Raw genomic sequence first — 144,179 nt, 5'->3', positions numbered from 1 at the left:
AGCTTCTGACATGCCTAATATGTGCCCAGAGCTTGAGCTTTCTAGGGAGATCAATAGGAGCATACACACTAGTAACAAGAATCATCTCTCCAAATTCTAGAGAGGATGCAACCATTGAGAAATCCAAGAGGCAAGAGACCCAGTAAAGTGGCATAACTTTCCTAGGATCCCAACAAATGGCAAGACCACCAGGGCTCCCCAAAGCACCAACACACTGACATTGGCCCAAAAACCAAATTTTAGGAGCACATCTAAATATGAAGTCCACTGAAAGCTTGGTCTCCTAGATACAAAGGATATTTGGAGAATGATTAGCCACTAGCTTGTGAATAGCTTTTTGTCTATGGATACTATTCAACCCCTTCACATTCCATGAGATAATAATCATTGAGTAGAGTGGGGAAAATGTTTATCCAAGGTCCTGACAACCCCAAACTCTACTAGTAAATGTCCTATAAGTTTAATTTTTCCTGATCCTACTTTCACCCAACTCTTGAGGGAGTAGCAAAAGAGACTTTCTTAAATGTTCTTTGCATTAGGCCCAAAGCAAGAGAAGATCCCTTTCCTTTACTAGAGGTAAACACATCTTTAACCAAATTTTCCATAAGAACATCCCTTTCTTGTGGAGCAGGAGAAACCACAAGGGCACTAGTCTCAGGGTCAATAGAGGTATCTAGCTTCTGTTGAACTACAACATCCTGGTTGCCACTAAGAATAGAACTTGTCCCCTCTAAGCCAGTACACCCACACTAAAGCTCTACAAAAATTCCTTCTTCTATGACCATGTTGTCAAGAACCTCAAAATGATTGAACCTTGAGTCCACTTGCTGATCTAAATGAGATTGCTTTTGACCCCTCCCCTTAGCACAGTTTTGAGTCAAGATAAAACCATCCTTATTAGGACCGGTAGTACTAGATGGCCCTTGCCCCTGACCTGAAGTGTTCATTTGAGCTTTCCCTTTACTAGCACTATTAGTCTAAACATTCCCTTTTCTAGTACGAACAATTTAACCATTCACCTTACCATCATTGGCCATCCTTGGGCCAGAGAACCTTCCAAGGGTACCATTGTCTTTGGAGGCTTGAGGGAAATGGTTCTATAAATGACTATACACATGAAAAATTTGGCAATGGAAGGGAATAGATTCATAGTCTAGCTATTGGATCCAAGAAGAAGAGCCTAGGAAAATTTCCAAAGAATCTAGCAAAGGATTAGTTAAATCAATTTCAACACAAATATGGGCATAAGAAATAACCTTTTTATCCAGTGATTGGTGTGCTATAGCAGTCGACTTACCAAGAATAGTAGAAATCTATCATAGCATATCCTTGCACCAGAACTCCAAAGGAAGCCATGGCAAGTAGACCCAAATATGAACCCTCGAAGGAAAATCCTCAGCGCAATTGAACCCCATATGCTAGGGTTTGACAAAAAGACCTACACAGTCAAAAAAATATGGGCCTACCTCAAAGACCTGGTTCTGATCTAACATACAAGAAAAAGACACCAAAAAGTAGCTATTACCAGCCAAAATAATATCCATATCACCTTCCACCTGCCATAAACAGTGAATCCAAGATTCCAGAGCCGACAGGGAAATCCAGATACAAAGAAACTTGCATATCAACGCATGTGTGGCCAAATAGTCCAGATCTTCCATTACTGCTTCTAGAGGGGTAACTAGCACAAGCTGATCCTGACTATGTAGAAGGCAGCCATTAACTTTATTTAACTTTGAGCCCTTGCTAACATAAAATGAATCCTTCTCCACCCCGAGAGAAGATCCATCACAACTGGAGGCTCCAGTAAGAATGAGACTCTTGGAGACCCCACTCATGGCCATAAAAGCCCAGCAAACAAATTTTGAACTAGGATCAAAGCAATCTCAATTTTTTGCCAAAAAAAAAGTCATAAACCATGCCCTAGTTTTTACTAGTATTATCTGCTCTTCCTAATCACTAGTACAGAAATTTTCTCGATTCATCCAATTCAAAGAGAAAGTAAGATTGAAATAAGGTATTGATTTACTTTTTTTAAAGGAGTGAATAATTAAAGATATTTTTTGAGAAATTTGATTAAAATTTTAAAGAACAATATATTTTGTTAATATTAAAATATACAATTTTAAGTTAGAAATAGGAAAGTTAATATAAAACATAAAATGTTAGATATAATTTTAATAATTATATTATTTAATTGAATAGAATATTAGAATTTAAAAATAATCAAATATAAAATATAAAATACAAATTCTATCTAAATTTAGCATTGCAAAATTTAATACATCATACAAAACACAAATAGGCTTTGTAAAATAAAAAAAATATCTTTAAATATTTTTTTTGAAATAATAAAAAATTAAAAGATGTATAGAATTTTTAAAATAGAATATTTAAAATAATAATGACAAAATTGTAATAAGAAATTATGCTTGAGTAAACTCAAATTCAAGACCTCCCAAATAACATGCTTGCAACTTACCATTGTCTTGTAGTCTCTTTATATAATTTTCTTTTAAAATGTCTATATTAACAAAAAGCTAACTTAAATTTAATGCCATTTAAGAATTCAATTTGACAATCTCATGATAATATTTAACAAAACTATTTTAAACTAAATGTCACAAAAAGTGTACAATAATTCATATTTAATGAAATGAAAAATATATAACATATAAAACCTTTGGCAATATTAAAATTTAATTGATACATAAAATGAATTATATGTTTATACTAATTTTAAAGTTTAAATTAAATAACTATAATGCTTTTATACAACCGAACAACTATTAGCATAGTAGATGATTTTTTACTAAACTTTTCATTTGTAGTGAAAGAATTGAAGGGTGAGGTTTGAATGGTGAATGAAAAAATGGTTGGAGATTCAAATAAATTGAAGAAACAAGCTAGAGATTGAAGTAGTTCTAAGCTAGATTCAATGAGATCTGTCATGGGCGTTGGGGAAATCTATGGAATTTGATGGCACCAAAGCTACGACAGCAGCAACAACTCTATCAAACAACAATAATCAGCAATCCAGTCATAATCATGGGACTAGAATTTGTTTTGTATTGGTGGTAACATATGGTTCTTTTTTGAATATGCATGGCTCTTTTTTGAACATGCATGGTTCCTTTCCAAGCATGCATGCAATGGAAACTGATTCATTTTATGTGGGGGAGAGCTCCAAGCTTTAAAAAGTTAATGGTTGTCTTCCACAAAGCCAAGATTGTCATATTTTGGTTATTCCTCAGGAAGTAGTGATGGAGGACATTGAGTACTAGACTAAGCATGCTCTGATATATAAATTTCTTGGTATTCGGATATCCTTATTGGCTCTTGAGGCATGTATTCAACGTTTATAGTAGGTGCAAGGAGATATGGAGATCATTTTGGCTAGGAATAGTTATTTCTTTGTTGTTTTCTCTTGCATTTCTAATCAGTATTTTGTTTTTGAAGGGGTCCTTGTTTTTAAAACCACATGGGGTTATTTTTTAAAACTTCACATTCAAGATTTCAATATGTTGATGATCTCACCTCAAATGAGTCACTGTGGGTTTTCTTGCCATGCCTTCGTCTTGAGTTTTGCTGAGAACACATTCTTCATCAAATTGTTTCTTTTCTTGGAAAGCTGAATGTGATTCTATATCAATCCCTCAATAAAAAGGTTTTCTCTTATGCCAAAATCTATGTTGAAATTGATTTGAATAACCCATTACCAGATTCTATGGAAATTTGTCTTGGTCCTTCTTCTTGGGTGCCACAATTGGATTATGAATCCCTTCTTTTTGATGTTGGATATGTCATGAATATGGTCATTTGCAGTGTCAATGCCCTCGGGTCTTTCCTTCTAAAGGGATAGATGGCTTTGCTACTACCAATGTAGTGGTCAAATGAACACTACAAGAAAGTGTAAAGCTCAGATGGATAACATATCTAAGGAGTATGTACAAGAAAATAATGTAGGAAAAGGGAAGACTCAACTGAATGATATTGGCCTGGACAAGGATGGCTTTATTCTTGCTCGCCCATGAGCTAAGGGGCATAGATCGAAAAAGGTTCCTCAAAGATTGACAATCAAATTCTAGTTTTAATTGATTTGAGGTGCTAGAAAGTATGGTTTTAGAGGAGGGTATTACTCCTAGTATCTCAGTTGATTTGGTTTGCAATGGGGATGCTCCACCTCATGATTCTTGTGAATCATCTCAAGTTTTAGTTTTTGACAGACAAATGAACTCCCTATTACTCCTAAGTCTAGAGCTTTGGTAAATTCCATGGTGCTTTAAGATAATGATGGTGTTCTGGTGGACTTGGTTAAGGATGTGTTAGTATTTGGTAAAGGTTGGGGTCTCCCATCCCTTTGGTTTTGTTGCAAAGACCTTTTAAAGGGGTTTCATTTACTCCTCCTCTAAAGAGTGGGTGTAAAAAGAGGAACCTCAAATTTGCAGGAAATATGTTGATAGAGTCTGGGGTTGTGAAACCCTTGGATGCTCATATCCCCAATTCTACTGAGTGATGATCATCCTATCATGGAACTTTAGGGGGTTGAATAGAATCCCTAGACAAAAGGATATTTGATGATTGATCATTCTCTAGAATTTTTTTGTGTCTAGGATACTAAGCTTTCAGTGGATTCTATGGTTTGATTTGCCTCTAATATTTGGCCTTGTGGACAATTAGAGTGTGTTGAGGCTATGGGGACTTCTAGTGGTCTGGCTATCTTTCAAGACCCTTAGAAAATTTCTCCCCTTGGTTGGTTTTCTTCTCACTTAGCTCTTTCTATGGTGGCTCCTACGGTGTCATGGAAAACTTGTGGTGAAGATGACACGTGTAACTATTGGGTTGTAATGGAAAACTTGTGATGAATATGACACATACAACTACTAGTCCTTCGTGGAGAATTTGTGATAAAGATGACAACTGTAAATATAGGACTATCATGGAAAAATTTTGATGAAGATAGCACCTACCACTATTGGACTGTCATGGAAAACCTGTGATGAAGGTGATACCTACAACTACTAGACTATCATGGAGAACTTGTAATGAATATGACACCTACAACTACTAGAGTGTCATGAAAAATGTGTGATGAAGATGGCACCTCCAAAAACTAGAAACTATAAGGGTCATTATTCAAATGGTTGTATAAAATGCATTTTGCATCATCCCTCCACCACACTTTTGCTGTGGGAGGATTTGGACAGTCTTTAGCAATTCACATGTTTTATTTCAATATTTTTTCCTAATTACTCTAACAATATTCTCAACCAGACGATGAAGTAATTGAAAAATGTGATTTTTATAATGTGTCCCATGCACGACTCATTCAAACATGAAAATTAAGATTTAGAATTATTTTTATAGTGCCTTAGTTGATCCAATCATTTATTTGATGAAATTAATTCATTTTTAGGTAGTTGCTTGAGTATGTGGGCCCAATTAAGCCTATTAGGCCTTTGAATAATTGACTATTCTTTTACATAGATATAACGCAATCATGTTATGTCTAAAAAAGTCATAATAGACATAACATGATCACATTATATCTAGTATGGTCACTTTAGACATAACGCAACTATGTTATGTCTAGTATGATAGTTTAGTCATACAAAGCATTACACTGTCATGTTTTGTTAATAAAAGAACACGATTGTGTTTAGGCTTGGTAATAGGTTTATTTAACTACCCAAAGGTTTGGGTTGATGTTTTTCCTCCATTTTTCATTGCTTTAGACATTTTTTCACCTTTTAAGATCAAGTCTCATCTTTGACTTCATTAGGTTTGCAAATGGTGAAGTGGGTATGTCTAAAACTGCAACCATAATCTCACATGTTTTCTTACCTTTCTAACCATTTTTTTTTAAATTATTTTTTGGACAAGATTAGCATTGAGAAGTTGATTTTTCTATATCAATGTCTTGGTGGTCATCTCAAACATATGTCTACCATTTTTTGAGTAACGTTTGACCTACTTAACCAAATGGAAAATAAATTACATAATATTGTTCTATAATTGATAGTATACACTTGTTAAAAAGAAGAGTTGATTTTATATTATTTTGATGCAAGTGGTTCCCACCACATGAAGAGGTACCAAAGTTTTGGGATGGAGCCAATTCAAAAAATCATAGAAAAAAAACTACCTATTAGAAAATTATGAAAACAATACACAACTTCTAGACCTCACTCTTACCTACCATCCTACCAAAGGGTTTTTCAAAATACTAAATGTAGCTATATTTTTTGTTGAACACACATATATAGCTATGTTATGTTTTCAACAAAAAAATGGAATAGTTTTTCTTGTGCATAGGATTTGACCCTCTTAATTGTATCCATCTTTTACAAACCTTAGTATTCTAGAAGCTAGATTCAAAGTACTAAAAAAACAAATTTTACACATTTTCTCATTTTGAGTGTATGACCCTCAAATGGGTCTTCCAAGATTAGGTTTACCTTATTTCAAAAAAAAAGTGTCAACTTATACCCCCCTTTTAGCACACCATCTTGGTGTACATACCCAATTCTCTTGTAAAATCATTGAACATGAGAAGCACATCACTAGCAGCAATAGGTAAAATCATCCTTTGATCCTTATGCCTAAACTCCCCTATAGAAACTCCAAACTAACATTTACTAGTATTGAAGGGTTGGAGTCCTCCAATAGAGAAGGAGAAGTGATGAAGCTCATAGATTACTCACATCACACAAATAATTGTGCCCATAATTATGAATTGGTTGTGAGCATGTTTAATGTTTACTTTCTCCAATCTACACATGAAGAAAACAGTGCCAAATATACCAAAAAAAATGGGAACTTAACAAAATGATATGGCACAAGACTAAAAAAGTAAAATGAGATTGGAATTTCTAACCCAAAACCCATGTCATGAAAAAAATGATTGCAAACAACAAGTTTCTAGAGTAGTTGAAAATTCACAAGATGTTTTACTCAAGCCTGTTAACAACATTGCTTGATATACTAAAATAGTGAAACCCTTCAATGGCAACCCAAAACACAAATCAACACAAAAAATGAAACGAAAATATTTTGGTCCAATCATCAAGTAAATCTCATCTTGAATAAACTCATACTTAGAGAGAAACCAAGAGACTTTCTTCAAAAAAAAAAAATATCCATGCCAATGTGATATCACTTATGGCTATTGCAAACAATATCATACTTTCACCACTAATATAAAGATAGTTAAACTAAGTATTATCTGATATATTTATTACAAAATGGTGCAATTACTAATAGTTACCTTTATGAATTCACCAAATGGTGTAACTTCTCATATGAAGGGGGTAGCTCTCTATGACTTTTGAAGAGGAGATGTATAGACATGGAAAGTAGTGTTTAGAAATAGTGGTCAATGTGTTGATTACAGATTCAATAAGATCATTACTATAGAGTTCACATTTTGGATATTTCTTCAATTGATTAGGGGTTTTTGTAATGCCTACGAGTAAAAGCACAAACTTGTGTCACCTTTTATAAAGGAAAGTGATATCAGAATTTAAATTCTTCAACTTTAATGACATAAAAGTGGCATTTGTGTTTAGAATTTGAAGATGATGTAAACTAATGAAATGTGTAAAATTGGATGAAGTTTATCTCTGTAATTTATTTATTTTTAAATTGACTGAAAATTTTATTTATTTTTTAATTTTTAAAGTCAATTTTTTAATTTTTTAAAAATGTTGAAAATATAGAATTTTTTTTCCATCAAACAAATATATGCAAATGATCATATTTTGGTCTGATTATGGAATTTATTAGTGTTGACATGTATACCTAGTGCACCACAAAAGAAAAACTGAAATTTGGCTAATTTTTTCAAGTTATAATTGGTCAAAGTCAAAGTTATCAGAAATTGATAGTTTTTTCCTCCTGTCAAACTTTTTCCGTCAAATCGACACATTTTTTTAAAACAAATTACATATTCTTGAAGAAGACTCTCTCCTCTAGTGCAGCATTAAAAAATAATAATTTTTGAACGTGATTTACTATTTTTTTCTATTTTTGAATAGACATCTTCATGAATCTTAAAATACCTACTTGTAATATTTTCAAATTATAACATATTATCCATAATCAAAATTTTAAAAAAAATAATATGATCATAATATTGACTCTGAGACCTACAGAAGTATATTTTTAGTCTTTAAAATAACTTCATTTTAGTAGGTCAAATTGGCCTTTGAAGTGAGATGTTTTGCAGAAGTTCTTATTTTTGCTTGTGTGGCTGCCACTTAGGATGCCATATAGATAGTTATGGCTAAAACCCTTATGGTCGGAACTCTTTCGGCTGGAAGGGTTTTGGCCATAACCCCCTTCGGCCTATCAAACCACTAGCGGTTAATTTGGTTGTTTCATATAAAATAAATTTTATTTTTTCCTTCTTTTAATAAATATAGAAAAAAATGAAAAATAAAAGAGCATTTTCAGAAGACAACTTTTGAAGCCATTTTAGCAATTATTTTGTGGATTTAATCACAACTGCAAAGGATCAAATATTTTTAAGGTGTTTTTTTCCCATCTACTTATTTTTATGTATTTTATATTAAAGCATTAGCTGGTATTTAGTAAAATCTAAATTAGTTTTTTTCTTCTATAGATTAAAGTATTCAATGGGAATTGCAAGGAAAAGATCAAAGAAATATGATAGAATAAGAGATGACAAAATGAAAGGTCATACAAAAGGTAACCAAAACCAACCTATTGAAATTCCTAAAGAGGATGAGATTCATGAAGAGGATGAAAGTAATGAAGAGGAAGAAATTGGTAGTTCTAATAATAGAAACAAATTAAAAAGCATAACAAATTTGATGGATTTGGATGAGGAACTACTTTTTAACCAAATTCCATCTAAATATATGATAAATGATAACACTGTTAGAAAGAATTGTCAAAACATGTGGGATGAATATTTCAAAGATAAAAGTATATTTGGACGAGCACAATTATTTGTCAAGTTATTTAGGAGAAGAGATATGAGACCTGTTTTGGAGTTGTTGGGTGTTGATAACAAGAAAAACCATGCACATTATATTAATAAAACAATAGTAGAAAACTTGTGAAATGTTTATAACAAAATTGACAACACAACTCGAGGAGGTGATTTGAGTAATGCACATAGAGCATTGATGAATACTATATCTGGTAGAAAATTAAAATATAGAAAATAAGTACGTGCAATTTTTGATGTACTAAATATATTTAGAAGAACTTTTTAAAGATACAATAAGAGGAGAAATATGCTAGATGATAACATTGAGAATAACTGAGTGAATATTTGTAGAGTTCCTTGAAAAGACAAAATTTTTGAAGATGTAAAAAGACAAGTTATTGAATTTTGGACTACACATTTTTGTGTTTCTTCCAACAGATGTGATACTATACAAATTAAAGATCAAGAGGCAGGGGCTAAAATTGAACATCCAAAACATTTCATAGATGTAACTCAAAGTGAATTATTTCAAACATTCAAGCAAGAATTTTCAAATGTCAAAATATGTCAGAGAATGTTTGAGTTTGTGTCCTTCCTTTGTATGCATAAATAAGATACGTGAAACTTGTTGTTGTCGAAATCATGTTGAATTTAGTCTACACTTACAATCATATAAAAAAGTTATGGCAGTACTTGATCCTAATTTGGTCATCCCTAGTAGTACAACAAAATTTGTGAAGTCCATATTATGTGATAAATTAGGATATTCAGATGAGTTCAAAGTGCAATGCATCAAAAATTAGTGTGAAGATTGTGGAGATTTATTTATATTTTCAATGCAAATTAAGAATATTAATGAATCAACACCAGTTTCATGGATGAAATATTAATATGAGACACACCAAAATAAGACAAGAGATTAATCCAAAAAAATTGTATTGAAGGAGAGTGAATTGCATTATGATATGTTTATGATCAAGTTTCATCCATCAATATATCCACATATCCAACATTTTCATGGTGCACGATGGTAAGCTAAATAGTTTTGTGATTCAAAAAAAAAAATTCAACCTAATTGTATAGTTTTAGATGTAGATTTTTTTGAGAATTATACATTTGCACCTCAAACAGAGCTTCAAGGACAATATTTTCATTATGAACAAGTTGCAATATTTGTGCAAGTGACCTATAGACATGCACAATTTGAGGTGGATGAGATAGAAAGGTTGGATGAAAATGAATGCATCATCATCAAAGAGGTTCATTTCTATATTAGTGATGATAGAGTTTATGATAGGAGTTATGTGGCTCGTTGTTTTGCAATGTTCTCTGAAAATCTTAGAAATCATGGAATAAATGTTTCAGAGCACTGGATTTGGTCTGATGGTTGTGCAGGTTAGTATACATGAACTTACACATTTGTTTAACTTTATTTTAACTTATATTTATTTGTGCATGCCTATTTCGATTTGATACATGTACACAAATAATTGTTTCTACTTATCATTTCATGTTCACAAGACAATTCAAATCTGCAAAAGCATTTAATTGGTTAGCAATGCAACATGCTAGAACCAATGTTAGGTTTTTATGAAATTTCCTTGAAAGTGGACATGGAAAAGGGGAGCATGATGGAGTAGGAGCATGTATAAAGTGTGTGCTTCGACAACATGAACTTGCAGTTAAATATGCATTTAATGTGCATGTTATATATATATATATATATATATATATATATATATATATATATAGAGAGAGAGAGAGAGAGAGAGAGCAAATCAAATTGTTGAATGGTGCAAAGTTCATTTTGCTACTCAAGATACTGAATACAATAAGCGTTACTTTTGGGAAGTGAAAGGTGAAATTTATATTTATTTTTAATGTATTTTTCAAATTCAAATTTTTTATTAAATATTTATTCTGAAATATGACAATTACTTTTTGTATTTGTAATAGATATAGATCGATCTAATTCTTACAATTGTCAAATGATTCCTGGTATTAGAAGTTTACATCAAGTGATCACTACAAGAAACCATAAACCTCCAATAGTTAAAGTAAGAGAGAAGACATGTTTTTGTGATGACTGTATTAAGGACAATCTAGTGAGTGTATGTGAAAATATTGCGAATGGATATATTTCACATTGGATTTTGAAGGAGATAGTTAGAAAGCCTCCTTTTGAAGATGCTAACATTGACATTAACATTCATGATCCTATATATTCAGCTGATTATGAGTGCATTTCTAATTTAGTTATGGCAGGTTTGTGTGCATATATATATGTATGTATGTATGTATGTATGTATATTCATTTTAAAATTAATTTATATTTATCTATTTTTATATACATGCAAGAGATATTTTTGCAGTTCAAGCCTTACCAGATAATGCAGAAAATGTGGACTATTATCTTTTAAGATGCACAAAAATAAAACACTAGTTGATAGAAGGAACTATAGATGTTGATGAACAATCATATCTAATTGGATCAGTTGTTATTGAAGGAACATATTATCAACGAAAAAGGGTAACTGATAGTGGTATTGAATTTATTAAATACAAGCCTAGAGGAAAAGTTTTATATTACAGTAACCATGTTATAGCAACAAGGTTACAATTTGAAGCAATACAAAGAAGAGGACATCATGGAAATCAAAAGTGGAAACTGTCTATTTAAGAACATGAAAAACTTCTAGAGATAATAAAAATTAGAGAGGATCCTAACAATACAATGTTTGTGGAGCTATTGTTTACCTATGTACTTATTGTGGAGCTCTAGTTCAACTATGTCTATATAGCTCTTATACTTTCACATTTAATGTTGACAGGATATTTGTATTATAATTTTGTATACATTAGATCATTTATCTTAGATATGTGAAATTAGACATGTTTTGTTATTTTAAATTAGACATGGATATCTCATTTAAGACAACATATTAGGACCTACCCTTAAGACAACTTCTTAAGACTTCCTCTTAGGACCACCTGTTACCTAACCTCCCCTTAAGACCACCTATTACCTGACCTCCCCTTAAGACCACCTATTAGGGCATCCCCTTAGTAACACCTTTTAGGACCTCTCCTTAAGACAACCCTTTAGTATTTGTATGTATTTATATACATTGTTTATGTTTTCTTATAATTGTTAATTCTCTTATGTATTTATGTGTATAATCTTTATGTTCTTATATGCATTAACTTTTATTAATTAAATGTTGTAACATGTATTCTTTAGGTCATACTCATTATATGTTCTTATGTGCATGTATATGTTATGTTCTTACTTGTGCATTAATCTACATTCTTATATATGTATAATTTAGGATCTCCCCTTTTAAGACATGTCATTAAATATAGTTAATTATACTTAGATTAAGGAATTAAAAATAATAACATATACATAAACATGAATATTGAAAACATACATGTAACATGAAAATATTTACATACATCTATGAAATAAAATATACATTAATCTACATTCTTATGTATAATTTAGGATCTCCTCTGAAGACATGTCATTAAATATAGTTAATTACACTTAGATAAAGACATTAAGATAAATAAAATATACATAAAAATGTGAATATTGAAAACATACATTTCTACTTTTAACATGAACATATATACATACATCTATGAAATAAAAAAATACATTTTAATCTACATTCTTATGTATAATTTAGGATCTCCCCTTAAGACATGTCATTTAATTACACTTAGATTAAGGCATTAAGATGAATAACATATACATAAACATGAATGTTGAAAACATACATGTCTACATTTAACATGAACATATATACATATATCTATGAAATATAATATGTACATTTTAATCTACATTCTTATGTATAATTTAGGATCTCCCCTTAAGACATGTCATTAAATATAGTTAATTACACTTAGATTAAGGAATTAAGATGAATAACATATACATAAACATGAATATTGAAAACATAAATAAGACATTTAGATGAATAACATATGTACAGAAACATGAATAACACATACATAAACATGTATAAAAGATTAATCTTGACATTAAAAAATCAATAACATGTACATAAACATTAATAAAAATATGAATATTGAAAACATGCATGCACATTCAACATGAACATATGTACATATACATCTATGAAATAACATCTAAGACATGTACATATATATAATAAAATATATCTGGAAAATAATGTACCCATATCAAATGTATAAAAATATCATGTACCAAATGTCTCAAAATATCATATCAAGCATGTATCTAGATAAATATGTATTCAAATATCCTATAAAAAATCAAAGTCTCCATATAAACATATGTCCAAATAACATATATAAAACATCAAAGTCTCCATATAAACATGTATCCAAATAACATATAAAACATCAAAGTGTCCATATAAACATGTACATCCAAAATGAAAGTACTATATCAAATGTCTCCAAAATAACATATAAAATAAGGTCATCTAATCAGCTACATCCCCCTCCTGATCCATGTCCCCAAAAGGGTCTATTAGTTGCGTCTGAACCCTATGTCAAATGATAGTGTCAAATTATGTACAGACAAATTATATCATACATATAAATCAAATATATATTTAAATTGTAACATACTTGAGAATCATGATGTGTAGGATCTGTCGATGTCTACAGATCACCAAAATGTAACATACTATCACTCAGACCATATAACGTACATACACAAACACACATATATACATATATATGTACACACAAGTTAGATTGTATCAATAATATATGTTCCTATATCTTTAAGTGTAAATTTTACCATAATTAAAATAAATTTAAACATATAGACATATTTAATGTAGCATCATGTAGTGCTCTGCCGATCTGACTGAATCATGTAATGATAAAGCATCATCAGCATGCAAGTCGATAATGTCATCTGAAAGCATAGAGGTAAATAGACCAAGGTATCTAGTAGTGGAATCCTAAGTAGGGGGGTGTTGTAGGGTCCTTAGTAGCTGAGGATGGTGCTATAGGGTCTTGGGTAGCTAGGGCTAGTGTTGTAGGGGCCTATGTAGCAACAAGTGCAGTAGAAGGTGCAAGAATATCCTCCTACCTCTGTGAACCCTATGATCCTATTGTACATGATAGAATATGACTGATCTCAGTGTCGATGTCACAAAGAGGAATCCCTGTGACTATATATAATGCTCGATATGAATCCAAAAGATCAAATGCTAAAGAGGATCTCAAATGATGTAATTATTCCACATCTAAAACTCCAAAAACCTCTAGTGGAGAAGGTATGTCTGCTACCCAATATGCATCATTAACACTTGTGCTAGATGATGTAGCTATGGGAACGGTACCTTGAGACCATAACATACATCTACCACACCGATTAGAAGAAATCTCCTGCAACTGTGTAGCAATGGTGGAAATGCTCAAATAAATTTGTGTCCTAAGTGTGTCATCAGGAACACTTAGGCCTACATAGACCATCTCTAGACCTCTCAACATAACCAAAAGGTTTGGATGCACCATTGCCCGTTTATTGATGGGTGCAAGAGTGTCCATAGGTCTGAATCTCTCTAAAAGTCTACCTAGACCTTATCCAACATGACTTGGATAATCTGTGTAATCAACATCGTGTTGTAAATGAAATTCTATAAACAATTGTTTGCAGAAATACAAAGGGAACTCATCCTTCTATGACCATCTATGATAGTAGCCAACCAGCGAGGATATATAAATGGTGCGACAAGCTCATCATTACACTTCGTCATAGAGTAGCCTCAAACTCTAGCTCTATCTGTATAAAATGGAAAAATGGACTTCACCATGGCAATGAAGACCTCAATGTCAACATGTCTATACTTCACAGTGCCAGTGACACTGCGAGATAGAGAAGAATAAAATGTCTCAATACTAATATAATCAAAAGGGTTGTATGATTCAATAGTATGAATAATATGAAATAACTCCTCTCGCATCACCATAATCTTCTCCCTATTAGGGAGGGTGGTAGAAGAGGAAAGCAAGGAGTCTAGAACCTATATAGCACAAGATAATCTGGCAAGTGTATCTCTAAATAATTGTTGTCTATCCTTAGTGGAGGATGTGGATGTGCATGTTGTGCCAAACTCAACACTCTAACCCCCTCTATGGACACTAGCATCCCCTAAGCTAAACCAGATGCCATAATGTCTATATGTATATAATGTATGAGGATATGAGTGTGAAGCTACAAGAGACAAAATTTGATAAATATCTATAGATCTACACATGCATATATATACACATATAAACATACAAGTGTATAAATTAAAATAATTAAAAGTTTAATTTAATTTGAAATACTTGTATATAAATACACAACATTAAATGTATGGTGCTACTTAATCATGTACATGTATTTTAAAACAAATTATCTTAGAGACCATATCTAATGTATTTTAACTTGCTCATGCAAATGTGAAAAATAAATGTTCGTACATGTACATGTATATGTGATAAAAAAAAAAATTTCTTGATTAAATTATAACTAAGTATATACATGTAACTTAAGCTTTTAACTAAATTAGATTTTGATTTAGCTATAGGGTTAAACAATTTTTCCAAGTTTCATATAAATGTACTGGTGTTGTATAATTTTTTAGAAATTAATGATAGATTTTAATTTCAAATTTGAATATAACAAAGTTAATTTTGTTTATTTTTACCAAATCTTTGACTACATTCTTGCTTGTATTTTAAATAATTTACTAACAAATCTAAAAAACAATTTAAATATATTAAAAATTTAACAAATCTAAATAATTCACTAATAAAACACGTAAAAAATAATTAAATTGACTACCAATAACATTTATTAATCAAAAAACACTTTTAAAAAAAATGAAAATAAAATAAAACTGCTAACTTGGTACGACCGAAACACCTAAACCGCTCTCCAAGAATCTCGTAACCGCTGCAGTAAAAATAATAGTCGAAAAGTGATTTTCGGTAGTTATATAAAGTGGTAGGGTTACGATTGAAACCCTTTCGGCTGAAAGGTTTTCAGTTGTAATGGTATAGGCCATGTCAACAGGGAAATCTGCCATGTACGTACAGTCGTAAACATTTCAACCGTAACCCTACGAGATATCACAATGGGTAACACAGGTTTGTGCTTCTACCCCTACCATTAGTTGACTTTTCAGTTGTATTGTCAGATTCTTCTAGGCCAGTTTTATGATTATGTTTGATGATTATCAATAGTTAGTTACCAGATTTGATTAAATGTTATTTCATACTCGGTTGATTATGTGATGAGTTACTTAGTTATTCTATGTGTTCATGATTATTTCGATGATGATGTTTGTATGTTCATTTAGTGATCTCAATTATCTCATGATGATTTTAAATACTTTTAAATTACCATTAGGTGTATAGAATTGACATGATTTTAAATACTTTTATTTGATAATTTTAATGTGTGTGTGTGTGTGTGTGTGTGTGTGTGTGTGTGTGTGTGTGTGTGTTAATAAAATTACCATAGTAAATGATTTTACTATGATAATTTTATCACATATTCTTAAAAATTTGAAATTGAAATTGAATGGTGGGCAACGAAATTGTTTTGTTTTATTAAACAAAAAATATATTTTTTAAATTGTGAGTGGGAGGTGGGCCACCACACCTCACCTCCCATCCTCTCCTCCACACTAACAGTTTGTTGATGTGCATCCAACAGAACTACTGCAGCAGCAACAAGCATTGCCACTAACACAATAGTTCTTCGTTGTAGCCGTAGCAAGCTAATATGATGACCTTTTAAGGCAGGTTGGTGGGCCCTTAAAAACATTTTTTAAATTACTTATTTTATTAAAGTTTTTTTTCTAAGTTTTTATTAATATATTAATTTTTTATAATTTATTAAATATTTAAATTTAGTGTTAGATTAATGATAATTAATTTAATTAATATTATTTTTAAGTTATTGTTAATTATTAAAATAATATTAAATATTATTTAATAAAATTAAATAAATTTTTATTATATTTTTATATAACGCTTATGGTTATTAATAATCATGTATTATTTTATTAGTAATTTGATCATTATAATTTAAATACTTTAATAATTATTTTTTAAAATTATTTTATAGTATTTAATAGAGGTATTACTATTTTCTGAGTTAGTGTTAATTATGTGTTCATATTTAAAAAGGAAAATGTGTTTAGTTATATGGGAAAATTGTAAACTTTATAAAGTCAAAAATATAACGTAATTGTAACTTGAACCCTACTATTCAATCGAATTGCATGTTTTCAAAATTTAAAAAAAACTATGAAACTACCTTGTTAATTGTATGATTTCTTTTGTGTTGGGTTTGGGGTTGACTTAGAGTGTTGACCAATTTTGGATGTCTACCAGAGGCTGAGAGTTATTAATTTGGTGTTGTCATGTGATGTCATGATGATGTTTTGTATACAATCTTTTATACTTGACCATGGTGATATGTCATGTCTTTTCTATGATGAGATTTGATCTGTTGTTTGTTAATTCTTTTTTGTTTCTTGTATAGAATTGAGGTGAATGGTGTGAATTTTTTTAGTGTAACTGATGGGAACACAACCCAAGAACAAAATGGACACAACAGAAAGAGAAAATTATATTAACTGAGAAAATAAGCTAGTACAAATAGTACAGAGAAAATAAACTTCAAAACATGCCCTAAGGGCTTACAATAGCATAAATCTGGAGATAATTTCTCCTTTCAGTACCTCCTCTCAAACTCCACTCTGAAGTGCCTTTTACAATGCTAGAAATATCCTTAAATAGAACCCGGAGGGTTAAGGACTAGGAGTACATTCTAGAAAGTGCTAGTAGGCATCCACCGACCAAATAGAAGGTTCCAGAAGCTGCATTAGAAGTCGGTGCAAATCTAGAAGAATCCAAAAACAGTAACCGAACTTCTAGGAGGTATAACTTTTGAACCGTAGCTCCGATTGACGAACCATTTACATTTTCGAAAAGCTCTCAAAGCGCTCTATAGCCCTATGGACCAGCTTCACTCGTTCCCCATTTTTTGGCCCTTTTCAAGGTCATTTAATGCCCCTAACTTGACTTTGAAGCATTCTTAGGAGGTCTCCAAAACTCGAAAAACTGCAATAACTTTCAAACCGTGGGGCCTTTTGACCTGATTCTTTTTTTGGAATGCCCTAAATCACAATTACATTTATCTGGCCAATTCATACCTTCTAGGTCACCAAAATGATGGCCAAATTGCATGCTCCTATTTTTTTGGGATTTTCTAGCACACTGATAGTTGAACTGTGAGAGTTGGAACCTTTATTTGACCCAAATGGGTGTCCAAAAATGAAAACACATGAAACAGAAACTAAGTCTAAGTACATTTTTTTGGGTGACACAAGATTGCCCTTATACCTATGGATGCTCCTGCATCAGACACACAGGGTAGATTGAAAAGTGACCCTGTCACTTTATGAATGGTAAAGGAAATCCCAAATGGGAAACCTCAGCTGCTGAAATCCAAGTTGAGTCCTCGATCGATCGTACTTTCCACTTCACCAAATACTCTTCATACTGCCTATTTCTGGTACTTCTACCCACACGATGATCTAGAATGTCTTCTATCTCCTCCTTCTTAGAAGCAGGAATCAGACATGGCTATAACACCAGCTCCTCATCTGCACCATCATCATGATACTCTGTTAAATCTACAATGTTGAAAATGGGAGAAATGTGAATACCATCTGGAAGCTCCACTTCATATGCATTTCCTGAGTCATGTTTCTTCAAAATTTTGCAGGGGCCAAATTTCTTCATTTTCAGCTTGTTGTAAGTACCGGCTGCAAATCTTTCTTTTCGTAAGTGCACCATGACTAGATCCCCTACTTGGAATTCCTTATGTCTTCTCCTTTGATCAGCCCTAGCTTTATACTCTTGATTCATCTTGGTAATGTGTGCCTGAACCTCCTCATGTAGACGCTTGATATGTTCAGCAAATTCCTCAGCTTCAGCACTTGTCCTCTCCCCTTGTTCTATCTTCCTCAGCTCTGGTGCAGTCCTTGGGCTATTCTCATATACAATTTGGAATGGTGATTTTCTAGTACTCCTATTTATAGAGTTATTGTAAGCAAACTTTTCTTGTGGTAGAATCAAATCCCATCCCTTGGGCTTATCCCCAACTAAACATCTCAGCAAATTGCCTAGACTTCTATTTACCACTTCTGTTTGGCCGTCAGTTTGTGGGTGATGCGTGGAACTAAATTTCAAGTCGGTTCTTAACTTTTTCCACAATGTACTCCAGAAATACCCCACAAATTTAGTATCTCTATCAAAAACTATGCTCCTTGGAAGACCATGTAGTCTTACCACCTCTTCGAAAAACAAGTCTGCAATATATGGACAACATCATGAGTTTTGCGGCATGGAATGAAATGTGCCATTTTGGAGAACCTATCAACCACCACGAATACTAAGTCATTACTCCTTTGTGTCCTTGGCAATCCAAGAACAAAATCCATACTTATGTCCTCCCATGGCCTTGATGTAACAGGCAATGGCTGATATAGGCCAGTATTGTGACTAAACCCCTTGGCAACTTGAAAAACCTAGCAACTCTGTACAAACTTCTTCACATCCTGTGAAATTTGAGGCCAAAAATAATGTTCTCTAAGAATGGCAATGGTCTTATCTCGACCAAAATTTCTTGCCATCCCTCCACTATGTTTCTCCTTAATCAGATTTTCACTCATGGAACTCCTTGGTATGCACAATTGACTACCCTTGAACAACATGCCATCCTAAATCAAATAGTCTAACCACTTGGTTCTATCTACAGCAACAGGTTCTTTACAAGCTTTCCATGCTTCAGCAAAATCAGGATCCTCAAGGTACAAATTCTTGAGTTCATCAAACCCAACTACTCCAACCTGCATTACTTGGCTATTTAGGTATTGTAATGCCTAATGATCAGTATACAAAAAAAATTCCTTTGGCAATAAATAATGCCTCCATTTTTTTAAGGCCTTCTTGGCTTAATACAGCCCCAATAGCGCTGCCACTGGCATCACAATCTACCTGGAAAACTTTTCTAAAATTTGGAAGTGCCAACACAGGCTATTCTGTTACCTTCTTCTTCAACAATTCAAAACTTCTCGCAGCTGCTACAGTCCATTTGAACTCTTTTCTATCCCCTCTTATTGTATCATTTAGGGGTGCACATATGCCACTGAAATTCTTAATAAACTTCCTGTAAAAACTAACCAGACCATGAAATGATCTTACCTCAGTAGCAGAACTTGGAGTAGGCCATTCCAAGATGGCTTTTACCTTCTCTGGATCCATTTCGAGACCTTTAGGTGATATAACAAACCCCAAATAGACTAACTCCCTTTTTGCAAAGATACAGATTAATTAACAGTTTCTCTTCCCTTAGCCTTTCAAGGACACTACGAATATGCAGCAAATGTCCATCCAAAATCTTGCTGAAAATTAAAATATCATCCAAATAAACAATAACAAATTTTTCCAAGAACTTCTTAAGTACCTCATTCATGAGCCGCATGAAGGTGCTTGGGGCGTTCGTCAATCCAAAGGGCATGACTAACCACTCATAAAGACCCTCCCTGGTCTTGAAGGTTATTTTCCACTCATCTCCTTCTCGAATCTGTATCTGATGATAACCACTCTTCAGATCTATCTTTGTGAAGTATTGAGCTCCACTCAAGCAGTCCATAAGGTCATCCATCCTTGGCAAAGGAAACTGGTACTTGATGGTTATCCTATTTATAGCTCAAGAATCTATACACATCCTCCACTCTCCATCCTTCTTTGGTGCAAGTACTGCAGGTACTACACATGGACTCAGGCTCTCTCGAATCAAGCCCTTCCTCAACAGCACTTGAACCTGTCTATTTAGCTCCTCTGTTTCAGTAGGAGTCATTCTGTGAGCAGTCTTGTTAGGCAAACTAGCTCCTGGAATCAGATCTATCTGATGACTGATTTTCCTTATTGGTGGCAATCCGTCTAGAACATTATCAGAGATAATATCTCCAAACTCCCCTAGTAAATCTAAAACTTCAAGTGGTATTTCACTACTACCTTCTTTATCTTTCCTAGGAATCAAAGCATAGCACATGTGCTGATGTTTCATGCCATCTAAAAACTTCCTTCAATCAACAAGACAAATCCTAGCACTGCTACATACCTTTTCACCTTCCTTTTTCATGGGCTTCAATTTCTGGCGAACTCCATCCTTTGTTAGAGAGTATGTGTTTGCATGTCCATCATGCACTGCATGTCTATCAAACTGTCATGGTCTACCCAACAATAGATGGCAAACATCCATCGAAATAACATCACAGAGAACTTCATCATGGTAACTCCCAATTTTGAATTTTACTAAACATTGTTCACTTACCAAGACCTTATGATCATCTTTTACCCAAGCAATCCGATAGGGCTAGGGATGTTTCTCCCTCTTGAGCTTCAGCTTAGAGACCATCTCTTCTGATACCAAGTTATCAGTGCTACCACCATCAATGATCACATCACAACATTTATCCTCACACTTGCATCTGGTACGGAACAAACTCCTCCATTGTCCTGGTTCAATCTCACCACTTAGTAGGACTCTTTCATTTACCAAGGTCTCTCCTCTTTTTGCATCTTCTGAATGTGATGATTGTGCATCCTCATCCACATGAGCAACCCTAGCTTGGCCCTCAGCTCTCCTATCTATCCTTCCTTATCGTTGAGGGCATTCAAAGGCACGATGACCTTCTTCATTGCAATGGAAACAGGTACCACGGAAGCCTCCTCTTCCTTGTCCACGTCCTCTACCTCTTCCTCTCTTATTTCCAAAGTCTTGGTCACGGGAGCGGTTGAAACCCTCATTCCTCTGGTTCCTGCTAGTACCCTCATCTTCATTTTTCTTTTGGATTTCATTGTGGCCTCCAGATGACCTACCACTTCCCCTTCCTCCTTGACCGTGCCCTCTTTGTCTTCCTTCAAACCTTTTATTTAGCTTATCTTCAACTCGTAGGGAAAGCTAGTATGCCTCTTCAACGCTGGTCATTCTTACCAGACTTAATTCCTCCTGGATGCTAGGTCGCAACCCACTGATATAATGAGCAACCTTCTCCTTATTCGCTTCTGCATGCCCCGCTCTAATCAAGAGTTGGTAAAATTCCTCTGTATATTCTTGGACTGATCTTCCTACTTGCTTTAACCCATGCATCTTCTTAAAAAAATCAAGCTCGTAGTCCACAGGAATGAACTGCTTCTTCAATTTGTCCACCATGCGATCCCATCTTGTGATCTTCTCCTTTCCTCTTCTGTTTCTTTCCAATTGAACCTCTTGCCACCAGATTTTGGCATGGCCTTTCAGTTTGGCTTTTGCAAACTTAACCCTATCTGGGTCCCTGATATCCTCATACTCAAAGTATTCTTCCAGTTCATTGATCCAATCGATCAACTCATCCAGTTTCAGATTTCCTGAAAATACACCCACTTCAATTGTAGGTATTTTCCCAAACTTAGTAATGGCCCCAAAAAGCCTTTCCTCTGCATGATTCAAAACTTCCCCGTCAAATTCCCCTTCTGGTCCCATAACTTCTTCTTCATTGTCATCCTCACTGTCGTCACCAGCGACAACATTTTCTCCTCTACGGAGCTGCTCTTGCAATGCTTGTACCTGCCTTTGGAGGGCTCTAACCTCCTCAAGATTAATAGCTCTGGCCCTTTCACCATGCTCTCTTCATGGAGGCATCTTCTAACTCAAACACACAACCACACAGTCCTGGTGCAAACTGCCTCATAGTCGGCACTCTGTCTACACACTCAGGAAAACCAGCTCTGATACCACTTGATGGGAACACAACCCAAGAAAAAAATGGACACAACAGAAAGGGAAAATTATATTAACTGAGAAAATAAGCTAGTACAAATAGTACAGAGAAAATAAACTTCAAAACATGCCCTAAGGGCTTACAATAGCATAAATCTGGAGATAATTTCTCCTTTCAGTACCTCCTCTCAAACTCCACTCCGAACTGCCTTTTACAATGCCAGAAATCTCCTTAAATAGACCCCGGAGGGTTAAGGACTAGGAGTACATTCAAGAAAGTGCTAGTAGGCATCCACCGACTAAATAGAAGGTTCTAGAAGCTGTGTTAGAAGTCGATGCAAATCTAGAAGAATCCAGAAACGGTAACCGAACTTCCGAAAGGCATAACTTTTGAACCGTAGGTCTGATTGATGAACCGTTTACATTTTCGAAAAGCTCTCGAAGCGCTCTATAGCCCTATGGACCAGCTTTTCTTGTCCCCAATTTTTTAGCCCTTTTTGAGGTCATTTAATGCCCATAACCTAACTTTGAAGCATTCTTAGGAGGTCTCCAAAACTCGAAAAACTGTAATAACTTTCAAACCGTGGGGCCTTTTGACCTAATTCTTTTTCTGGAATGCTCTAAATCACAATTACATTTATCTGGCCAATTCACACCTTCTAGGTCACCAAAATGATGGCCAAATTACATGCTCCTATTTTTCAAGATTTTCTAGCACACTGATAGTTGAACTGTGAGAGTTGGAACCTTTATTTGACCCAAATGGGTGTCCAAAAATGAAAACACATGAAACAAAAACTAAGTCTAAGTACATTTTTTTTGGGTGACACAGGATTTTCCTTATACCTCTAGATGCTCCTGCATTAGTAACATTTGATTCTTCAATCAATCATCTTTTGATGCTTTCCAGTTACTTGTATAAGATTGAGGTGATTATTGTTTTTTATCTTTTGGTGTTTTCTAGTTGCTTGTATAGGACTAAGGTGATATTGAGATTAGTTTTTAGGTGCTTTTCAGTTGCTTGTAAAGGAATGAGGCAATTATTATCTTTTATCTATAGGTGCTTTCAAGTCACTTGGAAAGGGCTGAGGTGAAAATTGTGATTTTATGAGTTGTACTTTTTTATGAGCCTAAGGTAGGTAATCTATGTATACGTTGGCAAGTGGCTTGCAATGGAGACTGGAGCCCTAAGTGGCTGACTAGGTAACAAATTGTAAGTTCTTTTAGTAAGTGATAACATTTTATTAAATGAGATTAAAATGAATTAGTAAGAGTTGTTGTTTTTCCTTGCCCATGTCTTGAGTGCTAGTACAGACTAGGATGGGAGTAGAGAGGATGCTTGGTTGCAACCTTGCTTCGTTAGTATGACTTGTCTATACAAAAGGATACTAGTAATGCATAGAGTCACTAGGGGGTTAGAGTCTAGTGAGGTTGCCAAAGTAACCTTAGAGTTGACTCATGCGATGACACTTGCCCACTTACATAGTAGATTTCCTATGTGTCATTGTTGCCTCTGGGTTTAGATGTCATTTGTGTCTTGGTACCTTGAGTTAAATTGCTTTCAAGTTCTCCTTGATGTAGATGTTGGATTTGAATTTTTGGATTGATATCTATATGGGACTTGAGGTTATCTCCTCAGCATGGTGGGAGTGGGCCATTTAAGTTACCATGATGTCGAGTGGTACTACTTTTTTACTTTTACCATTGATATCTGACAATTCAATGTCATTTTTGGAGTTCCTTTTTTTGTATTACCTTTCATCTTTTTCTTGTCTACTATGATGGATGGTTATACTTTATTGTATTGTATTTGATTTCATATATCTTACGAGATGATGTAATCTATTTTATGATGTATATTCTTTCATCCTTTCATACCTTGTGACTTGTACAATGGATGATTGTGCATTCTAATCATTGGAAAGTGGCATCATGTAATTGTATATTATTTAAATAGATTCATACGTGTAGTTATCCTTTGATGTGGATTTGTTATTTATTGGATTTAGTATTAATTAAACATAAATGTGATTCAATGTCATGGGACCTTAAGAGATGTAATATGTTTATGTGTTGCTTATGTATGTGTGTATGTTATTGCTTCTACTATATTATATCTGTTGTTGCTAAGTTATTATTTTTCAAAAAAAAATGTTTGGCAAACTTAGTGAAACTTTAGGGTAATTTATTTTAGGTTCCCTAGTGGGATGTTACATCTAGTTTCAAAGCTCGAGTTTACACATTGGGACCTCTGGGTATATTGGAACGTCAATAGTTGACAAACTAGTTAACTTAAACAAAACTTAAACTATATATGTATCTAAAATAACTTGAACACTTGAAACTTTAGACTCAATTTTTTGAAACCTAGCAAAAGGAAAAAACTTGGATTAGTCTTGAGATTGGATTTTAGACATATTTTTCTTGTGATTATTCTTTACAATAGTATGTTCTTATGAATATTATAGCATCTCATTGTACTTGCATATTATTATAGGATTATATCTAGGATGAGATATTCAGTGAGAGGTCATAGATCATGTCATAGTATAGGCCATGGGTGAGGCAGGGATATCAGTGTGCATGAGTTTGCCCATGAAGGTCCTGTTCAAGAGGAGAATAGGGAAGAGCATCATAGTAATCATCGGGTCGCTTCAGAGGAGGTCAACCTAAGGCAAATGATGAGGACCATTATAGAGCAGCTACCTCCTCCTCAAGGTGCAAATGATGAGGGGTTACACCATGTAGGGAATGAGTAGAGGCATAGGTCTAGGAGTCCTCAAAGAAACCATCATGATGATAGATAGAGGTCAGTTCATGCTACTCAAATGAAGGACCTTGAGGGGTCCAAGATCAAAAATTTCAATGGGTTGGGATCAGGATATGTGGTCAAGCAGTGGCTAATTGCTCTAGATAGGTGTTTTACTATATAGAAATTTGACTCTAATGTCAAAGTGAGATTGTCATCACCCACTTGGAACTCTTTTGGGCCACATCGTGGAACATTGAAGAGAAGAAGCTAGGAGTAGATATAATTACTATCACATGAGAGTTATTTCTAGAGAATTTTTGTGAGTGTTTCTTACCAGAGGAATGGCAGCCATAGATGAATTTCACAACCTCAAACAGTATACTATGACCGTAGCAGAGTATTAGCAAAAATTCTATGAACTTCTACCTTATGCGAGGATCAGTGATAGCTCACCACCGATGGCACAACCTTTTATTTGGGGCCTTAGTAAACATCTCATTGGGGATCTTAAGGTATTTTAGCCTAAAACCCTCAAGCAAGAGGTACATTGGGCTATACCTGTAGAGAAGAGTATCACCTTAGAACATGGTGGATTTGTGGGAGCACTTGCAGCATCAAGGACCAAAGGTAATCAAGAAGTAGGTAGTAGTAGGAAGCATCCTTCTTCTGGAGGCAATCAACAACAACAATAGGGAGGATCTTATCCTCTAGCACAGAGTGGTGGTGGTGGTTCACACTCTAGGGATTCTCAGTACCTATAGTGTAATAAGCACAACCAGTTTGACCAGTCATCATAGAGTATGCATTTTTATGCTGGTGGAGGTAGTTTCCAGTAGGCTAGTGCACCTAGAGTGCAGAGGAGTTTTGATGGAGACCATTTTTCATGTGGACAATGCGGACACAAGTCGTCCAATTGTCCTTAATGAAACTCGTAGCTCTCAAACCAGAGACCTATAAAGCTTCTGAACCTACAGTTGGAGATTTGGGTAGATCATAGAGAGTGTTTTTAGTGGACTCTTATCCTTCTATAGTGGAAAAGGGTCCAATGGGTCCCGCATAGTGAGTGCTTGGTTTAATCTTTTTTGTAGGCTTTCAGGAGTAAGCCTAAGTATAGGGGGTGGATATAATGCCTACCCCTAGTTGAATTTTATGTACCAAATTTGATTAAATGTTATTTCATACTCAGTTGATTTATTTTATGAGTTACTTAGATATTCCATGTGTTCATGATTATTTTGATGATAATATGTTTTTGTTCATTTAGTGATTTCATTTATCTCATGAAGATTAGGTAGATGATTATTTATATGCAGTTTCTATGGATACTTACCCCATACTTGCATGTGTATGGTCTACTTGTATGTTTTAATTTATGATTGACATTCTTAATGTGGTTAGTGGAAGGAGTCAGTCACTTGCTAGTCGGGATCTATGTGATGCACCACTCCCCATCATTGCATGTTTAGTTTAGAATATATGTGTATGCACATGTGTGGATTTTATGCATATTATAGGTACTTGGCATTCACTTTTCTAAATGTCCAGGATGAGCATGCCCTATCATAGTATCTCAATGGTATAAGTGGGGAGATAATTATTGAGTCCAAACCCTAACCTAAGTCAATTGTCCTAGAAAGTAGGACAAGTATCTAAGTATTTTACCTCTTTGAATTCGTCAAGTGACGTGAATTCATGATTTTGACCCTGGAGTTTGATTATGTTCTTTGTCTTCAATTGAGTTCATGGAATTGGTCTTGTGGGTCTGTTGTGATTTTTAGTTATAATTAAATCATGTTAAAAGATAATTTAATAAAAAAATTATAAGAAAAAATTAAATATTTATTTATATTTAATTAATTGAGAAATTAATTAAATAAAAGGATTACTTTAAAAGATTTTTTTAAGGTTCTAATTTTGGTGTATTTACATTTATTTAATTTAATAATAATTTATTTAGGAGTTTCATTTAAAATAATAAACTTTAAATTATTTTATTTTATTTTTATCAATAAACGGTTGTAGCCATGATTAACTTTATTAATTTAAAATTATAATTACAAATAGATCCCCCGTTCTGACGGGCACTGGTAGGAAAGAACGAGTAAAGAAAACCTCCAGTCTAGCCTAGGACTTCAGTCCTATATTATACATTAGTAAAAGGGGCATACCCCAGTGATAGCTTCATTGTAATATCTAATATATTAAATCTGCCTTTGCGTCGAAGCTCCAAATTAGAGAAGATGTAATCAAAATCTGTCTTTAGTCACCATAATCATCAAAATGTTAAGGGTTAACAAAAAACCAACATTATCATACCTCATTATGCAACCAGGAGGGCCCATATTAAATAGTAACTGAAAATAAAGTCAAATAAGGGAACAGATTAAAATTAGATAGCAAATTCGGTTATGTTTATTTAAATGATTTACTTATAACTTCAATTAATTAATATATAGTTTTGTAATGATTAATGATTAAAGTTTGGGTTTTGAAATTATCTAAATTAAACATGAGTGATATTCATGGATGTTATAACAATTGATTATTCATTAAAGCTAGGTTAGATAGTTCCAACCGAATCTAGAGGGGCAAGCCAAAATGATCGAAAGAGATTGTAGAAGGGGACCCAATCTCTGAAAATTATGGCTCCAAAATTTATGCATGTATGAAAGACCAGGAGATGGAAGACTAAATTAAACAAGAATAGATTGGAAGCTTAACCAGTGGATCCAAAATGATAACAAAATTATGATAAAACCGAATCCAAATATCAAAGCAAAATTATATCTAACAACCATTTCATTACTATAGATATATATGTATAGCAACATAAGTATTCCTGAAAAGTTTGATATGGACACTTTTTTTAAAATGTGCCATGCAAACTGTTTTGACCGAATAACAGCTAGATCTGCTAACTACAAAACAACCCATAACTAAAATATCACTAAAATCCAAAATTTGGGTCAGAGTATTACACAAAATGACCAAATATCATCTTACTATCATTCTATCTTGAAAACCATAATGATTTCTGTAGCTTCATGCAGATTGGTGGCTTTGGATCCTAGCAGGAACTCGAATGTTGACCTTCCCCTACTAGTTCTGTCATAGTTCAGCAAGCAGAATTCCACAGTCTCCAGATTATTAAAGTCAACATCTAGATGGATATATTCGTCATACATCCGTAGGTAATTAGTTAACCAGTCCCTTTCATGGTCTACAACAATTCCCCTCCATCTTAATAGAAAGTTGATACTCGCCTCCATTAATGGCCATTCTCTAAAAAATTGGACATTGTCTCTAACTACCATGCAAGGGCGTCTAGGACTCCTTCCACTTTTGGGACTATTCACGTCAAATTCCATGTAATCTTCTGGAAGAGGGATCCGAAGTCGGGCATCAATGTTTGCGACAACAATTTCCAACCCAACTAACCAACAGGGTTCGAAAATATTATGGGTAATCTTGATGATATCCCATTTTTCTACCCTGGCCCTAGCCAAACAACCTACCCAGAGCCCAACAATGTCACTATTGGTCCTCCATGAGTATTCATAATTGAAAACTCCCTCTCCTAAAACATGACAAATTGCTACACAACTCATATCATCTATGGGCCTTAACAAATGATTCCAACGCTCTTGTGCAATTAGCCCATAGAAGGCCATGGTGCAGTTTTCAAATGCATGATAAAGACTTATATTGGAATCCATAACACCCAAACCAGACTGTTATCTATCAATTGGAAGGACCAAACGCAATCTAAGGTGAAAGGCAAGGTAGCCCCTGTTCCTTAAATAAGTAGGTGAAATCAAACTTTCTGGATGCCTCATAATGGTGATGACATCCGAATGAATAAAGTAGTTCCTTGCTAATTCATCATTTAGAAAGGATGCAAATACTTAAGTGAGAGATTTTGTGATCTTGGTACTGTGCCCCAAAACGTGTGGAATTACTACATGCACAGTAGCTTGAAGGAAAATGATTATATCGCTATCAAAAATGGTTTAAAGTTATGATTAAAAGTTAGTGCATCAAAGCCATCTGTGCCTAAATTGGCTAATATATCTGCCTCCTTATTGCCTTCTCTATAAATATGTACATATCTTATTTCTTCAAATGCTAAAAGAGATTTGTTAATAGCTTCTAGTTTGGAATTTAACACCCAGTTTGGGGTATTTCCTTTCTTGAGAGCATTAATGATGATTTGGGAATCCCCTTCTATAATAAGTTTCTTAATATTAAGTTTAATGCATAGGTTAATTCCTTCTTCTACTACTTCAAGTTCGGCAATATTATTTGATACCATGTTGAGAGACTTGGATCTTTTGACAATCCAATCACTTGATTCATCCCTAATAATACATCCAATTCTTGCTTTTCTTGGGTTTCCTCTTGATGCCCCATCAAAATTCAGCTTCATCCATCCTAGTGGGGGAGGTTCCCATTTACACTCAAGTCTAGCTAGATCATTCTTCTTTTTGTAGTAGAGGGGAGGATTAATAAGTAAAGGCCATAGTTTTTTTATTTCTGCGTCCCATTCAGAAAAAGATCCTTCTTCTCTAGGTCGCTTTCTAAGATCACTGTTCATTACTTCGAAAATTGCTACTTCTATTTTTGTAAATAGGTCTTGTTTTGATAGACATTGATCTAGAAAAATTCAACAATTACGTTCTTTTCAAATTTCCCAAAGAATAATAGCCGAAGAAATTTTCCAAAGTTTGCCATAGGTTTTCTTTGGATCGTCTTTAGGCCACCCCAATAAGTGATCTACCCATCTACTTGCTAACGGAGAGGACCAATTAAATTTACTTTGAAGCCACCTCCAACATTCTTGAGAAAATTTGCATGTGTATAAGACGTGTTCTGCATTTTCTTCATCCTCTTTACATAGAATACATCTAGATGGCCCTTCAAATCCCATTTTCTAAATTCTATCTATTGTTAGTATTCTCTTTTGCATGGCTTCCCATAGAAATGTACCTAGTTTAGGAAGACTAGTTGTGCCCTAGCATAGGTTCAAGGAAAGAGTAGTGATTTCCCATTTCTTTGAATTTGTGATCATTTTGTATGCTTCTTTAACTTTGTATGTCCCATCTTTTGAGGCAGTCCATATTAGCTTGTCCTCCCTATTTTTAAGTATAATGGTTTTATTTTTTAGTATGTTTTCCAATTTCTCTTTATCTTCCTAGTTAATATCACAATTTGATAATGGTTTCCATTTCCATATTTTACCCATGTCTGAGTCAATTTCCTCTAAATAATCTTTCACTTTTGTTCCCCATAAGGTTTTAAGGGTAGATATTACTTCTTGAGAGAATTCTGCCCCTATCAAAAGGGGGTTACCACTCCATGAATCTTCCCAAAACAATGCTTCGTCTCCATTCCCTATATCCCAAGTGAGGTATTTGGAGATCAACCTACGATTATGCATAAGAAAATTCCAACCTGCAGAACCCTTGGGGGAGGCTTTGATTTTGAATAATGAAGTTTTATCTAAGGGATTAAGATATTTGTTAAATAATATTTTAGCCCATTTCCTATCTCTTTCTTAGTAGAGTCTCCAAACTTGTTTGGCTCCTAGTGCTTCGTTCCGCCATTCCAAATTTTTTATTCCTAATCCACCAAATTCTTTTGGTTTACATATTTTATTCCAACTAATTAAGGCTACTTTTTTATTGTCCTCTAATCTTTTCCAAAAGAAGTTTCATAGTTTACTTTACAATTTAGCATTGATATTTTTGGGCAAATGTGAACATGAAAGTTGGTAGGATGAAGTAGCTACTAAGACTGCTTTGATCTTTGTTATCCTCCCTGCCTTAGTTAACCATCTTCCTTTCCAAGATTCAGTATGGTTATCAATTTTCCTAAGAATGTGTTCCCATCCCTGATTTGAAAGCGTACTCTTGTCAAGGTAGATCCCTAGATATTTGAATGGTAAATTTCTTTTTTTGAATCCTAATTTCTGACAAATTTGATTTTCAACTTCTGTCTTTGTATTTAGGAAAAAGATTTTTGATTTCTCAGCATTGATCATTTGTCCTGATGCTTTGGTATATGTTTCCAAGATTATTTGAATTTGATCTGCCTCTTGTAAAGTGCTAGTTCCAGCAAGTATAGGGTCGTTAGCAAATTGTTGATGGGTGGTGTTGTCAACATCGCTTGTGACTTTCACTCCTTTGATTTTACTTTTCTCTTGTGCTGCCTTCATTGCCCTTCCAAATGCTTATGCCATTATGATAAACAGGAATGAGGATATTGGGTCTCCTTGTCTGATACCCCTTGAGATATTAAAAAAACCTTCCAGAGTTCCATTAATGAGGATCAAAATTTTAGGAGTTGATATACATTGAAAAACAATGTTGATCCATTGTCTAGAAAAGTTGAAAGCCTCTAAGGTTTTACAGAGGAATCTCCAATCTACCTTATCATATGCTTTTTGGATATCTAGTTTAAGCAACATGCAAGGTTCCTTATTTTTAATAGTTGAATGGATAGTTTCCAGTATAATTGATATGCCATCTAATATGGATCTGTCAGGGACAAATCCAGTTTGTCTTTCCGAAATGAGTTTAGGAAGGAAGCTTTTGAGACGAATAGCTAGGATTTTTTAAAATACTTTATATATAGTGTTACATAAAATAATAGGTCTGAAATCCCCAAGCACTACACTTTCATTCTTTTTAGGAATAAGCATTAGAAACATATGATTGATTTTTGTTAAAATTGCTCCTCCCTTACGTGTGGCTTCTAAAGCTTTCCACAACTCTTCTCCTAGAATATCCCAGCACTGTTGAAAAAAGAAGGCTTGGAATCTATCTAGACCCGAAAATTTATCCGGATTCATAATGAAGAGTGCAGATTTCACCTCTTGGAGGGTAAAGGGCTTGTTAAGAAATTTGTTATCCTCTTTTAATATCATTTTAGGGATGTGTTTTAACAACTCTTCTTGAGCTGATTTTTCTAATGATTCAAAATTGTTGAGAGTATCATAGAAATACTTGGTGATTATTTCAACAATTTCCTCTAGATTCTCAGTTTGCTTCCCCTCTGGATTCCTGATTTAGAAATGGTTTTATAGTTTATGTTATTAATAGTGCTATTATGAAAAAAATTTGTATTCCGATCTCCTTCTAGGAGCCATTTTTCTCTAGATTTTTGCCTTCATAATATTTCTTCTTTAGCTAGAATTTCTTCATGTTTAATGAGGTATTCTTTTTCTAATTGATAAGATTCATTATTCATACCTTTCATTAGAATCTCTTCATTTAATTTACTCATTTTTTCTTCTAATTCAAGTTTCTCTTTGAAGATGTTTTTAAAATGTAATTTATTCCATTTTAAAAAAAAATGTTTTATACTTTTAAGTTTGGAGACCAAGCAAAACATTTTTGAACCCTCAAACTGTTCCTCTTGCCACCAATCTCTAATCTGATCCATAAAAGCTTTATCCATAAAACACATTTTTTCACATTTAAAGGGGTTTCTGTTAGGTTTAAACTGCTCTTCGATTTCCATTTTCATAGGGAAATGATCTGAACCGGCCATGGGTAGAACTTTTGCATTGATCAAATTATTTGTGCTAAGATCTCCTTTTAGAAGAAATTTGTCCAGTCTTTCTGCTATATAAGAATATCCTTTTCTTCTATTGTTCCAAGTATATATGTCATTCTTTGTTTTTATATCCATAAGAGAGTCTTTCTGAATCCATTCTTTAAAATCTTCCATAGCTTTGTTTATTTGATTACTACCTCCCTATTTTTCTTCCTTACTTAATACCGCATTGAAGTCTCCTCCTATTATGACTATTTCTAGGGGTAAAGAGTTGATGAAGGTGATGATCACTTTCTAGACTGCAAGTTTGTCTTCTGTAGGTGTTGGTCCATAAACATTGATTATTATTGTTTGTAAGTTAGATTTTGTACTAACAACTCTAGCTCCCATCCAATTTGTTTGTGAGGAGAATATTTTGATATTGATTAGCCTGGGATTCCATATTATACCCATTCCTCCTAAGGCCCCCTTTGTCTGCTGAAATTCTAATTTCCATTTTCCTTATTTCTGACTCAGCTTTATTCCTCCTGCTTTATTTAATTTAGTCTCTTGCAATAATGCAATATTTGAATCAAATAAGGTAAGATTACGCTTTAATAAGCATTTTTTTCTACAGGCATTAAGGCCCCTAGCATTCTAAGTTGTGATTTTCATTGCTCCTTGGGAAGGAACTTCCCCTTCCCATTGTGAAGAACATCAAAAATCTTTGTCTAATCCTTTACTTACCCTGCAGCCTCTCTGAGTTCTTTTAGTGATTTTCTGCCATGTTTTTGTTTTAGTTTTCCACAAATTGGTGTTTTCATTCCTTCCTAATTCATAGCTATACCAATTTTTTCAAGATTTTGCTCTTCTAATACCTTTTCTATGATATTAGAAACCTCATCCTCCTGAATGTCTTCCATGATCATTTCTTTAATTATCTTTTTGTTGATTTGTTGTTCCTTGTCCTCTAATACCTCATCCTCTTTATAGCAATCTTTTTTTCTTGGACTCTCTAATAGCCCGCTCTCCTAATTTTGATCTAATTCTGTTGAAAATACTGATTCTTTTAAGGTTGTTCTAGTGTTCTCTGTTTCTATAGAAAACATATCTTTCCCATCATTAGGTGTTTTCCAGAACTTATAACTCTTCTTTTTCCCTTTCTTCCTAATGGTAATGTTTCCTAATTGGGCAGAGTCTTCTGGTGGGATGATGACCGCCTGCTTTGCTACTTCTTCATGGGGAGCCTTTCCTAGTAGTTTTCCTGATTCTTGTTCTTTCCTTCTATCTGATCTTTACTCTGTTTGTATTGGTTTATTATTCCGGATGTGATATATGTCAGTCTCCTAATTCTGTTCCTTATTCTGACTTCCAAAAATTCCTGATGTCTCCCCTATTTCTATGTTTTGAATCATTTTCCCTTTATGTTCCTTATGTATTTCTTCTGCTAATATACTTTGATCAATTAAGTCATTTTGAATCAAGAGTGTTTCTTATAGGAGCTTGTTTAATTTGAAGATATTCAAGTCCATTTCTTTAATGACTTCTTTTTCCAACTAGCAGTCCTTACATCTCTTGAAATTATTAAGTGAATGCTGGTAGCTTATATTCTCCTTCCCTTCTATTTCCTTTGTTCCCTCCAGTTCCTTCTCATTATTTATTGGTTCTGATCTGTAATCTGTATCTCCTTTCTCAGGAGATTTTTCTTTTATTTCTTCATTCTAAGCTTCTTTTTGTTTTGGGGAATTTTTAATATTCTCATCCTTTCTTTCTTCTTTTTTGCCTGGTCTCCTTTTAATGGTAATTAGGTCTTTGATATTATTTTTGATACCAGATTTTGTGAAGTCTGCATCTACAATTTTTAGTATTTCTCCTGAATATTCATTGAAAGTTAAATTGTATATGGATCTGTTTGTGATGATCTTCTTGTTGACTGAGTTGTTTTGATTAGTTTTAAACAAAACCTTGATTTTATTGGTTTTATTTCAATTTTCTTCAAATCCAATTACAGTACCTAACGAGTTACTGATTCTTTTAATAGTAGTCTCGTCCATTAATTCTGATGGGATTTCTATGCTCTCCATCCATTTGATAGTTTCAATATTTTTAATGAGGCTTTTGTTAAAGTTTGGTTTCCAGTCTAGAAATTTAATATGGTACCCTTTATAAAATAGAAGATCAATTTTCAAAATTTCCTCTTTGTCCTATGCATTTTGACATAAAATAAATCAAAATTTATCTGTAAATGAGTTAAGAGTACTTACCTTGTTGCCCCAAATCTTAGATATAATGCGTACCAGCCTGGAAATTTTCCTTGACGGACCATTCCAATATGTGTAGATGCCCTTATCCTTGCATTCCATCCATCTTCTTTCACTGTGCGAATTGTTGATGATTACTTCATCACATTTTGTGCTTTTATCTGGAAAACTTTGCTGAGACCTTTCTAATATTCTTCCTTGGAATGTTGTTTGACCTGTTTTCTGGTGCAGCAAGATATAAAGTGATTTTCCTTTAGTGGAGTTATTAATTTGCAGTTTCCTGTCTAGTGCGTGCCTTGGTGGAGCCTTCATTTTTTTAGAAAACTTTTCCAAGGCCTTGCCCTAAAGGGATGGCATTAACTTTAGAGATCCATCGTGGCCTTTTTGGCTATTCCTTTTGGATGCTAATTTTTTCTGGCTTCGCTTTAGGATTATCCACAGATTTTGGCGCATATTTGGTTTGATAATAAAAGGATTTTTGCTTCTAAATTTTTTCTTCCAATTCTTTTTGTTCCTGCCTGATTTGGGGTCTCTTTCTTCTCCTATGCACCGAATGCGAACCATCTTCTTTTTTGAGGGTTTGAATATTGTGAGTTTCCAAATTATGCCTGGTGTGTTGTTTGACAATAGATTCGAAATTCTTTTGGTCTGTATTGGGGATTTCTTTTTTATCCAAATTTCACTGTGAAAGGGCTACAAATTATTTTTGATCTCTAGGGGATGCTGTGGATAGGGCTTCTGCTTGAAGGTGGCAAATCTCGAAATAAGGCGACTGAGTTTTGTTTGAAACTTCATTTTTTTCGTCATTGTAGCAGAAATTAATTGAATGTGATTATTCAATTAATTGAAATATTCATTTTAAACTTTAAATAATATTATTTAAATTAATAAATATTTTATTAAAAACCTCTTGTAAATTATTTAAAGAGAAAAAGAAATTGATTTAATAAAGATTATTTTAATTAAAGTGCAAAAGTTGGTGCATGAAATTAAATATAATAAAGTAATTAAGAAAAAGGGTTTTGGATGATTGTACAATTGAAGCCCTAATTTGGGAGAAAACTCTTTATTAAGAAATTAGAGTTCATTTCTCTGTAGTGGGATTTGGAGGAGCAATTTTTGAGAAGGTTCTCAAATGAAGGGAAAATTGCTTGCGAGCTCCATGCATTCATGTTTTTATCATTAGATCTAGGTAGGATCTTGTGGGTTTTGTGCAATAGGTTATGTTCTTTGATCTCTTTGTCTTCTTCATGTCTAGATGAATTTGATTTCAGAAATTTCGATATGGTTAAAACTCTTGTTGTAAATTTCATTCTTCATTGTTTCAAGATCATCTATATATGAGTTGTGAATTAGAAACCCTCATTTGTAAAAAATTAGAGAACCATATTCCAATATGAATAGGGTTTGCAAAAGATATAAATATTGTTTTATATAGATTCAATTGTTTTCTCATAATTCCCCTATCGATTTAGTTGGGAAAATTCTATATATATATATATATGTATGTATGTATGTATGTATGTATGTATGTATGTATGTGTGTGTATATATATATATATATATATATATATATATATATATATATATATATATATATATATATATATATATATATATATATATATATATATATATATATATATATATATATATTGTAGTGCCTACCTTCGTTCATATATTTTCTGGACATATTGTTGTTATTATCAAACTATGATGGACTAGTTTTATGTTGATGGAATTAGTGGTATTGTTTTGACACTATCAGACATTATGTTATGGATTCAGTGTTTATATGGTGAGATCATTTAGACTTTACATTTCATGCATACATGATGATCATTACATTGCTTTCAGTTATTGTTGATGATTAGTTAGATGGTTTATTATCTCATGTGTTTTATTATGGATACTTACCCCATACTTGCATGTGTATGGTGTGCGTGTTTTCTTATTGTATGGCGTTTCTAATGTGGTTAAGGAAGGGATTCGTAGTCACCTACTTAGTCGAGATCTACACGATGCATGACTTCATACCATTGTCTGTTTAGCTTAGCATTATATATATTGTATGTACATACATAGTTTTTCTGCAGGTTGCAGGTACCGAGTATCGACTTACCTGAATTGCCAAGATGAGTGTACCCTATTATACTATCTCAATGATAAGAGAAGGGAGATAAATTCTCAAGTCCAAATCCCAAACCTTTAAGCCAATTGTCCTAGTGAGTTAGGACAAGTATCTGGATATTCTACCCATTGAATGTGTCGGATGACATAATTCATGATTTTTAACCCTTTAGACTGATTTTGTGTGATTTGCTCTATGATGGGTTTTCATATTTTATCTTATCATTTGAGGTTCATTGAGACATCGTGGCTGATGTGTCCTTCATGATGGTGGATATGTATCCTTTCATTGATGATTAGCATATGTTAGATGATGTTATCTTATGATTTTACTTGCATGTTAGATTACTTTCTACATATGATGTTGTATGTATTAGGAGTGACATTCCTACTATGTTAGTACCGATGATCTCTTCGGTGATTTGGAATGTTATGCACAGAGGGATGGCTAGGATCCACGATGGTCTAATGATGCTATTAACAGTTGGGAGGAACCGTGCACTTAGTTTATTATGTTTGATCTTTATGATGGATGTATATGTCTTCTATGATGATGTATCATGTATATCATGTGATTATCCTTACTTTGATGTATCATGGATTAGAATAGGATGATGTACCTTATTCTATTTATGTATATTCTTTTGAGCTTGTCATATCCTGTGACATGTACAGTGGATGATTGAGCATTTGAAATGTAATGAATAAACATTGGACTTATCATTATTATTTCATGTGGTTGTTATATTTGATGGATTTAATAATGTTAGTTGATTTAGATGTAATTCAACATTAAGGGATCTTAAATAATGTAATCTATTATGTATGTTATGTTTACTTTTAGATGGACATTGCTATTGCTTACGTCATTGTGCATAAGTTATATGTGGTATTCACTTTCACGTTTTAAAAAAAGAAAATGCTACCAAACTTAGTGAGATTCTAGGTTAATTCTTTGGATCCCTTGGCGAGGCATTACATTTGGTATCAGAGCCCGAGTTTCTACATTGGGAGCTCTGGGTATTTTGGAACAACTAAAACTTTGAACTATTAAGTGTATCTTTTCGAACTTAAAACTAGGTGAACTGAGATAGAACTTGAACTGTTACTTGCATATTTTTCATACTTCAACACTTAGTTTCAAAACTAGAAATTTAACTTAAACCTAAACATAGAATTGAACTTAGTCTATTGCAACATGTGATTGTAATTGTACTTTGCACTATTGCATAATGGTATATGGGACTAGGTCATCTATTAGAGGTCGTGGTAGAGGCTGTGGTCGTGGCAGAGCTGTTAGTGTCCATGAGTCTGCCCATGAGGGATCGGCTCATGTAAAGAGCAGGGAAGAGCACTCTAGTAGGCAGCAAGAAGAGATCCGTAGAGAGGACCAAGCTGAGTCTGAAGAGGTTGGTTTGAGACAGATGATGTAGACTATTCTAGAACGTCTACCTCCTGTTCAAGAACAGCCCAAAGTGCACCAGACAGAACAAGAGCATAGACCTAGATCTAGAAGTCCTCGGAAGGATCGTCAGAGGTCCATTGTGTCCACTCAGATGAAGGATCTTTCAAGATCCAAGGTTAAGCCTTTCAATGGGCAAGGTTCTGGTTATGTGGCCGAGCAGTGTCTTATTTCCCTCGACAGGATTTTTGCCATGCAAGATTTTGACAGAAATGTTAAGGCAAGATTTGTGATCACTAATTTAGAGAATTTTGGGGCCACTTGGTGGACGATTGAGGAGAAGAAGCTGGGAACCGATATGAGCAGTGTTACATGGGAACTATTCCTAGAAAGTTTCCGTGAATGATTCCTACCAAAGGAATGGAAATAGAAAAGGGCTGATGAATTTAATAATCTCAGACAGTACACTTTGTCAGTGACCGAGTATGAGCATAAGTTTTATGAGCTCATGTCTTTTTCAGGGTTCAGTGAAAATTCAGCTCAATTGACACAATATTTTATTAGGGGTTTGAATAACCGTATAATTGGGGGAGTTGAGGTATTTGAGCCAAAAACCCTCAAGGATGTGGTACATCAAGCTATCCTTGTTGGGAAAAGTGTCAACCTTGGTCAAGGTGGTTTTGTAGGAGCGCCAGCAGCATCAGGATCTAAAAGCAATTACAATTCAAGTGGTAACAAGAAGTTTTCTTTCTCTAAGGGGAAACAGTATCAGCAGCAGTCTCAGCAAACACAGCAACAGAAAGGATCAAATTCTCAGGCTCAAGGCGGTGGTAACGGTTCTAACACCAAGAACAACCACAATGCTCAATTCAATAAGCAGAATCAGTCCAATTAGCTAGCTCAGAGTAGCCAGTCTTTTATTGGCAAGAACAGTCGTCAACAATCAAATGTACCACCTATGGAAATAAGATTTGGCAGAAATACAGAATGTTTTACATGTGGTCAGATTGGACATTATGCAGCTCAGTGTCCTCAGCAAGCACCTCAGTTTTCAAGGCCTAGACCTATAGTTTCAGAGCCTACAGTTGGTGATGCAGGTAGAGCTCATAGAGTTTTTGCAGTAGTTGATCAGCTTCAAGCAGATCATTAGGGAACAATGGTTGAGATCACAGGTGCTATTAGAGGTATATCTCTTTCAATATTGTTTGATTCAGGAGCTACAGATTCATTTATTTCACCATCTATAATTTCTAAGTGTAAGCTCGATGCGGTGAAGCAAGATCATGGTTGGCAAGTGGAACTAGCCTCAGGCATTAAGGTCTCCATAGATTCTATAGTTCATAAGTGTGGGCTTAGCTTAGGAAGCTTTGATACTGCAGTGGATCTTCGAGTCATACCCCTTGGTTCCTATGATGTGGTGTTAGGCATGGACTGGCTTGGATCTCATAGAGCCAATATAGATTGCAGGAAGAAGATTATTTTGTGCCAAGATGACCAAGGGAATGATGTGCAGATAGTTGGGATACCGAGGCCTATATCTCTGCAGATGATTTCTGCTATGCAATTGAAACAAAGTTTTTGTAAGGGATGTCAGACATTTGTTGTTATGGTAAATGATCTTGATGAGGAAGATCCCATGAGGGAGACTTTAGATCACCCGATTTTGCAGGAGTACGTAGATGTTTTTAGTGAGGTTCTAGGCATGCCTCCAAAGAGGGACATTGACTTTAGTATTGATCTAATTCCTGGAGCGGAGCCTATTTCTAAAGCTCCTTATCGCATGACTACACAAGAATTGGGTGAGCTACGTCTTCAGCTAGAGGAAATTATGTCCAAAGGGAGCATTCGACCTAGTGTATCACCATGGGGAGCTCCAGTGCTCTTTGTGAAGAAGAAAGACGGTTCTTTGCGCCTTTGTATTGACTACAGACAGTTGAATAAGGTGACTATTAAGAATAGGTATCCTCTGCCTAGGATTGATGACTTATTCAATCAGATCAAGGGAGCCACAGTATTCTCCAAGATTGACCTTAAGTCAGGATACCACCAGCTTCGCATTAAGGAAGCAGATATTCACAAGACCACTTTTCGAACTCGTTATGGGCATTATGAGTTCACAGTGGTACCATTTGGATTGACTAATGCTCCATCGATTTTCATGAGTTTGATGAATGGTGTGTTGCGATCTTATCTGGACAGGTTTGTACTCGTGTTTCTTGATGACATATTGATATATTCTAAGACTCAGAAGGAGCATGAGGAACACCTGCGGTTGGTATTACAATGTTTGAGAGACAATCAGCTTTATGCCAATGCGGCTAAGTGCGAATTCTTCAAATGGGAGATTCAGTATTTAGGGCATGTTATTTCAAGTGATGGTATTTCAGTGGATCTTACAAAGATTCAGGCGATAATAGATTGGCCAACATCGACTAATGTGTCAAAGATTCGTAGTTTCATGGATTTAGCCGGTTATTATCGCAGATTTGTCCAAAACTTCTCTAGGATAGCACATCCTATCACTTCTCTTCAGAGGAAAGGAAAGAAGTTTGCGTGGACAGAGAAATGTGAGAAAGCTTTTCAAAAGCTCAAGGAGCTTTTGACCAGTGCACCGATTCTATTCGTACCTGATCCAGAAGGTGATTTTATGGTGTGTACATATGCATCTCTTGAAGGGATCGGGGCAATGTTGATGCAGAATGGATGGGTGATTGTGTATGAATCACGCAAGCTCAAGGATCATGAGTTAAATTATCCTACACATGATCTTGAGTTAGCAGCAGTAGTTCATGCTTTGACAAGATGGAGACATTTCTGGTTGGGTCATAGATTTGAGCTACACAATGATCATCGCAGTCTTCAGTACATTTTTACTCAGCCTAATTTGAATGCTCGCCAGAGGCGATGGATTGAGTTTTTATGCAAGTATGATTCTGAGGTTAAGTACATTCAGGGTAAGGAGAATGTGGTGGCGGACGCTTTGAGTCGCAGGAGACATGTGGTATCATCGATGACTCTTAGTGTGGATTTGAGGAGTCGGATTCTTCAGGCACTTCCTACGGATTCATGGTATTAGGAAGTGTGCAGAGAGATAGATTCAAGAAGATCTTTGGAAGGTAAGTTTGCAGGTTATGTTCGAGAATCAGATGGTCTTTTAAGACATCTGGGGAGGATTTATGTGCCATTTCTGGATGAGCTTCGCACCTTGATACTGGAAGAAGCCCATCATACACCTTACTCAGCACATCTAGGTGTCAAGAAGATGCATGCTGATTTGAGACGTTTGTTCTTTTGGTCTGGGATGAAGCGAGATATTGTTGATTTTGTGGCTAGGTGCCTTGAGTGTCAGAGAGTTAAGGCAGAACATCAGCACCCGGCTGGACTTTTACAACCAAATCTCATTCCTTCTTGAAAATGGGATATCATCTCCATGGATTTCATAGTATGATTACCTATGACAGTTCGACGTCATGATGCTATCATGGTCACGATTGATCGGTTGACTAAGGTGGCGCATTTCTCACCGATTAGGTCTTCTTACACAGCAGCTTCTATAGCTAATGTCTTCATGCGTGACATTGTGAGATTACATGGTATTCCTAGAAAGATCATTTCTGACAGGGATCTTGTATTCACATCTGCATTCTGGACATCGTTGCAGCATGAGCTTGGAGCGCAGTTAAACTTCAGTTCAGCATATCATCCAGAGACTAATGGTCAGACAGAGAGGGTGAATCAGGTTTTGGAGGATATGTTACGAATGTATGTGATGGATAGGCAAACACATTGGGAGGATTATCTCTACCTGGTGGAGTTTTCTTACAACAACGGGTATCATAGTTCTATTGGCATGGCACCATTTTAGGCATTATATGGATGTCCTTGTCATATACCATTGAGTTGGGATAGTCTTGAAGATTGCATCCTATTGGGTCCTGAGATGCTTCGTGATATGGAGCAACAGGTAGTGTGTATCTGTGAGCACTTGACTACGGCACAGGATAGGCAGAAGAAGTATGTCGATGCTCATAGGACTGATAAGCAGTTTGTTGTGGGTGATAAGGTTTTCTTTAGAGTGCGACCGCGAAAGAGTTTGATTCGATATGGAAATGGTTCTAAGCTAGCACCTCGCTTTGTGGGACCATTCGAGATTCTAGAGAGGATTGGCTTGGTTGCTTATCGCCTTGCTCTACCGCCTAGCCTAGCTCGCATTCATGATGTTTTCCATGTTTTAGTGCTTCGACAATCTATTCTTGATATTGTAAATGTTCTTGATTGGAATGCATTGTAGGTAGAGGACGGCCAGCTGGCTTTGGAGCTGGTTCGTATTCTGAAGCAGCGGGAGTTGACCCTCAGGGGTCAAACCATTGAGCAGGTAAATCTAATGGGACCCTACTGATGATTCTTCAGCTACTTGGGAGGATGTAGCTAGATTGAAGGAGTTATATCCCTACTTGTTTGTAGGCTTCCAAGAGTAAGCCTAGCCCAAGGGGGGGTGGATGTAGTGCCTACCCTCGTTCATATCATTTCTAGACATATTGTTGTTGTTATTATCAGACTATGATGGATTAGTTTTATGTTGATGGAATTAGTGGTATTGTTTTGACACTATCAGACATTATGTTATGGATTCAGTGGTTATATGATGAGATCATTTAGACTTTACATTTCATGCATACATGATGATCATTACATTGCTTTCAGTTATTGTTGATGATTAGTTAGATGGTTTATTATCTAATGTGTTTTACTATGGATACTTACCCCATACTTGCATGTGTATGGTGTGCATGTTTTCTTATTGTATGGCGTTTCTAATGTGGTTAAGGAAGGGAGTCGTAGTCACCTGCTTAGTCGAGATCTACACAATGCACCACTTCCTACCATTGTCTGTTTAGCTTAGCATTATATATATTGTATGTACATGCATGGTTTTTTTGCAGGTTGCAGGTATTGGGTAACGACTTCCCTGAATTGCCAGGATGAGCGTACCCTATTATACTATCTCAATGATAAGAGAAGAGAGATAAATTCTCAAGTCCAAATCCCAAACCTTTAAGCCAATTGTCCTAGTGACATAGGACAAGTATCTGGATATTCTACCCATCGAATGTGTCGGATGACATAATTCGTGATTTTTAACCCTTTAGACTGATTTTGTGTGATTTTCTCTATGATAGGTTTTCATATTTTATCTTGGAGATCTATGGTGAATTTTCTATTAATTAAGTCTTAATAAATAGATTTAATTAATAAATTAATTATTTGAGAAAATTAATATAAAATATCATGTTATTTGATATTTTAATTATAATTAATTAAATGAGAATTAATTGAGGAAAAAGAATTAAATAAAAGAAAATTAGAAATTAAAATTAATAATAATCATAAAATAATAATAATGTAATAAATAAATAATAATAATAAAATTTATAAAAATTAAAATGAAAGTTATAAATATTTAAATAGAAATTATATAAAAAGTAAATTGGAGTTATAAGCTTGCATGGGAGTTAACACACTTTTCTATTTCTCATGTGTCAACAACACGGGGGATAGTGCATCAATTAAGCACATGGTGTCTACAACCCTATGGCTCATCTGGAAGGTTGGAAAAGACTCATGCTTAGTTGGTGACAACTTCTAGCTGTTTCTAGAAGCATTCTAGATGTTTCCTGAGAGCTCTTTATATTCAGGCATTCCTAAAGGCTTAGACATAGCGTTTGGAGTGCAATTGGAGCATTGGAGGACTCGAGAACTCTAAAGAAGGGAGGAGCTTGCTCTGCGGGTTTTCTGAGGAAGAGCGATTTAGCATCAGAATCCGGGTAGATTCTTGTGATTTTACTTACGCTATTTTCGCATCATGCATTCCTTGTCTTCTTTGTGTCTTCCATATGTCTTCTGGGGAATTTCATATTTCTATTGTATGCATTCTCAATATGGGTGGTTTAATTTATTTGAGAATTTTATATGCATAAATCTAAAAAGAACATGGGGCTAGTGTTTAAATTTGTAGCAAAAACCATTAGATGATTTATTGGATAAATTTTGAGACCAAATAGTTTATAGGAAAATTCTAAAAATTGAGATCTTCAAATAAATTATGTATATGCTCATTATAAAATATACATGTTTATAATTTTCGCATCTGCATATATATATATATATATATATATATATATATAGTTGCATATTTGTGTGTGTGTGTGTGTGTGCGCGCTGTGATATTTGATTCTACAAATACATATAAATACACATATATATATGTATATATATATATATATATATATACATTGGATAATCGTACTTTATAATCACAGTGAAAATATATATAAAAATCGCATTGCGATTTGTATGGGATCAACGTTTGAAAAAATGTTATTGTTATCATTTTTTTAAAGATATATATATATATATATATATATATATATATATATATATATATATATATATAGGGGCGGACAGACTCTTTCCCCCACCCCTGTCAACATTAATATGACCGCTGCGGTATCGCAGGGTACTATGAAGATCGCAGTGTACCTGCAATCGGCAGAGAACATGCGACCCGTAGCATACCTGCGATCCGCAGGTCATAAATACGTCGGCGGTACTTACATTCCGTGCAGTTTGAGTTTTTTTTTAAAATGGGCATTGTTAAATCATATTTCATATGTTATTTGAATATGAATTTCGACTTTTCAATGTTGCATTGTTATTAAATTATTAAATGTTATTATGTATATATATATATGTATTTATTTATGTATATATATATATATATATATATGTATATATATATATATATATATATATATATATATATGTATATATATATATATATATATATATATATATATATATGTGTGTGTGTATATAAGTATATATATATGTATATACATTATTAATAATAAATAATTATAATATTAATTGATGTTTGGAATTTAAAGAGAAATTCTTTAATAACAAGATATTTTTATAGTGGTGAGCAATATAAATTCAATATAATCTTTAATTTGGAGAGATGAATATGGAAGGAATTTCAAATATTCTTTTGAAAATGATGGGGGTCTAAATGGGAATATAAGAGACATTTAGAACATTTAGAAATTTGAGTTCTAAGAGTTAGAGGAAGAAATTTTTATCTACTAATACAAAAACATGGGTTAGGTTAAATGTGAAGTTTCTCTACCTGATATTTAAAATGGGAAATGTGAACTGAGACTTTTGCATTTAAATTTAAGTTGTAAACTTGGCAAAACCAAAAACATGTGTTTACATTGTGTATTCTTTATGCTATTGTTTTGGGTTTTGGGTTGACTAATGTTGACCAGTCATAGGACGTCTACCAGAAGCTTGGGAGTTATGTGATTGTGATGACATGATGATATTTTAATCTTGATCTTTATAAACCCAACCATAGTTATGCGATGGAATGCTCTATGTATTGGATGTGATTGCTGATTGTTATAGTTGAGATTCTTATGTATGAGACACTTGACTTAACCATTATTTTTCATCATCGATCAGTTATCCTTGGTTATTTTCTAGTCGCCATGATGGGACTAAAATGTGGATTTATTCTTGATGATGTCATGTTGTGACATGTTTGACTCAACCATTTTTGGAGTCGTCGATCAGTATGATTGAGATATATTTTGATTATTGAGAACCATTGGATACTTGATTATCAGTGATACTTCAGTTGCCAATAGAGAGTTGTTGTGTTCATGATTTTCTATGGATGTTTGCTCATGGAAATTTGATGCTTTTATGCATATTTGATGATTTTATTATGGATTATCTTTTGTGATTTTGAGATTTATGATTTCATGAGCTTAGGGTAGGATATATGCATGTAGTGACGGGAAGTGGCTTGCAATCGGGGCCGGGGCCCTAAGAGGCTGCCAGGGTAACTCATTGTAAGTTGGATTAATAAGTGATAACATTCACAGCTAATATTAACTGAATGAACCTAAAAAGATAAGTGTTTTGTTCTCGACCATGCCTTGAGTGCTTGTACAAGCTAGGATGGGAGTAGTGAGAACGCATGGTTGCGACCTTGCATTCTGTAGTATGCCTCGTCAGTATGAGAGGATACTAGTGGCCGCATGAGATCAGTATGGACCTGTGGATTTTAGCTAACTGCCAGGGTAACTTGTACGTGATAAATGCGATGACACTTTTCCGCTTGCATAGTAGGTTCCTACATGTCATTGTGTGCCTCTGAGATTAGATGTCGGAATTTGTGTTTGGAACCTTTGAGTTAGTATACTTTTAGGATTCCTGAACTTATAGAGATTTGTGCTATGTGATTTTTGATAGCCTGTTTGGGACTTGAGATTATCTCCTCAACACGGTGGGAGTGGACTACGCGTTCGGGTGGTAGTGTATTTTCCAATCTTATCATTTGAGGTTCATTAAGACATCGTGGCTGATGCGTCCTTCATGATGGTGGATATGTATCATTTCATTGATGATTAGCATATGTTAGATGATGTTATTTTATTCTTTTACTTGCATGTTAGATTACTTTCTACATATGATGTTGTATGTATTAGGAGTGACATTCCTACTATGTTAGTACCGATGATCTCTTCAGTGATTTGGAATGTTATGCACGGAGGGATGGCTAGGATCCACGATGGTCTAATGATGCTATTAACAGTTGGGAGGAACCATGCACTTAGTTTATTATGTTTGATCTTTATGCTGGATGTATATGTCTTCTATGATTATGTATCATGTATATCATGTGATTATCTTTACTTTGATGTATCATGGATTAGAATAGGATGATGTACCTTATTCTATGTATGTATATTCTTTTGAGCTTGTCATACCCTATGACATGTACAGTGGATGATTGAGCATTTGAAATGTAATGAATAAACATTGGACTTATCATTATTATTTCATGTGGTTGTTATATTTGATGGATTTAATAATGTTAGTTGATTTAGATGTAATTCAACGTTAAGGGATCTTAAAGAATGTAATCTATTATGTATGTTATGTTTACTTTTAGATGGACATTGTTATTGCTTCCGTCATTGTGCATAAGTTATATGTGGTATTCACTTTCACGTTTTTTTTTTTTTTAAATGCTACCAAACTTACTGAGATTCTAGGTTAATTCTTTGGATCCCTTGGCGGGACATTACATGTGTGTGTGTGTGTGTGTGTGTGTGTGTGTGTGTATATATATACATATATGTATGTACATGTATGTACATATATGTATGTACATGTATGTATATACATATATGTGTATGGATGTATATACATATATATATGTTATAAAATCACAATATTAAATTATTTTACTTTGATAATTTTATCACATATTCTTAAAAAATTAAAATTGAAATTGAATGGGGGGTTTGTCCTACTAAAAAAACAAAAAAAAAGGTTGTGAGTGGGAGGTGCATCGCCACACCCCACCTCCCCTCCTCTTCTCTCCTCCATGTCGCAGTTTGCTAATGTGAACGTCACAGAACTATTACGCCAGCAGCAGGTATTGCTACTAATGCAGCAGTACTCTGTTGTAGCCGCAACAAGCTACTACAGCAACCTTTTAAGGTAGGTCAGCAAGGAAATTATTATTTATATTTTTAAAAAAATTTAAAAATTATGTTTTTTTAATATATTAAATTTTTATAATTTATTAAATATTTAAATTTAGTTTTATAGTAATGATAATGAATTTAATTAATAATATTTGTTTTACTTATTGTTAATTATTAAATTAATATTAAATGTTATTTAATAAACTTAAATTAAAATTAATTATATTATTATTTAATGATCATGGTTATTAATAATCTTGTATCATTTTATTAGTAATTTGATAATTATTATTTACATAATTTAATCATTATTATTTAAATTATTTTATAATATTTAATAGAGGTATTATTATTTTGTTAGTGTTAATTGTGTGTTCGAATTTGAAAAGGAAAATGGGTTCAATCATATGGGAAAATTGTAAACCTTATCAAATCAAAAATCTACAACATAATTGTAACTTGAACCATACTGTTAAATCAAAATTGTATATTTTCAAAACCAAACAAAACTTTGAAACTATGCTGTCAGTTGTATGATTTCTTTTGTGTTGGGTTTGGGGTTGACTTAGAGTGTTGACTAGTTTTGGATGTCTACCAACAACTAGGAGTTACTATTTTGGTGTTGTCATGTGATGTCATGATGATGTTTTGTATACGATCTTTTATACTTGACCATGGTAATGTGTCACGTGTTTTCTATGATGAGCTTTAATCTATTGTTTGTTAATTATTTCCAGTTTCTTGTATAGAATTGAGATGAATAGTGTGACTTTTCTAATGTAACCTTTGAGTCTTCAATTGGTTATCTTTTGATGCTTTCCACTTGCTTGTATAGGACTGAGGTTATTATTGTATTTTACCTTTTGGTGCTTTCCAATTTCTTGTATAGGATTGAGGTGATATTTAGATTGGTTTTTCGGTGCTTTCTAGTTACTTGCAAAGGACTAAGGTCATTATTATATTTTATCTATAGGTGCTTTCTAGCCACTTGTAAAGGGTTGGGGTGAAATTGTGATTTTATGATTTGTACTTTTTTATGAGCCTAGGGTAGGTAATCTATGTATACATTGGGAAGTGGCTTGCAATGGAGGCCAGAGCCCTAAGTAGATTCCTAGGTAACCCATTGTAAGTTGTTTTTTATTATGTAAAATAGTTTTTTTACAGGGGTTCTTGAAACCCACCAGTTAACAACAAAATACTACTAAAAGTCCAAAGCTAGCAACAAAGCAACATAAAAACAATAAGCCATACCTGGCCTCCAGAACTAAACAAAATTCAAAATGGAGAAAAGCTAGGGTACAAACAAAAAACTAGAAGCACCAATAAGGGTACCATTTCTTTGACCAGCTCCACATTCTTGAGCTCCAACTCTCCCATGGTCTCTGCCTCATCATTCTTCATATGATTATCATCTAGAGAAGTCTCATCTTCCCTCTTCCTCTTTTCCAATCTCCTTTTTCTTAAGCTTTCAACCTACAAGAAGTCATCGTCATTAGCAGCCTTGGTTTCCTCTTTGTCCTTTTCCTCTTTCCCCTTTTCGCTTTCCTCCATTATCGAGTATAGTTGAATGAAATTATCATTTAGAGCTTTGATATTTTGAGGCTCTAGTTAGCCAAGCTATGAAGAAAGCTCTCCATCATTCCCACTCTTTTTTCAATCTTAGTGACCCTTGCATCCAACTTGCTAATTTTGACATCCCTATCCCCACCTACTATCCTTTCTTGCCCCTACATCTTGAACTTAATCTTTTCAATTTCATAGAAAATTCATTTAATGGATTAGAAATTATCCACCATACTATTGTGAATATTGTTTAGGATTTTCATCCCCATTTCTCTCATGTTATCACTTAGAATCACCAAAGTCGGGTCAATGAGTTCCTCCAACTGATTTTTTCCATAACTCCCCTCCATAACCTTCGGGTTGATATGCTCTCTTCCCAGACCCATTTTCCTAGTGCTAGACTAAAAATTCCTCCATGTAGTTTCCCTTCCCTTAGCACCTAGAGTAACAGTGATTTTTGCCAATCCATCTTCCTCTTTACTCTCTTCCTAAGCTTTGAGAATGATTTCCTTACCCTTACCATGTGTCTTCTCTATTTCCTTCTCTCCACCTCTCCTCCTCTTGGCTTGGTTGTCATCCTTCCTGCTTTCCTGAGCCTTACTAGTGCCCACCTCTTTCACATTGCCCTCCTTTTCAATTTCCATCCCCTCTTCCTCATCATTATAATCCTCCTCTGAGTTGACCTCTTGCTTAATCCTTCTCTCTGTTCCTTTCCCTGATTTCTTTCTCTTCTTTCTTCCCATGTCCTTCATAATTTTAGCCACCACCTCTTCATCTTCCAAACGTACACTTGCACTACCCTCCATATCCAAACAAAGGTGAGAGCTCTCTATTTCCTCTGAGGATTATGCCTTATGGGAAACAACCCTTCCATGGGTTTGAGCTTTAAAATGCTCATATATAAGTAATAACAGACCCTCATAAAAGACAGAGTTATCGTATGCTTTCTTCTTAAAACCCATGATACTCTCATTTGCAGAGAAGAAAAGGTGGAAGGGGATGGAAATTTTTGTTATGTACCTAAAGTGGTTTAGGATAATGAAATGGTGGGTATGGGTCTTGTCAAACCTAGTGTCTAGCATTATGTAGGAGATAATCACCCTTAGGACAAACCTCCAAAGTTTCTTTATAGATGCAGGTTCATAATAGGCACCAGTCTTCACTAAACCCTTCATCTCCTTGGAGTCCTTAGCAAAGTCTTTCACAGCATTTAGGGATAATTTCTTATCCTTGTAGAATTTTATGCCCTAGTTAGGAGAATCAATGACCTCCACTATGACCCCTTCATTTACTTAGAAATTTATACCATCTATCTTCACTTTCCCATATTTCCATGACTTAACAATAAGGTCAGTTATCTTAGGGTCCCAACCATGAAGTTTTCCAATGAAGGTTGAGATGCCACCTTCTCTCAGTTTCTCCCACACCTTCGATCTCCTCTTCCACTTCTCCACTTCTCCCTACAACTCTCTATGATGCCTTCCCCCACCATTATGTTGCAGAAAAAAGAATGAAATCTCTGTGTTCTCCTAATGTGATGAGTTGAACACTAGTTTTTCTCACGTAAATGCTACTTTCCTCTATCCTCAGTAAAGAAATTATAATAACTATTACTTTTTTCCAGAAAATGTGCCACAAAGCCCCCTAATTATTATACCTCTAATTCAACCCATGCCAAGCTTTCATTACTGTTAAAGTTTGATTGACAGCATTAACTTCCATAATTACACTTTGTCTCTCATCCTCCCCCGGATTCTCTCAATCTCAATCAACCTTTTAGCGGCCATTGAAATCCCCTCACAACTTGGCCATCTGTATGATGTGTCCCTACTTACTGCCTCATTAGCCATCCATTTAGCAACCGCATTTCCCTCCCTGTAAACATGTGATGCAAATACCTTCTCGAAGGTAAGTAAAATTTCTCATTTCCTGCATCATATTCTTAATACTCCAGGATGGAGGGTACTCATCCCTAACACATTTAATAATATTATATGAATCCCCCTCAAGTCATAGGCCTTTCACCCCAACCTCTTCATTGGAAGTTATTTTAATAAGTGATAACATTTCGTTAAATGAGATTAAAATAAATTAATAAGAGTCATTGTTTTTCCTCACCCATGCCTTGAGTGTTATTACAGGCTAGGATGGGAGTAGAGAGGATGTTTGGTTGCAACCTTGATTCGTTAGTATGCCTTTTTAGTACGAAAGGATACTAGTGTTATATGGAGTCCAGTGAGGCTGCTAGGGTAACCTTAGAGTTGACTCATGCAATGACACTTGCCCACTTACATAGTAGGTTTCCTATGTGTCATTGTTGCCTCTAGGTTTAGATGTCATTTGTGTCTTGGTACCTTGAGTTAGATTGCTTTCAGGTTCTCCTTGACCTAAATGTTGGATTTGACTTTTTGGATTGATATCTATATGGGACTTGAGATTATCTCCTCAGCATGGTGGGAGTGGGCAATTTAGATTACCATGAGGTTGGGTGGTAGTGCTTTTTACTTTTACCATTGAAATCTGACAGGTCAATGTCATTGTTGGAGTTCCTTGTTTTGTATTACCATTCATTATGTTCTTGTGTACTATGATGGATGGTTATACTCTATTTTATTGTATTTTATTTCATAGATCTTACGAGATGATGTAATCTATTTTATGATGTATATTCTTTAGCCTTTCATACCCTGTGGCTTGTATAGTGGATGATTGTGCATTCTGATTATTGCCAAGTGGAACCCTGTAATTGTATATTATTTAAATGGAATTAAATAGAATCATACTTGTAGTTATTTTTAGTTCCTGCCTTCGGCAGGTAACTATTGTTTTCGTTGAATGCACTTGTATTTCTTTTTGTCCAATCAAATTTCAGGATTTTTAAACATATTTGCATATGATATAGTTTGATAATTTTAATATATTTATCAGAATTTTATAATACAAATTATTTACAATCCTATTGGTTCTCATAGAAAATAGCAATGAGAAAAATAATATTCTCCAACTTTAATTCCAATAAAATGACACCATCGTTCATTTTGGAAATCTGACCGCAGCCCAAAACCACTTCCGCCGCAAAGGGACCACAGTCGAAAACCATGGCCACAAATTGGCATACATTCTTATCAAGAATTTTAAAACAAAAACAATTTCTAGGATTTGACCGTCTTGGCTTTTCCAACTGGCGGTGGATAAAAAAATTTAGTTCTTGTTATAGAGACGAGATCCGAGAGGAATAGCCAAATTTGGGTGTATGTCAAATAAATAGCAGATTTTACTAATGTAAAGTTTGTTGGGTCCAACCATTCGTGAGTATTTTGCTCCGAGTAGGAGTTAAGCTATCCTCCTCTCTACACCTAGAGTATGGCATTTTTTTTTTCAAATAGCTTTTTTAGTTTCTTCTTCTATAATTGTTTTTTCTTCGTTTGGTCTGAGTCTACGCATCATTTTAAGTGATTCCTGTACTCGATTACATGTTAGATAATTAGAAAGTAGACATTTTTATATATTTATTTTTAAAAACATATATATATATTTATATATATATGTATGTATATGTATATATGTATGTATGTATATGTATATATAGACACACACACACACACATATATGTATGTATATGTATATATATGTGTGTGTGTGTGTGTGTGTGTGTGTGTGTGTGTGTGTGTGTGTGTGTGTGTGTGTGTGTGTGTGTGTGTGTGTGTGTATATCTATATACATACATATGTATATGTATATGTATATGTATATGTATATGTATATGTATATGTATATGTATATGTATATATATAATTTTATTTTGTCAAATTCTTACTTTGGGTTTTACAAAATGTTATATAGAAATTTCAAACTATTCTTATTATTATTATTATTTGTTTTTTTATTCTTAATTAAAGTCAAGAGTTTGTCACATTTAGGTATATATATTTTATGTCGATACATTCAAAAATATTCTAAAAAGATATTTATAATTGTCCATTAAGTCATGTTTTAATGTTTTAGACACTAATTATGATTTGTTGTGATATAGACACTAACTTTCAAGTTATAGTTATTGATGCAATATTGTTAAAATCGTTGACATAAAATAAGCAATTGTTGTATTAGCAATTACAATATACTCAATTATGGGTGTTTGTTTTTGTTAGATTTTATTGTGTTTTGAATTTTGTGCTAATGCTTTGGAGTATTTGTTTCATCAAAATTTAAAAACTTAAATTTTATAACTAAAAAGTCAAGAGATAGGTCATTGTTGTTTATAGTTTAAATTGTGTGAAAGCTTTTTATATCCAATTTATAATAATGATCCAAATTTTGAATTGTGAAAATCTACTATCATTAATATTGAGGGAAATTCACATGGCTTGTACAAGAGAAATATTTTAATTGGTGTTCATTTTATTTTATCATTAAACCATTCAAAAACTAATTTAAATTTTGTGAATTTTTATTGACATTAATGACTCTAAAAATAATGGATGTGAAAGCCAAAATGAATGACTCGTTTGTGATAATCATGTACTATAATATTATAATGGTAAAAAGTACATTGGCATGCTTGTGTTCTGTATGTTTTGGGTCTCTTCCATTAGATTGTCCATTATACAAAAACAAGTCTACAAATGGCACATTATCGCATTATAATAATATGACAACCTTTTTGTATTTCACAAAGCAAAATTTACAAAGAATATTGTATACACTTAAATTTATATTTATGAATCATCAATTTGAAACTCAATTTGATGACAAAAATAAAGAACATAATATCAACAACTATTAAATTAAGCTGATCAAAAGTGTATCATGTCTTCATAACTAGAATGACTAAAAATGCTCTCAGTTAAGTACAATAGTGACAACTTCTAGAATGGAAAATTAAGGATTATCATGATTCATGATGCAAGATTGAGTTGAGATGGTCTATTTAAGCTATGAAATGAATAGTTGAAAGCTTGAATGTGAGCAAATTTGACTATAGTGATGATGCAAAGATAATGGATGATTTTTTGCAAAATGGCTTACTATTTCTAAATTTTCTCAAGGCTTAGGGGTAGAGTCAAGGTTAAATCAATTGATCATGGTTAACTTTCATTTAAATGGTTTCAAATGAGGGGACAACCATTTAGAATGAGTGATAAGATTGCAAAGTCGATTTGAGTGGTCAAGATTGTAAAGATTTAAATGATCTATGTGAGTCATGTCCTCAATTACCATTGGTTGATCCAATTTTGTCTCATGTGGTGAATGAGATAAATTAATATTAATTAAATTATATAATTGATTTAATTTAGGAAAGTGTACGCATGAATTTATCACTTGAATAAGATATATCAAACAATTTAATAATTGAAATTAATCAATTTAACTCTTTTTAATAAAAAATTATACAATTTTATCTATATCTCATGTATAATTAGTTGATAAATATCTTTGGTATGATAAATGTTCTTTAGGATGTCATCTAATTTTAATTTAGCATGATACTATGATGTTCATTTATATATTCTTTTACTATTTTAATTAATATACATCATTGTAGTTATATAATTTAATAATATACTAACTATACTCGTAATTTAATTTAGCTTAGCACTATAATGTTATATTTTTCATTACTATTTTTTGTTATTTTATTAAATTAAATACATTATATTTTAACCAAAATCTATTTCAATCAACCATAAAATCATGAAGGCAGAAACTTTGGCACATGCGCCCCTTGTTTATTTATTGGATTTAGTATTAATTAAACTTAAATGTGATTCAACGTCTTGGGACACTTAAGAGATGTAATATGTTTATGTGTTGCTTATGTATGTGTGTATGTTATTGCTTCCGCTATATTATATTTGTTGTTGTTAACTTACAATTATCTTTCAAAAAAAAAATGTTAGGCAAAATTAGTGAAACATTAAGTTAATTTATTTTGGGTTCCCTAGTGGGGCATTACAGATGCCATTAGATCAAATTCATGGCATATGGCATAATAGGGAAGTATATTTGAGATGGTGACAATGAATTGAGATTATCAATTGGATCATTAGGTACACTAACATAAATAATTCAAAAAAAACAAAATTTATTGTATGCATTTGATTCATATTAGAGTATAGATCTCCAAGATCATTCCTTACATTAAATCAGATTCCTAGTATGATCAAGAAGTATATTTGAGATGATGATTCCTTACATTAAATCAGATTCCTAGTATGATCAAGAAGTATATTTGAGATGATGATACTAAATAATATGATTTTGAGAATGCTAACACAATTCATCATAGAGAAAAAAAATGGAGAAAATACAATTTATACTTGCTTGACTCCATCGCAACAGTTTTGGCCTGCCAGTTGCAATGTAACCTATAAATATTTTAGGAAGCACTTTGTGTTATCAAAGCAATCAACAATATTAATCCTCTATCCCCTAAAGTGGTTGACGCCCCTTCTCTAGCTCATCCAAGTGAAGTGGAGTTACAACACGCATGGAAAAGGCCATCCTTCTAATTACCAACTTACTCCCACATTCTAAAACCATAACATAGACAACATCCCGATTAATATTTTGAAAACAAAAGTACAATAGTTCACTTATAAAGTCATTCAACATAAGAAGCACAACAACACTGCTACCAATATGTAAAAGCATCCTCTGATCCCTATGCTAGAACTCTTTGGATCCTTATGTTAGAACTCCCCTATAGAAACTCCAAAACAACATTCATTGGTATTAAAGGGCTAGAGTCGTCCTTTACAAAAAAACCAAACATGAAGCTCATAGCCATTTCTCCCATCAGAGAAATCAATGTGCCCACAAGAAAATATTTATCATTCAGAAATCAACACTATGTTTACATTAATAGATATTTACTCTTAGGATGGTGGGCAAGGTAAATTTAAATCTTGAAGGTTAAGTGGGAATGAATAAATTGACACAAACTTCAAATCTATACAAGAAGTTAAACAATATATGTAGCAAGAATGAAAAACATGTGCCTTTTAATTGTCTTAATTGTATATCAAAAAATGAAAAACAAGGAATGTGTTTTATTTGAGTTATAATTTAACAATACAAACTCTTGAATGAACCCAAAACATACAATCTACCGAGCTTTACTTTCTCAATGAACTAGGTAGTTGGCTCAAAAAACACATGAATATGATTTCACACTATAGAGTTGTTTTGCAAACAATGTGGCTCAAATTGTATAGTCCATATTTCTATCCATTTTGGTTTTCCATGGTAATTAATAAGAAAGTGTCTTTCCACTTTATCACTAATATTCTATGAATACATGAGGAGTTTACACGTCTTTTTAAGTTTTCCAATTCTTAACGAAAGATTCCTTTATCAATCCAAACTCATTAAGCTACATTGAACAACTTCTTAAATATTGTTGCTTTGTGAACCTTGAGGCTTTTTACAAGGAACAATATATATGAAAATATTATTTTATACTATGCATAAGGCTATTAAAAGTGATACTTTTATATGGTTCTCCCTGATTCGGTTGAGAGAACCTTACATGTAGGTTGTGTTGTTCTTCATCCATCAAGTGTGCTAGGAAACACAATAGACTTCACTCTTGCATAGGGCAACTAGAATACCCTATCCCTAGATAGGGTAACACAAAATCCATAGAAAATTTTATGGTTTTATTAGTATTACAAGTTCTACCCACTATGATTTCAAAGTAAGAGATGGAATTCAAAGGATCCTGAACCCAAGCTACAAGAATACCTCCATCACAATAATTCTTGTTGCTTGGTTTCCATAATTAACTCTTGGCAACATGTCCACAATGTTTGGATGCTTTGAACCACAATTGGGAATGGAATTAGATATGAAGTTTGAACTATCTCCTCCATGGCTTTAGCTCCTTGCCTTCTTAATATGACTACTATCTTGGGCTTTTAATTTGTCAGTATAGGTGATAGATTTGGATTTTAATAAAGCCCTACATGAGTATAATATCAGAATAAAATACAAAGGTTCAATCATTTTTTTTAAATTATACAATATTATTGAAATTCTCTTTTATACTTATATCAAATTATAATTGAATTTTTTTCACTCTAAAAGATAACCATTTTTATGGTGTGTGAAATCTGAATATGCCACAATTCCTCTATGACTTTGATGTGCTAAAGGAATAGAAATACCATGACATTTCTAGAATAATTAAGTGAACAAATATTTGCCTAAAGATTCTACTTATTACTCATGATATTCTAAGTAGCCTCAATATGAATTGTAACATCATCAACAGTAACACCCTTTGAAAGGAGCTAGTATATTTCAAAAGGATACAAATAAAAAAATTAGAAATATTTTGTTGCAATGACTTGTAATTTTATATCCTACACCTCATATTTTCTTAAAATATTGTCTACAAGCCTAAAGATACATAAAACATAAATCCAAGAAACAAGATAGATATCAACCATCAAATCTAAATTCTTAAAGGTCAAAAAACTTTGAAAAAAACTTTGACAAGAAACGATGTTATCTAAAGAAACTTCCTTCTAACACTTAGATTTATTGGAAAGCCATCATTTTCATGTTAAACATCCTACCCGAACCTAGATTTACTAGGAAGCCCAATCATTTTCATGTCTAACCTACTCATCTTCTTCAATAGTGAAGTTGTAATGCCCCACTTGAAGATCCTTGGAATAAGGATGAAATACAAGCCAATTTTTTTTTTTACAAGTATGAAAGCACATGGCAATATCATACATGGATCACAAAGATTGCAATAGAAGACTTAACAACTATCCTTACAACCAACGAATCTCCAAATGTCGCTACTCAAACTAACACACACACAATAGGAAACAAAAACCCAAAACAACAACAGCACAAAGAAACTAAGATCTGTCAAAGCATGGAAAATAAAGGAAACCCAAAGGGTACTAGAATCACAAAAAATTGGTGCCCGAAAACTAGTGGAGATGCCTCCTATTTTTCGTGTGAGGACCACAGACTGACAAATTCTTGCGTGAGGATATATTGCATGCCATGCAAGAACATACCTTTTGCACAAGGATGCGCACCAAATGGTGCGAGAATGTACTTGGCCAAGTAGCCAAGACACCCAAAACTGGTCTTGGGTTTCGCACAAGAAAGTGCCAAAGGCCATGCGAGATCTTGTATTCTTGCATGAGAAAGTATGATCTCGTGCAAGAATCTGAGACAGCACACCAAAAAACAAAAAGGTAAAAAAGAAAAGAAATAAATTTCCTCCACACTAGGGAGTACCAGATCCATATCTCGATGCAAAAACATGAGAGCAATAATTGAAAGACAAAAAGCCAAAATTTGAATCTAAATGAGTAAACATAAAAGTGAACTGAAAGTACATAAGGTATCATTGTAGTGTACTAAAACAACATAGCAATAAACACAAATAACATCACAATGAACAATACAACCAAACTAAGTGTGTGGTTCCTCCCAGCCATAATAGCATTATAAGACCATCACGGGTCCTAGCCATCCCCCGCACATAACATCCCAAACCACTGATCAGATTGTTGGTACTATCATATTAGGATGTCACTACTAAAACGTGCTACAATAGAAGCATAAGGAAATTTAACATGCTAGAAGTAAAGCATAAAATAATCCTACAAATATGGATAACATCATCCATCGTATGCTAATCATTATAATAAGGAAATGCGTCAATAACTAACATCATCTAAACATGATATAAAAGCATTGTAATGAAATCATAAATCACAAGAAAGAATACTCCAGAACCTGAAGTACCAAGTGAAAAAATCTAGCTACAGTTGCACTAGGACAATAGATCATCTTGTACATCAGTCCCCAGTAGTGGTATAGGTAGCTACTCCTCCCAACTACGTGGAACCCGTAGGTCCACTCCTTTCATACTGATGGAGATAATTATCCAACCAAAAACACACATATAGTACAACATCCATGGCTAACACGCATGCTAGATAGTATGATGACTAAAACCAAGAACATAGGCAATGCATAAACTACAAGTCCTAGTCAAACACTCAAAGGGCTACTAAGTAGGGGTTGACATCATGGAGAGTCACTTAGCATCAACAAGCCCAAGCTCAGATTGTACGGATTCAACTCCCTCAATGGAAGGCTCAAGCACAAAGCATTTTTCAATATCTTAAGTTTTATTACCACCCAATGTTTTATTTAGTTATCACTTAATTAAAGCTCCCTCTACCAACCTATGGTGTCATGATTGCCAAGTTGCGAGATGGAAGCCCCCTCCATATGTTACCCTACCCTACCCATGCTTATCCAACGATGTGTGCTCGTAGACATGCAAATTTCCAGTCCAACCCCAATGACCATAACTTCTAGAAGTACCATGAAAGATTGGGCCTCATAGGTCACCTAACAAATGTACGTGCACGTACTCATGTGTGGTGCACCACCATCACAAAGATCATAAGACAAGGACTAGATGAGAACACAAAGCAAAAAGTCACTCAACCGAAAATAGACTTGAGAGGACAGATGCGACATGCATCCCAATGTAATATAAAAGTGCAACAGTAGTCTACCTGACATCCAAACGAATTATCTAGGTCCACGACCAACATCATGCCAAGAAAACCCTAGAAAACAAGGTGACATGCAAAACAAGGTAAAACCCCCAAAAGCTAGAAAACTTTGAAATTAAAACCCATTTGGTCTTTGAGTACAAAGCCCTCAAAAATCTAATAATATTTGGGTTTGGACAATGTATGCAAAAATGACCAGCATAACAATGTGAAACCCTAAACCCCTATCCCAAAAATAAGGAAAATATTCATACCCATCCAACCAAGCAGAACCAACAAACAGAAATGGACAGGAACACTAGTTGTCATCCTCCTAACAAACTGCTACAAGAAACTAAAGCTGAAATGAAGCGGAAATAAGAAAATTGGAAAGCCCTGCCTGACAACAAATGTGGTAGAAAATGAAATCAGCCTGATAAAATAAATAACCTACTGATACTGTCGAAAGTGACAGCAAAGCAAGGTCTCCTAGATCCAATGAGACTATTCTCGTGAAAATACCATGCTCATAGCTCTCAGAATGAGCAGAAAACCAATCCTTCAAAAAGAGGATTTCTGAAAAGCTCTCCAATTTCTAAATTGTAAAATTGAAAAGTGAGAAAACAAATCCCTTTTTCAATACTTATTCACTTTTCAAGTAAATAGTCAATTAGGCAAAATAGCTAGTTAGAGTAGTTGGACTCTGAATCGACCCAAACGAAAATAGGTTATTCCTCGTAAAGGGAATTCACCTAAGGCAAAGCTGCCAGAAAGTAAATTTGAGAAGATTTAAAGCTTGAAAATCCAAAATCACAAAAAATCCCTTGACAACTTTCATGACAATGCGAACATCTAAATGCATAGACACACTCACTAGTCTAATTACATAATGTAGATGAGTTTAGATTTAATAATCACTGAAAGATTTAATTAAACAATAAAAATAAGGATATGTCGACCATACAAGGACGACATTGGTAACATATGGATAGTTGAATCACTAACTCCATGTGCCACTACTAGGGATATAATTTTTGCACACTAAAACACACGATCAAGTACAATTGCATATAATATCATAGCCAAAGCAATAATGCATTAAATACCTAATTAATCCATTTGCATCGCTCACGTTTGCATAAAGCATAAAAAGACGAGAATGAAGTAAATCACCATAGCATCAACTACATCACATAACATAAACAGAAAATATGTCCAAACACCAGATAATCAAATATCAACATAGACCTACTATCATCTCAAAATGGCATCAACATGCAAATATCATAAACTGAACAGCATAGCAATATAGCATCTACGATACTGAATCAAAGTATAACATTCAACCTTTAGGTCATCTCAAAGTACATATAATAAGGGTATCAAGTATCTCTAGAATCAAAAAAAAAACAAGGTACAAACTACAAACACGAGAGGCACTACAATTCATTTTTTTATGTTAAAAAAATCACCATAGCATAAACTACATTACATAACATAAACAAAAAATATGTCCAAACACCAAATAATCAAATATCAACATAGACCTACTATCATCTCAAAATGGCATCAACATGCAAATATCATAAACTGAACAGCATAGCAATATAGCATCTAGGATACTGAATCAAAGAGACGAGAATGAAGTAAATCACCATAGCATAAACTACATCACATAACATAAATAGAAAATATGTCCAAACACCAGATAATCAAATATCAACATAGACCTAGTATCATCTCAAAATGGCATCAACATGCAAATATCATAAACTGAACAGCATAGCAATATAGCATCTATGATACTGAATCAAAGTATAACATTCGACCTTCAGGTCATCTCAAAGTACATATAATAAGGGTATCAAGTATCTCTAGGATCAAAAAAAAGACAAGGTACAAACTACAAACACGAGAGGCACTACAAAATTCATTTTTTTATGTTAAAAACTCTCTAGATCTCTTTTGTCTTTTTGCCCAGAATCATTCTCACAACACTTTCACAAATTATGTACCCAAGAGTCTTAATATTCAAATACCCTACAGCCACTTAAACAACAACGAATGTTGAACAATGTCATGATTTCCAACATATAAGAAATTAAAACTTTAAAAAAAGTATATTAACAAATATACTGCTAAAAGTGCGTTAACAATTAAACCTATCCATATAAAATATAGTCAACATACATGTGCATTTTAGTAGCATTTTGAATATATTCCATTCCACAAAGTCATCTTAGAATCTTGTATATCAAATTTATTAGTCTCAAATGTTTTCTGGCTCAGTAGAGTATTTCGCTGATTTTGAGAATAAAATGCATTTCTAGGATTTCAGAAGGTAAAAGACTTTATAGCATATTATTTCTTTAAGTGCATTAACACCAAATTTCATTACCATTTTCTTGAGTCCAATGGCTTCTTCAATCCTCACGACATTGAATTACATGGCTTCTCTGCTTTCCAAACATATTCAATTTACTATTTTGCTATTTTGTGATTCTTGCGCCCAATAAGTCCAGATATCATTGTTCAATACATTTCTAGGATTTATGGTTGCCCCTCTCACACTACTTGAAGTGACAAAAGTAGAAGCAACCAAATCCTTAGAAAAAATCGTTTTATTGACCTTTGTAAATTTCATTAGCCTTTCCACGTCCAATAGAGAGATGAGCCCTATTGTATTTGGCAGAACATTGAGCAATAACACATAGTGTCTGCCCACTAAGTTGTAGTAGATTTCATCAATTTTATTAATGCTCTGGGTTTCTTCTAATTAGAAAATAGACCAGCAAGAATACAAAGAATAAAACAGAGCAAATGAAGAGCTTGCTGATTTTATCTATTGAAAACAACATAAATAATGCATATTTATACACAAACTACATCCAACTATTCTCCTATAAAACTGGAAACAAACTCTACATCTAGTTGTGACTAATTGATAGCAAACTAAGCCTTATTGACAACAAACTAGAACTATGAACAAATCACCAGTTCTTTATAGACTTCAATTAGAACTCAAACTATGACTTACATGTTGCTTTATAATCTTGCATATTAAACTTTTGGATTAACTTCTTTGCATACTTCCTTTGAGCAATCAAAGTCTTACCATTTTGTTTCAACACCTCAATTCCTAAGCAATAATTCATTTCTCCAAGATCCTTCATTTCAAATGTCTATGACAAAGCTGCCTTGATTGCATCAATCAACTCTATAGAACTTCTTGTTATGATTAAGTAATCCACATACAAAGAAATCAAAACAATATTCCCATGTTCAACATTCTTTATATACAAATTTGGATCAATTTTACTCTTGATATATCCTTGCTAAAAGAAGAATTTATCAATTTTCTCATATCACGACCTTGGTGCTTGTTTGAGATTATATAATGCCTTTTTTCACTAGCATACCAAATGTTATTTTCCTTGTTTTGCAAGATCTTCAAGTTGAACAAGATAAATCTCCTCTTTTAAATCGCCATTTAAAAATGTTGATTTAACATCCATTTGATGAATAACCCAATCAAATTTAGTAGCAAGTGAAATCATTATTCTAATCAGATTCATTTTAGCTACTGGTGCAAAAGTATTTTTATAATCAATTCCTTCCTTTTGTGAGTACCCTTTTGCAACTAATCTAGCTTTGAATTTATCAATAGTGCCATCAGCATTAAACTTTATTTTGAACAACCATTTACAATCAATAGGAATTTTAATTGCTAGTAGTTCAGTCAGTTCCCAAGTTTTATTATTTAGAATTGAAACATATTCTCCATGCATTGCATTCATCCATTCTTTTTAATTATTAGCTTCTTCAAAATTTTGAGGTTCATCTACACTCATTATTTGAGTCATTAAGCCATAGTCATTATACCTTATTGGTGCCTTGATTTGCCTTGTAGATCTTTTTACTGCTTCATTATTGGATGGAGTGGCCTCAACTTGACTTGTATCATGCCCACTTTGACCATGAGTTTATTGATCTACAGTATCCGAACTTCCATTGCCTACTTCAAGTAGCTTTAATGAAATGGTTTTGTCCACCTTTTCTTCATCTTGAACATCATCTGCAAATTCATGAAATATAACATCTCTACTAGTAAATACCTTATGAATAGTAGGATTATACATCTTATAGGCCTTGAGATCAATACACTAACCAACAAATATACATTTGAATGACTTTGCATCAAGTTTCCTTCTATTCTCTTTTGGGATATGACAGTATGCCTTACTTCCAAAAATTCTCAAATGACTAACAATTGGCTTAATTCTGAGAAAAGCTTCACAAGGAGTTTTGTTTGCAAGATACTTGGTAGGTCTTCTTTTTAAAATACATAGTTGTATTAACTACTTCAACCCACACATTATTAGGAAGATTCTTTTATTTTAGCATACTCCTAGCACATTCAACAATTATTCTATTTTTCCTTTTAACTACACCATTATGTTCAAGAATATGGGCCATTACATATTTCTTAAGAATTTCATTATCTTTACAATATTTCACAAAATTTTCTGACATATATCCCCCCCGATATGATCTAAGAATTTTAACACTATGAATTGTTTGTTTTTCTACCATACTTTTGAATTCTTTGAAATATTTAAAAACTTCACTCTTATTCCTTAAGAAATATACCCGAGTGTATCTAGTGTAATCATCAACAAATATAAGAAAGTAAGATACTCACCCAAATGATTGAGTTTGCATAGGACCACACACATTTGAATGCACTAGTTCAAGAACAGTTCTTTCCTTTACATTGGTTCTTATTGGAAATTCATTTCTATGTTGTTTGCCTAATGCACATCCATCACAACAAAATTTTTCATCCTTAAATATTGGAAGACCTTGCACCATCTCTTTTCTTTGTAGAGAAATCAAATCTTTTAAATTTAGATGACCATACCTCTTATAACTCTTCAATAGACACACTATAGAAGTCATTGCATGATAATTTTCCATATCGATATTAAGTTTATACAAACCTCCTATCCTAATTCCTTCAGCAATCACATTATTTTGATTTTTCATATCTTTAACTTGGCAACCTCCCTTCAAGAACTCAACTTCTAGACCTTGATCAGTAATTGTTGAAAGTAAAATCAATTTCTTTTTAATTCTTGGGACATACATAACATTAGAAAGTTCATTTACATGGCCATTAGGTAATTGCACACTTATATCACCACATCCTTTTACATCATGTGATCTATTATCTCCTAAATAGATCTTTCTACCATCATCCTTCTCTTGGAAATTTTTAACCAACTTTTATTACATGACATGTGAATTGATGCTTCTAAATCTATAAACCAATCATTACAATCACTTGATTCAGCTAAAAGAGAAAAATAAAAAACAAGCAATTTAAATCATGAAGCTTGTCACTTATTGTATCTTGATGACCATTCAGAAAATTACCTTAATATTTATTATTTTTGGACTCATTATACTTCTTTTTTCTATATTCATAAGCATAATGTCCAAACTTTCCACAATAATTACAATTACCAATTTTCTTCATATTTGGTTTGGATGATACCCCTTCATGATAACTATTTTCATTGCTATACCCTTGATTGTGAAATTTGTTACCTTCTTTATTCCTTGGCCATTGTTTTCCTTCGAATGACTTCTTGTATTTTGCCATCAAAGCTAAATCTGCACGCTGAAATCTGTTGTCCACATGCTTCTTCCTTTCTTCTTCTTGTAGAAGGATGCTTGCCAAATTTTCAAAAGGAGTGTTTTCACTTGCAGCCAAACCAATTATAAATACTTGATAATCATGCACCATTCTATTCAAAGTAATAGTAACTAAATCACTACTTGAAACTGATTCACCAATGTCAACTAATTTATCACTTAAATCCTTGATTCTAGATAAATAACTACTAACATTTTCATTTGCTTCCATTTTAATATAAACTTGCTCTTTAAAAACAAATTTGTGTTTAAATTTGTAATCTCATACAAACCTTTTAAGGCTTTCCAAGTACCAGTAGAAGTAGTGATATCCCTTATATGAGGGATGATAAGAGTCTTCTATAGACATTCGTAAAAGAATCTTGGCTTTGCTTTCTCTTTTCTCCCAATCTTGAACAACATTTGGAGATGTAATAGGCTTAGCCTTGGAACCATTTACAATGGTCCACACATTATATCCCTTCATTAGAGTATGCATCTCAAGCTTCCAATTAACATAATTGGAACCATCTAACTTTTTTGACTCAGTTAGATAAGAATTAGATAAAATTGTCATTTTTGAAGTAACCAAATAACAACAATAGAATGAAAATTTACCAATCCTTGAACTCAAATCAAATTGTTGAACATATACCAGTTGTGAATTTGAGCAAATCAACTCAAACATGACATCTTCATAACTACTCCACTTCTAGAAGATTGGATTAGACCTCTTTCTTTATGAATTGCTTATACAACACTATCAACAAAGGCTTCACTAAGTAGGAGACAACACAACATAGCATTACAACATTCCTAGGCTCTAATACCAAATTAGAAAATAGACTAGCAAGAATACAAAGCATAAAATAGAGCAAATGAAGAGCTCACTGATTTTGTTTATTGAAAACAACATAAGTAATGCATTTTTATGCACAAACTAGATCCAACTATTCTCCTATAACACAAGAAACAAACTCTACATCTAGTTGTGACTAATTGACAACAAACTAAGCCTTATTGACAGCAAACTAGAATTGTTGATAGCAAACTAGAACTATGAACAGATCACTAGTTCTTTACAGACTCCTATTAGAACTCAAACTATGATTGTCTCTTTGTTGATTTATTCCAACACTTCTCTCGATGCCAAACCTACCTTTTCTAATTGATACATAACATTCTATAGGAACACAGCCAGTTCCATGTGGGTCTCTAGTGTTCAAATACTTATAGGAAGAAAAACGCAAAAATTTTACATTTACTACCATGGTATTTTTGCAGAGAGAACAATTTTATTTTTTTTCAGTTTAAATGAATTACCCTTCAATGAAATCATCTCCAATCTTCAAGGAACACCCATTGATGGTAGATCAAAATGTTGAGCCTACAGTCCTATTTTTGTCTCACACCCATCTAATGTTTGGCTCTACATCTGACAATATGTTTGAAGACATTTGTAATTCATTAAAAAGAGTAAACCACTTGGAAAATGGAGAGAGAAAATGAAAAGAAAAGAATGTAGAGGAAATATGAAATGAGACACCCCAATGTAGTTTACGGGACCCAATGCATACCTTTATCGGTGTAATGTCAAATGTAATGAAGAACTCTTTGGCTGGTTTCCTAATAGTGGCGATCACTGGCATATTTGAATAGTTTCACATATATACATCCTATGACAACCTCCAATATGAATAGTAAACACAATTAGTTACAGATTTGTTTTAGTTAAATTTGAAAATAATCTAGCATTTGTTAAGGCATCGTAATAGTTTAGGGAAAAAATATGAACCATATGTAAACAAAAATAACGTGTGTGTGTGTGTGTGTGTTTGTGTGTCTGTGTGTGTCTGTGTGTGTCTGTGTGTCTGAAAATTTTGTGTGTGTGTGTGTGTCTGAAAATTTATCTTAGATGAGGATAAGCTAACACTTTTAGATACGGAACTAAGCAGAAATTATGCCTTCAAATCTATCACAAATCACATAAATATAAATCTAAGTCTAAAAATTTACCTTACCTAAGGATAAGCTACCCGCTTCATTATGGAACTAGGCAGAAAAAATGCTTTCAAATCTGCCACAAACTTCCTGCAAAAGAGGGTGTTATCAGACTCGTGGGAAACTAGATTTAGTTCAATGACTCAAAATTTGTATAAAAAATATTTTTCTATTTCAACTTATACAAAGATCTCAAATTCCTCACATAAGAAGAGTGAAGTCTAGACAAAAGACCATTTAATAGAAATAATTTAAAAACCTCTATATTGTTTCCAGTCCCTTAGACCCTTGTTAGTCTTCTGTTGGACATTAAAAAAATTATCTTATCTACAATTTTAAGAGAATGCAAACCAATTGATGCACAATACTCTTCATTCTAATGCCACATCACCATATGCAAATAAATGTTTTAAAACAAATTCACTTCCTTTGCCTCCCAACAAAATAGCTTCAGCTAATAAGAAAAGTACAATTTCAAATTAATATTTGTGTGAAAATACAACATTTTTCAACAACTTTACATTTGGGCAAAGAAGAATTATTGAGCACCTTTTCCAAGAATCTAACTAATGTAAAAGGATGTAGTGAAAACTATAGTCTCTTGACTTTAAAGCAGTGACTAATAATATCCAACTTGAATAATATAAATTAAATTGATCTTTGACACATTTGGTCCCCTTGTGAACCCAATCTAAAATATTTTCACCCATAATAATTTTTTCTCCTTGGGATTGACATGTAAACCATCTCATATGCACTTGAGTTGAAAACAAGAGATCGTAAATTATTGAAGTTCAAACTTTCACATCACTGTATGTTGCACGTATCAAGCAAATATCCTTTTCGGTTCTACCTTGAAAATTGACCTAATGACATTATAGGATCCCAAGACGTGAGAAGCATGCAAATTTATTTACTTGGACACATTTTTTAACATTTTTTGTTGACAATATGGAAGGCGAAATATTCTAATCTCCAACATTGATCACTTCATTGCATCTGAATATGAAAGCATTGTTGTGAAACCCTATCGATTTCATTTCCTTAAAAATATGAAACCTTTCTCCTCTAAGTTGGAAGATGGGGAATCAACTCATTGAGACATAGAGAATATGTGCTAAACTACATTTCCCAGATATGCTTATGGTGTAAAATATCGATGGTCAATCTTGACCTCTTTCAAACTGTCAAAAACATGCAATTGCAAAACATAGCAACATGTGCATAAGAAGTGGAGTTTTAAAAAAATATCAAACAAACTCCTCGAGGCGTGAGACTTTACCTACAAGCATTTTGAGAATGTAGATTATTAACTAGCTTGTATGGATGGCTTATTGATAACTATTATTAACCTTGAAAGTAGGCCCTCTAATAACTTTGGCAATCGAGGGGCTGGAAACTAACATGGAAGTCTTCTTTCACATCTACAACATAGAGGAACAGTTACTTCTCTGTGGTAATAAATTGGTCATAACATGCAAACATCTAAATTGGGTCATTCAAAATAACTTTCAAGGATACTCTTGTAAGCCTTAGTGAAATATTTATATGGTCAAATCAACTTGGTTTAGATTTTGAAGGTGCCAATAGTATAAAAACCTATTTTTATTAATAGCTTAATTGATTTGTGAGAGAATTTTCCTACATTAACTTTTTGTGCAATCTAGTGATGGTGAAGACGAGGGTAGAAGAGTAAGTTTGACTTAAAGCTCAATATGTTAGCATTGATGCTCTATAAAGTGAACAATAACACGATATAAGTATAGTGCTTGAATTGAAAATTGACATGTTGTTCCTTTTTGGTGCAACAACCCTAACTTTTAACACATTCAACCACAAAAAAAAAAATTAACTTACATAGTATAACTTGATTAACTTATATTATTACGTGATACAATTAATAGTGATTTCTTTCTATTTTTATATATTCAATATGCTAATTGTACTTATGTTTATTTGTTATTGCAAGTTTAACACAAGAATATATCAAAACATATTTGTATCTACTCATCACAATCATACCAATGAATTAGACTAATTTTGTATTCTTGGACTATTTAAAGTGGACCAATTTTAATGTTATTTCTTATGCGAGCGTTCATATATCTATAATTTTAATGTTATACATATTTAACATGTATCGTATTATACTTTGTTTCTAATTAATGTCAATTTGCATTCTACAATGGCAAAAAAGGTGGAAAGGGATGGTGTTAGTGTGTTAATGTTAACATTTATCTTATAAGTTAAATTTTTTTATAAGTTAAATTTGACAACCATTTACATGTCAAAATCGTGATATTTAATAGAAACAAAATATATTTTTTTTAATGATTTTATAAAAACTACATAAAATATTTGCTAAATTATAAACTTTGAAGATATCAATATCATTTTTTTAGAAATTAAAATAAATAAACATAAACTGTGACTGCAAAATAAAAGTAATAAAATCCAGAATTTATTTTTATATAAATTTAGTAACTTAAATTTTAACCATTATATAATAGATATCTATCAACATTTATTTAGATATATTTTTTAAATATATCTATACTAGTGTTATACATGTTAAATAGTTCTTAAATTGCTAGAAATGAAATGTTTTTAAGGAAGGGTGCCTGAAACCCTGTACAAAGCTTAAGATTTTCAATAAGCATTGTAACAAAGAAACAACAGATTAAGAAGGAACTTATTACCCCCCAAGAAGAGAGGTAACCATGGTGATAGAAAAGCCTATCACCAACAAAAACAAAACGTCCAACTAGGAGCCAAAGAACCCAATAATGGGCTCCACCTCCAAAAACTAGGCACAAGGGAGCTCACGATTTTCCCTTTGATTTAGAGCCTCCCAAGCTCGACCTGAGAACCATATCTATTGGATGAATAGAGGTCTTAGATTTCTTTCTTTTTACAGCAATCCATCCATCCTCCACCCTTGCTGCCTCACCAAACCAAGCCCCAGAAGAGTCAGAGAGGAGCCCGGGAGAAGCAGAAGCACCCAACATAACATTCTCCCTAGGAGGAATCAAAGAAGACAGGCCCCCACTAGGACTAGGAATATCAGCCAAATCAGAGATAGGAGATAGGACAGGATCTTGACCTGAAGGTCGAACATCCTTAGTGACCAAAGGCCTCGAAGTAGCATCAACTAGGAGAGAACCAACCACAAGGCGAGAGCCATCCGTAGGATCCGAGGACACTTCCAGAGACTTATGCACCGTATAGTGCTCAAAGGAGGCCCCAGGCCACCAGGAAGGAGGTCGTCTCAGCTTGGTCTTCACAATAGAGCAACGAGCAGCCATGTGACCTGTCATATGACAATTCCTACAGTGGACGGGGATACCTTCGTAATCCAGTATTTGAGTCCAAGAGCCCCACTAAGAGGCCAAGCAAATTTCCTCTGGGAGGCCCTTTGAGACATCCAACTCAACAAGAATTCGAGCACACAATGAATGGAGAACATCAGAAGTAGTCGAATCCACAAACAAAATATTTCCAATAGCGTTCCCCACAGATTCCAGAACAAAGTCAAGCCAAAGATGCATAGGGAGATTTGGAAGCCTAACCCAAATAGGAACCTTGTTGAAGGACTCCGTGAGCAGGTCAAAATCCATATACCATGATTTGGCCATGAGTGGGTAACGACCTTGCCATGAGAAATTATCACATAGAATAATCTTCCTATCTTCAGCAGTTTCAAACTTGACAATGAAGAATCCTTTAGCATTCGAGAAGATCTGAACACCATGGTCTAAGATTGGTTCACAATGCTTGGAGATCCAAGCATGGAGATTAGAAAGAGAGGGCCAAAAACCTCATAATCGAAAAATAGCAGCTAGGGCAAAGAACTCCTCTGTCGTGCTAAAAATTTCATCAGCAATATCTTGGTCTAAAATAAGCCTTGCTAGGCAAGAGACACTCACCGGAGAGGCCTCTCGAGGACGAGAAGGCCCATAAGCAAGACTCGCGAGAGGAACAACGCCATGCAAACCAACCTCAAAGGTGGCCGCGTCAACAAAGGAAGTAACCCTTCCCCTCAAACCAGCAACCACAAGAGGGGAACCCACAAAAATGGCACTAGCCTCAGCAGCAACACAAAACACGGGGTCAAAGGGAAGACGAACACCACCAAAAGAGGGCGCGAGGGAAGCCCTACCCCGCGCCCCCCCCCCCCCCCCCCCCCCCCCCCCAAACGGCACCTTCCATCGCAACAGACCCCAAAGGTAGTGGAGAAAAATCCTCATTAGCATGCTCAGAGGCAGAAACGAAAGCCTAGGAGAGATCCACGGGGACACGCACAAGGAGATTTGAAATTTCACCGGAGCGAGAAGCCATAGCGAAGTCCAAGTTAATTCAAATAATAATGTTACTACAAATGAAATGTTATTTATGTTTAACATAAATGTTAAAATTTTATAAACTTCTTATATTTTACTATTCAATATGTTATAAGTTTCTAAATTGCTACAATGTTTTAAATAAACTATATGTTTAAAAATCAATTTAAATCTTGTATATTGATTTCATTTGAATGTTTGAATCAATGTATTTCTAAAAATTCTAACTTTAATTAACTATGATTTTTAGTGGACATAAATTATATCTAACTAGAGAATGTTAAACTTAAAATGCATAAGAGTACATGTAACATTGCAACAATCATAGTAGATAATATACTAAAACGTAGATAATCCATGAAACCATAAGATATGTATAGATCTAGCTCGTATACATAATCCAAGAAATATATATATATATATAGTCCATGTAGAACATTCATAAAATTAGAAGTCCTTTATATCCCGACTCCTCTTCAATCTATGCAAACTCGAAATATCTAAATCACTCTGTAGAAGAGAAATGAAATTTTAATCAGATATTTAAAATGAAAAAATTATTTAATTAACTTTAATTTATAAAATTATGAAAATTACCCTATGAACCTTTACACCTCCAATGTCAAAAGAGTCATGTCTCGCTACAGGTGTTATGGGTAGGTTTGGGCTTGTCACATGCTGTAGAAGGAAAAAGAAAACATAGGAGCAAATATTAAATTTAAGATTATTTTAACTCATTCGCAACAAGTATAATATTGTTGATTTTAAAAATTATGATTTATCATTGTTTTTTGCAAATCCTAGATTGCAATCTGTATGGCATTATTAGGACCAGGGTATCACTTAACAAGGTCCTACAAGGCCAAAGAAAGAACATGCATACACATTAGAGTAAAAGATGGGGTCAAATCTATTAAAAGACATACAATTGGTTCATATAGAAGCCTTTTAAGCCTAAAATACAATTGATGCCTTTTGCAATTGATTTGGATCAATAGGGTGTGTAAAACCCATCTTGACAGTGGTGGTGTATGTATGTGTGTATGTATGATAAGGTGTGTAAAACTTATCTTAAAAGTGGTGTGCACGTGTGTGCGCATGTGTGTGTGTGTGCGCGCACGTGTGTGGATGTACACACACATACATAGACATTTACATGAGTTCATGTATGTGTGTGTATATATGTCTAAAGAGGTATATAGGTGTGTGTGTGTGTGTGTGTGTGTGTGTGTGTTTGTTTGTGCACACACGCATGTCTGTGTGTGAATTCAAACCACAAATTTCTAAAACTAATTAAACTTAAAAACAACATGCATACCTTGAGTGGCTTATTCAACGTAGTTGACAATGGAAGAGCACTCGCCACCACCTTTGGCGGATTTGATGTGGAAGTTTGATGACCTCCCTATGCTTGCATAAATATCTAACAAAATTTTAGGATGTATTATAATTAAAATCAAGTCAAAATTATTTAGAATATTTAAAAATTCAATCAATATACCCCAGAAGGTGTTTTGAGTCGCATAGGTGTTGGTGAAAAACAACGATCAAATGACGAAGTTGATGTGCTCATAGTCATTGTCTACACCAAACAATTGGTTAAATACTTTATAATTTTTTGAAAGAACATGTGCCCAAAATTGACAAAAACTTAATATTTATGCACATGCTCTAGGAATAAATTACAAATTAAAATCAAGTTAAAATTACTTAATATATTTTTTTTAAATTAATTAATATACCCAAAAAGTTGTTGTGTGTCGTAATGTAGTTGTCAAAAAATAGAATCAATCAAATGAAGTCAATGTACTCATAACCCTTGAATACAAAAAATAATTACTTAAATATTTTACATCCATAGTCACAACGACTAGTATTAATTACCTCTTCAACAACTTTATCATTATATTAGAAAATAGTACACTCAACATGCCTAATGTTGAAATTACTAGATGATATTGAATGGGTACAAGAATATTGTAGTGCGTCTTCATTTGATTTTTGTAAGTCATCTTGGTGGATACAACTTTGATGCTCTTGCTTTGTGAGTGGTCTTGTTTGTACTCATGAGTTATCTACACCTTTGGGGTGGTTTGATTATGTTATTTTATTAGCAGGATTAATTATGCATATGCCTAGATTATGAGATTATGATGTATTTGATGGTTTGACTAAAGTTTGGGCCAGTGGTTACCAAGATCGTACGGTATCACAATGTTGTTATGTGGTTACCCTCAGATGTGAACAGTGGTTGCACTATGTATGATTTGTCCTGTTGCACATGACTAGGCTCCTGGAACATTGTTTACTCATGTTGACATAACATGTTGACTTATATGTTTATGTTGTTATTTATGTTGTTGCGTAATTGTTATTATTTCCATTATTAAATGCTTAAAGTAATTAGAAAATGGGTTATCCATATTGGATTCATTGATTTATGTGCTACAAAAAATCCATCTTGTCTCTTTCAGTAAATTTATGCAAATGAATTTATTAATGGTTAAATAAATGATATTAATTAGATATTTTATTACGTGACTTTTCAGCTATAATTTATTGTGCATCCGCACTTGATCGTGGAATTAGTAATTTTAACCTTTCATGTGAAATATATCTTATTATATTATTTTAACCATTCAAGTAATTGATAAATCTAGATTCATAATGCATTATGTGATTAGACTCATGAGTCTATCTGTGCATTTAGGATTCAACAGTTGTTGCCAAAAAGATTGAATTAAATATTGGTTTAAAGACTTAGAGAGATTTTCTATATTTAATTTAATCTTTAGTTTATTGCCGGCTAATTTGTCATGGAACAATTTTAAGCAATTGGAATTGCCTAATTTAATTAACAAATTGGTAATTAAGTGATTATGCCTTTTTATGTTTTAAAATTATAAGCTATTTGGAAAAATGCTCATAAGAGAATTTTTAGAAGTTTTGAAAAATATTATTCACTTCACATTTTATGTTTTGGAAGAGAAAATGCTCAAACTCACTTCTGAGCATTTCTTGTTTTGTTCGTTGTGGGAGGTTTGCTCGGTGGATCGATGCAAGTGGTCTCGTTGGATCTATGGCAGGAAGATTATTCATTTTCCAAATGTTTCGTCAAATTCGATGACCTGCCTTTCTAATTTGCCCACTTCACTGTAAGGTATGGTTTTCCCATTTGAATTGTTTTAGCTCATGTTAACTTTTGATTTTTGTTGCTAAATGGATGAGGACGAGAACTAGTGTTCCTCTCTATTTTCAAGTCTTTATTTGACCCAGTTAAGCAAGTATGAGTATTTTATTATTACATGACTTTGAATGGCAATTTTTCGTAGAGTCATGTTGCTCATATTTACATGTGAGCTTGTAGCTCAAATTTTGTTTGATTTTTGAATGTTTGACCCCCATTTGGTAAACGGGTTTTAATTTTCTTGAGTTATCTGACATTTTATTTTTGGGTGATTTTGCATTGCCTCGTTTTGTGTGCCATCTGGTTTTCGCCCATTTCTTTGTTTGGCTTAATTAGGGATTAGGTCTTGTAGTCCTCTCCTTAACAATTACAATCGTGGAATCAGAATAGGTATAGGACATTCTGGGGTATTTTATTCCCTAGTCCAAACTTGCATTTCCATATTGATTATCGTGGTTTTGTGTCTTTTAATGGATTTGTCGAATTGTGAATCTCAACTTGTTCAATGAATTTTATTGGACCCTTCACCTTGTGACCATACTCTAGAGTTGGGTTTTTAACTTTTTTGTTACCTGAGAAGTTTGAGTCTTAAGCTTTTTATTCTTGCCTTTTTTTGTGTGTATTCCATAATTCTTTGCTATTATGCTTCTACTTCATAGACATTGGGATTTACAAAGAATCCATACTCCCAAATTTAGGTTGTGTGTCATCTTAAAATGGATACACTTTCCTTTTTAAAACTTCCAACACCTTTCCATAAGGTCTTTCTTGGACCATGGAATACCTATGCCCGATATCCTCTTTTAAAAACAGGCTCGATCTACGACTTTCACAGCTAAAATACATCTTCCTCTACATATTTCAAGGTGAGCATTTAATGCTTAGTTTCTTTGAACACATCTATATCTTAAATATATATATATATATATATATCTCTTTATTTGGCTAATTGTAACACATGGCATCTAGACCTGCATTCTTTAAAGCACTTGGTTCATTTTTACCACACACATTATCCTATAAGGGCCAAAAAGTGTATTTCCTTATATTGCACTCCCCTTTATAATTTGAATTTGGTATTGAAACCCTCCTCCCTTTGGGTTCTAGCTAGCATAATTTGGATTGTAAGTGGAATCATATTTGGAAATTTCCCTCTCTCACATGCATATTTGAATGGCTTAGTGGCTCGGAAAATAAGGAGATCTATAACCCTATTAAAGTGTCTCCCTTTCCTCCCTAAACATTTTGGTGAATTTAAGGCCATGCCCCTTTCTTACTAGAGTTGGATTGTTTTAGTTGTTTACCTTCATTTGATAAACCAAACAAGTCCCCCTTAATTTGGTGTTAGATTATTTTCGATCGTAGAGTTATATTTGGCTATCTTATGTGTCATTAGATCTCTCTTTTATGTTCTTTATTGCATTTATGTGGTTAGGTCTCATTAGATTTGGTTGTGATGTGGAGCCTACTTAGACTCAGGTTAACTTTTACCCACTTTACTCGGCTCAGTTCCCCCAGATTTTACAACAGAACTTCCATACTCTAGGGGTCACCCTTGCAGGTTCCTAGGACAACACCCTAGGTGAGGTCAAGGGGCAATACCCCTTGTGGAGTCATGGGGTCATCAGCAATGCCCCCAAAGCCAACAAATAATAATTTACTTTTGTAAAACATGTCAAGAGTTATATTTTTTCTATTGGTTCACCTATTCTAGCCTTAATTTTGTAAGCAGCAAAAATCTTGCATAAACTAGCTTAGGGTTAAGGATTTCATAATGTATGATGAGATTGTAGCTTATTGCGACGATATTGAGCTGTAAAGTATTACAGATTGTAATTAGGTTGTAATCACTAGATAATAAGAATATTGCACTCATTGTTTGGTGGGCGTAGCCTAGGGATTGGGTGAACCACATTAAAACTTTGTGTCTTGTGTTCTCTTTTGTGTGATTTATTATTATTTGATATTGGTTATATTTGCATGAAATTGTAATTCTATCTCGTTAATCGTAATTGATTTTCCTTTTGTGGTCTCCCTTTTTATGAGCTTAATTATACGAAATCCACCCTATAATATTATCATTAGGCAAATTCGTAAACTCATGTGCTCCTTTAATCATGAATCAGCTTTTCTTCCTAGGACTCATGATGACACTAACATATTTTCTCATGATCTTAGTCCTATAATGGAGCATAGCTCTTCTCACTCATCACATGATGAGCTTTCTCATTACTTTGATAATTGAAAACTTGGCTTCACAAGAAAATCAAAATCTCGATAGTGTTGTTATTTAAGCTCTTAAGAAGCTTCTTAACAATGATAATAATAATATTTCTATTTTGCATAGTATATCTCACCTTATTAATACTCATGTTAAGTCTTTGATGGAATGTGCTCAAGAGTTAGGATACCCTCCTCCTTCTACAACTATTGAACCATCTATTCTGATTTTCATTACTCTTTCTAGCATACCTAAATATGATCCTCCTCTGATGACTACCTCTAGACAAGTGTCAACTTTGATAAGGAATTCCGCGTTTGCAAGTTGATAAGCTTTCTCATGACTTTGATAATTGAAAACTTGGCTTCACAAGAAAATCAAAATCCTGATATTGTTGTTATTGAAGCTCTTAAGAAGCTTCTTAACAATGATAATAATAATATTTCTATTTTGCATAGTATATCTCACCTTATTAATACTCATGTTAAGTCTTTGATGGAATGTGCTCAAGAGTTAGGATACCCTCCTCCTTCTACAACTATTGAACCTTCTATTCTGATTTTCATTACTCTTTCTAGCATACCTAAATATGATCCTCCTCTTATGACTACCTCTAGACAAGTGTCAACTCCTTTAAGTGTTGGTCTTCATAGCCTTTCACTTCTAGTGAGTGTGTCTCCTACTTCCATTCCTTCTTCATTACCTTCATATAATGTGGCTCCTTTTACTTATTTGGACCCTTTACACATTCCGTCTAATCCTTCACCAACATCCTTACACATTCCTTTAGCTTCTTATAACTTTCCTAATCCATCTAGTGTACCTATGTGTACTATTGCATTTTCTGATCCTACCGTTAGTACCTTGGTTCACATTGTCACTGCATTATGATAAACAGCTCATTTAACTCAGTCTAAATATAACATTCCTACATGTGACAATGATAATCCCCTTTCTTTATATATCCTTCGCGTTGTTATACCACAACATGATGAGTTACCTCGTCTTGAGACTTATAATGGTAAGAAAGAGCATGCAATTAATGTTAAAACATTCTAGACTATATGTAGTGATTTTGCTCATGACTGTAGGCTTATGGCTAAGTTGTTCCCACGTAAAGTTAGGGATAGAGCCTTGTAATGTTATTTCTCTCTACCTCCTTATTCTATTGATTATTTTGAACTCTTGCTAATGCTTTCATTCAACAATTTCAAAATAACATTGGTTCACAAATTTCTTTAACTAATTTAATTCATTGTAAGCCAAATGTTAAAGAGAAATTTATTATTTTATTGGTAGATTAAAACATTTGTATGCTCAGATTTCTTATCATGTGTCTAGTCATGATATTCAATGCATATTTATTTCTAATTTATAAAAAAACGTTAGAGATGATGAGGGCACAATCCAAGACCAAAATGAACACGAGGAAAAGGGGAATATTTGATACCACTTCATGAGGCACAATCCAAGACCAAAATGAACGCAACAGGGAAAGGGGAATATTTGATACCACTTGACGAGGGCACAATCCAAGACCAAAATGAGCACAATCGAAAAAGGGGAATATTATTATTAGAAGTGATATGCTATTACATTCAATACAATGAAAACAGACCCAATGACGTGCCCTAGGGCTTACAATGTCATCTGATTCTAGAGAAAAACCCTCCTCCAATACCTTCTCCCAAACTCCACCAAAAACTGCATTTACAATGCCAAAAATGTCCTTAGTAACCCAAATTAGGCTTAGGGTTAGGAATACATTTTAGACTATGCCATCAGGCATCCATCGCCAAAACAGAAGTTTCTAGAAAACATATCAGAAGTCGATGTAAAATTAGAAGAATCCAAAAATGGTAATCCAACTTCCAATAGGCATAACTTTTGATCTAGGATTCTGATTAATGAACTCTCTACATTTCTGGAAAGCTCTCCAAACTATGGCCCTATGGACAAGCTTTGCTCATCCCCCATTTTTTGGGCCCATACGAGGTCGTTTAGTGTCTCAAATCTGACTTTAAAGTGCTCTTAAGGGGTCTACAAGCAACTTAAAACTGCAAAAGCTTTCAAACCGTAAAGCATTTTGACCTGATTCTTTTTCGAGAATGTTTTAAATTACAAGTATAATCATCCCTCCAACTTACACCCTCTAACTCATCATAATTATGGGTCAATTACAAAATAACCTATTTTCTGCATTGGCACATATCCCAAGGTGCTCAAAAACTCTAACCCAGAAAATCAATAGTGGAACTATGAGAGTTTGAATCTTTATTTGACCCAAATGGGTATCAAGAAATGAAAACACATTAAACAAAAACTAACACAAAGCATATTTTTGGTTGATATAGGATTGCACTTACACTACTGGATGCTCGTGCATCAAGAGATAAGGTTCTCCTTACAGAGTATACCTCCTTTTCACATTTATGTGCAGTGCTTCACCATTACTAGTTACAAGTGAGTCAACTCGAGAGCTCTACTCTAATGGTTCTTCTTTCTACTGATAAGAGTGATGCCACTAGAAATTCAAATAAGTTCTCTAAACCTAACAATTTTGTTAAAATCAAGTCATCAAATACATATCTTGATCAAGTAGCTACTACATCTAAAGGTGTGACTACTTTTTCCTTTATATATCATCATAATCGTAAGTACACCCAATTATCTAAACCTTTGTTTGAGGTGATGACTAAATTGTTTCATGCTTGAATTCTTATCATATTCATCCTATTAATACTAGTAAATTGTTGCCCAAGTCTTTTAATTCAAATACTTTTGGTCAATACCATCGTCAACCTAATCATGATACTCAATGGTGTTCTGCTTTGAAGAATGATATTCAGGACCTTATTGACTTTAAGGCTATATCTATTGATGCTCAAGTTAATAATGTGAATAAATATGTTGTGCCACCTAATCGAAATTTACAAATTTACACTAATCCTTTACCTTCACACTAAACAAATTTTATTAATCAACCTGCTTCTTTCGATCAACATATCAATTATGATAAGAAGATAAAAGAACAAAATCATGTGGTTAACTTTGTTGAGTTGGAGCTCAACCTTTGAGTTCTTCTACACCCGAATCTAAGCAGACACCTCTTATTACCTTTAGTTAGTCTAATATGTTTAAAGAACCTAATGGCCCTCTTTACATTACTAGTAGAGTTTCTCATATTCCTTCTTGTGGTACTTTGGTTGATCCTTCTTCTGTTGTGAAAATTAGAACACCTTTTTAATAAAGGGTTGCATAAAGACACCTATCATACAACTTCTATATGGGTGTAGACTTGTAATAGCTTTCTTTTGATTATTGTCCTCGAGGTTTTATCACTTTACATGTTTCTATTTCAGCGAAAGTTGGTTTTAATACCTTTATCGTTATTCCTACTTCCAATCAAGTTCAAATTAAGCTTAGTATTACATGGCTCTCTTCCATACACTTTGTAGCTTCTCTTGTTCATAAACATCTTAAATTTCCCTATGATGGAGACATTATCACTATTAATCATTTCCTTTACGAGTCATTGTGTCCTAGAGATTGTACTGATATTGATTTTTATTGGTCATCTCATCCTGAAAAACCATCTACTCATCTCAATCATCTCTGTAGAAACTATGAACAACATAAAGTAGCCAAGATCATGGAACACAGTCTTGTTAAGGGATGTTTTTGTATGTATGTTTTGCCTACTTCATCTATCCCTTCTACTTTTGAACCTTCTTTACCTTCTAGATATGATCCCTCAACTACTATATATGAACCTATTGTTGATCCTTCTTCAAAACCTATGGTAGTTGATCCTAATCCTTCTAGTTTATCTCGTAAGACTATTCGTAATCAACGCAATTATCAATATCACAAGAACCATCAAGTTGAAGCTAAGGCTAAAGCTCATTCTCTGTCTTCTCAACCTACATCTTCATCTCAACCTTTACATTGCTTCGATCAAAACATGAATGAGTCTTTGGAGGAAGCTAAACAGGTAACCCTATGCATATGGATAAACATGATGATTTTGTTCGTATTTTAGATTTTATTAATCTTGCTATGGAAGATACTTTAGATGATGAACATGTTAATAGCGATGAATAATTAATTTATATAGATAATGATGTTCCTAACATGCTTTCTATGCAACTTACAATCACTTCTAGTAATGAGCATAGTAACCCACAAAGTCTTTGCTTATAAATGGATGTGATTTCTACCGTGATGGAGCTTTTCCCTCTTGCAAGTCGCATCCTTCCCCTAGCATTTTCAGCTGAGATGTGTGCTTCATTTACCATGGTAGTCCTTGTGTTCTATGTTATGTTTTCTCTCGTGTTGTGTTTTTGTTATATGTTATGATTTGATTGCTTTATACAATCCTTGTTGCTTTGGTGAGCACAAGAGAATAAAGTGATCACCCTTTCGTATACATTCTTCTATTTCTATCTCTTTTCTTCTATATTTTGTTATATATTTGGTTGTATTTGTAATATTGTTCATACCAATGATCTTGTGTAGTCTTCTTGGTTGCTTATGATATGGTAGCACCGATTCTTTTTGGTCTCCATGTTATTGGCCCAAAAAAATCTTCTTTGTAAATCTTACACGTCTTTTCCCCCATTGTGTCGTAGTTCTACTTCCTTAGTCGAATGGTGATATTTCATACTTGATACAATATTATATATTATCATATGATCGTATTGACCCCAACATTAGTAGATCCCTTTGTGTTCTCTCTTTTTATTATGTGCTCATTTTCCTTTATATGTTTCTCTTCTTAGGGGCATCTCAAAGTGGAAACATTCTTAAGTGGATGCACGTACACTTTCGTTAAGCCATTGCTGATGTTAAGGTGTTTGCAATCACTTTAACGTGGTAGCATAAACTCTGCTCATCCTTTGATCATGAAGTACATAGACAGATTATGTGTATAACTTGAAGTACTTTAGCCTCAAGCGCTTAGTATGATTTCTATGTCATTCCCAAATCTATGTATTGTTATTTCATGTTTCATCTTTCTCTCTTTCCTTCTGCTTTCTTGGAACTATTGAGAGTTCTTGGGGGCTTGGCCTCTTTTGGATCTCTCTCTAAACTATTGACAATTTGAGAGGCTCAATCCTTCTTTTGGATCCTTCTTTTGACTACTAATAGTCTAGGAAGCCTGATCTTGTTTTGATCCCTTAAGGACACACACATCCTTATGCCTAGGTCACTTTTGATTCTTCCTTGTGGGATATGGAATTCCCTTGAAGTTGAATCATTTGATGGACTAACTAGCATGCCACATGCACTTGCTATACCATTTGGTTCACCTTTGATTGATTGACTAGGATGCCCCACACATGAGCTAGACGATTCCATGCCATCCCCTTTTCCAGAGACACTTCCCCCTTTTTTCTTTTTTCCCCTTTCATGTGTGGTTTACAATAAGGCATACAAACCTTATTGAGAAAGTAATTCAACCCTTCCTAGTGCTTATATCTCTTATTAAGATTTTGGATGTGACAAAGACCCAAGTCTCTTGGGGGCTTGATGATTTCTTTGCCTCCTAAATCACGACAAGATTAACTCTTTGCTCTTGATCTACTTTACTATGAGTTTGACGAAACTCATACTCTTGCTAAAGTGGGGGCTAAATGTACCATCTTAGAAAATGGATGCACTTTCCTTTTAAGACCTTTTAGCACCCTTCCCATAATGTATTCCTTGAACCATGGATAAACCCGTGCTCGTGTCTTGTTTTCCATATCTTCCTACATTTTCTCCTATATTTCTTCTAGTAATTGTTTGTTTCTTTTGTGCCTTTCCTAACCTGATCTGGAGGACCAAGTCAACCATGTTATGGACTAGGTCGACCAGACCTAGTCCCCAATGATTTCAAGGCTCAGGACCTAAAAGGCCTCGACGATTTAATTAGTTTTATTGTGCTCTCTAGTCAACTTGTATTGTTTTCCTACTCGAGTACTCATATATAAGGAGGCTTGAAGGCTTCATTTTCATATATTATGATCTCATTCATAATTCATATCTCGAGGAGTTCAAGCATTTCAAGACAATCAAGCACTCTTAAACATTCAAGCAAGGAGATTTCTCTCTAGCATTGAATGATCGCTTGTGGGCATTTCATCTTCAAGATCTAGCTTAATGTTGGCTATCAAGGGAGGCCATCTAAATTGAAGCATTAATCATCCTCGATATTGATGCACACTTACATCCATGACACCATAATGGGATTATGGTAGACCCGTTGCAAATTTTGGAGATATTCTATATTGCTAATTCAAGGTCTACAAAATATTACAAACAAAATCCTTATTAAAAAAGGTTTTGACAAAGGTGAATCCTAACATTTATCTTGTTTTTCAGTCATTTACAGTTAATTCCTTAACCTAGGACTTGACCAAGGCAATTCCTCATCTAACCCAACAACAAAAACCCTTAATTTTCTATGTGTAGAAGCAAGATAGTAGGATTTCACATCCACATTTAGAAATAACTCTTTGAAAGCTTTCTGGAGAAGTTGGCTCGAGTTTGTTACAGTGTCGTCGACTACATCAATTATGTGAAAAGATGTCCTTCCTCTAGGTTGAACTATTCCTTTCTACGATTCCTGGGTTTTGTTCCTTTCATCGATTCTTTTAAGAAACACCAAACGTATATTCCAAAACAGCCTTAGATCAGTGACTTTCAGAGCTAAAATACATCTTCCTCTACATATTTGAAAGTGAGTCTTTTATATTGTATTCCTTTCACATCTATATCTTAGACATGTACATCTTAATTGGGCTAATTGTATACACATAGCATCTAGATCTACATTCTTTGAAACAATTGGCTCAACTGTACGCACAAATTATCCTAAAAGGACCAAAGAGTGTGTTTCCTTATATTGAATTCCCCTTTATAATTTGAATCTAGTATTAGTGCCCTTCTTCCTTTGGGTTCTAGCTAATCTAATTTGGATTGTAAGTGGAATTATATTTGAAAATTCCTCTCGTTCTTTCATATACATATTTGAATGGCATAGTGGCCCAGAAAAAATGAAAGATCCACAACCCTATTAAAGTGTCTTCCTTTCCCCCTAAACATGTTGGTTGAGTAAGTTCATGATACTTGGTAATTAATTGCATTATTGGGATTCATGTCAAAGTTTTACTCCCAGATATAGGTCAGTGGAGGGAGTTGTTATACTAGAATCATTTGTTGCATTTCTGATATCCAAGCACGTGCGCATGCATATGAAAGGATCTTGTGAGACCTGAACTCCCAAATATATGTCGGTCGAGGGATTATTTATTTGGGGGTAGGGTTAGGTACTCTCATTGCCTTTGGGCACTCATTGTGCGATGGTCATGGGAATGTATGATAGATGCGTGGAGTAGCTTCTCTCGTGTACCTTGACTTGGAAGTTGCCGACAAGGTAAGGTGAAGAGGTCGAAACAAGTGATAACCAAGACTAATAAATGGGTAATAAAACTTAATAATAAGATACAAGAACACCTGTAAGATTGTTGAGTGTCCCAAGGGAGCCAGTTTGAGGGTGTGGTGCCTATACAGTTGCTAGTCTTCTCCAAAAGTTAGTTCTCAGGCACAGTGCGATGGCCTCATGTTGGGGTTGATTCCATACTGATGTTATGACCTCCTGAGGGAGTTGATTCTACACCATATATAGCTTGGGATTCTCAATGCCAAGCGACTTCCACTCCACTAGAGTCCCTACATAGCTATCATATAGTGGGTCTGACTAGTGATATGATGTACTGCATTGTCTTCATGCGCATATAGATGTTGGTATCATACCTAGTTGCAGTGTGTGTTAACCATGGGTGACTACCTTATATGGTAGTCGTCAAGTCATTATCTCCATCAACATGGTGAGAATGGGTCTGTGAGTACCATGTCATTGGGAGGCATAGCTACCTATACCACTGTTAGGGATTGGTATACAGAGATGGTATGCTTCTAGTCTTGAAGTTGTTGTTGGATGTTCACTTGGATTTTTGGTGTATCTAGAGTATGTTTCCTTGTGAATTATGCTTTACTTTGGATGCATGGATACCATGTTTTAGATGATGCTTAGAATGTTTAATTGTTCCATTCTCTTATCATGATATTAGACCTTATTGCTTATATGATGTTTCTTACCACTACTACGTATTAGGGATGCTATTGGTAGACTAGCATGTTAGAGGTACTTGTTTAGGTGATGTTTGTTGATGGTTATTAGTAAGATAGATCTCTTAAGATAACATCAACGATGTTTTTGGAAATTTGAGAATTCATGCTCAAGATTATGGCTAGGATCTTTGAGATCTCAAGGTGCTACTAAGGTTGGGAAGAAACAAGTGCGGTTAATTTAGTTTGGTTGCATCTTATGCTTGTCCTTTCCTTTCATTGCGATGTTGCTTATGCACATGTTTTACTTTGAGGATGATGATTATCATCGATTATAATATGATGTTATGTGAGATATGTTGACCATTTTTTATCCTATTAATTCACTCAAGTGTTTTCTCCTCGAGTTTGATCGTCTCTGTACTTCCTAGCATAGAGGTTTTTCTCTATTTATGTCTCTTGTTAAGCATTTTGGGGTGGTTGTCCTTCTGGTGTCACATGGGAGAGCAATATTTCGTGCAACAGTGCAATATCTTGTGTCATAGAAGTTATATGTCACCTAGAAGAGAAAAGCTCGGTATAAGTTTTAGATGTCTAGCACAAGCCTCGAAAGGTATCTCGCCTACCTTGTGGGGAATACTCCCACGAGAGCCAATCTTGGCTCGCACGAGCTTTCAAGTTGTTTTGTTGCATGACAAACAATGAGTATTTTCATGTAATTTGAGAAGATGCAATTTGTACTTTTGGATACCCTTTTGGGGTTTCTTTCTCCCTAGACCTTCATAATTTGGCTATTACGCATTTGGGATGCTAATGTGATGACGTCTCTTTATTATGGTGTTTTAGCTTGGTTAATGATTTTATATGGATTAATCACTTAGGAACTTTGGATTTGGTCTCTAAAATGAACCCTAGTTATAATGTTAGATTATATCCTAAGATGAACCTCGTATGATTAATTCATATAGATGGAATGAATGCGTTAGTGATGAGCGCTTGGGCGAGTGTCTAGTTAGTTAGGTCTTTTTCTGCAATATCTTTTATGTTTGTAGTTGCATGTACCTATGCTTTATTTTAAAACAAAAGTTCATATTTGTTTATCCTTGTTTCCTAGGATCTGCAGGTGCGGCATTACATCTCGTATTAGAGTCCATGTTCAAACATTGGGATCTTTGTGTATATGATGCACATATGGTTGTGGTTGTTGTGTTGTGTAAGTGTGAGGGTCTCTTGCGAGCTCATGATATCTTATTGCTTGGGTATCTACTTGTGATGAACATGTTGATCTGATTGATGTGACTCAAGTAATGTGAGGAGAAGGAAGTGAATCCTTTGATTCTATGTCCCTTTCAGGGATGGATAATACCCCTTGGTCAGAACCTCATCCGAGCATAGTAGACCATGTTGTGGGTTGTTGCCCATGGATTTGAGTGGATGGTGACCCTTGCGTGGTCTTTGTTGTGGCCTTGAGTGTCTCTAGTGTTGCTCCTTGTGGAGTATGGTGCACTTTGTTGCTTGTGCTCTCCCATTGAAAGTAAAGAAATGAAATGTAGTTGTAATTCAGTGTTATTATAGTAATGAAATGTTTCCTTTCATTGAGAAATGAGTGTATATCTTGAAATCATTGCAATAGAAGTAATTTGTTGTTTTTGATCATTTGGGTCAATGACTTATGTCCCCAAATGGCTTGTTTCTTAACCTTAAGAAAAATCGTAATATTGATAAATCATACTCTTGCATTCATAAGAATATTGTAGCATGCATATGCATGAGCTCATTGATGTTATATTTTTTGATGTGCCAAAATGTGTTCACTAATTCTACAAGGATGATGTATTTCTTAGCATCGTGTGATGATTTATCCCTCTTTTGTGGATGTTCTCAATCAGAACATGTAATGTGACTTGATTGATGTCTTATTTTATTTGGTTAGTAGATATTTTCGCATGTTGTTTGGGTTAACATTGGCTTTTGGTATTTTTTCTTGCTTGCACTAGTCATCAAATTTCTCTATCTCTCTCTTTGTGACGGTTGTTGCACTTGACTTATTGTTGAAATGAGCTCTTTTGGTGATTTACTGTTGGAATTGACAATTCCCCCATTTGGGATTTTTCTATTATTTCATGGTGACTATTCTGAATGCTTTCTACTATTGGCCAGTCTTGTGTTGTGACTCTATCATGCTCTTTTCAAACCTCTCATAGTATGTACAACAAATAAAATCATAGATAACATACTAGTGTGTTTGTGAATAGATGTAAAGTTGTTAATAAAAAATGTACCCGTTGAAATAAGGATTAAGAGTAATGTTATTCTTGAGGGGATTTCTAAAAGATGAGTGTTTTTTTATGATAATTGATTCTTGATCTCTTGTTTTGGAAATATTTCAGTTTCATTGTTCATAGATGCTTCAGGTATGGTTAAATTAAGGAAACCTTGTAAATCGAGTAATAATGGTGTAGAATAAGTAATTTTATCTTTCATTTCATGTCTTATGTTGGCCTTGGCATGTCCCTCTCTTGTTGTTCAAGATGTTTCGTTTGTTGTTTGTTTTGGTAACTATGATTGTATGTTTTTGGATGGGTTGTATTCTTTTGAGTGGTGACTCTAATTCTTAGGTCCCAGGATTCTTTAAGCTCCATCATGTCATAGGTCTCGTCAATACCTTTTGACATTTTTTAAACAGAGTTAATCAGAGTTCGGATGGGAAAATTATGGCCTCTGGAGTGAAAGCAATTTGTGTTGATTTTAAAATCTCATGCGAATAAAGAAGTTGCCATGCATTTGCTTGCCTAGGGCATGCAATATATCACCTAATTATGTGGGAAATCCTGTGTGAGACTCTGGTAATGTAAAATGTCATTTGGGGAACAACGGACACTTTTTTGCACTTCTGAAAGGTGCAAATTAATGTTCTGGATACCCTTATTGAGTAGAGGTAATTTCAAACACGACAGATCCGATTTATGGGTCGTTGAAGAAGTTTCAAACATCATGTCATTTCTTAAAGGACAAGTTATTAATCCTCCATGATCTACTTGGTCCTTAGTGGGGATTCATGTTTGCGTGTGTGTCTTCAGTATAACACCAATCCACATTTGTGATCTGCGAAGTGATGAACGTGATTCTTTCTTTCTTGGTGTAGATGTTGCCTTTAGTCAATGGGGTGTGACTTAGCCCACCTTTGAGATTGGCTTTTGTTGTAGGCCTTGGCTTAGCACCTTTCTATTGTGCTTCCCTCTCTTTGAAAGTGTAGGTTGGTTTATGTTAAGTCATCATGATAAATGCAAATTTGATGCTCTTGCTTTGTGAGTGATCTTGTTAGGGCCCATTAGTTGTCTACACCCTTGGGGTGGTTTGACTATGTTTTTTTATGAGAAGAATTAATTATGCATATGCCTGGTTTATGAGATTATGATATAATTGATGGTTTTGTTGAGGTTTGAGTCACTAGTTACCTGGATCTATACAATATAACAATGTTGTTATGCGATTACCCTGAGATGTGAGTAGTGGTTGCACTATGTATTATTTGTCTTGTTGCACTTGAATAGGTTCCTGCAGTAGTGTTTACTCATGTGTTTGACCATGTTGACTTATATGTTTATAGTGTTATTAATGCTATTGGGTAATTGTTATTTTTTCCATTATTAAATACTTAAAATAATTAGAAACTAAGTTATCCATATTGAATTCATTGATTTATGTGCTAGGAATATATATCTTGTCTCTTTCAGTTATTTATGAAAATTGATTCATTAATGATTATTTAAATAAGATTAATTAGATACTTTATTACGTGATTTCACGTAATTATTTCTTTGGCTATGATATATTGTGCATCTATATCTGGTTGTGTTCATTTATTATGCATGACTTATATCCCCAACAATGGCACATGGAGTTAGTGATTTTGACATATCATGTTGAGCCAATATTGTCCCTGTATGGGCGATGTATCTTTATTATATTATTTTAACTCTTCAGTAATTAAATAATCTAGATTCATAATGCATTATGTGATTAGACCCATGTGCATGCCCATGTATTTAGGATTCTGCAATTGTCACAGAAAAGATTAAATTAAATATTATGTTAATTGCTGAGAGGGATTTTATTTATTTGAATTAATCTTTATTATTGTAGGCTAATTTGTCATAATTGAATTCCAAACAATTAAACTTGCCTAATTTAATTGGGAAAGGGGTAATTAAGTGATTAAGTCTATTTATGTTTTAAAATTATAAGTTATGTGAAAAAATGTTTATAAGATAGTTTTTAGAAGTTTTAAAATTATTATCCACTTTGCATTTTATGGGAGAGAAACTGCTCAAACCCCCTTGTGAGCATTTCTTGTTTTATTTGTTGTGGGATTGGCTCGGCAGGTCAACACGAGAGTGTTCTCTTTGGAACCGTAGTAGGAAGATCTTCGTTTGTCGATTGTTTCGTCACATTCGACGGCCTATTAATTTTACTAGGGCATTTCCCATTTTGCCCACTTGGTTGTGACGTAGGGTTTTCTTGTCTAAACTATTTTAGCTCATGTTAAGTTCCAATTTTCGTTGCTAAATGGTTGGAGAACAAGAACTAGTGTTTGCCTACGTTTTCAAGTCTTTATTTGACCTGGTTATGTAGGTATCAATATTTTATTATCATATGACTTTGAAAAACAAGTTTTGGTAGGGTTATGCTGCTCAAATTAACTTGAGCTTGTAGCTCGGATTTTATTTGAGTTTTCGATGTTTGACCCCCATTTTTAAAATGGATTTTGATCCCCTCAATTTATTTGATGTTTGATTTTTGGGTGTTTTAGCATCGCCTCATTTTGTGTGACATCTGGTATTTGCCCATTTCTCAGTTTGGCTTAATCAGGGGTTGAGTCATGTAGCCCCTTAAAGATTAGGATCGTGGAATCAAAATGGTTATTGGACATTCTGCGGTATTTTATTTCCCGATCCAAACTTGTACTTCCATACTGATTTTCATCAACTTGTGTCTTTTGATGGATTTGTCGGATTGTGACATGGGCCAGTTTAATAAATTTTGTTGGAACCCTGGTCTTGTGACCATATTGTAGAGTTTGCATTTCAATTTCATTATTATCTGAGAAGTTTGAGTTTTGATCTTTTTATTCTTGCCTCATTTTGTGTGTCATCCATATTTTGTTGCGGTGCCTTACTGGATTGTGAAAATGGATTGTATTCCATGATTCCTTATTGTTATGCCTCTACTTCATGGACATTGGTATTCATAAAGAATTCATGCTCTCATATTTTGGCTAATTGACTGAGTTCATGATACTCGGCAATTTATTGCATTACTGAGATTTGTGTTGAATTTGTACTGCCAAATATAGGTCGGTTGAGTGAGTTGTTATACTTATATCATTTGATGCATTTCTCATATACAACCATTGCATCAGTATTTTGTGATTATATTCATGAAGATGGTCGTGTGTCAATACGAGCACATGTGTGTGTGTATGACTGGATCTTGTGAGACCCGAACTCCCAGATATAGGCCAGTTGAGGGATTGTTCATTTGGGGGTTGGGTTGGAAACTTGCATTTCCTTTAGACACTCACCATATGATGAGCATGGGTATGTAGGGTAGACGTTTGGAGTGGCTTTTCTCGTGTACTCCACTCTGGAAGTGGTCAAAAAGGTAACATAAAGAGGTTTACAAAAGTGATAACCAAATTTAATAAATGGGTAATAAAACTTAATGATAAGATAAGAGAACACCTATATCATAGCTAAGTGTCTCGAGACTTTTGCGAAAGTTATTTTGAGGGCACGATTTGATAGGCCTCTTGTTGGAGTTGATTCCACGTCAGTGTCATGACCTCACGAGGCAGTTAATTCCGCACCATATATAGCTTTGGCTTCCTAATGCCAAGTAACGTACACTCCACTAGAGTCCCTAGAGTGGGTCTAACCAGTGACCTAATGTATTGCATTGTCTTCATGATAATATAGATGTTGGTATCATTCCTTATTGGTGGGTGTGTGTGTGCGTGCGTGTGCGTGCGTGTGCGTGTGCGTGTGCGTGTGTGTGTGTGCGTGTGTGCGCGTGTGTGTGTGTGTGAGCCATGGGTGATTGTCTTATATGATTGTCGTCATGTCATTATCTCCATCAGCACGATGAGAGTGAGCATATAAGCACCACGTTGTTGGGTGTTGATGTGTGTTTTATGACCCACCAAACAGTAGAACAAAATACCAAAATATCTTATCCTCTCTTGAATAAAGTCTTGTGTATGCTAAGATTCCTAGACGATCATACGATGACTTCAAGGTTCCTTTAATGTCAAGTCTTGCCTGTGGATAAGATCGGTGGTTGGTGTGATTTGTTGATGATCACAAGGGGCCTTACGTGTTTATTCACATTCATTTCAAGCCATACTGGATGTGGGGAGCTATCTTAAGGTTTTGCCATGAAGTACTTTTTTGAAGTTTTCACAAAATATGCAGAAATTAAATAGGATATGGTTCGAGAATTCAATTCTAATCCTAAGGGTAGTGATGACAACAAATAGTACTCTAGTGGACAAATTCCTCAATTTACCGAGCTCCACTTCACCAAGTTATACAACAACTACGCATGAACTATTGCAATCTTCAAAGGTTATGCCAAAGATTTTTCCTACCACCGCATACGCCATCATAAAGAACAATGTATATGAACGATAGAAGTTAAGCATATGCATGAAAGGGGTTCAAGCTAACTTTGCACAACAAATTAGAATCACTAAAAACGTCAAAAGTATGAACCAAAGGAATTCTTCAATACACCATCATCTTCTTCATTGTAATCACCACACATTAACAAGGCTAAACTTAATCTAATTGAAGAAATTTAAGAGAACAAGCAAGCACTAAGACACATCAAGTATTCACCAAGCTCCAATGAAAACTTTATTATCTCAGTAGCTCATAGCAACAATCTCATAAAAATCCCACTTTACAAATGAGAAATGAGGCCTTTATATAGGTCCTCGATTACAACAGGTGGCTCGGATGATCACAATAACCGATGGCCAAGATTGTGCCACATCGGCCCTAATTAGGGTTAGGCCAAAGGAAAGGAATCTACATTATGCAACAAGGAATCTACTATTGTAGTGGGTAATAAATTCCCACTATGAATGCTCGTTTAGGAAGGAGTAGGGTATAATAAATGACCCCTAAGAACACCCACTATGCATTAAATGCATCTATCCTTGATACCAGCGTCGGAAGGAGTGAAATTGTTCTAACATTGTTTCCAATTCCTCTGTATTAATGCTTGGTGCAAATTCTTGCTTGAACTCTAGAACTACAATTGCTCCTTCTACTTTTCCCTAGCTTTCATCCCAATCTAGTAGTAAGTCCTTAGTAGTCTGCATTGTATTCAAGAAGATGGAGAAGTTCTCAAAATCATCTCTTTCATAAACATTTAGGTGAAAGAATTCCTCTAGCTTGACTTTCATATTATCAATTGTCATTTCTTCTTCCACTAATCTCTGCAATAACAAGGATGCAACTGCGTTGAATATTCCTTGCTTGATGTTGTCAACAATCTTCTTCCATCAAGTGGATTCCTTGGTGAACCTCTCAAACATTTCCTTAGCTATAATCATTGCAATGTATCATTGAATAAAATCATAGACATCCCCCTCGTTGATAACTTGACCATCAATCAATTCTTGCTTTGGGGTCTCCATAAGATTATGAATGTCGATAATCACCTCTTCTTGGTAAATATGCTCATCCACCCATGATTCCTCCATGCACTGGATCCTAGAGAGTGCAGCTAATGCCCTATTGTGTACTTGCACTAATTCTTCTACATGTTTGAAGGCTACCTCCTGAATTCCTTTGACCCAAACCTTTGCACCTTGAGCAATCCGCTTGATTCTGTCAATATCACCTACCACTTCAACGGAAACCCCTGTTGGAGGGACAAATGATGGACCTTCTTCTCTTACTAGATAAGGGAAGTCATTGATGTACTAACATAAGACCCTAATTTCTCTAATCTATTTTGCCTACCCTTCTTCCACTTTCTTCAGCCTATCCTTCAAAGCCTGTGTACAGTCATCAAATTCTTCTAATATTTGCTCTTGGGAGGCCCGACTAAGATTTATTTTCGTAACATGGTATTCATCTAAAGCAATCTAATTTTTGCCTTTGTCAACCATGGGAGTCACAATCTGCAAGATTCTGGATCCTGATTCTCCTCTGATGAATTTAGTATATCTTCTTGCTTTCCCTTGCTCTTCCGATCAATTTGATCGGTCCAAAATTTCCTATAACTCAATTGCCGGATCAACCTCCCTTTGTTGACACAATTGAATTCGTTGCCTCAAGCATTCCAGAATAGGTATACTTTGGTCTCCCGGAATCACCAATTGCTCTTTCCTTTGGACTGCTCGAACGTCAATATTGTCTTTACCTCCTAGACTATCCACTATAACTTAAGGAACTATGGCTTCAACATTTGGAAGATGTATTGCTACTGCTGGAGTTTCTTCCTCTAGTGGACCATCTCCATCATTAACCATTTCTCGCTCTAAGATTGTAGCGAGATTTTCCTCTTTAGCGATATCTTGATCTCTCTCTCTTTCTTGCATGGATTTTTCATAGGAATTTATACTTATTCTATCATGATTTGGCATATCCAAATTTTCTTCTTGCTCAAATCTCCTTATACTCGTCCCTGCATCCTACCTTCAAATGTTTCTATCTCTTGAACACTTTGAGTGCGACTCGGAGAAGAGGGAGCATTTCCATGTTTTTGATTCTTAATTTGAGGTTCCTGGATGACTTCCTCAATCCTAGGACACTTTTCTCAACGTACCTCTTTCCCTTTCTTGATTCCTACATCCTCAGATGCAGTTCATCCTTCCTCAATAGTCCCTTCAAATATTTGTCCTGATCTTTCATCCCTAAGTGATCTATGACCAAGCAACCTATATGTGAATCCATTAGCTAGTGCAACAATTTTTTCAAGGTTACACTCAATCCACCACTTTGTAAAATCCAAGACAGGCTTTCAAAGAGCTTCTAGATCTGTAACTTCTTTCCTCTTCCAATCATATGGGCTCATACTTTCAAGATTGAATCTCTTTCGCATCACGTTTGGATCCTCCTCCATTTGATCAAGAACCTTGAATAGGTTGCATGTTCTGATAATGTTCAACGGTAATCTTGAATGCATCTTCTTTCTAATCTCATTCTCATCTGTCGCATTTGCCCAAAAGTCTTCAAGGTGAACTTTGTGTTGGTACTTTGATCCTCCTACTGATGAGGTCTTGTTGTAAGAATCAAAATCATTTCTATTCGGATAAAGCAGAAGACGGAAGAAGTGGAGCTCATCTGATGATTGCTTTGCAGCCTTTAGACATGGGCATACCTCAATTTTCCCTTCTCCTATGGAAATTGGGAACTGTAATCCTAACTTCTTCTTCCCTTTCTGAATCTTGTCATAGGTTGTAAGTTGTCGAGTAAGCTCTAACAAGACCATCTTGTACGTTGGGTACTTGGGAAGTTTGTATGGCTCCATCGAGAATCCTTAAACTCGGAGGTATGAAAAGGTGGGAAACTGAATGAACCAGGCACCATATTCTTCGACCAACTTCATCACACCCACTGACAATCTCATATATAGCCTCTTTTATAGTGTTCTTACTATGTGCATGGAAAATATATCATTAACCCTCATGTAATCATACTTTGAATATAAATGCAACTGCGGGTAGCATTCATGGACCTTGAGGTGTTGGGTTTCGCTTCCAATTGGTCCTCGTAGTCCATCATAATTCATTCTCTATGCTAGTATGTAGATGACATACGAGCTTATGTAAAATTTCCTTGTATGCTCTAGATTTATCAACTGTTCATTCAGATTATCACTTATGAGCCCAGCCCAATCTTATTCTGTCGCCTTCCTCCATCGCCTACTCAACAAAATTATACCACATCCAAGATTCAAATCTATAAGAATGAGGCATGCCAAATATGCGACTCAACATAATGATCATGTCACTATATTCCCTCGGCAAGTCGAACCATACTATTTCCTTAGGAATCTTGGAATGATGCGATCTATTCTTTTTCAACCATCTTTTGTTGATTATTGCTTCACAGAAATGGACTCCAAAGGTGTACATTCTCAATGCTTGCTCCTATGTTTTTGTGACCATCCTTGGGTGAGAAGGAATTCCAAACGTTTCAAAAATGGATGGCGGAGAAAAATCTGCCAGAATATTTTGCTCAAAATCCCTGATGGTTCTGTCCCTAGGACTGTAGTGTTTGGTACATTCCGCAATTAATTCTGGATGCTGAAAAGAAGGGAAACCAGCTACAGCAAAAATTCCACTTCTTACAATTCTTGTGGCTAGGTGTGTTGGCTGATGGTCATTGTATCCAAGCATTCTCCAGTTAAAATCTTTCAAATCAAGGCCGTTGAGGCTTGTATCTTCGATTTCTGCCCACTTTGACATAATTTTGGATTCAGCATAGAATCCTCTCCTTTCATTCTTTATCAATTGTTCGCATGTTTCTCTTGTTCCCCTGGGTTATGTCATTCTTCTTTCCTGCAAAATAGAAAATGTCCACATGTAAGACTATGCAGCGAAAGTATAAAAAGAAGATACAACTTGTCCAAAAGACAAAGATTTTGGATTTCCATATTCCTCTCCGAATTCACAATATTTCCACAAGAAACGTGCAATTTTCCCTAACTCATTTGAAAGGTTCCTTTCTAATAAGATTCAAAATCCTCTGCCACTAATTTCTAGAAAACTCCTCAACGATTTCGGAAATTTCTCAAATCTTCTTTTTGAAATCCTTAAATTTCACTCCTATTCTCAATTTGCTCTTCAAATTTATGTGTGAGAAGGAATGAATGAGAGGGTTTCTTATATAACTCATCCCTCAAAAAAGATGCCTTTAAAGTTGTAGGCTAAAATTAGGTAGTTGCTTTACTTAGCCATCAAGGTTTCCATCTTTTGTGCCACGTGTCTCTTTTTACTGTTTGTTTCAAAAAGTTTCCATTATTGACACTTTTAGCTTCAAGATGAAACGAAGTATTCCTTTATCCCATTTTGATTTTTGAAAAAAATTTATTAACTAAATACCAATTAAAATCAATATTTAATTAATTTCCATGTTTTAATGAAAAAAATCAAATTTCTTTCCAACTTTTCTCCAATATTTATTTTTTGGATTATTATTTAAAACAACCAACTTAAATATCAATAAAACTAATATGTAATTTTCCATGTAAATCGAAAAAATCTCCTTGAAAGAAAATCCTTTTTTCGCTTCTTTTTTTTTAATCCAACTTTTCCATTTATGAAGAATTTTCCATTCTTTTTCTCTTTTATTTTGATCGATTTTCTTTTCAAATTTGGGATTTTTCTCAAATTTTCAAATATTTCAACTTTTCATGATTTTTTATACTTTTGGGATTTTTCACGAGATTCTTTATTTTCATCCTCAAGAATTTTGAATTTTCGCAAGATTTTGGATTCCAATCTTCTTTTTTCTTCCCTTTGGAATTTTTTAGGATGTCTTGGATTTTCACACTTTCCATGTTTAAACGATTTTTCACATTTTTCAAATTTTTGGGTGATTTTTTTTGAATTTTTGAATTATTTCAAGTTTTCCAAATTTTAACAATTTCTCTGAAACTTTTCTTACCCTTTAGGATTTGAGTTCGTCAAGGATTCCACTCCTTATATATATATATATATATATATATATATATATATATATATATATATATATATATATATATATATATATCACAATTTTTCCTCCATAATGCGCGAAGAGCACAATTTTCCAAACTCATATGGGTTTTATCCTTGTTAAAATAAATAAAATCCTCCATTATGTGAAAAGTGCTCTCAATGAAAGGTGTGCGTTGCAGTTCTAATACAACGATGGATTATTTGTCTGTGGGAGACATTCCACGGCCAACCCAAATGTGCGTTCTAGAATTTGCAGGAAGCGGGGTTTTTGTCGGACAAAGGATTTTGTCCTTCACAAAAAAATTCCACACTATCATGAACTTCCGCTCCATAGTATGTGGAAGGTGCATTTTTAAGGCAGTCAGGGATTTTGAATTTGACCATTCCCTGCGAATGGTTGACTTGCACTCCACCAAACAAGGAAATCCACAATGGAGGCTTTGTTCAAAAAGCAGGGGTCTCAGGCATGGGCGATGGTGACTCTTGGTCACAACATCTGGTGACTCCACGGGTGATGTTACAAACATTTCAAGGATAAAACTTAATTCAAACTCAGAACCTCTGGTTTCTCAATCGTATGTCACCAATAAGAGAGAAAACAAGCTCAAAAGGGGATAATAATCATATATATTGGATCAAAACACATTTACTCTACGAGAACCTAAGTGTGTGCAAATGTATTAATTCCAGCTCAACAAGACCACTCAGAAATCTTAGGATTGATCATGACAAGTTATTGGTTCCTCTTGACTTCAAAAGCATCCTAGACATTGCCCCACTGCCAGTCAAGGGTCCATAGCCCCGACAGAGTGGTAGCCGTAAAACCAACAGAGATTGCTCCACTTCCAACAAAATATTCTTTCGAACACCTATGGAGATTTTCGCGTACCCCCAAAGCCAATCTTATTATTTCATCTTTCTTTTTTTCTCTCTTATGTTCCTTTTGAATTGGTATTTCATTTCTTTCCTTTCTCTTGGCTTATAAGCAATGAAGCTTACTATGGGTTTAGGAGTTACAATGGCACTGAAGTAAGATTTTGAAATTTTCACAAGTCATGACCTTTCCCAAAGAAACGTAAATGGACTTAGAGCAGTCGTCAAGAGTGTGAAATATATGGCAACCTCAGAGTTTAGGTGTCAAGACACAATGTATGATTAACCTTCCAAGTTGAGTATGTTTTCAAACCAATTGAAAATATATGAAGGATGACCAAGATTCCAATGCTCTTCATAACAGTTATCCAAGAAATGAAATAAACAAAACTCAGTGAAATCTTCAGATGAAGTAACCGAATCACTACAACACTCCACTTGCAAAAAAAGACTCTCACAGCTACAAGCTACCTAGCAAAAGCCAAAACTAAAGCCAAAACCAAAAGAACAGCAAAAAGAAAACCACACCACCTAAGGATGACAACTCGGGGAAAATGAAAACCCAACAAACAAGGGAAAGAAACCTAAACTACGCAAAGCCAAAACTCTCACCAGGAGAGGGGAGACAAACCAAAACCCCCACCTAACTAAAAGGAAAGAAAAAAAACACACCACAAAGGAAAACCTAAACTAACTATGTACAAGTTAGGCTTCACAAAGGAAACCTAAGGGCATAAATAATGCTTGAGGAATTGCCCATTGAAGGGAAATTGGAATTCCTTCCTTGTTAGAGTCCTAAGCTTAAATGCATTATCTTCCAAAATTTCAGAAATTTGGTAAGGACCTTTCCACAGATTGTCAAACTTTTCATGTCCACCTTTCTTCTCATGTGCCTTGTCCCAACGAAGTACCAGATCTGAAATTCAAAATTCTTAAACCTTCACCATTTTGTTGAACCATCTCTTGACAACTCCTTGATGTTTAGCAAACTTTTCCAATGCTTCATCTCTCTTTTCGTTCGAGTGCAGCAATTGAGTCAAACGTGTCTGCACTCTATCTTCCCTTCCATAAACTCTCGCATGAATCGTAATGTTGGAATCCTCAATTGGATAGGAAAAATTGGATCTTGTCCATAGACCAAATGATATGGAGATGTCCCCAAAGAACTCTTTACACTGATCCTATCCACCCAAAGTGCGAATCTCAATTGTGCATCCCAATCTCTCGGATTAATGTCTAATTACTTCTTCATTGCACTCAATAGATTTTTGTCTGTTGATTGTGCCAATCCATTCCCTTGCAGATAGCGATTTGATGAAAACTTCAGTGTGATCCCATAGTCAAATGCCTAGTTTGAGAACTTCAATTATCTAAATGTTGGCCCATTATCACATACAAATGCATGGGGACATCCAAACCTACTAATGATATTTTCTTCAAGAAATTTGATAACGACCTCTGTTGTGCAATTTTTTAGTGATTGAGCCTCATTCCATCTAGTGCAATAGTCTATAGCAGTCAGGATATACTAGTGGTGTCCTAAAGATGGTGAATTTATGGGACCAATGAAATCCAAGCCCCATTTTGCGAATGGTTTTACTTCAATAACAGGTTGTACTGGCATAGCAGGATTTCTTTCACGTATCGTAGCTATCTGACATGTGTGACAAGTCTTCACATGTTCATAAGTGTCTTTAAACAATGTTGGCCAATAGTAACCTGCTCTTGATATTTGATGAGTCATAGCCAAACCACTTCCATGATCGGTTCCATATTTACTATGAAAATGCGCAATGATGCGTCCAACCTCTTCCTTTCCAACACATCTTAAATAAAACCCATCATGGTTCTTTCTATATAGCACAGATCCTTGAAGCATAAAATTTTGACTCTTCATTCTCAATTAACACTTTTGAACATAAGTCAAGTGTGATGGAGACTTATGGTTCAACAAGTAATGAACAATATCATCAAAACCATTCATCCGGGGATACTTCTTCTAACACATATACTTGTTGTACTAACCCAGGACCGGTTGTACACAAGGTTTGAGCTAGAGCTTGTCCTCGTACCAACTTCATTGGTTGTATCTCCATATCATATTCTTGAATAATTGCCATCCACTTTCCTCTTCTTTCTCCCAACTCATTTTGCATTAGCAAAGTCTTCACTGCTGCATCAGGAACTATTGCATAAACCTTGCTTCTTAGGATGTAATGTCAAATTTTCTTTATTGCTTTTACCAAAGCGTAAGCTTGTTTTTCAACATTCGGTTATCTCAATTTTGTGGCTTTCAAGGGTGAGCTCATGAATGCAATAGGATGTTCATTCTGATCATCTGCCTTCTGGGTGAGGATAACTGCACAAGTATGTTATGAGGCAAAGGAATATATATAAAATGGCTTGGTGTAGTCTAGACTCAACAAAACAGGAGCATCCACGATTGCTTGCTTGATTTCTTTAAATGCCTTCCTTGTTGTAGGTGCCCAATCTATCTTTGCTCCTTTCTTTAACATGTCATTTAATGGCCTTACTATCTCTGTGAATCCGATTATGAACTTCCTTACGGAGTTAATTTTCCCAAAGAATGACTTTAATTCTTTCTGACTAGCTGGCAATCCTATCTTTGATATTGCCTTGATGCGCTCAGGATCAATTGAGATTCCTCGTCCTAATATTACATGTCCTAACAATTTCCCCTCAGTGATAGCAAACATCCATTTCTTTGGATTCAAGGAAATCTCATATCTTCTACATCTTTGGAAGATTCTCTTCAAATCACTAATGTGATCTTACCTGTGTCAAGAGAACACCGTGAGATCATCCATGTATATGATGATGCACTTCTTTACCAAGTCTCTGAAAGCATAATCCATGGCCCTTTGAAAAGTAGCTCCTGCATTGATCAAACCGAAAGGCATTCTTCTATAAGCAAATGTACCCCATTTAGTTGTGAATGCGATCTTTAGTCTATCTTCTTCTTCTACCGTCATGATTATATCCAGAATAACCATCTAAAAATGACATCATTTGAGAACCGTTAACAACTTGTATCACTTCATCTAATGGTGGCACCAAATAATTATCCTTCTTTGAAGCTCTATTGAGATTTCTGAAATCCACACATAACCTTATCTCTCCATTCTTCTTTCTAATAGGGACAAGGTTGGCAACCCACGTTGAGTGTTGAACTAGGAACATAATTATTGCTGACAATAACTTCTTCACTTCTTGGTGTATTAGTGGTTCTAATAATGGATTTATTGGTCTTTGCCTTTGTCTAAACGACTTAGTATTTGGCTTTAATGGAATAGTATGTGTGATGAGAGACGTATCATATGTCTTCAGATCTTCATATCCCCAAGCAATCACATCAGAGAATTCCTTCATAAGCTTCAATATTTCCTCCTTTTCCATGGGAGTACAAACTTTCCCAATTAAACATTCTTGACATTTTCTCTTGTTCCCAAGTTTACCTTTTCATATTCCGCTCCTTCGGTTCTTTGGTACTTGAGGGAACTTAGTCTGTCTACATCAAAAATTCTCTCTAGTTCAATAATTCTTTTGGAATGGTATTTGTCCTTAAATTCATAATCTCGTCAATTTAAAACTGAGTTGGTTGTTTTTCTCCTTCATCGATGACTTGCGCTTCGAATATTCTCGAGCTTGCTAGAAAATTGAGGATATGCTTATCATCTTCAAACACTTTAAAATTTGTGACGTTGTCAGGAACTGATGGAACTAAAATCAACTCAACTGTGAATTTCTTCAAACAATCCATGGCTAATGGTTCCAATGAACTTGCAGATTGAGCCAAAGAGTTTGCTACAAGATTGCTTGTTGGACATATCGTTTTGATATTGAAAGCATCAAAGCTTTCGATTAGGTCTCAAACACTATTGCGATAACGACCCAATCTTTTATCGTGGCATGTATATTTCTTGCGTACCTATCCAATGACTATGTCTGAATCTCCACATACATGTAGGATTTTGGCCCCCTTTTGGATAGCGAGGAGCAATCCAATGACCAATGATTCATACTCAGTCACATTGTTAGTACACGGGAATTGCAACCTATGTGATGCCAAATAAGTTTCTCCAATTGGGCTAATGAGTTAAACACCAACTCCACTACCTTTCTTTCATTTGGATCCATTGAAGGATAAGGTCCATAATTGATCATTTCCATATTCTATGGGTGGTTTTACCTTTGAATCCTTGGATTCTTTATGATGTTCTTCTTGTCCTATTTCACCCTTCTTAATTCTCTCCTGTTGTGGCTCCAAAATTTTCATACAGGATGAGTTCACTTTGGCCACATTTTTTGCTATCCATGCTTGTGGAACCATTTTGGATACTTGTGCAATTGCAACTTTGCACATGCTGCATGATATCTCAGAATGAAAAGTATTATGTATTCTACACCAGTTGGGTAACAAAAATTTTTGAATCGATGCATCTTTTCCTAATTCAACTTCCTACTTAATGCTTTTTAGGACAAAATTCCTAAAATTCTCAAACATTCCTTCATTCAGTGATGGTTCTAAATCATCCATAACAGGTACCTTAGTGAAAGTTGGAGTCACATCAGGACATCCCCATTGATTGTAACCTTGCAACATTAGAACCTCTCCGGTTTTGGGAACATATGACCCCCAAAGTGGTTTCCATGAATAAGATCTCATTATGTTTGCCGTACTTCGTGATCACCAATCTCAGCCTTGGAGTGCTCTTTATCCTTATCTAATTGGGAATTCCATTCCATGGAAGCCACATGTGTGAAAGCTCTGTTGCAATATAGCCATTCAATTTCCTAGCCCAATCTCTACTGAGAAGCATGCCATATCCCTCAGGAATATCCACAACAGATATGTCAATACAACTTTGAACACGTGGATCAGAGGCTAATTGCATGTGAATATTATTCAACTCTCCCAAGACAGGGACCTTCATTTTATGCAATTGTGTAACCTTCTTGTCAATCTGAAGTGGAATCAGTCCCAAACCTCTACATATGTCCAAAGGCATTACATTGCTTGATGCACTAGAGTCAATTAAACAATTATGTAACATTTTCCCAAAAATTCTAACAGATACTAGGAAAGGTGCAGGTTCTTCCTTCCCTTGATAAAAAACCACTGGCTTCTGCCCTTTCGAATCAAATGCCTCATTGTTATGTACAGAATTTCTCCCATTTTGTGTTGTCACAAAACTTTCCACTACAAGAGAATTATCTCTAATCATTTTTAGTGGTAGATTTTTTTGGGATATTTGTCCATTTGATGTAACCTTCTGATCATCCTGAGAGATTTGTACCATTCCAATGAAACTTGAAAGATTCTAAGAAAGCTTAGATGCATATGGCGATACATCGTCTACAACATTGGTGTTTTGTGCAAAATTGTATTGTTGGACATTGGATACCCCTCTCGGAAGATGTGATACATTTTGAGAAACAATCTTCGTGGAGGTATCATTGAAACTTCCCAACAATGTATCTCTAATTTTTAAAATTTTCATCAATTCATATAATGGAAGACTCACTTTAATTTTCTTGAATTCCTCTAATACATAAGAACTCAATCTCTTCAATTGCTCTCCAGGAGGACTTCCTTTCTATTTTTGTCCTAGATTTTCACATTACCTTTGTTCTCTTTGTTGAGCGGAGGATTGAAGATTATTCTTTCCTTTCTCACTTTGTAAAGAATTCATCATGGAAGATTGGCCTCTACCTCCTTGAAAGCTTGTGAGTTGTCGACACTCAGGTTAGTCTCTGACAGGCTCAAGATTATTGTTCGCATTGGGATGCGGAGGAGTTGAAAAGTTATTTGAAGGAACTGACAATGTTAATGGCTCATGGTTCCTATAATTCCTTTGATATGTCTTTATCGGAGTATTACCAAATGTTTGTTGATAAGCTTGCACTTCACTTGTCCCTTCCACCAAAACACTATTGTAGAGAGGCAGGAACAAAAATGCATCCCTATGTAGTGATTCGTTTGGGAGATACTGGTGGAGGTTGATTTTTTGGTGGAACTTGATAATGTGGCATCTCCACGGGACCATTTGCTGAAACCGGTGGGAATTTCTAATTAGCTTGTATTGGCATGTAATCCTGAGAATCAGGAGGAGGTAATTTAAAATCATCAAAAAACCAATCCTTGGTCATATCTTGGTGCGGGCATTATCTCATATCTCGTAGGAGGAGAATTCTCCAATGCGGCTTTATTCCTCACTTCTCCCTTAAAAACATATGTTGCTTTTTGAAATTCATGACACTGTAATTCAGAATGTTGACTAGTCTCATGTAATCTACACCATCTAGGTATGCCCCCATTATTTGGATTAGTGTTCCATGATCTTCTTTGATGACCTTGGCTATTATTACGATATCCTTGATTACCTTCATTAAATCCTTGATTGTGTCCTTGATTACTATTGTGATGTGGAGGGGGATTCCCTTGATAACCTTGGTTGCTACCTTGATATGACTGATAATTCCTCTATGCATTTTGCAACTGATTATTCTGATTTCTAAGGTAAGTGACCTCAATGGACAACCTTTTCACTTGTTCAATCAAATTTCTAACCTCATCTTTTTCCTCTTGGGTCCTTGTAGAATTTGTCATGTTCTGGAGATAAATTGGCTGTGTGGGCATTGCCTGTGACATAAGTGCTCCAGGATGCAACAAAAACTGGTTCGAAGGGGTAGGAACTGGATTGATAGTTGGAGCATAATTCAAAGCTCCTTGACTTAATGTATTTGTGTTTCCAAAATAGTTGAGTGCTCCATTTGTAGTTGCAAGTGATTGTAAACTAACTTTCTCTGCCTCAGCATATGCTTGAATCAAACTTGTAGGCACTGGATGAGTTTTTTGAACAAACATAGATGTGAAACAATCCAAGGATGCATGGGAGACAAGTCATGTTGCATCATCTCCTATGCGATATGAATCGCACAATCTTGAATAAGCCTTTTAAAATTGGTTATTGAAAGCACCAATTAGTTCACATTCTTGTCTACTTATCTCGATAAACTGCCTATACAATTCTGCAGGGATGATAAGCAATCTAAACTTCCCGAGGAATGCATCCTTCAAATGTTGCCAAGTCCGTATTGAATTTGAATGGAGGTTGATATACCAGTAAAATGATTCCTCACCCAATGAATAAGGGAATAGTCTGCATGCAACATCCTCATCTTGCACATTTCCATTCTGGAGGACATCCTCAAAAATCTTAATGTGCTCATCAGTAGTTCGGTTCACATCATTCACAAAGAATTTAGAACAAAAGTATTATGGATTCTTTGGCATATTGTTGTATGCCGCAAACGTTGCAAGCGGTGATGTATTTTGCAAACGCCATTGTTGGGCCATTGTTGGAACTTGTTGTTGGATAGTTGCAGGTGAAACAACTTATATAGTTATTTGCACAAATAACTGTTGAATTTCCGTAGCTCTTGGTAGAACTCCTTGGATTGATCCTTGTGCTTGATGTTGAGGTGGTGGAGTTTGGAATATCCTTCTGAGATTAGCTACACTTTGTGAATTCTAACTTGTAGATGCTTCTTTATTTCCTCGCCTAGGCTTTGGATCAAAACTCAACTCTTGCAATTTGTGTTCTCCTAGGGTGAATCTCAAGGATCTTCAATGTACATCGGGTGAGGATGAATTAATGTTCTCCAGTATGTGAAACTTCTATAAAAAAATTTGTCAAGGCCCTCCTTCTAGCACTAGTTTATGTTGATATGTGTTTTATGACCCACCAAACAGTAGAACAAAATACCAAAATATCTTATCCTTTCTTGAATAAAGTCTTATGTATGATAAAAGATTGCTAGAAGACCATACGATGACTTCAAGGTTCCTTTAATGTCAGGTCTTGACTGTGGATAAGATCAGTGGTTGATGTGATTTGCTGATGATCACAAGGGGCCTTACGTGTTTATTTAAATTCATTTCGAGCCATACTGGATGTGGGGAGCTATCTTAAGGTTTTGTAATGAAGTACTTTTTTGGAGTTTTCACAAAATATGCAAAAATTAAATAGGATAGGGTTCAGGAATTCTATTCTAATCCTAAGGGTCCTCAATTTATCGAGCTCTGCTTCACCAAGTTATACTACAACTACGTGTGAACTAGTGCAAACTTCAAAGGTTATGCCAAAGATTTTTCATACCACTGCATATGCCATCATAACGAACAATGTATATGAATGATAGAAGTTAAGCATATGCATGAAGGGATTTAGGCTAACTTTGCACAACGAGTTAGAATCACTAAAACGTCAAAAGTATGAACCAAAGAAATTCATCAATACACCATCATATTCTTCATTGTAATCAGCACACATTAACTACGCTAAACTTAATACACATTAAGTATTCACCAAGCTCCAATGAAAACTTTATTATCTCAGTAGCTCATAGCAACAATCTCATAAAAATCCCCCCTTACAAATGAGAAATGAGGCCTTTATATAGGTCCTCAATTACAACAGGCGGCTTGGATGATCACAATAATCGATGGCCAAGATCGTGCCACATCAGCCCTAATTAGGGTTTGGGCAAAGGAAAGGAATCTACATTAATGCAACAAGGAATCCACTACTGTAGAGGGTAATATATGCCCACTATGCATTAAATGCATCTATCCTTGATTCCCCTGCCTGAAGGATCGAAATTGATCTAACATTGTTTCCAACTCCTCTGTACTGATGCTTGGTGCGGATTCTTGCTTGAATTCTAGAATTGCAATTGCTCTTTCTTCTTTTCCCAAGCTTTCATCCCAATTTGGTAGCAAGTCCTTAGTAGTGTGCATTGTATTCAAGAACATCAAGAAGTTCTGAAAATCATCTCTTTCGTAGACATTTAGTTAAAAGAATTCCTCTAACTTGACTTTCAGATTATCAATTCTCGTTTTTTCTTCCACCAATCTTTGCGATAACAAGGATGCAACTACGTTGAATATTCCTTGCTTGATGTTGTCAACAATCTTCTTCCATCGAGTGGATTCCTTGGTGAAGCTCTTACACATTTCCTTAGCTATGATCACTACACTGTACCATCAAATAAAATCATAGACATCCCCCTCGTTTATAACTTGACCATCGATCAATTCTTGCTTTGGGGTCTCCATCAGATGCTGAATGTTAGCAATCACCTCTTATTGGTAAATATGCTCATCCACCCATGATTCCTCCATGCACTCGATCCTGGAGAGTGCAGCTAATGCCCTATTGTGTACTTGCACTAATTCTTCTGCATGTTTGAAGGCTACCTCTTGAATTCCTTCGACCCAAACCTTTACACCTTGAGCAATCCGCTTGATTCTGTCAATACCACCTACAACTTCAATGGAAACCCTTGTTGGAAGGACAAATGATGGACCTTCTTCTCTTAATAGATAAGGCAAGTCATTGATGTACTCACATAAGACCCTAATTTCTCTAATCTATTTTTCGTACCCTTCTTCCACTTTCTTCAGCCTATTCTTCAAAGCCTGTGTAGAGTTATCAAATTCTTATAATATTTGCTCTCAGGAGGCCCGACCAAGATTTATTTCTGTAACTTGATATTCATCTGGAGCAATCTGGTTTTTGCCTTTGTCAACTGTGGGAGTCGCAATCTACAAGATTTTGGATCCTAATTCTCCTCTGATGAATTTAGTATATCTTTTTGCTTTCCCTTGCTCTTCTGATCGGTCCAAAATTTCTTGTAATTCAATTGTCTTATCAACCTCCCTTTGTTGACGCAATTGAATTCGTTGCCTAAACCATTCCGAAGTGGGTATACGTTGGTCTCTCAGAATCACCAATTGCTCTTTCCTTTGGACTGCTCGAATGTCAATCTCCTCTTCACCTCCTGGACTATCCACTATAACTTCAAGAACTATGGCTTCAACATTTGGAAGATGTATTGCTACTGCTGGAGTTTCTTCCTCTAGTGTACCATCTCCATCATTAATCATTTCTCGCTCTAAGATTGTAGCGAGACTTTCCTCTATAGCGATATCTTGATCTCTCCCTCTTTCTTGCATGGATTTTTCATAGGCATTTATACTTAGTCTATCATGAATTGGCCTATCCAAATTTTCTTCTCGCTCAAATATCCTTATACTCGTCCCTGCATCCTGCCTTTCAAATTTTTCTATCTCTTGAACACTTAGAGTTTGACTCGGAGAAGAGGGAGCATTTCCATGTTTCTGCTTCTTATTTTGAGGTTCCTGGATGACTTCCTCAATCCTAGGACACTTTTCTCGAGGCACCTCTTTCCCTTTCTTGGTTCCTACATCCTCAGATGGAGTACCTCTTTCCTCAACAATCCCTTCGAATATTTGTCTTGATCTGTCATCCCTAAATGGTCTATGACCAAACAACCTATATGTGAATCCATTAGTTGATGCAACTAATTTTTCAAGCTTATGCTCAATCCACCACTTTGTAAAATCCAAGAATGGCTTTGAAAGAGCTTCTAGATCCGTAACTTCTTCCCTCTTCGAATCATATGGTTGAGCTATCATTTCTGGATTGAATCCCTTTCACATCACGTTTGGGTCCTCCACCAGTTGATCAGGAACCTTGAATATGTTGCATGTTCTAATAATGTTCAACAATAATCTTGAATGTGTCTTCTTTCTAATCTCATTCTCATCTACCGCATCTGCCCAAAAGTCTTCAAGGTGAACTTTGTGTTGGTACCTTGATCCTCCTACTGATGAGATCTTGTTGTAAGGATCAAAATCATTCCTCTTCAAATAAAGCAGAACACGGAAGAAGTGGAGCTCATCTGATGATCTCTTTGCAGCCTTTACATCGACATACCTCAGTTTTCCCTTTTCCTATGGAAATTTGGAACTGTAATCCCAACTTCTTCTTCCCTTGCTGAATCTTGTCATAGGTTGTAAGTTGTCGAGTAAGCTCTAACAAGACCATCTTGTCCATTGGGTAGCTAGGAAGTTTGTATGGCTCCATGGAGAATCCCTGAACTTGAATGTATGAAAAGGTGGGAAACTGAATGAATCAAGCGCCATATTCTTTGACCAACTTCATCGCACCCACTGACAATCTCATATTTAGCCTCTTTTGTGATGTTCTTACTATGCACATGGCAAATATATCATTAACCCTTGTGTAATCATCCTTTGAATATAAATGCAACTATGGGTAGCATTTATGGACTTTAAGGGGTTGGGTTCCACTTCGAATCGATCCTTTGTATCGTAGTCCATCATAATTCATTCTTTGTGCTAGTATGTAGACAACATACAAGCTCATGTAAAATTTCCTTGTATGCTCTAGATTCATCAACTATTCATTTAGATTATCACTTATGAGCCCAGCCCAATCTATTCTGTCACCTTCCTCCATCACCTGCTCAACAAAATACCACATCCAAGATTCAAATCTATAAGAATGAGGCATGCCAAATATGCAACTCAACATCATGATCATGTCACTATATTCCCTCTACAAGTCGAACCATACTATTTCCTTACAAATCTTGGAATGATGTGATCTATTCTTTTTCAACCATTTTTTGTTGATTATTTCTTCATAGAAATGGACTCCAGAGGTGTAGATTCTCAGTGCTTGCTCCTGTGTTTTTGTGACCATCCTTGGGTAAGAAGGAATTCCAAATGTTTCAAACATGGATGCCGAAGAAAAACCTGCCAGAATATTTTGCTCAGAATCCCTGATGGTTCTGCCCTAGGATTGTAGTGTTTGGCACATTCCACAATTAATTCTGGATGCTGAAAAGGAGGGAAACCAGCTGCAACAAAAATTCCACTTCTTACAATTCTTGTGGCTAGTTGTGTTGGGTGATGGTCACTATATCCAAGCATTCTCCAGTTAAAATCTTTCAAATCGAGGCCGTCAAGGCTTGTATCTCTAATTTCTGCCCACTTTGACATAATTTTGGATTCAAGATAAAATCCTCTCCTTTCATTCTTTATCAATTGTCTGAGCGTTTCTCCTATTCCCCTGGGTTTTACCATTCTTCTTTCTTGCAAAATAGAAAATGTCCACACGAAAGACTATGCAGAGAGGGTATAAAAAGGAGATACAACTTGTCCAAAAGACGAAGATTTTGGATTTCCATATTCCTCTCATGATTCCCTATTCAATATTTCCACAAGAAACGTGCAATTTTCCCTAACTCACTCAAAAGGTTCCTTTCTAATAAGATTCAAAATCCTCTACTGCTAATTTCTAGAAAACTCCTCAATGATTTCAGAAATTTCCCAAAAAATCTTCTTTATGAAATCCTTGAATTTCACTCATATTCTCAATTTGCTCTTCAAATTTCTGTGTAAGAAGGAATAAATGAGAGGGTTTCTTATATAAATCATCCCTCAAAAAAAATGTCTTTAAAGTTGTAGGCTAAAATTAGGTAGTTGCTTTACTTAGCCATTAAGGTTTCCATCTTTTCTGCCACTTGGCTCTTTTTATTGTTTGTTTCAAAAAGTTGTCATTAGTGATGCTTTCAGCTTCAAGATGAAACTAAGTAGTCCTTTATCCCATTTTGATTTTTTAAAATTTTTTATTAACTAAATATCAATTAAATTTAATATTTAATTAATTTCCATGTTTTAATGAAACAAAACAAATTTCTTTCCCACTTTTCTGCAATATTTATTTTTTGGATTATTATTTAAAACAACCAAATTAAATATCAATAAAACTAATATTTAATTTTCCATGATAAATCCCAAAAATCTCCTTAGAAAATCTTTTTTATTTTTAATCCAACTTTTCCATTCATGAAGAATTTTCCATTCTTTTGCTTTTTTATTTCAATCGATTTTCTTTTCAAATTTGGGATTTTTCTCAAATTTCCCAATATTTCAACATTTCATGATTTTTTATACTTTTGGGATTTTTCATAAGATTTTGGATTTTCATCCTCTAGAATTTTGAATTTTTGCGAAATTTTGGATTCCAAACTTTATTTTTCTTCCCTTTGGAATTTTTTGGGACATCTTGGATTTTCACACTTTCCATGTATTAACGAATTTTCACATTTTTCAATTTTCTGAATTTTTGGGTGATTTTTTTTTTTTTTTTTTAGAATTATTTCAAGTTTTCCAAATATTAACGATTTCTCTGAAACATTTCTCGCCCTTTGGGATTTGAGTTCGTCAAGGACTCCACTCCATATATATATTTTAAAAATGAATCACAATTTTTCCTCCATAATGTGCGGAGAGAAAGATTTTCCAAACTCATATGGGTTTTATCCATGTTAAAATAAATTAAAATCCTCCATTATGTGAAAAGTGCACTCAATGAAAGGTGTGCGTCGCAATTTTAATACGGCTATGGATTATTTGTCCATGGGAGACATTCCACGGCCAACCCAAATGTGCATTCCAGAATTTGCGGGAAGTGGGATTTTTGTCAGACAAAGGATTTTGTCCTTCACAAATAAATTCCACACTATTATGCCATGGTATGTGGAAGGCGCATTTTTAAGGCAAACAAGGATTTTGAATTTCACCATTCCCTGCGGATGGTTGACTTGCGCTTTGCCAAACAAGGAAATCCACGGTGGAGGCTTAGTTCAAAAAGCGGGGGTCCCAAGCATGGGTGATGGTGACTCTTGGTCACAACATTGGGAGGTGCAACTACCTATATCATTGTTTAAAGATTGTTTGCTTCTAGTCTTGAGGTTTGTGTTGGATGTTCACTTGGATTTTTGGCGTATCTAGAGTATGTTTCCTTGTGATTTCTGCTTTACTATGGATGCATGGATATGGTGTTTTGGATGATGATTAGTATGTGTGTGTGTACGTGTTTGGTCACTGATAGGTTTGTGCAATTTAGGACATTTTTGACATGCACATATTTTATGGTTATATTTTTAAGATCATTTTTAGTTTTTAGTATAACGATATGCGAGGTATGTTGATCCTCCTTATGCTTATTGATGCTCTCGAGCGTTTTCTCCTTGAATTTGGTCATTCTATTACTCCCTGTTGTTGAGGTTTTTCGTTAGTTTTGTCTCTTGTTAAGCGTTTTGGGGTGGTTATCCTTTTGGTGTCGCATGGGAGAGCAATGTCTCATGCAACAGTGCAATATCTCGAGCCATAAAAGAAATCTATCGACTAGCAGAGAAAAGCTTTGTATAAGCTTTTGATGTTTCGCATGAGCCCGGAAAGGTATCTCGCCTAACTCGTGGGGAATGCTCACACAAGAGCTAATCCTGGCTCGCACGAGCTTTCAGGTTGTTTTGTTGCATGGCAAACAATAAGTGTTTTTATGCACTTTGAAAAAAATGCAATTTGTACTTTTGGATACCCTTTTGGAATTTCTTTCTCCCCAAACCTTGAGAATTTGTCTATTGGGCATTTGGGATGCTAATGTGATGACATCTCTTCATTATGGTGCTTTAGCTTGGTTAATGATTTTATACGGATTAATCACTTAGGAACTTTAGATTTGGACTTCAAAATGAACCACGTTTATACTATTAGATTATATCTTGAGATGAACCTCATATGATTAATTCATGTAGAAGGAATGAATCTATTAGTAAGTGATGAGCAATTGGAGATCTTTGGTTGGTTGGCTAGTTAAGCCTTCCATTGCAATATCTTTTATGTTTGTAGTTGCATGTATCTATGCTTTATCTATTAAAAATTTTGACTTTGTTTATCCTTGTTTCCAAGGATCTTTGGGTGGTGCATTACAAATAGCATTAAGAGGAGTATCCATAAGATATTGAGAATGCAAAACTTGATGAGGATCAAGTTGTGCCCCTAACATCTATTAGGGAATCTCACTACCAAAACCATGGAATGAAATAATTGGGTTTTATCTAACACAAACATTACTTATGGTTTTTTTCACAAATTCATTAGGACCTCATAATTAGCCTGTGGTGGATGATCCAATGCCATCCATCACTACCAAAAAATCCTAGCTAATACTAGATGCATACACCACCTAATAGACATTCTTTTTTTCTTTTTTTTTGGTGAAATCAACTCATTGGTGATAGGGTAAATGAAGAGTGGAATTAGATGAGCTTTGTTAATTAAGGTTAAAATATTTTGTTGTAGGAGATTCCATCTGAATTAAATTGTCTCCTCTCTCATCTTCAAAAAATAACTATCTAGGTCAACATCAATAGACCTAATAACATCTACGATGGTTTGCATCGAGATGTAAAATGCACTAGATTAAGTGTCATGAATAGTTTATTCTATGGATGACACATATATTTACTTGGATGGATTCTATGTTATCATCAATCCTATTTCATAAGTAAGCCTCATTATATCCAATGGGTAGAGATGGAGGAGGTCGGGTTGGGGAATTATGCTACTAATCAATATCAAATTGACCTACTATAAAGATAAACATGCACTATATTTGTTAAAAAGAATTATGTCAATAGGCCCTTGGTATACTGTGAAGTTGAAAGGTTCTTAAAGAGTCCACTTGAGATTAAGTCTCATAGAGTGTGTCTCTAACATTAAAAATGGATGAGGTTGGAATCAAGCCTCAGGCAAATTCGACAGAATGGATACCCTTAGTTCTTGGGTCTTAGCTGAAGAGATTTAGTCATAAGGCTTGCACTCCTGTATCGGGTAGCTACAAATATTTTGTGGAGGACATCCATAAAATAAAAATTAAAAAAACAAGAAATGCATTTTAAAAACTTGATACTATACATGTTGAAAAAAAATGTAAGAATACATATTGATTAAACTATGTGACATTTAAAAGAAAGTTTAGGATACATGTATGTAAATTATTCGAATTTACATAGCATGTATGAATTTTTAAACTTGAGAAGTAACTACAATTTTCAAATGCATGCATACTAACTGATTATAAATGATGCAATAGATAATTGATAGATAAAATATTCAAGGAGAGAGTACAAACTTTAATAAAGATGGTAGATTCTAAATGATATCTATTATGCAATATTATAATTAGGATCTATGGTTTAAGTTCCAAAGTAAAATAGGAGCTCAAAAGGTCATGAGAGTTCACATATCTTAAGGGGTCATAATGTGATGGCTTAAGCGAAGAAGCACTTGATCGATCTATCAAATTGCATGCAATGAATGTGATCAAAGTATGTATCATATGATCACGCTAGATATATATAATTAGGATCTATAGTTTAAGGTCCTAGATATAATGAGAGGTTAAGGGGTTAGGAGAGTTCATGTATTAAGGATTACTAATAAGATGGATCAAGAAGAGAAGCACTTGATTAATCTAAAACTCTATGTGATGAGAGCGAACAAAGTACGTATTGTGTGATCACATTAGATAGATATAAATAGGATATGTGTTAAATGTCTTAGGTAAAAATAAGAGCTTAAGGGGTCACCAAAATTCATATGCATTAAGGGATTTGAATGTCTTAAGGGGGGAAGTGCTTGATCAATCTATGAAACTAAAAGTGATGAATGTAATCAAAGTATGTATCATGTGATCACATTAGGTATATTTAATTAGGATCTATAATTTTAGGTCCTAGGTACAAGGACAGCTTAATGGATCATGAGAGTTTATATTTAAGGGGTCCCAATAATATGGCTTAAGGGGATAAGCACCTAATCAATCTATCAGAATACATCCAATGAATATGAATACATTAGATAGCTATAATTGTGATTTGTTATTTAAGGTTTGAGGTAAAATAAGATCTTAACTAGTCATGATAGTTCATGTCTTACAAGGTCCTAATAAGATAGCTAAAGGGAGAAGCAATTGGTCAATCTCACAATCTATATGAGAAATGTTATTAAAATATGTATCATTCGATCAGACTTGATAGATATAATTAGGATCTATGGTTTACACTCCAACATAAAATTAGAGCTTAAGGGGTCACGAGAGTTTGTGTCTTAAGGAGTCTCAATAGGACGACTTAAAGGAAGAAGCAATTGACCAATCTATCAAACTATGTGTCAAGAATATGGTCAAAAAATGTATCATGTGATCACATTAAACATATATAACTAGGATCCATGTTTTAAGCTCCTAGGTAAAATGAGAGCTTATGGGTTTCTAATAGGATGGCTTAAGGGAAGAGGCAATTGATTAAATCTATCAAACTATATGTGATGAATTTGATCAAAGTATGTATCATGTGATCACATCAAATAAATATAATTAGTATCTATGATTTAAGTTCCTTACACATAAGAGTACAAAGATTTATGGATTGAGATATGACTACAACATATATGACTAACAAAATGAAATATTTGTAACAAACTTTTTACCAATTAAATAAGTATGTCCTTTATATATTTCTCAATTTCAATGAAAATCATATAAGTCACCATAAATATACTTCATATTTCAAAAAATATATTACAAGTACGAAGCAAGGATACATAATTTGAACGACTCCTAAGTATCTTCATCTAATAAACTTATCCTAATTATTTTTTAATATTCATCCTTATTTTCTAATTTATCTAATAAATTTACCTTTATTTGTTATTCATATTTTGACTTTGAAAACATATCTAGATTTTTGTTAAAACTCTATTTATAAATTTTTTACTCTATCAAAATACAACACATGATATAAAATATTAATAAAAAAATAACTCAAAAATTAATATATTAGATAAGTAATTTGAAAACCATCAAAATGAAGGTTGCTCCTCAAAGAGACATTACAACTATAACTTTGAAGTGAGCGAGTGATCTTAAACTTACCAACACAACTTCATTTGGATCTTCCGCCGCCTTTTGAAGTTCTTCCACCTCCTTTTGAAGGTTATCACAAAAATCTGTTGCACGAAAAGAAGGAAAAATATATATATTCATAAACACAAAAAGAGGTAAAAACAACAATAATTCAAAACTAACGGATGCAGTCCATAAACAAAATGAACGAGAAGTACAATTTGATTCACACACAACAACCATAGAAAATATACAGAAAAAATTCATGTCATTTTAACCAAATAAGAGCACTTATTGTGGTCCCTTTGGAGGCTTGCCTGCCACTCAATAGAAAACAGCAAAGAAACTATTTTTTTATTCTTCTTTCGGTACGCCAAAAAGCATTCGAACTTTGAAGCCGCTCGCAGAATTTTCATTGCTAAAGCAGGACGGTTGCTTTCAACAAAACCTAGACTGAAAATAAAAGGCAACACAGCTTCCTGCAATTTCTCAACTTCATAATCTACAGCAAGCTCGAAAACTCCACGAATATCTCTACTCACATTAATTTCCAGAAATCTCTCACACATGGCCGTCAAAAGAGGCAGATCATACTTAACAGAAGCCCTGTAAAGTGCAACGCTATGACATTCCAAGCTTCTCTGATTTACACTGCCGGAATACAGAAATCAATTAATGGACGCAATTCTCCCGCAGTCATATCTCCTATTTTAACTTTGCCGCTAACAGACTTGGACATTCCTGCCCTCAGCATTGCCTTGAATACTTTGGACTTCCCTGCCTGCCGAAAATTGGCATTTAGATAAAACATTTAACAGAGCAAAAAAATTAGGGCTTTTACACAGTGCGGGTTTATAACATACCAGAACGGCTTTATGTGCCTTTACAGTTCCTCCATCGCTTCCTTCCAATGTGAAATCCGCAAAAGGTTCAAGAAATATATCTTCGTCCAATTTTGGAGAAAAGCATGGTCAGGGAGGATTTTCTTAGCTTTGTCACACTCCTCACAGTAAAGAAAGTGTGCGACATTAACATTAGGCCTAATAAACCCTAATTCGATACCGCATGATTTGCAGAAAAGAATGCAATTTACTTGTAAATGTGTCATTTGTAGCGTTTAAAAAATAAGAGCAATCATACGAGGAGTAAAGCTGACTGCGAAATCATGGATTTGTTCACTACGGTAGGGTTTTGAGGGAGGAAAACGGAGAACAGAGGTCAGCAGCTGATGACAATGAAGAGCGGCGAATGACGAAAAACAGAACGCGCTAGGGAAATGGAGTAAGGGTTTATATTGAATGATTCTAGCAACAAAAGTTTTCCTTATTTTAATATGTAGGGTGGGAAAAGTAATGGGTAATGGGCGTGCTTTGAGGTAGTTAAATGGTGGAGAAGTCATAAGTTTAAATCTTAGGGGGTGTCTTGAGTTAGTAGGTGGTGGAGAGGTCACAAGTTTCGATTTTAAATGGACTTTGAGTACACGCTAAAGAGTTATGTTCCTCTAACAAATATTGAGAATCAATTATTATCATACATAAGTTTTCCCTATTTTACCAATAATATATGATGGAATAAGTGTCATTTGACAAAATATAATTTTAAAGTAGCCTTAATGATGGGATTATAATTGATTTGGAATCCAACTCAAGCATGAACAAAGAGATGTGATATTAAGAAAGTGGGGAAGATAAATGAGATCTTTGCATTTTCTTTTGTGACAATAGTACTCACACTTGTTGATTTATTATCTAATATTTTTGACAACATTGTATCTATAGTTGTGGCTTTAAAGATATTTTTGCTAATGATGACTATCCATAATTCAATGAAATGGGTCCCTTATTTTAAAAAGCAACCAATCGTGTGATGTCACATAAACTGCACAAGTATGGGTGTCCCTAATGCACTACGATTGGTCTTACTTTTTTTAGGTTGTTAAGAGACCTTGCTAAAAATAATGTTGATATGGCATCACCTTTGATGGTGTGGTCGTGATATCTTAGTTATAAGAAAATGATTTGCCAAGTAGGGGAGAGGACCTAGTACCTGAGCATATTCCAATAGTTGTTATAGGAGTTGTTAACTTAATACCTACACTTGCTAATTTAATATCCAACATTTTTGACAAGATTGTACCAATAGTTGTGACTTTAAATTTGTTTTTGCTAATGAAACTACCCATAATTGAATGAAATGTGTCCCTTTTCCCAAAAAACAACCAATAGTGTGATGCCACATCAGCTACACAAGTATGGGGGTCTCTAATGCACTACAATTGGTCTCATTTTTTTTGGGGGCTTTTTTGGACACCTTGGCAAAAAGCATGCTGATGTGGCATCATATTTGATGATGTGGCTCTGAAACCTTAGTTATAAGCAGGGGACTTGCCAAGTAAGCTGTTGTAAAAAAATGAGAGTGATTTGAAATTTTCACATAGGATTTTGAGAAGCATGAAGTTAGGGTGCCCAACTACTAGGTCCTCTCCCCTAAGTAATTATACAAAAATGACCTTAATTAAAGCTTGCATGGAAAATTTTGAGAAGTGTTAAGTCAGAGTGCTCAACTAGTGGGTCCTCTCCCCTAGGCCTAAAGTATACATCATATTAAAGTAAGGTATATTTTATAAAAGGTTTCATGTCATAAATTTGGGAAGAAAGCAATTACCTTCCTCCTACTGATACAAAAAAATTCCTTTAACTAGAAGATAAGAAGAGGGTGAAGTATAATACATTTAGCAAAAAAATTGTTATATGAAGTATGAACACACGATCATGAAGGTTATACAAGTTACTACAGTGATAATATTTCACAGATAAATGACTTGAAATATACCCTAGGATCAATCAATAGAGTCAAAATCTTAAATTTGATGAGGATAAAATCGTGAAGATTGCAAATCGTCAAGGGTCTAACATTTTATGAAAACTTATCTTAATCTGCTTAATATTTGCAACAATAATATTTGGGTTCAAACAAACAAATCAAACCCCAGGAGATGGTGTGCTTACTAAAAAATAAATGAATGTGTAGCACCTAATATTTTTGTCACGAGTAAAAGCCAAATATAGATATAATTACTAAATTGTTTATTATTAAAATAATAATTGAATTGCATTCAAATTGTACTATAATATCAATAATTACAATATCAGCAAACACACAATCATGCAAATAGTAATGTCAAAATGAGACAATATAATACAAGTAGAATCCACGACCAATGAAGCTCAAATGTGAACTTTGTATGAAAGTTCCATTTATATTTTCTATAATTTTCATATGAAGTCTCGGGTACACTTGAACACAAGGCTCAAGATGGATTTTGAAAGGAACTTCGATCAAGCGCGTAGTGGACCTAAATGAAGACATTCACTCTTTAACACAAATTAATTTAGCCACTAGAAATAGTCATGCAATTTATTTTAAACAATGATTATGGGTAGGAAAATCCATCTTTTAAAACATATGTCACTATAACAAACTATTAATAACATTGTAACATTTTTTAGAATATACAAAGAGACTAAAAATAAGGGAAACTAAATCAAAATGAGTTGAGGATGAAAGGCTTAGAAATGCAACAAATTCATACTATGCTACATGGTGTCAAGGGTTGAGTAATGAACATGATAGTAAAGATATGCATTAAATTCCCACGAGTATGATGGAGTGGTGGACAAAGGAAGGAAGGCATGATGAGATTTTTTTTTTTGGAATGCTATAAGAAATAAGGAAGGAAATAAATACTCATGAACCAAAACACATAACAAAATATTACAAGAGAGAAATAAGAAAATAACTAATATGTGTAAGCTTAGGTTGGTAAGAAAGACACAATAAGTTTGCCATATTTAAAAGCATATAAAAGAAAATGTAATTACAGATGTTCTAATACTTGACAAGCCTTCACAAACATCACCCATCAAAAATATTTCCATCATATTAAAATAATGATTTTATGTTTCTATTTCTTGGCTTCATATCCCAAATATTTAAGATTGCTTGGTTAATTTTCCATCATCATCAATCAAGAACCACTCGTCTAAAAGGATTCTATATTTTTTCCTAGAACCCCTTTGAGGAATGAAACATGAAATGCATTATGTATCTTTCTTCCCTCTGTCAACACTAATTCATATGAAGATTTGTTAATTCTCCTTAATATTTTGTAAGGATAAGAGAAAGATTGTTGAGCTTCTCCAACTTACTTTCTTTCAAGAAGTATTACTTATATAGTTTTATCCTTAAAAAAAACCTTATGTTGATCTTGAATGCTTTCTTGATTACGTCGAAGTCTATGTAATGCCAATATTTTTTCTTTATGAAAACCAACTATCGTTCCTTTTTATCAACACAAAGTCTTGCATGTAAAATTGACATTTAAATACTTGAAAATTAATCAAACATTTTCTAGTTCATTCTAACCCAAAGTTTCATACATAATACTACGAGGAGATTCCTAATTATTTAAAGAAATAATTTGTTAATCACCATACTCGCTTATATATTGCATGAACTATTTGACCTTATCCACTAAATCACATACCTTGAAATACCAAAGTGGAGCATTTTCTAACCCAATCCAATTGTTTCCTAATAGTCAACCTTATTGTCAACCAACAATATGTTATAACTTCATAAAATGATCTATTAGGGACCTAAACAAGTGCAAAAGAGCTTCACTTGGTAAGAACAAGCTCTATCATGTGTGTTCCTATTGAAGAGTTAAATATCTCAAAAATCTAAAATAATATGTTGGACATATATTGAGAATTAAGTGTGTCTAAATTTTATTTCATAACATAAATATTGGAATGTATTTTTTTATTTAACAAGTTATAGTTAGAAGTAGAAAAATAATAAATTTGAGGCCATTATATTAATTGAAAGTAATTTTAGCAAGAAGTTGAACGAAATCCAAATGATCTTGTTAATTACTAGTAATATGGAGTAGGAAGCAATGATGAGGACCTCCATCAAATTGAAAAATAGAGTAAGGGAATCCATCCATCTCATGCTATACAAAAGCTACTAGTTATAGTACTTTTATGAAGATACCATTCTTACCCCATACTAGATCTACTTTAGAAGAGGGTTTGGTTAGTGTAGGTCCCTCACAAGGGTGGGTAGGTAGCTAGACCATACAATCTTACTTGGACTAGTCCTATACAAGTATTTATAAAACTCTCATCCCCTTCATTGAACTACCATTTTAATTCATTTTTTGAACAAATCAATGTTTAGTTCATGCACAAAGATAATTAGTAAGCTCTAGGATGAAGAACTCAAGAAGAATAACTTATTTATTGCCATAATGATGTGTTGAAAAACTAATTTCTTTCCCCTATCTAACCCAATATTAGAAGTGGATTTTATAAAAGGTTTAATTTTGATGTGGCAATATACATGATTGTATATGGCACAAATAAATCCCAAGTGCTATCTCATCCAACAATCAATAATATTGATCAGAATCTAGATATTTTCATGTAAGTAGGTGTCTTGTTGAAGTCTACTTAGGTGGGATGCAAATGTCATCCATAAATATGGGGACACAACCCTTAGTTCCCCTCAATAAATTTTATTTTGAAACAAAAGTGTATGTATTTACACAAAGATAAACTCCCATGAAATTGAGTCTTTTGGGATGCTTGAAAACTTTCTTTTAATAGGTTCCTTATGTAATTTCCTGACATGGTTCATGTTGAAACTAAGTTATAATTTTCATGTGAAAATTCTACATCATTTATAGTGAAAAATAATGTTGATGTAAAAAAGCATTTTGCAAGATACGGTTCTCTAAAGAATTGTCTTTAATGTATCCTTGTACCATCCATGAGATAAGTGCAATAGAAATTTAGTAGGGGACACATCCCCATGGAGCAAAGGTATATTTTGGTTTGAAAAAAGGCATCTTACTAGGTTTTGTAGATATACTTCTATTGATAAGAATCGTGATGAAATGGATGAGATTGTATATCCCAAAAATATTTAAGGATCATAAAGACTAAAGTGCAAAGTTTTCTATTGAGTCAATAAATTTTGTGAAAAATCTCTTTAAGTATCTACTATAGACTTTATAAAGTTTAAGATTTTTTTTGACATGAATGATGATACTCATAGGTTTCTTGTCATAGATTTAATTTTAGTACTATAGAATTATTTATAGGGGAGTTGCATCATGATTCTAGTCTTGAAGTAGATGGAAGATTGCTATAAATTTGGAATGGATCAAACTACTATAAAAAATAAATTGGTAACTAATTCTATCACGATAATTCACTTGCAAGATGAACTGCACTTTCAAAATATTTTCATATTACACCTTTTTTTTTAATAGACAACTACTCAATAAATACTTAATGAATGAAGGTACCATTAGATTAAGAATAGTTTGTGCATTACTTGTAAGACTCAAGAGTGATCTCATAATAGTGTGTCTTGATTTTGGACATGAAGAAAACTTGGCCATTATTTTTTTTTCCCATTTTTTACCACTTAACACAAAGTGGGGTTTTCATGTGAAAGGGTTATAGGTCTTTACATAAACATAGTGATGGTTAGTTTTTTCACAAACTCTAGTGGTAGGAAGTCATTTTCACCATACATTTTTATTGAGCTCATGGATCCTAGGTGTTAAAGAAAACCTCATTATGACGAAGACTAACGTCAATATTTTCTCAACACTTTTAATGTCTTGCGACCATTGTTGATACTGGGCACCAATATTTCTTCACATTTTATTTGTTTTTTATTCTAAATTATAAGTTTTTGAATTATTTTAGTCATTTTTTATATGTTAGTATTTTTTAATTTAAAAACATTACATTTGTATTATATAATGTTTGAAAATTGTTGAAATTGTTAGAAATCTAGAAAACTTATTAGAAAACCCTAGAAAATGTTAAAAAATCCTAGAAAATGTTAGAAAACTATATAAAGTGTTAGAAATTTTTCAATATGTTATGTGGTGAAAATTGATGGTGTTAATGTTAACAATGTAAGCTATGTGAGGTGAATTCATTAACAAACAATTTTCCACACAATAAACATTAAAAACAAAAGAAAGATGGTCTTCTAAACATAACGTTTACTATAATACAAGTCATATTAGCAAAACTTAAATAGATGAAGGGATGGTAATACTAAACCCAAATCAAATCAAAGAAGCATGTAAAGAAGTCATCTTTCATGTAATGCAAATTGATTAAAGATATGTAATATGAAATAAATATATAATAGGGGCCACCATTTGTAAATACCTCCCCCCATCCGCCGCCCCTCCACCTCCCCACCTATCATATGAGGCATGTATATGATCCCCCATATGTTAAGATAATGGGTGTTGCACACATTGCATAATATTGTTATATTGTATTATTTTATTTCATTATGTAATGTTGCACCTAGGAGCACCTAGATGGATGTACAACATGTAAAGATTCCCATGAGATATCCTTGATGAGTTGTATTGTAATATTGCGACAATTTTTGATGTAATTATTTAATATTGGGGGAAAAAATTAAATGTCCAATATTAAATGTGGGGTCAAGGGGTTAGGTAGCACATGGTTTGTGTAATACCACTTTGTGGTTTTGTGGGACTTTTTTTATATAAGCAGCCACAAGGGTAGTTGTTGTATGAGAAGACAACAAGAAAAAGGGGGAAAAAGAAAAAAGGAAAGAGTTGAGCGGGACAAGGCTTGATAGGTTAGCCAAGGGAGCATTTGTGAAGGTTGGAAGCATGGCATGGGATGTGTGAATTCATGCTTGTTCACATAGATTTCTTGGTTGTGGCTATGGCTTTGAAGGCTTCCATGGTTGTATTACAATGGTATTTTGTTGAATAAAACATGGTGATGGATGCTTTTGGAGGCTAGGTTTTTTTCCCTCAATGAGGGTTTCCTAGGGTATATCTTATGTCACAATTTTGTGGGAATGTTGTATATTATCTTACATGTGAATTGTAATTGCAAATTTAATTCAGATCTAGTATGGGTTATGTCGAAATAGTTATATATTATTTCTTGCAAATTTTCTTACAAGTGGTATCAAAGATATGGTTTTGTTATTGTAACCCTAAATTGAATCTATGGGGATGAATTAGAGGATTAAGAAAAAAGGGAGACCAAGATAGATGGATTTTGTAGGTTATTTATTGTAGATTTGAGGGTTTTGGTTTTGTTGTTATGATGGGATGTCGGCAAATTTTTTGGGCATGTGAAATTTGGTGAAAAGGGTTTTTTGGATGTTTCATTTAAATAAGGGTTTTAAGGGGGAGCTTGCATAAATGACTTCTTGAGAAAAAATAAACCTCACCATTGGATTTGGGTTGGTTTTTCCATAAATTTTGATCTATTATGTCATAGTTTGACCATATTGATAGAAAAATACAAAGGTTTTTAGTTTTAGTCTGTTATGGCCATCAAATTTAATCCTGCTAGAATTTTCGTCACAAAAATCATAGTGAAAATGGTAAAAATGACTATCTTAGTAAAATGATAATAATTTTCTCTTAGGTTATCAAATTTTGGACTTCTTATAGCCATAGGAAAGCTAATTCAAAGCATGACAAGATAATATAGGTTTGATTTTATGATTTTGACATTTTGTCAGGTTTTAAGAGCCCTAAATTCATATGTTTATTTTGAGAATAGATTTGGACATAACTTGTTCATATGGAGTTAGATTTTGGACTTTGAGTAGTCAACGAAAATCTCTTGGAGAGCTCTATACACTGGTTCAAATTTGGTACACTTTTGACATAATTAATTTGTTGATATATTGATCTAAATAGTTTTTGATATATATTGACTATGGTAACATTGTGAGTTTCTGACATTGTATATTTGAGTTTGATACCATTATATACTCAGTTTATATTTTAGATTGGTCTCATGATGATTTGGTTATCAGTGTTTGGTTTGGATATGTATGATGACTTGTTGAGTTTGCAAGTTTTGCAGTCTTGTAAGTAGTCTATACATACAAGTTGCATTTATGGCTTGGATATGGGTTATCTTTTCAAATTGATCTTTACTAAGAAAGAAGGATAACCCCTACTTTGACCATAGTGGTGTTTCTCTAGTCGGCTCCTTAGGGTTTTTCCCTAGTCAGCTAATAAGGAGGTTTTTTTTTTTTTTTAATTGTATATAAATATGAGTTTCATTTTTTACAATTTGCATTTATGTGAAATCAAGTTATTGGCTTTTGAATTGGGAAGAAAGAAATATTTGACAAACTTCAACCTATTTTCAAATTTTGGAGGAAGAATTTACGACATGGGCAATAAAGATAAAAGAGCAAGTAAATATGCATGAAGAAGAAGTAAGGAACACGAAGATGAAAATCGTCAAAAAACACTAGCAAGATACTATCTTAGATCAGGTACACATGCACAATCTTTTTTCCAATGTATTTAATTAGTTTATTTAGTTAGGATTAGGGTTTAAATCCAATTAGGAATATGATATTTATCTTAAATTAGCATTACTAGATTAACTTAATATTAAGAGTTTATTTGAAATTATGTTCATATTTAGGCCATTAGGGTTTATTCAATTATGTCCATATTAGTCCTTAGGGTAAATATTACATTATGAATAAATTTAAATTATGAATTTATTTAGCATGGGAATTACCTTGTTTATTCAATTATGTTAATGATTAAATTTAAATAAATGAATTTATTTAGGATGTAGTCAACTAGGACAACCTATCAACATTAGAGAAGGTTCATCCCAAGTTCAAACAGGTACATGTGCATCTCTTGCAAGTATATAATATAGTTCTCTCTAGAATTCTAGGTCTCTATCAAACTTTATATCTTTAATTTTTAAATTTAGTGAGCCATATTTCCCCTTATAAACTTACTTGATTTTATTTGTTATATCATGCACGTGCAACTCTAGTAGATGATGAAAATGTTGGACATGAGGAAATTGAAGATGAAGCAATGGATATTGAAGAAGGACCATCTGAAGGTTAGATAATTTAATCAAGTACATAGTATTTCACTCAAGTTAAACATGTACATATGTGTGTACATATATGTCCCCTAAAGAGATTGTATCTTAAGACTTTGTTTCATTTTTTCTTGTGCAGCTCGAGATCAAACAACAAATGAGAATGTTAATTTAGCTCAAAGATTGAAGAGAAAAATTAATCATAGAAACATAGATCATTTAATTGAAATGGATGTGGAAAAATTGAGAGAATATGCTAATCAACCTACACATACTACGAAGAGGAAATTGAATAAAAAGTATAAAGACATAATTGCACCATTTGAGAATCTATCAACAGTGGAGAAAACTCAACTATTATCAATTTCACTTCTTAAAGATGAATTAAAAGAGCCACTGAGACTATTGGGTATAGATACAAGTATAAAAAAGAGGAGGACTTCTAAACTAGAAAAAGATATTGTTGAAAGTGTTAAGGAAGGGTTACATTCCATTGGGAAAAAAACTAGATCTGCAGATAAATCCATTGCACGAAGAGTGATACTGACATCTATTTTAAATAAGAAAACATCCCAAAATAGACAGATCTCTTCATTATCATCTCATTTTGGGTATAGTCGGAAGACAGTACTACATTATCTGAAAAGGAGAAACAATTTGAATGATAGTACATTAGAAGGCAATTGAGCACTAATGTGTAGAGCTCCTCGATCTGACATGATTGGGGAAATAGTTAAGAACCTAGTTATTCAATTTTGGATTGATAATACTCGTCCTTCACCAAATAGAAGAGATATCATCAAGTAGAGGATTGGGCCTAAGGAATATATTCAACACACAAAACATTGGTTGGATGTCACTCAACATGAATTGTATCTCTCATTTTGTAATTTAAATCCTGTAATGCCCCGCCAGGAGATCCTTGGAAACAAGGATTCAAATCAAGCCAAGATTTTTTTTTTACAAGTATGAATGCACAAGACTACATCATACAGGGATCACAACGATCGCAACGGAAGACTTCAACACAATCCTAGCAACCAACGAATCTCCGAACGCCACTACCAAACTGACACACACAAAAAAAGCCAACAAAGACAACGCACATGATGAGCGCACAAGAAACAACCACTCATCAACAAAACACCAAGCTGGGGTAAAATGCAGAATCCCGAAATCTAGCTAAGCCTGAAATCCTGAAGCCCTGAAAATTGGCTAAGTCTGGATTTCTGAAGCCCTGAAATTTCCTAGAATCCATAACTTATCTCCGAGAGGTCTGAAACCTATCTCAAACGATTTGTCGCATATATTAAAATATATCTTAAGTATAAGGAATTACTTATACTTAAACGATATATTTTAAACCCCAAGAGACTAAAACAAAAACACGAAAACTCGATTTCAAGAGAAACCGACAGAATGCAAAATGCATCAACAGAGGGTCGAAGAATGCCCAAAAGGGTATCCAAAACCACTCTCAAAAAGATCCGATCACGAAGAAAAGTGCCCGCTGATGGCACGCGCAGGTTTTTCACAAAAACCGTGCGACACTTTTTACTAAGGGAGGGCGACACTTCTCCCTTACTGCGTGCGACACTTCTCAAGAAGGCGTGCGATACTGGAAAAGTATCGCGCGACATTTCTCATAAAGCCGTGCAACACTCTTCCAGTGTCGTATGACACTTCTTCAGTAATGCGTGCGACACTTTATAGTATCGTACAACATTCTTTCTATGGGCGTGCGATACTTTATCAATGTCGCACAATGCTGAACAAATGTCACCCATAGAAAGTAAAAACACTTCCAGAACTCAAAAACGAGGAAAAACCAACAAAAGAACCTCCACACCGGGGAGTACCGGATCCACAAAGGCTCGAGGAATGAACACTCGAGCGCAAGAACAACACGGAATGAAGAACATCAAACCATCTAAACAACAGCAGCAAAGAACACACTAAATTAAACATCGCAGAGAACAAAAGCAACATCGCAATGTACATAAATACATCTCAGGAACAAAACAACCAAACTAAGTACGCAGTTCCTCCCAACCGTCAATAGCATCATAAGACCATCGTGGGTCCTAGCCATCCTCCGCGCATAACATCCCAAGCCACCGACCAAAATCGTCGGTACTGTCGTAATAGGGACGTCACTACTAAAACATGCATAATAACAGCATAAGAAAATCTAACATGCTAGTGATAATGCATAAGATAATCCTACAGTAGATAACATCACCTATCACATGCTAAACAACAGTAAGCAACAGATATACTACTAAATCAAATAACATCATCTAATCATATGCTAAACATCATAATAAGGGAATGCATCAAATAAAATAGCATCATCTAAACATGATATACAAGCATCCCAATGAAAGCATAAATCACAAGAAAGCATACTCCGGAACTCGAAGTACCAAGTGAAGACATCCAGCAATGGTCGCATTAGGACAAAGATCGTCTCTGTACACTGATCCCTAGTAGTGGTAAAGGTAGCTACGCCTCCCAACCATGTGGCACCCGTAGGTCCACACCCACCGTGCTAATGGAGATAATGAACCAACCACAAACACACAAAACAACAACCAAGGCTAACACTCACGCCAGACAGTATGATGGCTGAACCAAGAACCTAAGACAATGCAAGGAGTGAAGGTTCTGGTCAGACACTCAAAAGGCTACTAAGTAGGGGCTGACATCATGGAGAGTCGCTTGGCATCGACAAGCCCAAGCTCGGATCGTACGTTTCAACTCCTCAACGGAGGGCCCCGCACACACATTTTATTATCTTAAGTTTTATTATCAGTCACACATTTTCTTTAATTATCACTTATTTAAAACTTCCTCTGCCAACCCTATGGGACTAAGGTCACCAGGCTGCGAGATAGAAGCCCCCTCCATATGCTACCCTACCCTACCCAAGCTCATCCTACGACAAGTGCCTGTGGGCATGCATACTCCCATCCCAACCCCAATGATCATAACTTTCGGCAAATCCACGGAAGATCGGGCCTCGCAAGTCACCCAACAAATGTACGCATACGTACTCGTGTGTGGCGCACCACCATCACGAAGATCATAACACAAGGACAGGAATGAGAACACAATGCAAAGAAAACACCCAATTGAAAGCAACACGGGAAGGACGGATTCTACATGAATCCCAAAGCCAATAAAATCATACATCATGAAATCACTCAACTGGCCTCAATCTGAGAGTATGGATTCTACACGAATCCCAATGATGTAACAAGACCAAACATCATGAACTCACTCAATCGACCTCAATCCGAGAGTATGGATTCTACACGAATCCTAGTGTTCACGAAACAAAAGCAAAGGTCCAACAAAAACCATAACAGGTAACAAATCACTCAATCGAACACAAGGTCGGGAGTACGGGTGAAACACGCATCCCAATGCAACAAAAGGTGCAATAGTGGTCTGATTGATATCCAAACAGATCATCCAAGTCCACGACCCACATTGTGCCAAGAAAACTCGAGAAAACAGAGCGGCACGCAAAATGAGGTAAAAATCCCAAAAATTTGAAAAACTACAAAATTAAAACCCATTTGGCCTTTGGGTTCAAAAACCCCAAAAATCCAAAAATAAATAAAATCAAACACCGTATGCAAAAACGGCCAGCATAACGGCGTAAAACTCCAAACCCTCTTCCCAAAAAATAGGGAAACGTTCATACCCGCCCAACCGGGTAGAACTAACATACAGAAACAGAGGGAACACTAGTTCTCAGCCTCCAAACAAACGGCTACCAAAAACAGAAGCTAAAACGGAGTAGAAACAATCAAACGGGAAAGCCCTACCTCACAGCCAAAAGGGCAAAACGGGAATCTGAACCATAAAATAAATATCTCGTAGAAGTAGCTGAAAATCGCGACAATCCAAGGTTTTCCTGAGCTGGATCCAACGAGCCCAACCTCGCGACGATCCCATGCCCGTAGCTCCCACAACAAACAAAACAGTAAATCCTCATGAAGAGGATTTTTTTGGGTTTTACTCTCCAACTTTCCAATTTGAAAGTGAGAAGTGAGGAATTAAATTCCTCTTTGGATACTTATTCACTTTTCGAGTGAATAATCGATTAGAGCAAATAACCAGCCAACCTAGTTAAATTTTGAATCGACCCAAACGAAAACAGGCTATTCCTATAAATAGGAATTCATCTATGGCAAAGCTGCCAGAAATTAAAATAAAACAATTAAAAGCCCAAAAACCCAAAAACACATAAATCTCCTGAACAACTTTCGCGACAAAGCGAAACTCTAAATGCACAAACACGCTTACTGGTCTAATCACATAATGTAAATGAGTTCAGATTTAATAATCACCGAAAGGTTTAAATTAAACATTTAATAAAGGATACGTCGACCATATAAGGACGACATTGGTAAAGTATGAAAGGCTGAATCACTAACTCCATGTGCCACTGCCAGGGATATACATCCTGCACACTAAACAACACGATCAAGTGCAATTGCATATAATAACATAGCCAAAGCAATAAATGCATTAAATAGCCTAATTTAACCATTTATTTAATTATATTAAAATAATCTATTTACATCACTCACGTTCGCATAAAGCATAGCAACGCAGGAATGAAGTAAATAACCATAGCATTAAATCCATCACATAACAAAATCAGAGGTATGTCCAAATACTAGATAACCAGATAACATCATAAAACACACTGTCATCTCAAAATGGCATAATCATGCAATATGATTAACTGAACAGCATAGTAGTCTAATATCTATGATACTGGAATCAAAGAGTAACATTTGACCCTCAGGTCCTCTCAAATGTAAACATAACATGAGAACATATATCTCTTAGATCAGAAATATAACAAGGTAGATGTCCGCAGCACATAACCAAATAATCCAACAAGAACAATCCATTCTAATCATTAATGCATTTAATAAGGCATTTAAAACACATAAACGAACACAGTCATAAACATGACTAACCACTGCTATAGGAACCTAGTCCAGTGCAGCATGGTAAAAGAACATAGTGCAATCTCTACACACATCTCAAGGTAATCACGAAACAACCTCATGATACCACATCGGTCCTGGTAACCACTGGCACAAACCTCAGTTAACCAAAAATCACATCATAATCTCAAAGATCAGACAAAAGCATAATCAAAGCAACTGATAAAGAAACATAAATCCAAACACCTCAATGGTGTAGACCACTCAGGGTCATAATCATGATCCATCACAACAAAAGATCAGCAAGGTTGCATCCATCAAGACGACTTACAGAAGTCAAATGGGAGAGGCACTACAAATCCTAACATAAAGATTGGACAAACAATGTTTGAAAGATTGAAGCCCTATTTTGTGAAGATAAATAAATCTTTTGAAACATGTTGTTGTCGATATCATGTTGAATTTGATATGTACTATGAAGGGTTTCGAAAGATGATAGAAAAAAGTGGTGGAACTTCTCAAAATACTTTTCCTAAACTACCGAGTCAATTCATAACATCAATCTTATGTGACAAACCAAATGATTGTGGAATAGGTGAAATAGATTGCATAAGAGGAACTTGTGAAACATGTGGTAACTTGACTAAATTTCCTTTGAGAGAAGAATATACTAATACGACAAGGATGGTAAAATGTAAGAGATATAAGTACATAAAGTCAGAAACAAAAATTGGAAAAGAATCAACAAGGTTAGAATATGTAGAGGATGAGATATCGGCTGGAGAATTTATGTCAAATTTTTGTAAATTGATTCAACCATATATATGCCATGCATTTTTTGCTAAGTGGCAAGCAGAACAATTTCAAACACTAAAAGAAACTTTCCCACTCGGAACAATTCTATTTGTTGTTGACTTTGCAGAGAATTATTCTTTCGTATCTCAAAAACAACTTCAAACAAAATGCTACTATACAGAGCAGGTTACTATTATGGTTCAAGTGTCTTATCGACATGCACAAATTGATCTGGATGGTGTGGAAAGTACAGATCAAGCACAAGTCATTAAAAAAGAGTATCACTTTTATATTAGTGATGACAAAGAACATGACACACATTTTGTGGAACATTGTTTTAAGACATTTTTTGAATATTTGAAAAACAAAAACATTAAAATAGAAAAACATTTTGTATGGTCATATGGATGTGCAGTGCAATTTAAATCAGCTAGCCCATTTTATGCATTATGTAGATATCATCGATACCTTAATATACCACACATTTGGAGTTTTTTTGAGAGTGGACATGGAAAGGGTGAGCATGATGGTGCAGGAGCTTGTATCAAACATGCTTTAAGGAAGTATCAAATGGACTCTAAAAGATATCACATTAATAATGCTCATGATGTGGTTGAGTGGTGCAAAACACATTTTTCGGTGCCAACAAATATAGATAACACATTGTCACAAGAGAATCAAGTCATACCATTTAGAGTGTTTTGGGAGGTATCAGGTATATATAAATTAATTTGTTCATATTTTAAAATTGAATCTTAAATTTATATTTGATATGTTACCTTAGATGATCTCTAACTAAATTATGGACCTTGTGTACATTCAGGTGTTGATAGAAGATCAATGCATGCATGCAAGAGGGTAGAGAAGACACGATCTTTGCATTCAGTTATGAGTACAAATAGTAATGTGTGGTCATTGTACACAAGAGAATGCTCATGTTTTTGTCCTAATTATATTGATGAAGACTATGGTGGTTGCATTAATCAAGAACGTGGATATGTGGGTGAATGGACTTTGGTGCCACTAGATGTTATTAATACGAATGAGTTTGAGGACGAAAACTATGATGATATTCCATTGATTTCTAGTGATTATAACCATATTTCAGGATTGATCAGAGTTGGTATGTATGAACTATATATATACCTGGATCATGTACATTTATACATTTTTCATAATTTTGGTTAATTTTTATTTTATATATATATATATATATATATATATATATATATATATACTTATGTAAATGACATGTATCCAAAATTTTGACATATATAAGTTTGTGTAGGAAATGTTTTTGCAGTCATGGCAAAATCGAAAAATGTAGAAGGTGTTAGCTATTATTTATTACGTTGCACCATGGAAAGAGAGAAGCTAACAAAGACTAAAATAAGTGATGAAATTATTTTCCCCACAGGTTAGTATATAGTTGAATTATGTATATATGTATGTCAAGTATCTACATGTTTTTAATGAATTAAAATTCTTTGACTTAAATTCAAGATTGATGGATTTTTTAAATGTCTACATGTGCAGGTTCTGTTGTTGTACAAGGAACATATTTGAAGCAAATAAAAGTACTTAAAAATGGGATTCATTTCACCGATTATCAACCTAACAATAAGGTATATCAATATAGTAACCATGTTATTGCCACTGGTCTAACTCTTCATCCAGTCAAAGGACCTGGAATACGTAAGTGGAGGCTCCATATTGATGATCGTGAGAAAATATTAAATGTTATCCAAGAACGAGCTGATCCACTTGATATGAGATAGAAACAACTCCTAATTTGAAATGTAACTCAAGAACAATTTGAAATTTGGTTCAAACTATTTGAAATTTGGTTGAACAATCATTTGATCAATTTGAAATTTGGTGGAATAACTAATTTTCTAAATTGAACTTTTACTCTTTCAATTTGAATTTTCTAAAGTAAATACTTATAGAAATTATGAACTTATATGTATGTGTGTACACTAATTACCTGACATGTGCACCTTGAGGGAAAGAAATTTGAACACCACTTGTCTTAAGGGGATGAAATTAGGAGTTTGTAAAATTAATTATATTGAACTTTCTATTTCACTTAACTTGTCAATTTTAGGACACATGTACGCTTTCAATTTAACTAATTGCCTGGCATGTGAACTGTTGGTGTTTTTTTTAGATGTTAAAATAGTGCTAAAACTACTAAGCGACAAAAGGCTTAATACCTAGATATCAGTACATACACAACCTAAAGAATAGCCAATTCTCATTGTCACTTGCATATGCAAAGTACTAGGACCCAACATCAACAAAACCTCAGACGGTTTTCTACTCTTTTGGCTCTGTAAAAACCAGGGCGGGTGTACCCGGGGATGGTTCAAAAATGGAACAATTGTATGAGAATTATTCTTAGTTTCATTTTGATTCTCATTTCTAAATCCTCAAACATATGAATAACTCTTACCAAATTGGTAAACACATCCCTTGAACAGATATGGCCAAGAAATCTTCTATAGATCTGCAGATGTTTTCAACAGCAATGGCTAAATGAAGCTAAAACATTCCATCCAGGCAAGTGCTGGCCAACTTTGAATATCTTACAGGAAATAAAAGTAAAATTTGATTTTATGATGTATTTGAAAAAACCAGTCATAATATACTTCTCTTTTGGCTGAAATACTTTCGATCAGTGCCTAATCCATTGGGGTTTAGAGTCTATAGTAAATTCTTAGATCTAATTTGTTGCTTTGCAACAAATTCTTATCAGCAATTCTTATCAGAATTTATCATTCAAAAATCCTTTTCAATACCTAATCAATCTCATCACATTCATCAGAGCCCTTATTTAATCCATTGAATTAACAGAAATAACAAATGGATGTACAACCCTACTAGATTGCAATCAATTGCATAAGCTTTTACTCACACAACATCAAGGTAGCTAAGTATTTAAAAGGAGACAAAATTCAGAAAGAACTGATATGGAGACAGTTCATAATTTGTATTCATTTCTTTTGAAAATGGTATATCCTTTACAATAGACCCAGAAAGACCTTTAGAAAAGAAGCACAGTTCTTTCTACATTCATGTATTCTCAGAAATTTTGACAGAAAAGTATACTACAAACTTGCTTTCCAAATGTTTGGACCAAAAACAAGACTAAGCACAATACTTAGTAAAAATAGAATTCGGACCATTCTTTAGCCTTGGGATCTCACTTAAATAGTGTGAGATGCAACAAGCTTCAGGCTAAAGAAGGTGACAAGTGTCCTTTCTAAAGAAAGACAAAAACAAAATAACAGAAAGATTAACAACATTTCTTGGCGGGTCCCTTTCTGTTATGCTTCTGAATTGTTGAGACAAGAGCACGATCTGACCTTGCAATCATTCTTCACTTTCGAAGTACATACCCATGAGGTCTGTAAGTGATGTATCATCTTCTGTTACCTGCAAACTCACTTTAACCTGGGGATTTTCCATGTCATCATTGCTGATTACAAGGGTAACTATTACTTTTGCATCTTCTTCCTTATTGTCTCCTGACATCTGTTCACTAAACTGATTTTTCCACTTATTAAAAGTATCATCATCTGGCCAATCAAAACTTAGAGTTTCTCTTTGTATCTTTATTAAAGAATTTGCATTTTCCTCTAAATCATCATATTCTTTTCTCATAGCAGTATAATACAATTGTACTTTTACCAGCTCCTCGTTTGTCTTTGCCCAAAACCAATGGCCAGTCTCACTGATGATGTTTATTATTCTGTTATCGAATAATTCATCCATTTCCTTTTTTCATTTTTCTTTTTCCTTTACTGTATCAACCGATTCTAAAGCACAAGGAAATAGGGTGAATTTTTCAGCAAGATATTTTGAAAAATAGAGTATCAATCTTCTCTGTAAAGAATCTCTTTCATTCTCAAAATTTTCTAACTTATTCAATAAATCAAAAATCTTTTCAACTTGATGATAAGGCATTTGGACCGCAGATATACATATAATTGTAATATCACTATTTCTCTGTCTCCATTTCTGTGCAAGAGAATTTAGTCCATCCTTTTCTTTATTCAACTCATCCATGAGGGTTACAATCCTTGTCAACTGATCATAAAAAGTTGACCATTGTATTTTATCCCTCAAATATGTCACACCCTGCTTCCATTTTTCTTCCTGCTGATTTCTAAATTCTATCTGCCACTCATGTAATTTGGTTTTTTCTACTTCAAATTCCTCTGCAGTATAGAATTGGGGTCTTTTAGGGGTGTTAGGTATTTCAATGATAGGGGTTAATCCAACAGATGACTGTGGAGGGTATGCAATTCTCAGTGTACTGGATTCTCCCACTTTCCTTTTTCCAAGTATCTTCTCCAATTGAGATACCCTGTTTTCCAGCTCAATTCTCCTTTTTACCTCTTGATTATAAGCATCCACCACTATTTCATATTTACTGTGCATATCAATCATTTCCTTCTCTTCTCTTTCTGCAGTGGCCAAGGCAAATTTAGAATAATCCACATTCATGTGGGCTGCCTGTACATTTGAAGTATCAACAACTCTCCTTACAATGATACTCCCTGTTAGTCCTGAATCATCAGGCTGTGATGAAGTAGTCCTGGATCCTCTTCTCAGGGACCACATAACAAGGGTAGCTTGATCATTGCTGAATGTTGTACCCAAGAATTCCTCTTTATTTGGATCCTGTAGTCCTAAATTATTTGATACAGAATTAAAAATTAATGCATCAGCAATATCCCAATTGGGCAATAATAAAATATTTGCATTTTTTACCATCTGTCTACCCTCATCAGGGGTTATATTCTGGAACTCTTGCATCATTTGTTCCTTTATTTGATTTTGAATGGAGGCCTCATCCATTTCTGGATGCTTTGTTTTCATATTCTTACACCTTTGCTCAAAAATGTGCATGTTTACCCTCCATGCAAACTGATGGAAAGCCCTAGATCTTAAAAAACTGTTATCAGACAAAAATTGTTGACTGGCTTGTTCCAAAACAGGGTCCAATTCCCATCCTCTGAAATCTGCTACAGTTAATTCAAAACTTGGCACAGGAGGTTCCTAGGGGTTCCCTTCATCAATTTCTGCTTGTGTAACAAAAATTTCTCCTTGTGACCCCATTTGTTCAAATTGCTCATTGGTGAGCTGCTCTTCCTCAATTCTCATTGGAGTTTGAGAAGGTGAGTAACCTTCATCAGGGGATTCTTCTTCCCTTATTATTTTTCTTCTTTTGGGAGAAGGTTCAGGGGGTCTTTCTTCCAGGATAGTACTGGTAGATTCAACTACCTGTTTTTTTTTGTGTACAATGGGCATCTGCTGCTGAACAATAGTATATCCTGTCTTCTTTCGTACCACCAGTGGACCCATTCCAATGTTGGGGGTGAAATCCAATTTTCTCATAACCTCTTTGGCTTTATCTGGAAAATAATCAATAAAATGTTGTTTCTTCTCATTCATTACTTCCATTATCTCAGAGAAAGTACTCATGAGCTTATTTATCTTATCTGCATTGGTTGCAACATTACTAAGAGGACTGTAATCTTTGTCAAAACAATTAATAAACTCCAAAACCTTTGAATAGACTCTCCATTTTTCTTTCTTTATTTCTTGCTCATGGAGAGAATATTCATTTCTTATTATATCTTCAGGAAAATAGAATTCATGCTGAACTGGACGAAGCTTGATTCTAAGTCTAAGAGCAGAGTTAAAGAAACCTTCTGTATCACAAAAACAAGCATGAGACACTGCCATCTTATACTGATCCAAAACTTTGTGGAGAAAGATCCACCCTTCTTTAGTTATCACAAATTGGTGGGCTATAGTGCAAGTAGGAAAAATTGATCCTGTTCCCCTTTTGTGCAAAAAGGCCTCCTCCACTCCTCCCAACTACCACAAAAATTCAGCTATCCCTATCTTTAAAGGTACCTGATAAGGTAGTACATGGGGTGTTCCTTTGAATCCATAGACCCTAATGACAGTTGAGACTGAATATGGGATAATATCTCTCCAATTATGTGAAACTTTTAGACTATGGGGTTTGTCCATAGGCCTAACAAGATGCATTAGTGCCTTAGGAATTCTGAGATTATCACTCAATATGAGGCATCTTAGTTTGGAGGCAAAGTTCCTATCAAATCTAACAAAGCTAGCATTTTCTGCTTCCCAAGTCATGTCTGCACTCCATAATTGGACTGGCAATGCCTCCCCCTCTTGTTCCCTATTATAAACCATTTCTTTACCAAAATAAGTGGCCCCTTTAAAAAGAAACATATGCATCAATAGGGAGTACTGAACCCAAACCTTTTCCACCTTGCCCTTTGCAATCCCCACCAATCCCTGGTGAATCTCATTAGCCAAGTAAGATGCAAAATCAAAAATTATTTCCACACCAAAAGAGGAGATTTGGGTGATCATATACATGAAGCTCACTGGAATAAAATCTTCTTCGCCCTCTCCGAAGACTCTGCATAGGGTCCTATATATCTCTACTGCCCTGGCATTAAAGCATGATTTCTTGAATGGTTCTTTAGAAGATGATGTTATGGTTGGGAGGCCTCCAATCTGGCCTATGTGGGCTTTCAGTGCACCTTGTCTAACTACATCCCTTTTGGACATATATTCTTTTTCTAACTCTATCAAATTAATGGGCACATGATACATAGTGAGAGGTCCCAGACTGAAAACCTTCCTAATCTCCTCGAGATTGATGGTAACTAAAACCTCACCATCCATTCTTCTCACTACCTTAGTGGCTTGTTCATAATTTTTTGCTATAGCTTTAAGCAGGTCAAAATCCATAAACACACTAGGGACAACAAGCTTTCCAAGATCAAAATTCCATATATTGGCATGAGGGGCATATAGCTTCCTTTCTGCAAACCATTTTTTGAATAAACTCAAACTAGTTTGAGAAGTTTGAGCATCCTGAACCCAATTAACCTTATCATACAATCCATCAGCTATTCTTAGCCTAGGGTTCAGTGAGGTTAACCTCTTAACTTGCACTGTTTCTACAGTAGACTCAGGAAGCAACTCAAGCAAATCATCATGGACATTTCTATCCAAGTAGCTTATTGCACCTGAAAATCCCTTCTTCGGAGGCATCTTGGGCTATCTTTTTAGAACTTAAAAGCTTACGAAGATTATGGTAGTATTACTTACTTGAATTCTATCTTTGTTTTCCTCTATATTCCTGTAAATTTTCTGCGAACAGACAACTTGACAATTTTTATCAGACCTTGGCATGCTTTTCTTTCAGTAATGGCTTCTGCACAAAAATGGCTCCAAATCTTTGCTTGCATGAGATGAAACTGATGAAATCTCTCTATTTTATACTCTGTTTTTCCTCACAGACAAAGCTTTCTTGTCTAATTAATACAGAGAGTGGCACTACATTTTTCATTTAAAACTGCGTCGTCGATCTTCAAAAATCCTACGATCATGTGGTGTAGAGAGAACAACTAGGAGTTGTATTTGCCATGTCAGTTATTTTACCCAATGAGGACTTTCCACGTACAGAATTCTTTGTTTGATGGCGCTTATATTTGGACCTACTGACGACTAAGAACACGTGTCAGCATGTTGCTACTTCGTTATGCATAAAGAACAAGCACCTTGCCATAGCAAAGCGGCGACAATCGTTGATCTGATCCGAAAATTATCGAAAGATATGCTACAGGGCTTCTTAAGAAGGAAGGCGGCGGGCCCAACTCACTATGTCACTATAATTATCTCCCTTGCAACTCTTCATAGCGAGGAGACGACAACCATTGATCACTTACCAAATCAAAGGTGAGGAAAAAGCACAGGATCTCCTGATTTATATTTGCTATGTCGCATGGCTTAACAAGCATGCAACTTGTCATAGTGAGGTAGCGAGCTCCGTTGATCCACTTCAAGCTGACGTTCAGGATTTTTTGTACATTCAGTCAGATAGGCATTAATGAGAATCGGATCTCTGCATAGTTGGCACATGTCAAAATTTACCATAGTTATTTATCATTCCACGTCACCAAAGATCTTGCCGATCTTTTACCATTTTATGGGGCCTCACTAACTCGCTAACGGTGAAGCACCTGAATTTTCCGATAGCGAGGTAGCGAGCTCCAACACTTAAAAGGATTTCGTGCTAGAAAATGCAAGGGTTACCTAGTAATCACTTCTGTCATTTAAAACTGATTCTGACAATGGTATTTATGATTGGTCATGCCACCTGGTGTAATTATGATACAAGCAAGATGCAATGTCATCATCTTCAGATTTTCACGTGGCCTCGCTACTTCGCTAACGATGAAGTGCCTAATTTTTTCGATAGCGAGGTGGCGGAATGTCCGAAAAAACCATCATTCCGGCTCTGATGTCAGATATTCTAGTGGGTCCCTATCCTTTTTGGACGATAACTTGCAAAGTGTACCTGCACAATAAATCATTTAATAAGCAAATCTCCAATCGCCGTATCTTCACTTTACGGTCCCGCCTCTTAAAATACTCAACACTCGTTACCTCGCCATACTTAATAAGCATGCAACTTGTCATAGCGAGGTAACGACAACGGTAGATCTAGTCGGATCTGACAGATGGGAAAAATAGGAAGAAAGGTAACCCAAGAGAAAGGAAAAGGACTATGATAGCATATTCGTCTCTTTTGAAAATTCAAAATTTTGCGCCCGACAATTTATGAATAGAGATGATATAGGGTTTACATGATGATTATTTCTTATGGATGGATTATCCAAAACCCTATGCTTCACTTAGGAATAGAACATTTGACTTTTCTATGATTTAACAGAAAACTTCTACTACACAAAAAGTCAGGCCAACAGTGGCTCTGTCTGGGGATGATAGACTACTTGAGTCTATGCAAGAATTCAAAATCTATGGGAGAGCAGACCACACATCCGGTAAGGTGACAACTTCTTCAAAGAGCACAAGGCAACACACAAAAACCAAGACCCAGACTGTACAAGGATTTACAGAAAACAAGACAACAAGAAACTCTAAAGCTACTGTTCATGGAAGAAAATAAGTATTTTTTCAAGAAAAACACCTCTTCAAGAACTATCCATGAACTGGCAATTCAAGAATATTATCAAATATATCTTTGATTATGTAAGAATCTTCACCCCAAGCATTCTCAATGAGATATGGGCCTAACCAAATGGGATCAAATTTGCCATGTTTTCCTTTATCTTGAATTCTGGCATTCCACATTAAGACTAGGTCTCCAATTTCAAATTTCCTGTTTACAGTTCTTTTATCATAGAGTGTTTTGACTTGCAATTGCAACTTTTGGTTCCTCAGAGATGCTTCTCTTCCGGCTTCGGTCAATCCTACCAATTCATCCATTCTTTCTTTCATTTCATCAGTAGTATCTTCATCATATGACTGGATGTAATTGTATAGTCCCATCAAGTTGTTTAGGGGCATTCTAGCTTGAATTTCATACACTAAATCAAATGGAGCTACCCCAATTGCCTTCTTTATAGTTACTCTGTTAGCCCATATTGCCAACTGTAACTTGGAATCCCATGCCCTTTTATTATCATCCAAGGTTCTCTTAATGATTTTCAACAAGATTTTATTTGTGGACTCAACTTGTCCATTCCCTTGTGGATGATATGGAGCAGATGATGATCTTGTCATTCCATATTTATCACAAAACTTGATGAACTCCTCAGACCTAAAACACATAGCATTATCTGTGACAATTCTCTATGGACATCCAAATCTAGAAATAATATTATTCAATAGGAAATTATTTACCACTTTACTTGTTGCATTTCTGGTAGGGATAGCCTCTACCCATTTTGTAAAGTAGTCAGTAGCAACCAGAATCCAAGAATAGCCAGTGCTAGACTTGGGGAAAATTTCTCCTATGAAGTCCAGACCCTAGTGTTGAAAAGGTGCTTTAGTTTCAACTGGCTTCAGTGGAGTATTTCTTGAGAATTTCAGCTTTCCAACAAACCTCTGACAAGGATCACATTTCTTAACCATAACTTGAGCATCCTTGAACAAAGAAGGCCACCAGAATCCAACCCTCATTATCTTATGTGCAGTAGTTTTCGCCATGTAATGTCCTCCACATACTCCAGCATGCATTTCTTTCAAAATCTCTTTTGCCCTTTCTTTGTCAACACATTTCAATAGAACTCCCTCAAAGTTTCTCCACCATAAGTTATTTTGAAAAATTACATACCTGATGGCTTGCAATTTAGTATTCCTTTTTTCATTGTCAGGCAGATGGGGAGGAACTTCCATATATTGCAAGTAATGTATAATATTGGTGTACCAGTCACACTGGTCCATGTCGCAGAAGTCAGCTCTGAGATCATCATTTACCAGGTTTATCTAATTAGCTTCTAGGTTAGTTTCAGCTATGAGTTTGGCCAAACCTTGACCTCTTACTAACTTAGTTATCTGCATATCAATGTTAAATTCTTGGATTCTATTGATCCATCTACATCTCCTTCCTGACACTTCTTGCTGAGAGAATATATCCTTAACTGTAGCACTAGGTACAAAAGCAATAATAGTAGCACCTACTAAATAACTTCTGAATGCTTTTACAACCTTTACCAAAGCTTATGCTTGCTTTTCATTTATTTCATACTTCAGCTTAGCAGGCTGCAGGGATTTTCTGAAAATGGCAATAGGCTGCTCATATCCTTCTTGATTTTTTTGTAATAAAACTGCAGCTACAGTATGGAATGATGCAAAAGAAAAAATATGCATGGGTTTTGCATAATCTGGGGTCCTCAACACTGGATCATTCTTTATTGCAGTTTTTATATCCTGGAATGCCTGTGAAGGTTCACCATTCCAATCTATGACAGCTCCTTTCTTGAGCATTTTTGAAATGGGTCTACTAATTTCAGCGAAATTGGTAACAAACCTCCTCAGAAAATTAACCTGGCCAAAAAAGGACTGTATACCTTTCACATTTTTAGGTTTGAGGATTTTATCAATAGCTATTACCCTTTCTGGGTCTATTTTTACCCCATCCTTAGACACTATGTGTCCTAATAACTTTCCTTCTGTGACCCTAAATGAGCATTTCTTTGGGTTTAAAGATACCCCATATTCCAGGACTTTTATAAAAAAAATTTCCAAGTGTTTGCAGTGATCTTCAACCTTGTTAGAATACGCTGTAAGATCATCCTGGTACACAACCATAAATTTGTCAATATACTCATGAAATGCTACATCCATGGCTCTTTGGAAAGTAGCTCCTGCATTAATCAAGCCAAAAGGAATCCTCACATACACATATGTTCCCCAAGGGGTTGTGAAGGCTGTTTTGAACTATTCACTTTCTTTTACCAGAACTTGATTATATCCAGAAAAGCCATCCATCATTGACATCAATTCAGAGCCGGTCACTTGTTGTAACATGGCTTCCATATTAGGTAAGCCATAATTATCTTTTAGAGATGCAATGTTTAGATTTCTAAAATCAACACAATGCCTAATATCTCCATTCTTTTTTCTCATAGGAACCAGGTTTGAAACCCAAGTGGAATGCCTAATTGTTTTGATTATTCCACCATCTCTCAGTTTTGTCAGTTCTTCCTGCATTTTTGGGGCAAGGGTAGGATTGATTGGCCTCTATTTTTGCCTAAAAGGTCTTACATTTTCCTTCAACGGTATGACATGCTGGAAAAGATCCTCCCTATAAACCTTAAGGTCATCATATGACCAAGCAAAAACATGCCTGCACTTTCTAAGTAGGTCAATCAATGCTTTTCTGATTTCAACAGGCAGATCTTGGCCAATGTAAACCCTTTTAGGAACTTCATCCGTACCCAAATTTATTTCTTCTAGCTCCTGGGGTTTGGGGTCATTTACTCCCGATTTTACTCTATCTTGGCTATCAAAAATATTTTCCAAGACTACCAACCCCTTTGGCATCTTATTTGTTTTTAATTGCATTATTTCTTGACCAAAAATGGTTTCTTTCCCATTTATGGTTTCGATCAGTCCATTGCAGTCCATCTCCTGACCATGGTACTTGTCTTCATTTAGCAAAAAATTTGTAATATCTT

The 144,179-nt window shown here is 34.6% G+C and overlaps 1 long non-coding RNA gene and 2 pseudogenes across 2 annotated transcripts; all 3 read right to left on the bottom strand.

Moving 5' to 3' along the window:
* LOC149561190 (uncharacterized) overlaps window positions 1–50,815 on the bottom strand; it is a 186,729-nt pseudogene extending 135,914 nt beyond the window's left edge.
* Window positions 50,816–64,209: 13,394 nt separating this feature from the next.
* Window positions 64,210–116,500, bottom strand: LOC149561189 (uncharacterized). Its single transcript, XR_016363409.1, has 6 exons — window positions 116,430–116,500; window positions 74,093–74,173; window positions 73,910–73,996; window positions 73,189–73,269; window positions 68,267–68,341; window positions 64,210–64,628 (listed from the first exon to the last, which is right to left on the bottom strand). It is a non-coding gene; the product is annotated as an uncharacterized LOC149561189 (long non-coding RNA).
* A 162-nt stretch (window positions 116,501–116,662) lies between these two features.
* Window positions 116,663–117,680, bottom strand: LOC149561188 (BTB/POZ domain-containing protein At1g01640-like; annotated as a pseudogene). The gene is made up of 2 exons (XR_016364236.1): window positions 117,263–117,680; window positions 116,663–117,180 (listed from the first exon to the last, which is right to left on the bottom strand). The product of XR_016364236.1 is annotated as a BTB/POZ domain-containing protein At1g01640-like (transcript).
* Window positions 117,681–144,179: the final 26,499 nt, after the last annotated feature.

The sequence above is a fragment of the Cupressus sempervirens genome, chromosome 4 (genome assembly GCF_028749045.1).
Source record: "Cupressus sempervirens isolate cs-2001-9-10 chromosome 4, ASM2874904v1, whole genome shotgun sequence".
Classification (NCBI taxonomy): Eukaryota; Viridiplantae; Streptophyta; class Pinopsida; order Cupressales; family Cupressaceae; genus Cupressus; species Cupressus sempervirens.
The sequence above is the reverse complement of the archived record's forward strand: the minus strand, read 5'-3'. Positions and strand labels throughout refer to the sequence as shown.